This window comes from Budorcas taxicolor, chromosome 3 (genome assembly GCF_023091745.1).
Source record: "Budorcas taxicolor isolate Tak-1 chromosome 3, Takin1.1, whole genome shotgun sequence".
Lineage (NCBI taxonomy): Eukaryota > Metazoa > Chordata > Mammalia > Artiodactyla > Bovidae > Budorcas > Budorcas taxicolor.
The window spans coordinates 104,558,918-104,702,483 of NC_068912.1; the positions used below are offsets into that span (position 1 = coordinate 104,558,918).

At 49.2% G+C, this 143,566-nt stretch overlaps 1 protein-coding gene across 1 annotated transcript; it reads left to right on the plus strand.

Moving 5' to 3' along the window:
- Positions 1–115,592: 115,592 nt before the first annotated feature.
- Positions 115,593–116,822, plus strand: LOC128045622 (proline-rich protein 2-like). The gene is made up of 4 exons (XM_052638080.1): positions 115,593–115,764; positions 115,877–116,002; positions 116,150–116,525; positions 116,714–116,822. Exons 1-4 carry the CDS (start codon positions 115,593–115,595, stop codon positions 116,820–116,822), a joined length of 783 nt encoding a protein of 260 aa, XP_052494040.1.
- Positions 116,823–143,566: the final 26,744 nt, after the last annotated feature.

The window sequence follows — 143,566 nt, forward strand, 5'->3', positions numbered from 1 at the left end:
CTGCTCATTCGAAAAGCTTCTGCTTAGTCCCAGAAAACATCACATTCCCAATCATCTCAGAGACAAATCATGTCTCAGTGACAAATCATGATAAAGCAGGACCAAGCCAATGAGGCAGAAACATATGTTTCTAGAACACTCAGGCAGGTCACATGACAACTGGCAGAGATGTGGAACCCGGAGGGAGTACATTGTGGGGAATATTAGTTGCATCCACTACAGTTGCTTGTGTGTGTAATATGTTCTTGATCTTTCAATTAAGTCTCAGACCTAATGAAGCTTTGCCAATGGCACTGAATTTATTAACTAACAAGGCTCTTTCAAAAAGATTCATCCCTAATCTGTGACATTTTCTAATTTAATCTATTTTTTTTTAATTAACTCTACATAGTGTAAAATTTTCTAGTTGAGTGACTAAAGGCCATCTAATACAGAAAAAACTTGACCAGGAGTCCAAGGATTTAGGCTTAGACGCAGCTCAACTCTCAACGAGCCAGGCAGCCTTCTCTGGGCCTTAGGTTTCTCATCTCTGTACATTAATGACCACAAAAGTGTTTAGGACAGAAAAGAGCATCAAAGAAGCAATTAGACACAACTTAGTGACTAGAACTGTAAGCCAAGAAGAGAGGCACCATCAGCTCCCTAGAGCATGGGACAAGAAACATTTCCTGCCCCTTACCTTGTCCATCAACCCCCACCCAGACCAAGAAGGGGCCAGAGACACAGCAAGAAGGGAAAATAGACACGCTGGGCAGGGAGGAAAGCAGGTGACAACCAAATGCTTTCCTGTCACCCCTGGCTATCTCGAAGCAGGCCTGAACTGGGGAGAGGAGAAGCTCCAATTTGGTTAAAAACTATTTATTTTATTATTATTGGCTTTATTAATTACCTAATTGAAACTGTTTTATGTATACAAGTGACCAGAGGATGGATAGATTATCTATCTATCTATCTATTGTGGTAAGGACCTCACAGACCTACTATTAGTAACATTTAAGAAATATTTTGACATACTCTTCTATTTATGGAAGAGTTGCAAAGATAGTACCCCTAGAGTAGAATTTATCAACCTCCTTTTTCTTCTTTTAAAAGATTTTGAATTGAGGTACAATTGATGTATAGCATTATGTTAGTTTCAGGTGTACAACATAATGGGTCAATACTTGTGCATATATTGTGAAATGATCACCACCGTAAGTCTGGTTAACATCCATCATGGTACGGAGTTACAGGGTTTTTTTCTTGTCATGAGAACTTTTAAGCTTCAACCTCTTTCTTCATTATCGCCCTACCCCACCCCAGGAGCCTTTGTAGATCTTCATCTCTGTAATTGTTCCCTCATGAAATTTTAATACCACAGGTGTGTTGTGTATCTATGTGTGTGCTGTGCCTTTTAGAGGGCCACCAACCATGGTAATAGCTAAGTTTTCTTTTTCTGTACAACAAGCAATTTTCACCCTTCGAGAGCACTCCTTCCATTGCAAATGTATGCTCTGGAGAGTTTCAGCACACTCTTCACCCAACACCCCTGATGTTAGTATGTTACATGACTGTAGTATGTTTGTCAAACCTGCAAAACTAGCATTGGTGCAGCAGCATTAACTAAACTACAGAGTATATCTTGATTTCTCCAGTTTTCACAAAAGTCCTTTTTCTGATCAAAGATCCCGTCCAGGATCCCATATTGCATTTTGCCATTGTGTCTCCTTCAGTTGCCTCCATTCTCAAGCTTTTCTAGACAATATCTCAAGCTCTTCTTGTCTTTCATGACCTTAACATTTTTGAACATTAGTACTGATCTGGTATACTGTTGAATTTCCTCAATTTGGGTTTGTCTAAGGTTTTCTCATGATTAGATTGCGGTTATGGATTTTTTGGGAAATACCATATGCGGCGGGGGGAATGCCCCCTTCTCGTTTCATCATATCGGGGATACATGACACCAGCATAGCTTATTGCTTGTTATGTTAACCTCAGTCACTTGGCTAAAGTGGTGTCTGACAACTTTCTCCACTGTGAGCTTATCTTTCCCTTTCCGTACTCTCTCGATGAGAAGCAAGTCTCTGAATCCAGCTCAAACTCAAGGAGAGGGGATGTAAGCCCCTCTCTTAAATGAAGGAGGAATATCAAAGAATCTGTGGACCTCTTTTAAAGTCACCACAGTAATTTAAAAATAACTGGGGGGAGATGCTTTGAGGCTATGCCGATGTCCTGCTTCTCCTTTGAGTTTTACTCACCAGTTTTAGCATTCATAAGGTGGATCTTGCCTGCAGCAATTATTACTGTGGTGTCTAATAGTGATTTTTATTTTTCTCATTTGTTCATTTGTTATTTGGAATCCTTTTGTAAGAAAGAGATAGCCCTTCTATTTGTTTATTCAGTAAGTTATTTATATTAGCATGGGTTCCTGGATATTTTTTGTTGTTGTTTTAATACGATACTATCATTATTTGTTTTGTTATTCATATTGTTCCAGCTTTGGTGATTGGAAGCTTTTTCGTATTGGCTCCTCTGTCCTCCTGACATGCCTCCGATCCTTCCTTTCTTCCCCTTCCTTTTTTCTTTCTTTTAAAAATCACTTTCTTACTTTCTGGCTCCACAAAATGTTGCAGGCTCAACTTGTATTTTCTATACCCCAGCCCTGGCATCAGACATTTCTCCAAGGAATCCTGGTTCTTAGAAACTTTTTAAAAATATATTTATTATTTCTTTATTTACTTGGCTGTGTCAGGTCTTCGTTGCGGCACGTGGGATCTTTCACTGGGGAGCACAGACTCTCTAGTTGTGGCCCATGGACTTCAGTAGTTGTGGTTCCGGGGTCCAGTTGCTCTGCAGCATGTAGGATCTTAGCTCCCTGGTGAGGGATCGAATCCATGTCCCCTGCATTGCAGGGCAGATTCCTAACCAGTGGAACATTAAGAAAGTCCTCCTAGAAACTTTTAATTACCCAAGAGTGACCAGAAAAATCATGGAATATACTCTAGGTTTCTTTCAAAGGTCAAAGAATAACCAGCTCTTCAGGACAGGTTTGATAGGACAGTGGGAGATAAAAATGAAGTTGCTTCTTAATTGTATGCTGCATACTCCCTTGCCCAATTTACCAGTAACCCTGAGTCACTGTCCCTCCTAGGGTTGACCAGTTGGACTGATGGATGTGGCATCCTTTGGCGAGTGGGCAACACTTAACGAGTGCAAAAGCTGAGACGTGTGGTCAGCTTTGGATACTCCGTTGTTTCAGGGCCTGAGGTCTCTGAATATCAAGAAGAAATGACTCTTGCCACAAAAGGGAACCACTTGCTGTGTTATTTGGCCTCTTGGGGTCATGGTGCTGAGAGGTACTAACCAGAAAGGGCTGGCATTGCAACACCCTGGCCAAGTGCTTCGGCAGCAGAATGGACATGAGGTCAGCGGGACTTCCTAACATCACGAGACTGCTCTTCATCTAAGAGCCGGAACAAGGAGTCTCTAGGGGAGATCTGGTGGACACCTGGCCGTGACACTGGCCCATAGCCCTAAGGAAAAGCCCTGCGCTCAGACGTCGAGTTTCACTGGAACCTCTCTGGTCAGGCCCAGCAAAGCCAATGGGAGAGGTTTTAGACTTCCAGTGAACTAAGTTATGTTTGTAATGGCACAAACAGAACTGCCACCCCCACCCCGCTTCCTCTCTGATGACCAGAAGCAGCAGCTCTTTGTCTGAGATGAGACAAAGACAGTTCCCTCTTCTGAACTGGTGGGTTTCCTCCTGGCCCCTCAGAGGAGTTCCTCTCACCCCGGAGAAGAGGATTTTTCACTTCACAAGAAGGGAAGCTGATTAACAAGCGTCTGCACCTCAAAGAAGACAGATGATTTGACTGTGAAGAGTAACTCCAGCACCCATGTTTTGTGATTCTGCCAATGTACAGATTGGTAGCATTGCCCAGTTGGTCTCCGTGGGAAGTTTGCATAAGACAAAATCAATGTGAGAGGACAGAGAGAAGCATGGCTCAGAGTCGGGCCTAGTGGGCAGGTTGTTTTAGCCTTTTGACCTCAGTGTCTCTATCTTCAAAGTGAGAATGAATGGAGTGGTGTTTGCTGTTTTCTACTTGACTTACCCTCGTGAGGATGAAAGATTATAATCAAGAACATATATTGAACTAAGAAGAAGTAATAATGAATCCTGAGCAAACTCAGCCTGAAGCTTCCTGCTTATTGCCTGACAAACATAATTTAGTGAAAATAGACTTCACTAAGGTTGGGAAAATTGAGACTGGATGAACATAAGTCTTACTAGCTCAGAGCATCTGTGATCCTGGCTATTCTTGGGTTCCTGACATACACCAGGCACTCAGTGAAGATGTGTCAGCTGAATGTAGGAAGTGAGAGGGGAGCCAGTAACACAGTATTTGAAAGGGGGATTCCTTCAGTTCTGGGAAGGTCAGCAGACAACACTGGCTGAGATGCCACAGGTCCTGAGGCAGAGTCTGGGGGCAGCCAGGCTCACCGGACAAAAGACAGGGAAACAGAGCCTGGAATGGAATTCTGGAATATCAGAACTAGTAGGTCCACACCCCAGTTCTTCACAGTTTGGGGAAAAATGTAAAGTGTCCCCCCTCTGGGAAGCCTGTCCTATGCACAGACCCACACTGCTCTCTGCGCCCATCCCTGAGGAGGGCAGGGAAGGGCTTACAGTTCCCTAGTCCCTGTATTGCCTCTTGTGTGTGTGCATGGGGTGGGGGTGGGATATCTCTGCTCTGTCTCCATGTCCTCTTCAACACTCAGCACACAACTTCCTTCCTAGTGAAGGCTCAGTAGAACTTTGTGGAGCTGAGCATAAAATCCAGAAGGAAATTGAGTCTGGAGGGAGGAGCATAAAAGGAGAGGGGTCAGGGTGTATAAGGATGCCCTGATAATGCACTTAATATCATGCGGGTGTCAGGCCAGAGGTCGAGGGGATTGAATGAGAGCCCCCAGATGGCCGGTGTGGAGGAGGTGGGATCTGGAGCTGAGTGGGACCAAGGCTGGGAGCTCAGCCAGTTGTCAAAGCTGCAGCCACACTTAAAGCTGGTGGGTGGGTTGGTACAGAGTGTCCATTGGCAGAATGATTTGGGGGAGCCTTTTATATCTGGGGGGTTGGTTGAGGGCAAAACTTGGCGGCAGGAGGGAAACCACAGGTAACCCAAAGTCAGCAGATGGGAGCTCCATAACGATTCCAAGAGACTGTTCATCCTGACATGGCCCCAGCAAGGCTGAAGGTCTATGGAGATTCCTCAGAGTCAATTAAGCAGATCTGGCAGGACTTCAGAGGATGGAGTTCTGGGCAGGAAAACCAGAGTAAATGTCCTGCTGGACACTATTCTGAGCCAATACAATGGGGAAGGAGTTGGGAGCACCAAGGTACAAATGCTCCAGGTATGCCCAGGTTGGCACTTAAGAGCATGACCAGTTCAAATCCTGGCTCCACCATTTACTAGCTGGGCATTGCTGTGCAAGTGACTTCACCTTAGGTGTCTCTGTTTCCTCATCTATGCAACAGGAAACGACCGAGCTTGTAACTTGATGGTGGTGAGTGTAAATGAGAAAGTGCATGTAAAGTGCTTAGCACAGCCCCTAACACGCAGTACGTGCTCAATGAATGTCACTGACCACAGTTTCTCAACCTTGCACTATTGACATGCTAGGCAGGATAATTCTTTGGTGTGGGGGATGTCCAATGCATTGTAAGATGTTTAGCAGTATCCCTGGCCTCTACCCACTAGATACCAGTAGCAAATTTCAGTTATGAAAATCAAAAATGTCTCCAGACATTATCAGGTTTGCTGATGTCTGGAGCAAAAAAAAAATAAAATCCCTGGTTTGGAACTACTGCGCAAACTCTGGGCCTGCCAGGTGCTGGTCTTCAGATAGTATTTTTCTGATGGGGCTGCAGTAGTGAGTATAGACCACGCATGTCCTGGTCAAGATTGCTCAGATCCTAGGGTTTCCTTGAGCTGGCTCAGGGACGCATCACAGGAGGCCACTGTAGGAAGCTGAGGCAGAGTGCAGCAGCGGCCGAGCCCCACTAGTGGTACGTGTAGAAGCAAACTGTCAGCAGTCCAGGAGGTGTATCCCAGCTACCATGGATCAGTGCAGGCTCAGAAAGACACCTGGGAAGAAAGAAGCAAGAGGCACTGCCCAGGCAAGGGCATTCCCCCGCAGGAAAAGCCATGGCATGGGTCCTCACTGCCAAACAGGTTGGGAAAGGCAATGGGATGAAAAGAGGGAAGGAGTTGTCATTATGGGCACCCACTGTATTCCAAGCATTGTACCAGGCATTATCTCACTGACTTTTCAGATAGCCCCGTAACACCCATTTATTTATTCAGTCACCAATGTTTACTGAATGGCTGTGACACACAGGGAACTGTCCGAGGTGCTGAGGATACTGCAGGAAACAAACTCCCTGCCCTCATGCAGCCTACATTCTAGGGAGAGAAACTGACAACACTAGGAAGAAAATGAGTCTGATGCACAGCCTGCCATATGTGATAAGAACCATAGGGAAGATGGGAAAGGGAACTGGGGAGCTGTGGGGTTGTGACAGTATATACGGTGGTCAGCAAGAGCCTTGAGATCTAGTGCTAGAAGTTCAATCTCAGTTTGCTCATTGCTCAGAATTTACTGGCATAGCATTTGAGACTCAATAACAAAATGAATCAACACTAACTGTTAACTCCTCAGCAAACAATCTGGTGGAGAACCGTATTGTTCTTAAGGGTACTGAGGCTCAGAGACCCGCCCAAAGATTCTCAGCTACCAGGTGGAGAAGCCAGGTGTTGACCGATTTCCAACTGACTCAGAAGCTTAGGCCCTTCCCACAGGGCTAAGTTTCAGGACTTGTCAGAGTTTAAGCAACATGGGATGACCCAGGGGTTGGATGATGGGGATCTCCCTCTCTGGGGAGAACTTACGGCAGGAGAACTCAAGAGTGAGAAAGGAACAAAGACGTAGACTGGGGGAAGAAGAGTTTATAAATATCTGGGAGGATGAGGAAGGCTGAAAAAAAAAGAAAGAAGGCTGTTGGGACCAGGGAGGGAAAGTAATCAATTCATTAAAGCAAGCCGAACGGCTCAGACATACTTGTTCAGTCCTTAAAGGCCTGGGATCTTCCTTCCTTGAAATTTGCAGGCACTCCCTAATCCAGAAACGAACAAAGGGATGTCCAAGAAGCCTGAGAAGCAAGAGCGGAGGAGGATTGTAAAATCCAAAAGCCGTGCGCTGCACGCTCTGAGGCTGGCTTTCTTGGCAGAGGGTGACACAGTTGACATCACGCAAGGTCATGGGCACCCAGCACCCATGCCAACTCAGTCACTGTCCCCTGCCAGCCACACCTGTGATGACGGTCTAAAAACTGGTCATGATGATGACCCTGAGTCATGAAGAAAGGCTGAGGTTGCTCTCAGGACATGACTGTCTACTGAGCCAAACACCAGCGTGAAAGGCCACCTCTGCCCAAACTCTTCTGGCTTCATGTTAGAGCCCTCAGCCAACAGCTTGTCAAAGACTTCTTCATGTGGTTGTCTCCCTATGGAGCTGGGGATCTTTGAGGACAGGAACAGAATTTCTGCTTCCTCTCTGTCCTTCCTGCCCAGCACAGGGTCGTTCCCATAGGAGGGATGCAAAGGTGTTTGTAGAATGAAGATGGAAACCTAGTCCCATCAAAAAGGTGCGTATGAAAGCTTTAGCCCTTGTAGAATTCATCTTCTGTATACAGACCACCAACTCAGACCCTGTAACCTGAGAATCGTCCTTCCAGACAACAGAGGCTATCCTGCACCTGAATTTTCTCTCAAGGGCACCCCCTGCTGTCATCCCTGGTTTACACTGCACTGAATGTTGAGTCGTCTCTTGCCTTTCCTGTCCTCACTTCACTCCCATCTTGTTATGTGTTCAGTTGAATTGGCTTCTCTGATATCTCTGACACCTGCCTCCTTTCCTTTCTCTATTCTCCTGATTTAGTTCAGGCCCTCTAGGTCGGGTGTGATGCTCACTTTTACATCTTCCAGTTGTTATCTAGTCTCCTCAAAAATCTTTACATTCCCCTTCCATTCAAATTCCAAAGCCCAGTAGGATCACATCTCTTCCTTTCTTGGAGCCTCCCTGGGTTCCCTCCTGTTGTTCCCATTTCAGTACATTCCCCATAATCCCTGCACATCCCTCCTGTTCAGAGCTCGTTCTCTGTCATCTATCCCCAGCCCACCCTCCGTCTTGTCTCCTCCTGATTTTCCGCTGTGTCCCTGGACCCTGAGGTCTGGGCACAGCGCCCACTCTGTGCTTTTCAACTCCTGGGCCTTTGTTCCTGCAGTGTCCTCCGCTGGGGAAGCCCTTCCTTCCTATGGCCACAGGTCTCATCCTATCCTTCAACACTCAGCCCCCAAGCCACCCCTCCTAAGAAGCCCTCCTGATTCTCTGCCTGCCTTCTTTTGGTAGTGATCACATCCCTCCTGAATGTCCACAACATCTAACTTTCACCCTTGCTGTGACACTGGTCACCAGACACCAAATTATAGCTGTTGTTGTTCAGTGGCTAAGTTGTGTCTGACTCTTTGTGATCCCATGGACTGCAGCACACCAGGCTTCTCTGTTCTTCACCATCTCCCAGAAATTTCTCAAACTCATCTCCATTGAGTCAGTAATACCCTCCAACCATCTCATCCTCTGTTGTCGCCTTTTCCTCCTGCCTTCAATCTTTCCCAGCATCAGGGTCTTTTCTAATGAGTCAGCTCTTCGCATCAGGTGGCCGAAGTATTGGAGCTTCAGCTTCAGCATCTGTCCTTCCAATGAGTATTCAGTGTTGATATCATTGTGTATTCAGTGTTGATATCATTGTGTCCCTCCCCTAAAGTAGTCTCCAAACTTTATTGATTTTCTTACTCCACTAGTAAAAGTTTGAGAATGCACACCAACATGTACATTCTTTATTTACTTATAAATTGGACCATTGTACTAATATATTTTGTACAACCCGAAACACAATAAGAATAGGAATTTATGGAAGGGTGTGATTAAAAATAGTTGATAGAGAAGCCTGGTGTCTTCTACCTGTGCCCCCAGAATTCTGGTGTGTGCTGCACTTTGGAGACCACCGGTCTGGTGGGGAGGGACTCAGACTGCCAGAGGCATGACGTTGAGGCTGCTCATGGGGTGAAGCATCCAGTGGGGAGGAGAAGCAGGTGGGAGAGCCAAGCAGTTCTGGGAGAGGAGAGGTGCTCTCTGGATGGCTGCTCCTGCCCACTGGCTCCAGGAAAAGGCTCAGCAAAGCGTGGCAACCCAACCAAGCCTGGCAGTTGGAAGCAGATGAAGAGGATCCCCGGGTAGGAGAGGAACAGCAGCTGGGCAAAGTGGCTGCCTGGGAATTCCAGGCCCTCTTTAGATGCCAGGCCATGTCCTTGGGGAACAGAGGCCTCAGGGGAATGGGGTGGGCTGTCAGCACTATGTCCCCTTGAAACTTGCATCTCAACCAACAATGGCAGCTCTAAGCAGAGATGCTAACACAATGTGACTCCCGCGGTATTTGATGGACAGGAAACTGGAGCCCAAGGGAAGGTGCCCAAGGTGACCGTGGTGCTGATGATGTGTGAACTGTCTTCACACTTGGCCTCTAGTTTGTGTGTTAGCGTTCACACTCTTGGGGAGGCACCCCTGTCACCATCGACAGGCCTGCAGCCCCAGCTGCTCAGACCAAGCTGCTTCTGCAAAATGGAGCTGGTTGGGCTCTGAGAACAAGAGGCAGCTTCTGCTAATGCCCTGGCCCCAAACACACGCATGCTTACACTCATACACACGCACTGACTCTCTCTGTTAGTACACCTTCAGCAATGTTTTTTTTCCCTATAATGCCCCCTGCCCCGTCCCTGCCCCCATCAGAGTGGTTTTAGGGCCTCTATGTCTGGTATGTAGACAGCCTCTCAGAGCATGTTTTATCTTCAACAAAAAGCATGACCTTCCCTCTCAAAGGGAGGTAACTTGGAGACAGATCGGGCAGGGTTGAGGATGGGGAAGGAGGGCCCCTGCCTGCTCCTCACCATCTTCTGAGCCACAAGAGAGTTAAGGAAGGTTGGGGGGAAAGTTGGCTCGGCCTTGTCACTGCTCTGCTCTGCGTGTCCTCCGTCCATGACTTTGGCTATGCTGTTCGCCAGGTTGCGAGACTGGGGAGAGGCATTGTGGGAGGATTCTGGTGCATTCCTGGTCCAGCTGTGGAAGAGAACCCCCAAGCCTCAGGTCCCCTTGCCATGATCAGCCCCTGGGGCAATGCCTCAATGGAAAGGAAATCCATTCTTTCCTTTATTCAATCAACAAGCATATGATATGTACCTACCATATAATAAGCCCTTGAGAAGATGCACAAAAAGAATAAGCTAGAGTCTACGCTCACATTGAATGTAACAATGTTTGTTAGGGGGAGGATTAATCTAGGATTAATTAATCTATGTGCACCACCCTGTCCATTGGGAGAGAAGGGTCCCAGCAGAGATGCCTAGAGAGAGAAGAAAAGAAGGGGAGGAAGGGAGAGAATGAACGGGGTTCAGACAGAGAAAGTGAGTGCACGCCCCTCCCTACCAGTATTGCTAAGCGGTGGCAGCATTTTATCACAGCAGCTAAACTGGTATGGCTTTGTAGTTAATGTTTTACTTGGATTGATTAATTTAATACAACAATCCTGTGAGACAGGTACTCTTACTCACTTGCCCCATTTTTTGGATGGTGAGACTGAGGCTCAGAGGGGCTAAGTAGATCCTGCTGAGGATCTACGATCACTGAGTGACAGGGCCAGGTAACTCTCACCTCCACTGCTCTGACACATTGCCTCACTGCCTCTCCTCTCATCTGCAGTCTCAGTAAATGTCTGACAGCCTGTTCAGAGCAAGCACCCTATGAGACTGTACACAAAGAAGTGGATGACCAGCACGGAGTCTCACAGCTCTTAGGGGGTCACAGTCTGACCTACACCCAGGTCTCCCGATTCCCCCACATATTTTTAAATTCTGACACAGTCTCCCAGGTTGCCAGGGCACAGACTAGGATGCCAGGTGCCTTATAAGAGAGAGTAAGGGTGGAAAAGAGTTTGGAGGTTCATGAATACGTTAAACATAGAATTATCATGTGGTCTAGCATTTCCCCTCCTAGACATAGACCCCAAATATTGGAAAGCAGGTGTTCAAACAAAAATGTGTACATCAGTGTTCATAGCAGCTAGAAGACAGAAACAGCCCGAATAACTATTAACAGATGAGCAGATAAACAAAAAGCGGTATACAATGGAATATTCATCAGCCATAAAAAGGGATGGGATTCTGACACATGCTACAACATGGATGACCTTTGAATACCTGATACTCAGTGAAAGAAGCGAGACATCAAAAAGTTATATATTGTATGATTCCATTGATATGAAATATCCTGAATAGGTAAATCCGTAGAGATAGAAAGCAGACAGGTGGTTAACAGGGACTGGGCACAGGGGTGAATAGGGCGTGACTGCTAATTGTTACAGGCAACTCGATTGCAGTGATGGTTGCTCAGCACTATGAGTGTACTTAACTTTAACATGGTTAAAGCTTGTATGTTGTGTGTGTTTTACCACAATAAATAAAGAAGGGGTTCTTAGCATCACCAGGGACTTCTTTCTGAGAAAGCAGAGGGTCACAGGACAACAAAGAGGAGCGATGGAGACAGTAGCTCAGGTCCTCTTAAAGGAGAGGTGTCTACAATTCAGGGAATGTCCTTGAAATTCCCTGAACTCTTTAGAGAAAAGGCTTCTTACAAATCAGGAGTCATTAGGTCCCAGGTCACTTCATCACAGATGGCATTACAACTAACCATTTGTCCAGTGTGATTCTGTTTTGGATTTCTGCCCCCGGCCTGGAGTTTCCCAGACTCCACTGTGCATCACAATCACTACGGAAATTTTGTGAAATGACAGATTCCTGGGCCTCATTCCCAAAGACTCGGGTTCCGCGGGCTGAGGTCAGGGAACTATGTTTTACGAAGCTTCCTGGAAATTGTGGTGCAGCCTGTTTTCAGTGGGTATTTGAGACCCACCGTCCTGGCCCACTGAAGTGCACAACGCCATGCCTGAACAAGACCCTGCTGGAGAGATGTGTTCTCAGGTTGCCATCCTGCATCCGCCCTCAGCCTTCTGGTGAGCAGACTTGCCCGTGGACCCCATATCCGGCACTGGTCCTGCTTCGAACGTCATCCCAGCAACTCTCTGGTTCTTAGGGCCCTCCCTGGTGTTCATATGTCTTATGAAGGTCCTCACTTTAAACACAGTATCCCCCCAGTCCTTGGGAATGGTCCTGGGGCCTCAAACAGCCTGTGCATTCTTGGGCAGGCAGCCCTGGCTGGAGGTGACCCAGTTGTATCAACACCTGGTTTATCCACTTCAGACTGGAGGGCCTCACAGGACATTCTACACTTTGTTTACTTTAAAAAAAAAGTATTTCATGAACAAATACATAATTGTTATTAAAGAGAAAAATATATAAATAGGCAAAAGGGGATTTAATTAGTTATTCCTAATATTGGAGAAGGCAATGGCACCCCACTCCAGTACTCTTGCCTGGAAAATCCCATGGATGGAGGAGCCTCGTTGGCTGCAGTCCATGGGGTAGCAAAGAGTTGGACACGACTGAGTGACTTCACTCACTTAATGCCTCTATGCCCATTATTAGTATCTTCTTGTATAACTTTCTAAACTTTTTCCTATACAAATGTGTGTGTATGTGTGTGGGTCTCTGTGTGTTTTATGTGTTTATTCAACTAATATTTATGGATTGCCTACTCTGTCAGATACTGTACTGGGAGCTAAGAATAGTGGTCAAATGATACACACAAGTCCATTCTAAAGGAGAGCAGTCCTGAGTGTTCTTTGGAAGGAATGATGCTAAAGCTGAAACTCCAATACTTTGGTCACCACATGCGAAGAGTTGACTCATTGGTACTCCCTCCCAGACTCTGATGCTGGGAGGGATGGTGGGCAGGAGGAGAAGGGGACGACAGAGGATGAGATGGCTGGATGGCATCACTGACTCGATGGATGTGAGTCTGAGTGAACTCCGGGAGTTGGTGATGGACAAGGAGGCCTGGCATGCTGCGATTCATGGGGTCGCGAAGAGTCGGACACAACTGAGCGACTGAACTGAGCTGAACTGATACACACAAAAATCCCTGCCCTTAAGGAGCTTGCAGTGTATACATTTGTTTGAACTTAAAAAAGAAAAAAGAACTGTATGCAACTTTTAAGGGATCTTTTTTCCCTTAATAGTATATTGCAAATGTCTTTCCATGTTTTATCAATGAATGTAGATTGATATCATCATTGTAATGATCACACACGATTCCATTGGCTATATTTATAATATTTAACCAATTATACATAAAGTGACTTGGTCTAGTTTCTCACTGTTATAAACAATTTTGAGGTGATCATGTTTGTCTAATGATCTTTGATGCCTTTAGACGCTATTAGATATTACTATTAGCATAAATTCATAAAAATGGAATTTTGAGGTCAAAGGGCATGTACTTCTTTTTCTGTTTTCAGGACAGTTGTTAAGACTTTTCATTTTGGAATATAAATACAGATTCACAGGAAGCTGCAAAGATAGTGCAGAGAGGTTCCATGTACCACTCACCCAGTTTTCCCCAGTGGTTACATCTTACATAACTATAGTGCAATGTTAAAACCGGAAATTTCGACAGTGACAACGTGTGCAGTATTGTTCTATGTGATTTTTATTACACATAGATTCCTGTAACCACCACCAAATCACCAAACAGACTGTTCCATCACCCAAAGTCCTTCCTCCTGCTAATCCTTTACAGTCATTCTCATCCCCCTGTCTTCAACCTTCCCAGATGCTGACAACCAATTTGTTCTCCATCTCTAATTCAGTCATTGTGAGAATGTTTTGCAAGTGGAATCATGCATTATGTGATCCTTTGAGAAGCTTTTTCCTCAGCGCAGTGCCCTTTAGAGCCATACACGCTGTTATGTGTGCCAGTAGTCTCCTTTTCATTGCTGAGTAGTGTTCTGTGGTTGGATGTACCGCTGTTTTAGCCTTCACCTATTGAAAAGCACTTGTTGGGTGTTTTTAAAAATAAAGCTGCTGCGAATATTTGCCTACAAGTTATGTGGGCAAAAGTTTGCATTTCTCTGAGATAAATGCCCAGGAATACTATTGTTGGATCCTATGTTAAGTGTATCTTTAGTTTTTAGAAACTGCCAAACTTCTTGGAAGGAAAGTTATGACCAACCTAGATAGCATATACAGAGAAGGCAATGGCACCCACTCCAGTACTCTCGCCTGGAAAATCCCATGGATGGAGGAGCCTGGTGGGCTACAGTCCATGGGGTCGCTAAGAGTCAGACACGACTGAGCGACTTCACTTTCACTTTTCACTTTCATGCATCGGAGAAGGAAATGGCAACCCCCTCCAGTGATCTTGCCTGGAGAATCCCAGGGACAGCGGAGCCTGGTGGGCTTCCATCTGTGGGGTCGCACAGAGTCGGACACGACTGAATCGACTTAGCAGCAGCAGCAGCAGATAGCATATTCAAAAGCAGAGACATTACTTTGCCAACAAAGGTCCGTCTAGTCAAGGCTATGGTTTTTCCAGTGGTCGTGTATGGATGTGAGAGTTGGACTGTGAATAAAGCTAAGCACCGAAGAATTGATGCTTTTGAACTGTGGTGTTGGAGAAGACTCTTGAGAGTCCCTTGGACTGCAAGGAGATCCAACCCGTCCATTCTAAAGGAGATCAGCCCTGGGTGTTCTTTTGAAGGAATGATGCTAAAGCTGAAACTCCAGTACTTTGGCCACCTCACACGAAGAGTTGACTCATTGGAAAAGACCCTGATGCTGGGAGGGACTGGGGGCAGGAGGAGAAGGGGACGACAGAGGATGAGATGGCTGGATGTCATCACCGACTCAATGGACGTTGAGTTTGAGTGAACTCCGAGAGTTGGTGATGGACAGGGAGGCCTGGCGTGCTGCGATTCATGGGGTCGCAAAGAGTCAGACACGACTGAGCAACTGAACTGAACTGAAACACTTTCAGTGAGTCTTCCATTTACTTTCCTACCAGCAATGCCTGGAAGACCAGTTTCTCCACATCCTCGCCAGTGTCTGGCATTATCACTATTTGTTATTTTAACTGTCTCTGTAGTTGTGTAGGGATATTTCAGTGAGGTTTTACTTTGCATCTGGATGATGGATAATGATATTGACTATCTTTTCATGTGCTTGTGTACCTTCTGTATATCCTCTTTGGTGAAATGTCTGTTCATATCTTTTACCTGTTTTTAATTGGATTGTTTATTTATTTATTTTTACTGCTGGATTTTGAGAGTTCTTTATATGTTTTCTAGTCCTTTGTCAAATATGTGGTTTGTGAATATTTTCTCCTGGTCTGTAGCTTGTCTTCTCATCTTCCTAACAGAGTCTCTTGCAGAGGATAGGTTTTCATTTTGAAGAAGTCCAGTGTATTGATTTTTATTTTTATTTTTTTTTATGGATCATGCTTTTGATGTTATATCTAAGAACTCTTCACTGAGCTCTAGGTTTTGAAGATTTTTCTCCTATGCCATCTCTAAAAGATTTACAGTTTTACAATTTATTTTTAAATCTGTGACCCATTTGGGGTCAAATTTTGTATAACATGTATGGTTTGTGTTGAGTTCCACAGTTGTTGCCTGTGGCTAGTCAGTTGTTCCAGCATCACTTTCTGAAAAGACTGTCCTCTCTTCATTGAATTGCATTTTATCCTTCGTCAAAGGTCTGTTCTTGTGTGGAACTATTTCTGGGCTTGCTCCTCCGTTCCAGTGATGTGTGTTCTGCCAATATCACACAGTCTTAATGACTCTGATTATATAATAAGCCTTAAAATCAGGTAGAGTGATTTCTCGCACCATAAGTTTTTCTCAAAATTGTTTTAGCGGTTCTAGTCCCTTTGGCGTGTACTTTTGAAGACCCTTGATAACATATTGCCCAAGTGCCCCCAAAAGGTGGTGCTAATTTAAACTTCCGCTAGCAGTGTGGGGAGGTGCTGTTTCCATACACCCACACCAGCCCTGGCTGTTATCATTCTTTTTAAATCTTGGCCTATCTGATAACTGAAAAATTATATCACATCCTTATTTTCAATTGCATTTCTTTGGTTACCTTTCAGTCTAGGAAGGCAGCCAGGGCCTCCAGATCTTAGGTATAAAAGTTTGGTATCCTTGTGACATGAAGCTTCACATGGAAGATTTCAGAAATGTCCATCAGAGAAAGCAGACGGGTTTGTGTGGCATCCATTGGCAACGCCTTTTCCTTCGATGAAGGCATTTCACACCCTCTTCCTAGTTTGTTCTCGTTCTTCTGGCTTCTGGAGAGAAAATCATCTGTTTAGCAACCATACATGTTCCTCTTCAGGCAGGCTTCCCTCCACTGAAAAGCCCAAATGTCCCTTCAAACCATAGTCAGAAATTGACCATGTATTGCTGTAGAGCAGAAGCTGACAACATTGTAAAGCAACTATGCCCCAGTAAAAATCAATCAGCCAATAAATAAATAGATAATAAAATAAGCACCCCACCCCCGCAAAAAAAAGAAGTTGACCACGTTTCACCTCCGTCATTCCTGCTGGGGTTCATATGCTGCCATCTCTAGCATGGATGATTGCCAATAGTCTTCCAACCATGTCCTGACTTCTACACTTGTCCCCCAGCATCTGTTCTCAACCCCGGAGCCAGAGGCTTGTCTAAAATACAGATCTCTCCTATGCTAAACCCTCTCTTCTCCCCCAGGGTGAAGCCAAAGTTCCCAGATGACCTGCCCGCTCACCGTGCCCCACCCCCTCCAGGACCTCTGCTTGGTCCCTCTGCTTTAACCACCGTGGTGTCCCTGCTGTTTCTCAAACACACAAACATGCTCATACGCAGTCATGATTATTTCCTCAGGATTAATTTCGAAAATCCAATTGCTGAGTTGGAGGATGTACATTTGTAAAAGCTTTTGGCAGTTGTGTTTCTGCAGGGAGGCAGGATCCATTTCCACACTTACCAGCAATGTGTGAGTGTGCCTCTTCCCCTACTCACCACCACGGGGTGTTGTCATTTTTAGAAAGCCTTTGCCAAGCTGTTTCTTGCTACTGTATTCTCCATGTGAGATTTAAAGAAAGAGTTTTGTGTGACTGGATCAAAATCTGCCCTTTTACAGCATTTCAGAGACAGTCTTTGTATGGATGTTTCTTGTAACCATCCCTGGTATCAGCCAAGGGCAAGAGCCTAGAGATGTAACCAGTGGAAGCGTGACAAGCTGTCCAGAAACAGAGCTTTGCAGGTGTCTGACACATTGTAAAGGGGGCACCTAGGGGTCTGGGTGAGAGGATGGGCGGCATATGTTTTATGTGCCATTTTTCTGAATTGTGGCTTTTCCCAGCCAAGCTCTGGACAGGACCTAGAGAGCTGACATTTCAAACTTCTGCTGTTCTTCCAAAGGCCTGCCTCAGACCAGTGGTTCTGAAACTGAGACAGTCTCAGAATCACCTGCACCAAACAGAGACCACCGATTTAATACGTCTGAGATGAGGCCCAAGAACTTGCATTTCTAACAAGTCCCAGATGATGTTGATGCTGCCAGTCCAGGAACCATACTTTGAGAATTGCTGGCCTAGAGTTTATTTTATATTTTTCTGCTGGTTCTTTTCCCTTCGGGCTAGGTAACCACCAGCCCCATGGAACCTCCATTATGGCATAGACCACATTATAAGGCTATGCAGTCTTTCCTGAGTCTTTCTCCCCTACTTAGAGATGGACCCTAGAATGGGGGTCATATTTTATCTCAGCCCCTCCAGGGCCTGTTGAACTTCTCAGCACAGAGGCCTCATTGAAATTTTCCCAGGAGAATGAAGAGGGACCGAGTGATCTCTGCAGGTGATTATGTAAGAATCGTGCGCACTGGTCAGTAAAGAGGTGAAGGGTGGAGGTCCCCCTGTGGTGCGAAAGTTGGAGAATTATCCCAGGATTCAGTCTCACTTCCTCTAACAGTCAGATTCTGATGTCATCAAGAAGATACTCAGACATGAAACAGAAAACAAGGATAGTGGACTTGTTTTACAGGTGAGGTCTTGAAGACCCCAAGAGGGGAGTGACTAACTCAAGGTCACAATCCTGAGTGATGACACAGGTGAGACTTGAACGTCTGACTTCCCTGACAGCCCCCTGTAGAGGAGGTAGGGTGGGAAGGGAAGGGTGGTCTGAACTCAGAGAATGAACTTAGAAACTGGCCAGGGTTCTCCATCCATCACAGGCCTCTTACACCTCCCTGCAGCCCTTTGGGCCTCAACTTGCTCCTCTGTAGCCTGAGTATGAGGCCAACCCAGTGATGCCTTGGGGTGAACTGAACTTGGCCGACTGTTGTGAATGGACCTAGCACTGTACCTGCCACATGGAGGGCGTTTGAGACTTCCCTGCCTCAAGTAACTTCTGCTGGACTTTCCAGGGGCCCCTCACCCTCACTCAGTGCCGTGATTCTAAAGGGCGGTGTGGCCTCTGGCTGCACTTTGACCCTGTGAGTCTTCTGCTCCGTGAAGGTGACGGGGGAGAAGCTGAAGAACCTTTCCAGTTTCTTCCAGGAAGAACGCACACCTGAAGGTGCAGATGGGACCTCATGTGATGTCAGCCCCCGATCACATTTTGTCAACTTCCCTTCCCGCCTCACCACATCCTCCTGGGGTTTTCGGTGTCAGAGCTCAAGTGGAAGGTGCAGGCAGAAGTTAAATATAGAAAGGCACCTACTCATGGTGAAATGCGTGGGCTGAGCCTCGGGTGAGGGGGCGTAAGCACATGCTAAATTTAGCGGCCTGACTTCCTCTTCTGGCCCCTTACAAGCCATTATGCAAAGACCCATGCTTGTCAGTTTCCCGCTGAGGAGGACTTCAAGGGCTGAAGACGAGAACTTGGCAATGAAGCCTGCCAGTTAATCATGGCCCTCCGCCCCTCGATGGTCCCATCTGTTATCACTTTTTACCCTCCCGGCAGTCATGAGAGCTGGGCACGGAGGGTGTTGCTGATCTCAGTTCACAAATGAACAGGCTGGGGGACTTGCCCAACATTATCGCCCGGCAGAGCCCAGACGTAAACTCAGGGTTTCACCCTGACTCCCCTCTCAGTTCCTGAAAACCTAGCACAAAAGTGCTCTGGGCTTGGTGGTCCAGTGGCTGATAAATAGCACCCCAGCCTGCAGATGTTCCCCAGGGCTCTGAGCAGTTTGGTAACTACAGGTGGAAAGCCGGCACACTAAAGAGTATGACCAGGGATAGACCAAAGCCTTGCTACTCAAAGTCTGGCCTGCAGCCCAGCAGTGTTGGCCTCACCTAGGAGCTCAGAAATGTCAGTGCCCAGCCAGACCCCAGACCTGCTGAATCAGAGTCTGTTTTTAATACGGTTCCCAGGGGACTCGTGTACATATTTAGGTTGATGAAGCTCTAGCCTAGTGCTCTGAGTGGTGCCCACTTAAAGAATCAATTCATGAGATTTTCAGACTCTAGAACTGTGTTCTTTTACTGTCTCATTTATTCAGCTGCCATCTATTGATTAAATGCCACATTTGAGGCCTTGTGTTAGAATCTGGGGGCTTCCCTGGTAGCTCAGAGGATAAAGAATCTGCTGCTAACCCTTATGATTACTTGCTGTGCATTTGGAGAGCTGTTTTGATTTTTTTGTTTTTAATTGAGATATAATTGACACATAACATTGTATTAGTTTCAGCCATAAGACATGATTCAATATTTGTATATGTTGCAAAATGATCACCACAGTAAGTCTAGTTAACATCCATCACCACGCATGGTTACAATTTTTTTTTCTTGTGATGAAAACGTCTAACAACTTACTGACCAGAGATATATTAATACATCTTATGTTACCTGAACATTATTGACCAGAGACGTATCAATATTCACTTACATAACAAATTGCCAGCCACAGGCTTTAGTTTCTGCAAAAATCATTAATATCTTAAGATCTACTCTCTTAGCAACTTTCAAGAATACAATATAGTATCATTAACAATAGTCACTTTGCTATACATTATATCCTCAGGACTTATTTATTTTACAGCTGGATGTTTGTATCTTTTGACCACTTTCACCCATTTTGCCTGCCCCTCTGTCACCTGCCTCTGATAACCACCGATCTGTTTTCTGTATATATTAGTACCATTTGAGTTGTTTTCTGTTTTTTTGATTCCACATGTAAGCGAGATCATATGGTATTTGTATTTCTCTGTCTGGATTATTTCACTTTGCATAATGCTCTCAAGGTCCATCCCTGCCGTCGGAAATGGCATCATTTCCTTCTCTTTGAAATATTCTGAATGATATTCCATTGTATATATCACACTTTATTTATCCATTTATTTATTGATGTATGCTTAGATTGCTCCCCTGTCTTGTCTGTTTTGAATAATGCGGCAGTGAACATGGGGGCGCATTATCTTTTCGAGTTATTTTCATTTCCTTTGAATAAATACTCAGAAATGGAGTTGCTAGATCATACGAAGGGTCTATTTTTAATATTTTGAGGCACCTCTATACTGTTTTCCATAGTGGCTGCACTAATTTACATCCCCACCAACAGCGCATAAGGGTTTCCTTTTCTCTACATCCTCATCAACACTTGTTATCTCTTGTATGAGTTCATTTAATCATCACAGTGGCCTATGAGGTAGGCATGTACAGTCCGTAGATGGGCGGCAGGAGACTTTAGGCGACATACTTGAGGTCATGGTGCTTAGTAGGTAGCAGAGCCAGTATCCACTTGGGCATCTGGCTCTTAACCAGGAGGCCTCTCCGCATCTGTGGATTAAAGAAGAGTCAGAGCAACATGGCCCAGCCAGAGCCCAGACTCAGTCAGGAAGGACCTGAGCAATCCATTGTGCTGGGGCTTTCATTGAATTTTGGCTTTAGAGCCAGTTACTTGAGTAACATCTCCTGCAGGTTCTATGAGAGATGGAGCTGCTCTGATTGGGTGGAGGTGGCCCCCGGGTCATACCTCTCTTGCCCCCAGGCCACCACCTTTGCCTGTGCCCTCTGGAGTGCCACAGAGCGCAGGGTGAAAGCTGCTCACCGGCCAACTTCTTCACTTTGTAGATGCAGGAACAGGAGCGAGAGAGACAAGATGCCTTGTCCAAGATCACATAGCTAATGGAGACAGAGTGAGCCAGGGCCTTGTGGGGTAAAGGTGAGCTCTGTTCCACACAAGGGCCAATCTCTTTCAGAGAGCACGTGGCTGACTTCTGTTGGAGCGTTTCTGAATTGCATGAGAAATTAAGGAACCCTAACAAGATCATGTTGACTACTACAGGCTCTTCCCCCAGAATTATTCTGTCTGTCTCTCTCTCTCTCACACACACACACATAACATATTTCTTAACAGTAAGAATGTTCAGAGAGCTCCTGACGCCCAGAAGCAACCCAGAACTCTAGGGTCAAGAATATTTATCTGAGATTTTTGTCTTCGCTGAAACCCACGCAGAGGGACATGAGAGGGGCTCAAACAGGCACTGGGTGAAGGGCCACCTGTGGAGCCCGGAGGGCAGCTAACACCCCAACCACCTAATAGTGCCAAGTGGAAAGTCACATTTCAAACAAACCTCTTTTTGCACTCACGCCTCCCAGATGATGCCATTCCCTGCCTCGGACTTGTTGGAAGGTTGAAAGGGGAGCCCCTGCGGGCCTGAAAATAGAACCCTCATTCCGTCTCTGGCCTGAGTGGAGGAGAGAAGGGCCACATGTGTTGACCAGAGCACATCACCTTTGCACGAACATCAGGTTTTGCTAAAGCAGGCAGCCTCTTTACTGCTCCCATCACAGGTTCTCTCCCGGGAGAAGAACCACTACTCTGGGCAGGTTGAGGGCTAAGCAGTGATCCCCCTACCCCGGCCTGGGATGCTCCTATGCACATCAGTCCACAGAGAGTCCTCACCAATCAGTATCTATGAATTACAGATAGAGAAACTTAAGTCTCAAAGAGGCTGAATGAGCAGCCCAGAGGAGCCAGCTGGTAGATGGCAGAGGGCATGTGGCATTCGGATTAGTGGCCCTGGCAGACACTGGGTGTAGACCCCGGTGATGCAGCCAACCAGCTGTTGGGCCAGCTGTGTGACATCTCGATTCATGTCTTCATCATCCATGCCATGTAATAGCATCGATGCCAGAGAGCTAGCATGAAGATTAACATAGCCAAAGCACTTAGAATAGTACCTGGCGGGTAACGAAAATGTTAACAGCCTTTATTAAGGTTGCTGTGGTGATGAGGCTGATTCTGTTACCTTAAAGTCTATATAGGTGGTCCCTGACTTAGGATGGTTCAACTTAATGATATTTTGGCTTTACAGTGATACAAAGAAATATTCAATAGAAGCTGTTTTTCTCATTTTGAATTTTGATCTTTTCCCAGGCTAGCATACATAGCGCATGCTCTCTCATGATGCTGGGCAGGGACAACCACAGCTCCTAGTCAGCCATGTGATCACCAGGACACACAACAGATACACTGCAGATGACCATTCTGTTTTTCACTTTCAATACAGTATTCAGTAAATTACATGAGATATTAACCATTTTATAATAATGGGCTTTGTGTTACGTGACTTTATTCAACTGTACGCTCATGTAAGTGTTCTGAGTATGTCTTAGGTAGGTTAGGCTATGGAATGAGGTTCAGTAGAATAGGCTTATTAAATGCATTTCAATTTACAGTATTTTCAGTTTACAGTGGGTTTATGAAGACATGATCCCATCATAAGTTGAGAAAGAGCTGTCTTCCAATGTTACCTCCCTGATGGCTTTTTGTAGGTAGGTGGACCACAGTTTCCCATGCAGCAGTTGAAGGAAGTGGGGCAGGGAGAGGGAGAATGACTTCTCAACGATCAGGGACAAAACAAAGATGCATTTGGTTTTACTGAGTCATGTTTCCATAAAGCCAGGGCTTCTGGTCATCTGCCTGGCCCCCAGACCCTTTACTGCTCTCCTTGAGACTAAAGGCCGCTTGGGACCTTAGACCAGTATGCCTTGGTCTTGCTGTTATGCCAACTTTTGCAAAGACGCACACTTTTAACTAGGTGCCTCCCTTGCATTTGAAACCAATCTCACACTTTATTCCGAATCCATTAAGTGCCAACTCCATGCCAGGCACACCAGACAAAAATACACATGATATTTGCATAGAAGCCCTGTTCCTACTCTGGCCCCATCCTCAAGAATGGTATATCCTTGCATTGCTGCTTTGCTCCCCGTCTTGATAATGTGCCTGGTTTTCCAGGTCTTCTGGGTTCTCCATGCCAGCAGCTTTCTCTCATCTGATTACTTCCTTAGGATGAGCAAACACTTCGAGTGGATCACTGGATCAAAGTAAATAATATCTTTTTGAGAGTTTTGATCCACGTTCTTAATTGGCCCCAGAAAGACACCATCTTAAAGATGTTTGTTCCAGTGCTGTTTGCTGTACACCCAGCAATAGTCTATCAGTAAGGGGTTATTTGCTTTAAAAGTGATCAATCTACACAACACAGTACCACACAGCTACTGAAGGGGGTGGACATACTGAAGACACATGTGGACATTCCATGACTTGAGAAGGCACGGACATGGATAAATGAAAAACACGGTAAATCGAATAGACGAAAAGTAAACCCAAACTGCACCGGGCCTAGAAAAGAGTATATCAAGAAGGACACCAAGTGATCAGACCTCTGGGGTAGGATTATAAGTCATTTTAGCCTTCTCTTTATACTTTCTGAAATACAATGTGTACTGTTTTTATAATTAGGAAACAATGGATTCCATCCCTTTTCCTCATCCCCTTGCCATTTCTATGTGGGTGGGAGTTGCCAGTGGCCTTGGTGGCAGGCAGCTGCCTGATGAGTCTTTGGTAAGCGGCACTGACGTGGGTACTTGGTGGAAGCTAGTGAGTTCAGGCTGGGGTTGGGGGTGCCTTGCACAGTGCCCTCTGGGTCCCAGCTGGCCCTGTGTGTCCTCAGAATCAAACGTCTTGCCTGCTCAGGGTTTCCTCCCCATGATTGGCCCTGATTCTCGTGAGCAGGGCTTTACTGCTCAGGAGCTGTGAAAGGTCCTCCTCCTCATTTTATCTTTCCTCCTCCTCCTAACCCTGAGGTCTGCACTCTACTTTTTACTGCTCATCCTGGTCTGTGTTGCCCCTGGCCCATGGTTGTGCCATTGCCCCAGGTCGCAGGCTGGCCCTGCCTGACTTTCTCATTACCTGGTATGAGTGTCTGTGAGAGAGCCAGGGTATTTATATCCTGCACCCATCAGCCAGTAGATAGAAGCTGGCCCCTGGGTGGGAACGCACCAGCTCCCAGGCCCTTTCAGCCCTCAGTGCAGGCAGGAAAGTGAGTTCCAGAGACTGAGGTGCAGTGCTGGCTGCAGAGGTCAGGCTGGTGTGCAAAGAATGACCAGGGGGCCAAGTAGGATGGACAGAGCCCCGACAGCATCTGCTGCTGGTGGGCTTAACCCAGTGCCATCACCCCCATTTAACATGGCCCCCCTGCGTGAGATTTCCTGGGTTACAGCAACCTAGGGACAGGTACCCTGAGTCTGGAGCCAGTGCAGCCCAACTAGGACCTGCCACCTCCATGCATGGCTTCCTTGGACAGCTTTTGTGCCCCATGCTCATGGGCTTAAATAGTACTAAGTCCCTTAGGCTCTTCTCCTCAGGAGGACCATGGCCAGGAGGTTGGAAGGGGAAAGGGAGCCAGTTCCACCACCTGGCTTCCCACCGAGGACAGACGGAGGTCTTCACGGCCAGTTCAGGGCCCTGTTTCCTCAGCAAACATGCCACCTTGTGAAGTCCCTGATTTCTAACCCCCAAATGGTGTTGATGACAGGTTGGTGTGAAAAATAACTGGATAATGGATGTGAGGAGATTAGCAGAGGCCCAGGCATTTGGTACCTATTATTACTGTTGTTTTTATGGAAGGTGATTTTTGTCTAAATATAATTAGTGGTTTATAATCTATTGCTCTTTTTACTGCATTAGCCACAGAGAGAAACCATGGGGCCGGCAGGCAGTACATCAAATTACTTATTTAGAGTGGGGACAGGAGAGGTGGTATGGCCACCTCAAATACGCTATTTAGAGCCAGAAAGGATTGGCATCATCTAGGCTGGCGGGAGTCACTAGTTCTCTGTGATGTAGCTATTTATTCACTCATTCACCATTCATTCATCCATCCATTTAACAAGTGTTGATTAAGGATTATTATGTGCAAGGACTGTGCTAGGTACCAGATCTCCTAGAAGCTACTGGCAGTTGTTGATCCCCAGCCAGGAGGCCTTTGACACAGGTTCTACATCCCCCTTCTTAGGGGATTTGCTAGATTCCTACTGTTGGAGAGGGGAGAGCCTCTGGCCAGAACTTTCTTCCCAGATCCCCACTCTTGCACCCACACCTCTAGCTCAGGTTTTTGGTCATCCACCTCGTGCTTCCCTCCACTGGGATCCTTGGAGTCATGAGCTGCCTAGAAAGGTGGAACCAAGAGGCACAACAGCCCCTCTCTGTGTTCAAGCAACGACACACAGTGTAAACAGCAAGTGATGATTAGAACCCGAGGCCCGGGTTCCTCTGCTCTGTGCGTCTCAATTCTGGGTGCCCATGTCCCTGGAGTCCATGCAGGATGCCAGAGGCCTGGGGAATCACATGTAAACTTAGCTCATCTTTCAGGGGAGTGATTAAGTGCAGGCATATTTCATCACATGGAGAGTCACATGCATAGATCATGAAGTAGAATCGTATATGTGCATTTACGGATAAACAAGAGACTGAGGGCATTTTGACTTGTGGGACCTGCTTTGGCCCATGTCGCCAGACCTCCCCAAGGGAGACCTGCTGGTGTCCTCCCTTCTTAGGGTTTCTTTAATGGAAAGATTTGGGAACTTCATCAGGGTGATATTCAGGTGATGGTGACCCTGTGTTCCACCTCCTTGTTGGGGTGAGTATGGAAGGAGAGTGCCAGACTTGTGAGAGGATGGAAGGAAATCACTGTTTAGGGCTCATTTGGGCTGAAAGTACACAGAGAGGAGACACAGGAAAAATATCCATCTTCTTCTTTGGTGGTGAGGCTTCCCAGGTGGCGCTAGAGGTAAAGAACCCTCCTGCCGATGCAGAAGATGTGAGAAACGCAGGTTCGATCCCTGGGTTGGAAAGATCCCCTGGAGAAGAGCATGGCACCCCACTCTAGTATTCTTGCCTGAAGGGTCTCATGGGCAGAGGAGCCTAATGGGCTATGGTTCATGGAGTTGCAAAGGGTTGGACATGACAAAAGCAACTTAACATCCATGGAGCTCCTAGCTTTTGACCAGAGCCCAGCACTTCCCAGAACTAGTACTCATGAGACTCTGGCTGACGTTGAAGCTCTTCTGAGATCTATGCTGCTGGCTCCTTCTCTTCCTTCAGGCCCCTGCTCACATGGCACCTGATCAGAGAGAGCCTCCCTGGCCACCCTTCCCCGTTCCCCCTGCCCCCCCACCCCCCCGCCATCTGCCCCATTATCCTCAAACAGAGCTGGCCTGCTTCTGGCACTTGGCAGGACCTGACAGGTTAGGTAGGTGTGTGTTGGGATTTGAGCTCTGGAGGGCATGAACTATCTTCTTGTTCACTCACTGAATGAAGATACCATATAAAACCAGGATTAGCGAGGATCTTACTGATCAATACCATCTATTAAACAGAATTTGCAGAAAACCAAAATCAAAATGAACAAGAAAAATACAACTAAATGCAAAGACTTAAGTTCCTATTAAACTTTCTACCCCTAAAACCTACCTTCCGAGGAGTTTCAGGGACTCAGCCCCCATTTGACATAATCTCTCAGAGCTTCTCCATCCTGCCTGTCTGGCCAGCACATTCAGATCATGGCTTTCTTGGCGTCTGGCTGTCTCCCCAAAGACTGGGAACCTACAATAGCAGGGACCTCTTTCCACTGCATCAACAGGCACGTAGCAAAAGCTCAGTGGCCTCTGAGTTCCACACCATAGGGAAGGACTCTATTTGTTACCAAGGAGGAGAGGGGACTAAGGATGGAAAAATGTTTGATGGGAGTTTTCTGGCTAATCCGTTTCTGCTTAGAATATTCAGGGGCTCCCTCCTCTCATCTCTACCCCTTCCATTTCCTAAGGACGTGGCTTGATCAGGTGCGTCCGCATTAACGTGATGGTGCCTGACTGCACACATGCAGGGAAGAGAAGGAAAATGCAACTGCTCAGATATCTGCCAAGCCTTACTTAGGGTTAGGTCCTCTGTGTCCAGGAACAGAGAGGGAAGCACCTTACTGCACATTCTGGTTGGGGAGAAGTCAGGAGCCTTTATGAGCAGACAGTATTCACTGGTGAAAGGCAGCTGCCAGCCCCACAGGGACCATCTCCAGCAGGCTCAGGCCTCAAAGGAGGCTGGGAGAAGACGTGCAGGAGGGGGCAGCTGTTCCTCCACCACCTCCCCTTTTCCTGTGGTCTGGAGCTACTCTGAAAACACAAATTGTGATTGGAATTGATGTTTCACCAACTGGCCGCCCACCAGTTATTGACTGAACGCATACCATTCCTTCTCTCGTTCATCCAGTGTCTGCCATATGTTGGGCCCTGTCCTAAGTGCTGAAATTTGGCAACACGGAAGGAGACAGACCAGGGCCTTTCCTGCTCTCACGGAGCTTCCATGGCAGGGCACAGTAAACAAGTCACACCTCCCATCATGGTGACGTCTACCATACACTTTCCATACAGAGTTTCTCGGGGGGTGGGGTGCAGCTGGCACTTTTCAGGGCAGTTGTTTGTTTGTTCAGGCTGACTAGCATGTTGCAAGATTTAGTATTTCTTGTTCTGCGCCCTGTTGTCAGTGACACTCTTCCCCGTGCCCCACTCCAGTCATCGGAACACCCAAGTACCCACTCACGATTAAATATGCCTTATCAGGATGTGATCCTGCCCCCCAGTGGAAATATGACATGATCTCATTTCATCCTCCCAACAACCTCATGAAAGCGCTGTTACTGATGCCCATTTTTACAGGTAGTGAGACTGAGGCACAGGGATGCTCAGCAGCTTCTTCAGGGTCACACAGTTGGAGGGATGGATTCGAGCCCCAGGAGCCTGGCTTCAGAACTGTACTCTTGACTATTCTATCACATAGCCTCTCAAATAAGCACAGAAACTGGAGATTCTAAGCTGGGAGGGAGGCTATGCTGAAAATAAATGAAGATGATATAATAGCAGGATGGAGTGTTTCCTCTGTGAAGCATTATTTTAGCCCAGTGGGGCTATAAGGAGGAGTAATGAGAACCAGCAGCGGGCCCCTGGCTGTGCTTTGCATACAGGTACTCTGGACATGCCACTGAAAATTGGGAGCTGGTAGGTTTATGTGGTGTGTGTGTGTGTGCATACATAGTGATGTTTACTTCAGTGAAACCCTCTCCCTTACAGGGAATATCCTGCTCACTGAGAAATAATTATTCACGTGAAAGACACTTACCAGGAGACTCACATGTGGAACAGAAGGAAGGCCATGTTGAGCAAGCCAGATTCTGGGAAGGGAGGCAGTCCTTTTTCTGTCTCCATATCCAACCAGTGGAAAAGTAATTGACTGTCCTATGGTGTGGGTCTGAGCCAACAGTAATGGGGAAGCTTTGGAGGCTCCTTTTTGTTTACAGCCTCCACTATGACTGGCGTGTAGTAGGTATTCAAATGTTGGGTGGTTGGATGGGTGGACAAACAGATGGAAACATGGATGGACAAATAAATGGGTAGATGTAAGAATGGGTAAGTGGGCGGATGTGTGGACAGGTAGATAGATTGATGGTCAGAGACTGGACAGATGAAATTTGGTGCCTATACAGAACTTCTGATTTCAGAGGCCAGATGTGTTCAGGGACCAATTCAAGATGATTTAGAATTAAGGGCTAAATTACAAATCAAGATCAGTTCTAAAAAGTGCTTGTTTATCTTTTCTCAAATAAAATCAGGCATAAGGAGAGCATTTTCTATCACTTTTCTTGGATGGCCAATGTAAATGAATGCCTAGACCCCTCAGTCCTCTTAGGACATCTCAGGCAGTTGAAGGAAAGATGTGAGACTTGCTGAGAACCTGCTATGTGTCTGTCATTTAACAGACATCGTGGCTTTTGGTTTTCCAAGTAGCCCTGCATTTGGCACACCAGGAGTTTGAGGCTGCTCAGATAACCCAAGCAATGGACGCAAGGTCACATCATCAACGGCTGAGCTGCAAGTCAAAGCCAGGGTGGTCCATTTCTACAGCCCCACCCCCTCCCCCAGCATGCACAGGAAAGCAGACAAATAAGGCAACGTTTCTTCAAGCAGCAGACGCGTGTGGTGTGGTTGCAGCCTGTTGTGACTCACCTGTTTTGTGGGTTATCTCCCAGCGCAATGTAGGGCCTTGCCAGAGACCCAAGGTCAAGGAGATGGGGGTGACGATTAAAGAGAAAGGAAGGAGCTTGGGTTTGTTTCCACTGGGGAGCCCAGAGAGGGTGGCTTTGTCAGCCCCAGGGCTGGTTAGTCACTGAGGCAGGGGTGGGTGGAAGTTTGGGGGGAGGGGTCAGGGTTTAGGGGTGAGCAGACTCCCACCACGGAGAGCCAGTCGGGGACCCAGATTCTACTTGGAGAGTGCAGGGGTGGGGGATAGTGGGTTCCCTTCGGGTTACTCCACTGCTCCTCCAGTTCCGTCTAACACAGTTAAGCTTTAGAGAGGGAAGAGGGGGAGGGCTGGGGGACAAGGAAGAAGGAAAGAGAAGAGGCGGCTTACCTTCTTTCTTTGAAGGCGAACAGACTTGTGTTCCTACTGCAGCCCCTCCCTGTCCTAGCTGTGTGATCTGGGGCAAGTCACTTTCCTTCTCTGATCCTCAGTTTGGGTCTCCCTGGGTTATCTTAGAAACTAGACAAGATACTCTGTGAAAATGCTTGGCTAGGGCTAACCCAGGGTAGTCCCAGAAGTTCGTTCCTCTTTCTCCTCTCCCTGGCTGAGTCTGATGGAGAGACAAAAGTGCCCGTCTTTGGCTGGGCTCAGGGAGAATGAGCCCTCTCTCTGGCCAGCTGCCCCTACTGCTTCTTTCGTTCTCATGGGCCTGGCTGTCCTCACCAAGGATGCTTCTGCCCACCCTAGGGCAGAGACCACGAGTCATGACAGGTGACGTCTGAGAAGGGGCTACTTCATGCACTCTGAAAGTGAACCTTCCAGAAGCCTCAGAGATGAGCCCATGGCCCCATGAGGGCACAAGATTTACAAGGGTCACACAGCAAGCGATGAGTGGCAGAGCCAGGCCAGCCCCAGGACCACAGACTCCTCCCTCCTGCAGCATCGCTTCCCAAGTTATCCCACCTCTCTGCCTTCTCAGCATCTGTGTGGTGAAAGGCTTCCTTGGTGCTGCTTGTAGGAATCAGTGAAAGAGGAAATGTGAGAGCTCCTACTCAGGGTGTTTATTAATATTTGTAGAATAAATGAATGAATGAAAAGGATACCTCATCCAGAGCTGAGCTCTCTGTCCAGGTCAGTTTTCTCCTTCCCCACTCCCTGCCCCCTAAAATGCCGTTGGCGTGTCACCCTGCCGGGAACGGAGAGACAAGTGGACAGTGTCACTCCAGAACCTTGTTGAATGTCCCAAAGTCTCTTTCCGGTTCTCAGAGTGTGGCTACGTGTGGGCCAAGCTGCAGAGGGCAGGGAGTGTTGTCGATGGTCCTGCCCACCTGAGTGCCCTTGCAGGCTTCCTGGTTGCCCTGCCCCCAGCAGGTCTTGCAAAGGCTGCTTTCTGGTGGCCTTGGGGATAGTGGCTCAGGGCCATGGGGCCTGGGAGAACAGGGGACCGGGGCCACACTGTCACCAGGGTCCATATCTTCATCCCCCTAGTATGAAGATGGCCAGGAGTATGGTTTTGGTGAACAGAGATGGGGGAGCTGGACGCTGTAGGTTTGAGTCCTAGTTGTTGTTCACTTGCTAAGTTGTGTCCGACTCTGCAACCTCGTGAACTGCAGCCAGCCAGGCTTCCCTGTCCTTCACCATCTGCTTGACTTTGCTCAACTTCATGTTCATTGAGTCAGTGATGCCATCCAGCCATCACATCCTCTGTCACCGCCCTCTCCTTCTGCCCACAATCTTTCCCAGCATCAGGGTCTTTTCCAATGAGTCGGCTCTTCACAGCAGGTGGCCAAAGTATTGCAGCTTCAGCATTAGTCCTTCCAGTGAATATTCAGGGTTGATTTCCTTTAGAATTGACTGGTTTGATCTCCTTGCAGTCTTGAGTCTTGTCCAGGGACTCTCAAGAGTCTTGCCCAGCACCACAATTCTGAAGCATCAGTTCTCAAGCACTCAGCCTTCTTTATGATCCAGCTCTCACATCCATACACGACTACAGGAAAAACCATAGCTTTGACTTTACAGACTTTTGTTGGCAAAGTGACGTCTCTGCTTTTTAATATGCTGCCTGGATTTGTCATAGCTTTTCTTTCAAGGAACAAGTGTCTTTTAACTTAATGGCTGCAGTCGCCATCTGCAGTGATTTTGGAGCCCCAAAAACCCAGACCTATCGCTTTTTAGCTGTGTGACCTTAGGCAAGTCATTGTAACTCTCTGATCCTTTTTGTCATCTTTAATATGGGAACAGACAATTTCCCACTTCCATGGGGATTGTGGGTCAGAAAGGGCTGTCCATGACTGGATGTTGGGGTGGCTGTGAAAACACTTTAGAGACGTTTGAGTCACGGTCATGTGGGAATGTGGCTTTGCTGCCCTTGTGCTGGTGGCCCGTCTTCCGAAGTGAGCTGGGTGGCTGGATTAGAGAGCCCGAACTTGAATCTTGGCCTTAAGCGAGCCACAGAGTCTCTGAGAGCCTCAGGTTTTCATCTGTCAAGTGGACATGACAACCCTGTCTGCCTTTCCAGGGTCATCTGTAACCATGTGAGATAAGATTGGGCATCTGTGGTTGAGAAGTACTTTTTAAAATAGTAGCTGGATTTGGGCCCAGTTGTGGAAGGGCCTGAAGAAGCCCGGGCTTCCTTCTGAGAAAGGCAGATGGAGGAAGGGGGAACTCTGACTCTTTCTCTCACGAGCTGCTTATCTCCCAAGGGTCTACTACTCACGCACCCCAAGCCTCCCTGTCCCCATCTGACAAGACTTACGGGTGCCCAGGGCTTGGGAGGGTGGTCTCTAGGACAGCCTGTCATGCTCGCCCCTGCTCCTGGAGGAAGTGGCTGGCTGGCCCGGGGCTGGCCCCTCTGGCCACAGCAGACAGCAGAGCTTTTCTGACCTCACTCAGCTCTTGCTAAAGTGCGCCCCCAGCCTGCTTTCCTGGAGTTCCCTGGTCGCTACCGATGTTCTGCTCATGTGATCTCCAGCTCAAGATGTCGAAACCCTACTCCAGGCTCCCCGGAAACCCCCTGTCGGCCGGGCCAATGGCACTGGGGCAGTGAACACTCCTTGGGTATTGCCACATGGGACGTCTATGCGGATACTCTTGTCAGAAGTTCCTGTTTCCCCCGCCAGGAGAAGCGGGCGGACGGCTGAGGGGACTCAGGTTTCCGGTGGCTCTGAGATTATTCTGAGCACAGTATCATCCTAGGGAGGCTGGATCTGGGGGCCCACACGGAAGGCTGTGGTGTGATGGTGCCATGGTCCATTACAAACGGAGGCAGGATGCCGGAATCCCCCTTCTTGGGGATCTGAGTGCTGATGCCTGCACTTCTCTGCTCACACGTTTCTTTACACTGTTCACAGGGACAAAGGAGGGCGGGGAGGCTGGCTGTTTGAAGCGAGACTGTGAATCCTTACCGTGTTGGTACATATGCCACTGAGACTGTGGCCCCACTTTTCTGATGAGGAGACTGAGGCATGGGGGAGAGAATTGACCAACCCCAGGCAGGACAGTTCATAAGCAGCATTACCTTACCTGGAATCCAGCCACAGATCCACTGGGCTCAGTGGGGACTTGTTGGACGACCAGGGCTCATCCAGGTCCTGGGAGAGAACTGCTGTGTGACCTTGAGCCCATCACCTGACATCTCTGGGCTCCGGTTTCTTTCTCTGTCTCATGTGAAGATTGGAGTAGCTCAGTATTTCTCAAGCTTTTCCACAGAGAAGGTTAAAATGAATTTCTTGAAAGTTTTGTGTTTTCCCGTAAGCATGCTCATGTTTTGTGTTCTTCGCCACGACTTTATGAGTTTGTTTTAATTTTTTAAGACCTTGTGTTTGTTTCTTCGCTAAACGTCCATGTCGACATGGTGCTCTGAGATGCGTCATATGCTCCAGGCACAACGCCAAGGTTCCCTTTGAGGTTGACCAGCTCCTCCTTCCTAGAGGGAAAGGCCTGGGGCAGGTCTGCAGCACTGGGCATCCGTCCCAGCCAGCAGCAGTGCGGGACTCAGGCCTGGGCCAGAGTGGGATGGGAGAGGACTCTCTCAAGGGTGGCCAGCACCAAATATGAGTCTCAGTGTTACTAGCTGTGTAGTAGCAGTAGTGTTCACTGCTCAGTCGTGACCGACTCTTTGTGACCCCATAGACTGTAGCCTAGAAGGCTCCTCTGTCCATGGACGTCTCGAGGCAAGAATACTGGAGTGGGTAGCCTTTTCCTTCTCCAGGGGATCTTCCCGACCCAGGGATGGAACCCAGCTCTCCTACACTGCAGGCAGATTCTTTACCGTCTGAGCCACCAGCTATGACCTTGGGCAAATCACATGCACAAACTTCCTGGTCCTCTGTAGATATGAACATGGATCCAGATCCTTCATCATAGGATTATGGTGGCACGAAAGAGGGCAGAGGTGTGAGAGGTCCCATCACAGCCTGGCATGAAGGATGTGCCAGGACAGGTTAGGATGCCTGTTATATTTTAGGACTGCAGAGTCCCACAGATCTGTAAACCCTTTCCCCATAAAAAGCCCCTTTTCCAAAAACATCTCCCTCCCCAGTTTTGTCACCAGTCTGGGATTCTCAGGGTCACCGAGGCCTTGGGTTAAGGCCTGGACAGCTCTTTTTAAAATGCAATTGTGACAAAGAAATGCTGGGGCCAAGTTCCACGCCCCACCATCCCCGTGATTAACCACGTGACCTCGGCAGGTCATTCACTCCTCTGAACCTCTGCCTCTTCATTCATAAGCCAAAGGTTCTAGAGCTAACGAGTCACTATAAACTAGGCTCTTTTCAAGATGCCCAAGATTAGGGACCAATGGATGAGTCAAGGGGCTGCTGCAGCCCGGGACAGGAACTCCAATGACAGGAAGTCCAGGGGTATGTCATGGGCCCTTTGGGGACAAAGAGATGTACCAACCAGGCTTGTAGAGTCAGAGACCTTTCAGAGCTGAGATGGGGTCTCCTCTGAGATGGGTAGGATGGCAGGAGAAAGCCAACCAAAACAGGGCTTTGGGACATGGCAGACAGTGGACACAGAGGAAGTTGAGGCGCCATGCTAAGCTCTACCCTGTGTGCAGAGCGTCTTAATTAAGGCTGCACACAACCCACCAGTAGTTATTTGCAGATGAAAAAACTGGGCTGAGAGCCATTAAGCAGCTTGCTGGAGGCCAGCTAGCCTGTGAGCAGCTCCAATGGGCTTCAGAGCAGACCACTGAGATCCCAGATGCTCCAGAGTGGGGGGCTCCTGCGAGCTGGGAACAAGGGACTGGGGTTTCTCAGCAGATAAAGGAGAACGTGAAGAAGGCCTCACTTGGTGCTTGGTGCTGGGAGTGGGGAGAGTGCCTGAGGTCTGAGAAGCAGAGGGTGGCTGGAGTCTGGAGGGGCTGGCCCTGGGGACACAGAGGGCCTCAGGCAGCCATATTGGCCTCTCTGTGGAGAGAAAGAACCAGAACTCCTTCTGGCCCTTCACTGCTCCCCTCAAGGCCTCACCTCTCACGGGCTGTTGTGTCTGAACTGCTGAAGTCCACACGTGTGGTCACCTCCGTGTCTTAGCCCTGGGCCTCCAGGGTAGTCAGTGAATGTTTGTTGAAGGAAGCCGCAGGTGTATGCAGTGGTTTCCAGCGCTGCCTTTGCCTGTGGTGAATGCTCACAAAATCGGGGGGGTGCGGTGCGGCAGGGCATGGAAGGATGGCATGTCTGTAGTTCATCCCTTTCCTTTCACAGGTGAGAAAGCTGGGGTCCAGAGAGATGAATGTTTGTTCCCGGGATCGCCCTGCTTCCCTGAGGGGAGAAGGAGCTGGGTGAGCAGTGGGATCACCTTCTTCCTCTCCAAGCCAGGATGCCTTGTCATTCCAGGACCCCACCCCTTCCAGGAGGAGCTGAGCATCTGGCACTTTGCCCAGGGAGCTTGGCCTGGTCTCATCTGTGGGAGATGCACCTCCCGAGGAGCTATAGGAGAGTAAGGCTCTGGGTACCATGGGGGGTGGGGGCAGCCCAGAACTGAACAGTTCTTAGGCATTAAGCCCAGGAGCTCCTTACTTCTAAGCAAGATGGGATCAGAATGGGGGAACCCTCGGTTTGCCCCCTGTATGGGAGTATGAGGGCTGGTGTGATAACCATGGGCTCCCAGACACTCCGGACAGGCACTGGCTCTGATGCTGCCTCACTGAACAGGGAGACGTAGGTCCTCAGAGGCAGCATCTCCCCCGCACAACCTACAAATCATTTTTAATGAGTTGTCACTTGGACAATGGGACTGAGTCTTGGCCCTGATTCAGTGTTGTTGCCTTTTTCTCCCGCCTCCCTTCTAGATTTTTTTTTCTTCTTCCTCCTTCTCCTGCTTGCTTCTTCTCTCTCCAGCCTCCACTTACTGGAAATGAAATCTCTCAGCGCATGAATGGCAGGGAGGGAGGGAGGCGCCAGGACAAAGAGAAGGCTTTGTCTGGCAGTGAATTTAGATAGCACGTGGGTGGCGGGGAGCACGCAGACTTCCTTCATCCGCCTGTCACGGAGCTTGCCTAGTGTTGGTGGAGAAGGGGAGATGGGTTTGATCCTCTGGTGAAGCCTGGGTCCCAGGTATGGGGCTGGGTAGAGAGGGCCCCAGCAGGCAGCCACTGGTGGGAGCAGGGCACAGCGGGAGCAGGCTGCTGGTTGTGGGGAGGGATGCTCCTATTTTAGAGCAAGGAGCAAGCCCCAAAGATGATGCTGGTCTGTGCAATCTGAGCTCACCTCCTCATGACCCACGATCTCACATGCCTTTGCTGCTCTTTCCTCTGTTAGGGGACCCTAACCCTTCTCCCTCACAGGATTAAATCAAATAGAAGAAGAGAATTCTCAGCTCTCCCCCATCAGCACTGTCATCTTCTTCACCATCGTCATCCCCAACATAGCAAGCATTTATAGATCACCTACTATGTGCCAGGCACTGTTAAAGTCCTTATAAAATGAAAGGATTTCCTACACAGTAGGTGCTCAGTAACAATTATTTGTAACTGACTCCAGTTTTCTGCTTGGTCGGTAACTTATTGGGCAAGATCACATCACCTCTCTGGGCCTTGATTTCTCATCTGTCAAATGGAGATAATAATAGTGCTTTTGGCAAAGAGTTATTAGAGGTTTAAATGTGTTGAAACACATAGAATGCTTGAAAGAAGTCAGAGAGCTGGCGAACTATTCACTAGTGTTGGAGCATATTGATGAGGCAGTCACTTGATACTGGAGAAGGAATGCAGGATTTGGTGTCACAAACATTGTGCCTGCAGGCCAAAACTCACCCTGAACGCCCTAGGAACATCCTGTTAACACTCCCAATGCCAAACACACCGTTGCATCATTTTTGCTGCCCATAGCCCTCAATTTGCTTTTCTGCTACATTCTGCATCTTACCTGGCAGTATCTGCAGCCACCCATGTCGATGGATATTCTCTTCTCTGCTTCCCCCACCCCATCCCAGACCAAGGGGCCCAGGTACCATTGCTGCAAAGAATCTGCCTGCAATGTGGGAGGCCCAGGTTTGATCCCTGGGTCAGGAAGATCTCCTGGAGAAGGAAACGGCAACCCACTCCAGTATTCTTGCCTGGAGAATCCCATGGACAGAGGAACCTGACAGTCTAGGGTTCATAGGGTCACGAAGAGTCAGACACAGCAACATTGCATGCACACATGATCAGCTGCCAGGCAGGGAGGAGTGGGGGTGAAGGCGTGAGCTGAGAGGAGGGGGCAGGTGTAGATTCTGTACCCACCAAGAGCCAGGATCAGGATGGAGGGGACAGTTGGAGATGATGAGGATAAGTGTACTTGTGGGACACCCGCTTGGTGGCCAAGTAGGATATGACAGGACACCCTTCTCCACTTCTGTGTCCTCTCTGAAGCATCCCTCACAGGCACTGTCCTTCTTCTTCTTTCATCGGCTGCACAAACTCACCTCTTGGAGAGTTGCTCAATCGCTCAACCGTGTCCGACTCTTTGCGACCCCATGGACTGCAGCATATCATGTTTCCCTGTCCGTCACCAACTCCCAGAGCTTGCTCAAACTCATGTCCATCGAGTCAGTGATGCCATCCAACCATCTCATCCTCTGTCGTCCCCTTCTTCTCTTGCCTTCAGTCTTTCCCAGCATCAGGGTCTTTTCCAATGCGTTGGCTCTTTCAATCAGGTGTCCCAAGCTGCGGCTGCTGCTGCTGCTAAGTCGCTTCAGTCGTGTCTGACTCTGTGCGACCCCATAGACGGCAGCCCACCAGGCTCCCCCGTCCCTAGGATTCTCCAGGCAAGAACACTGAAGTGGGTTGCCATTTCCTTCTCCAATGCATGAAAGTGAACAGTGAAAGTGAAGTCACTCAGTCGTGTCCGACTCTTTGCGACCCCATGGACTGCAGCCCACCAGGCTCCTCCGTCCATGGGATTTTCCAGGCAAGAGTACTGGAGTGGGGTGCCATTGCCTTCTCCGAGGTGTCCCAAGTATTGGGGCTTTAACCTTCTCTGCAAGCACAATCTGCCCTGTATCATTTACCCCACAGTGGCCAGACTCTCTGGGCACAGGCTTGCCTCCCCACCAGGGCTGAGGCCGAGTCATAGGTCCCAGTTCCTGGCTCCATCTATGTTTGCTGGGTGATGAACAGGAGACAGGAGTTCCAGCTTCCACATCTGGCTCCATCACCAATTCTCACATGGCCTTGAGGAGCCTCTGCCCTGGCGGGGCCTCAGTTTCCTCTTGAGTACAGGGAGAACTGGGTGGTGGCCCCAGAGGGCCCTTCCCACCAGCACGAGGCCTGTGATGTGAAAGCAGGGGGTGGGGGACATGGAGTAAGGCATTCTGCTCCACTTTTCACTGTCCTGGCTTTTTACAGTAGTTACCACTTAGTACCTTGGTGTCAGGCAACTGGCTGTCAGCACTGGGGGTTCAGAATCAAAGGATATCCCATCCCTTGGCTCCTCCTTGGCTGTGTTCTCATCCTCCACATTCCCACCCCAACCACTTGCTCTCAGCACAGCCCATATGGCCTGTTGGCCATGCAGCCAGGAAGATACCAGTGGCCCCTGGGGGAGATGACAGAAGAGACTTGGATTGCCAGGGGTCAACATGGAAATTCATTGCCACGGCATTTCCTCCCTGTGATTTCCCAGAATGCTCCGAACACTTAAACTTGGCTGGCTGGAGCGCTCTCACTTTCTATGGGGGCTGGAAACCTGGATGTCTTGTGCTCTCCTGCCCATCCCAGGACCTAGCTACATCTAACCCGCCAGCAGGGGCTCTTTGGTGAAGACAGGGCTCTGGACAGTGTCTCTGGCTTTGTATGCTTGTGGTGCTGTTGAGGGGCAACCAGGCCTGAACTGGGGGTCAGTCCTAGAGGGTAGAGCTTCCTGGTTCAGGAGCTGGATGATGGGGAGTGGGCGGAGCTTGAAGAGATTTGTTCAGCCTGGGCATAAAGCTCCGTAGGAATAAATGGTGGACATCCTGCTGAGAAGTGGCGCTCAGCCCTCAGGTGAGGTTGTACTTGGGGACAAGCCCACCCAACCCTCAGTTCCTCACCCATCTGCTCATGGCTGCAGAGCTCACAGGGGCTCATGGGGCCCTGCATGGGCTCAGGGCTTCTGGTAGGGATTTCGCCACTAGGGTAGGCCAGAAAACTGGCCAGGTTGGTGGCCTGGAATTACTGGAGGACAAAGAGGACCCTCAGGAATAGGACTCAGGACCTCTGTCTCTCTTGTCAGCTCTTATCCAGCTTCCTGGCTCATTCAATCAATATTTAGTGGCACTTGCGCTCTGGACTGAAATGTACAGCTGTCTCTGTTTCCACAGTCAGACCTGCTCAGAGATAGGCTGTGTGTCATTCTTGGAGGTAGTAAGTGTCCTGGGCCTAGGGGTATGCAAGCACTGGCTGCAGAGCTACTGGGCAGAGGGGCCACCAGGGAGAGATTCTGACTGGGCTTCTCTCAGCCCTGATCTCTAAGACTCCTCCCTTGCTTTGTGACCTGTGCACAGAGGTTGGGGTCCTTCCTCCTCTTCATCAACAGCCCCCTGTGGGAAGCTTCAGCTCACCCCATTTGATCTTCTGAATGGAGCTATGGGCTGTGGAAGCTGCCCTCTTACACCCCCTGCCTCCCACCTGTAGGATCTAAGTGCCCGGAATCCTGGCTTCCCGCCCAAGCTGCCCACATTCCACTTGGGAGCCTTCCCCACATAATCAGGACCATTAGGAGCCTCCTAATGCCACCTGACCTCAGGCCTGTGATGGACCCACGCCGGCTGTGCGTGCATTATTAATGTGGAGAGAGCAGAGAGAACCATGTGGATGTATTACACCCTGGCGTCCCCGGTACATTAGTTTGCAGCATTGGTAGCGTCGTTTTGGTGGTCCAGTAATGCCCCCTTCCTAGACTGGCCCCAGGAGTGAGTGCTGATGGGGGAACTAGCTTTCTGGGTACCCAGTACCTGCAGCAGCAGGAGCTGGGAGCATTGACTGACACCAGGGATTGCAGCCTGGGCAGGCCTGGCACATCCAGGTCAGCAAGGGGAGCAGGTTGAAGGGTCAGCTCATCTACTCTTCACCTCTGCAGGGAAGGAGGGAAGAGGCTCCAGGAGGGAAGCAGCCTGTCCAAGGTCATGGCAAGGTGGGGTAGAAGCCAGCTTCCTGGCGCTTTCCCCACACTGAGCCTTCCTTGAGCAGAGCCTTGTCAACTTCTGAGCCTTAGACCAGGCCTCCTCGAGTGGACAGAGGGGAATTTTGGGCAGGTGGGGGCTTCCTCCTTTCCACATGAAGAGGTAAGATGAAAGCACCCTACTCTGCCATTGGATTTTCTAAGGTTTAAACCAACTGGCTGTAGGACCTTGGCCTAATCACTCTCCCTCTCTTGGCCTTAGTGTCCTCATCTGGAAAATGGGCCCAATAATTCCTGCCTCCCTCCTTGGGCTGGTGTGAGGTTCAGGAGTGGTGAGACTGGAGGCTCATGTAACATATGATTGCACATCGAAAGCAAGAACACATCTTCTCTTTCTTGGTCTCCAGCACCTTGTACCTTTCAATGCAGAATCAACTGTTGGGCTACTTGGCTTATAGTTGCGTTGAAATCACAAGAAGAGTGAGCACGGTGGCTGTGAGTCTACAAGGACTGTAACATTCGTGAGGCCTTGGTCTCAAGGGCAGACCTGCTATTTACAAGCCACCGACCCCACTCACAGCCTTTTTTCTCCCCCTCTTCTCAGTTTCTCCTTCTGTAAAATGAGTCTGGAGTTGGGAGTGGGGCGAGATTAGAGTCCTTCTAAGAAGTATTCCAATTGAAAAGGTACCAGAGGCTTATTTAGACTAAAAGGTAAATGACTAACATTAGGTCCTTTTCTAACAGCAAGTTTGGGAAGGGGGATCAGAGTCCTGGGAAGCACCCGGTTCCTGTAGAAGGAGGGCTTGAGGGGATGAGCTTTCCAACTGTCTATTTTTGCCTGAGGAACAGTGTCGCTGTTTCTTCTCTACTTCGCGGGTGAACAAACTGATATATAGATAGCGGATATATGCTTGCCTCGAGTCACAGAGTTGGAGCGAGGGAGAGAATGGGCCTGGGTCTGGCCAGTCCCTCGAATATGGTGGAGGAAGTAGATGGGTGAGAAAGGGAGGGGGCCCCCAGTGACTGATCCCCTCTCTGGGTTCTCTGCAAAGTGCATTTCCTTCAGGACCTCTTTTCATTCCTACAACCCTCCTGGGAGGTAGGTCTGGTTATTATCTCCATCTCACAGATGGAGACCCTGATGCTTGGGCAAGTGAGCAGAAGGGTGAAGAGCCAGTGGTCTGATTTCTGGGTGTTCCTGGATGGCTGTTTGGAAGGCCACATGGCCAAGGCAGCCTGAATAACCCCCAGGCCTTCAGTGGGGGCTGTGACTGAGAGTGAGAACGTAGCTATATGGAGGCAGGTGATGTGGCCCCAGAGGGGCAGCTGTCCTCTATGCAAACAAGGCCTGGAGCACGGAGCAAAAGCATGGCTGAGAAAGCCCCTCTGTCTGCCCCCCATGACCCCAGCCGTGTGACACCTTCACCACAGCAGCTGCCCTCATTCTTGGCCTTGAATCTCAGGCCAGACCAGTTCACAAGAGCCATGTGCACCCCCTGGGGAATTCCCTGGGTCCATCTGGAGGCAGTCACCGCCTGAGCAAACGTCTGGCTGAATGAACCAGCCCTAGAAGCCTCTCTGACCAGAGCATCCCCAGCTGCATGTCTGTTTCACTTCTGGGGCTGGTCTGGGCACTGTTGGAGATCCTTGGACTAGAGAGCTTCTCACCCTGGACAAACCCAGCCTCATCCATCACCGCTGCACCCAAACGCTTCACCCTCTGCCTGGCCTCCAGGCCTTTGCTTCCGCTGTTCCCTTTGCTGGACGCTTTCGCCCAGCCAGCTCCATCTCCTTTCTGTCCATTCTGACACCTTGGCAGAGCCAGCCCTGCCTCCCTGCAGAGCCCTGAGTGCTCCAGCCCTCGGTGGTACCTGCCGTTACAGAGCTGCCCGTGTCCCTGTAGAGCACCCAGCTTCCCACCGGGCTGGGCACTGCCCCACTGAGGCTGATGGATTTGTGGCTGGCCCTGGACTGAGTGTTTTCTGCACAGTCTCACTGAATCCCCACCACCTAGGAGGTAGGTAGGCTTCTTGTTCTCGCTTTAAGATGAGGAGGGATGCTCAGAGAGGTCAAGTCACTTGCCCGAGGCAGCACAGCTAACAAGTGGAAGAGTCGGGAGGAGCTGGGAGTCCCTCTGCAGAGCCTGTACTGGGGATAGACTCACCCTTCTCAGCCTTTTACTTCCAGGGCCAACAGCGCATAGAGAGATTAAGGACCCATAGGCGTCCAATAGATACATGTTCAAGAATGAGAGGATGGGTCCTCCCTCCACAGCGCCCCCTCCGCGCGCGCCTCCCAGGAGTGCCGATGCACGTCCTGCCACCCGCTCGTCTCCTGCGTGCCATTCTCTTTGCTCCGGGCTGTGGCTCAGTGAGCCCTCCTGGCTGTGCTGTGAGCTTGGGAGGCTGTACCCACTTTATAGAGAGGACACAGGCCCAGTGAGGTCTAATCAATGTCCCGGAGCGGCCAACAGGACGTGGTCAGCCCAGCCTCCGCCTGGGGTTCTGGGCTCGGTGTCGCTGCTCGTCTCTGGGCTGGCGGGAGGAGGCCTTCCTCTCCCAAGCTGCCTGGCAGCCTCTGACCCAAGGTGTCGCGGTAGACGGCGCCGTTGGTCAGCGGCCCCCCACCCCCAGTCTCTGAGAAGAGAGGAAACACCAGGCAGTGGGGGATTCCTCTGGCGGCGCCACGCCCCCTGGCCACTTCCTCTGGACAACTCTCGTTTTCTTTGTCACTTGTTTTAGTTTCTGCTTTTCTTCCCTCCTTCCTTTTTTTCGAGGCCACTTTCATTTCCGTCTGGCAGTGTCTCCCCAGCCCACCCCCACCCATCCTTTCTACTCGGCTGCCCGCCACCCCCCCCCCCCCCAACCCTCCTGCCCCCTCGGGATCCCCAGTGGCCCCAAGCCTGCCTGGGCCTCTGTTCCCACAGAGGGAACACCGAGGTGGCTCTCAGGCGCCCTGGGCCCCCCGGGCTCTCTGCCTAGCCTCCCTGGGCCTCAGGCTCCTCTCCTGTGTGATGAGAGTAAGAATACCAACCTCAGAAGATGTGAGGGGAGAAGAATGTGACACAGGCAACACGCAGATAACTAGCACTTAGAAAAACTTAGTAAATGCCCGTTCTGTGTCTCCAGGGTCTGCTTCTGAGTTCTCTCCCCTGTGTCTGTGGTCATCTCTCCCACAAACACGACTTCATTGGGGCCCCACATCTGGCCGGAGGCAGAAATTACCATCTCTGCCTTCTGTACAAGCCACTGAGGCCTGCACAGAGGGACAGTCTGGGAAAGGAAGAGAGTATTATCAGTTTTGACCTCTAAGTACAGCCCTCTTTCCAGTTCAGGAATTCCCTCCACCCTGCGCAGCACACAGGCCTCCTTCCTTGCCAACTGCCTATGGCAAGGAGCTTGGTCCTGCCCAGGACAGCCCATCACTGCCAGATAGCTCTGCTTGTTAGAAAGTTCTTCCTTCCAGTGAGCAGAGACCTGCCCGTCTTTACTTCAATCTCCAATTTTGGCCATCCCCACGGGACCACTCCCTCCTGCCCTCACTGTTCCAGATGTTTGAATGTTGCCCTTGGACTGCTCCAGTCTTGCCCTCAAATCCCTCTGCCCTAGTCTGAGATGCAGTGTGGTGGAATAGTTCAGATCTTGAACTCTAGAGCGTGGCTCTCCCAGTTCAGATCCCAGCATAGCCCCTTGCTACCTATGTGCCATTGTGAATTTCTACACTTCAAAGAGACAGCTGTGAGACTCCTTCTGGTCATTGTCTCCCATCTTCAGAGTGACTGTTCTTCAATGGACAGTTTTATTCACTTTGTGTGTTAGTCATTCAGTCATGTCCAACTCCTTGCGACCCAATGGACCGTAGCCCACCAGGTTCCTCTACCCATGGAATTCTCCAGGCAAGAAAGCTGGAGTGGGTTGCCATTCCCTTCTCCTGGGAATCTTCCCCACCCAGGGATCGAATCTGGGTCTCCTGCATTGCAGGAAGATTTTGAGCCACCGAGGAAGCCCTTATTTACTTTAGTTGGCAGCAGTTATACCTCATAAAGGAAAAGAGCCCATTCTTTTGTTCATTCAGCCCTAGACCTTACATGTGAAGGCCGCCTCTTTCTCCCAGGGGGAACCAGTCTCCCCCTGCCCCAGCAGCTGTTCTCAGAGGAAGATCTTGCAAGCAGTGTTCTGGTGGAAGTGAGAGCATATTGATTTATCTTCAAGCTGCATTTGCAGAGTCAGCATACTTTTTAACCTATATTTTGTGTTTGTTCTATAGTTTGAATGTGTTCCCCCAAATTCGTAAGTTGAAACCTAATGAATGTGATGGTATTAGGAGGTGGGGCCTTTGGGAGGTGCTAAAGTCATAAGGGTAGAACCCTCATGAGCAGGATTGTTATTGTTTAGTTGCTAAGTCATGTCTGACTCTGCAATCCCATGGGCTGTAGGCCCTCCAGTCTCCTCTGTCCATGGGATTTCCCAGGCAAGAATACTGGGGTAGGTTGCCATTTCTTTCTCCAGGGGATCTTCCCAACCCAGGGATCGAACCTGGGTCTCCTGCACTGCAGGCAGATTCTTTACCAAAAGAACTCTTGTCCCTTTCGCCATGTGAGGACGCGGCAAGAAGACTGCTGTCTGTGAATCAAGAAGTAGGTCCCCACCAAGCACTGAGTCTGCAAGCCCCTCCATCTTGGCCTTCCCAGTCTCCAGAACTATGAGAAATAAATTTCTGTTGTTTATATGCCACCTGATCTATAGATTTCTGTTATAATGGTCTGGATGAACCGAGACAGTTTGCTTTCTTGGAGTGGCTTTGGAAGACGACAGTGGCGATGGCATGGAAGCGAAAGTCCACCCCAAGACACTGTTTGATGCTACCCCTGCAAACATGGAGAGGAAGGTTCATGTTAGGGCTCCCTGAGGCTGCTGTAATCCCAGGTGAAACTAAAGGCTGTGTTCTCTGGGTGGACAGGCCGATGATGGCATTTGAAGAAGTAGGGAAAGCTACTTGCCCTCCATCCCTTAACCAAGGTGCTAGTACCTCCAGGAGGGGCCCAGGTACCCTGCTGGTAATTCATTCTTTAGCATGAACCACTTAATCAGATTGCTGTCCAATGCTGACTGGGAGAAACCTATAGGAGGGCTTCACCTCACGCTCTGAAAACTGTGCTGAGATGTCCCACTACTAAACTAAATTGTTATCTATCTCTTCCCAGTTTGCATTAAAGAACAAAATGACTACTTAGAATTATCTCAATTTTTCGGTTTTCTCCTGTTGGTTTTTCTTAAGCTCCTGGCACCTGCTTGACAGCTAGTGAGTGCTCCCGGGAAGTAAAATGAAATGTACAAGTCACAAACAAATATTAATGAGAATTATCAGAGTCAGCCAGTTCTGCTGAGTTTCACAGCATATTTTTATGGTGTATGTGCACATGCGGGTTATGATTTAACAGTGTGGGTACATTTTCTGCTGGTAAAATTGTTTCCAGTTCACGGGATGGAGCTCATGTTTGGTGTTGTGTGGAGTTCCCCCAAGAATTCCATGACTTCTGGTTTGGGCAACGGGATGAGGATGGAAATAGTGGCAAAGAGAAGATGGGGCCCCCAGGAGGCATGGGGTGCCCCAAACTCAGGACTTCACCCGACACACCCTCCACCCCATGCAAGGCTGTCAGGTCCTGGTGGCTCGAGATCTTTCAGGTCTGCCCCTCCCTCTCCTGCTTCTCACAGCCTTGTCTCACCGAGATTTCTATCGCTGTTTCTGTCACCACCACTGTGGCCCTCCAGTCTTTTCTCCACAGCACACCAGGGGAATCTTTCAAAAACACCAGTCTGGTTACATTGTCCCTTGTAAACAATCTTTTAATTTAATTTTTATTTTATCTTGTAATATAGTTGATCAATAATGTTGTGTTAGTTTTAAGTAAACAGCAAAGTGATTCTGTTGCCAAATAGAAACAGATTCACAAACTATGAAAACAAAGTTATGGTTCCCAAAGGGGAAAGGAAGGGGAGGGAGATAAATTTAACAAATAATAATAAATGAATCAGAGATAAGTATTTGCAAATGAGGTAAAAGAAAAAAGGTATGTCTGAAAACTCCAAACTTCCTTGCTAAGAAACCACTCAGTTCTAGTTTAATTCTTGAGGATTGGTTAATGCTTGTAAACTACAGGGGCAGTTCTCTGATGTACCATTTCAACATAATTTTTAAGGATTCTCTGTTTCCAAATCAAATATTTATTTAAAATGAAAAAAAAAAAAAAACTGTGTAAAAGGAGAACTGTTCATTCACTTTTCAATAAATACACAATCTAATATTCAAACAACAACAACAACAAAAGAGTTTGGGATTAACATGTACGTACTGCAATGTGTAAGACAGACCATCAGCAAGGGCCTACTGTATAGCACAGGGAACTCTGCTCAGTACTCTGTAATTGCCTATAGGGGAAAAGAATCTGAAAAAGAATGGATACACGCATAAAGTCTTTTAGTGGCTCCCTGTGGCCTCCAGGGATAAACACCAGATTCCTTTTTAGTGTGATTTGCAAGGGCCCTTGGGATCTTATCCCACTGTTTCCCTCTCCCTTTCCACCTCTGTGCTATACCTACCCCAAAATGTGATCCAACTCTGTGTCTCAGGGCTTTTGCAAATATGATTCCCTCTTCCTGGAAATTTCTGGACTTAACCACTCCCCTTATCTGGCAGGCAGTGCCACACACACACACACATACACACGCACACACACACACATACACGCACGCACACACGCACATACACAAGCACTTAGACTAATTCCTGTAGATCTCAGTTTAGATGCCCAGTGACTTCACTGCCTCCCAACACCTGACATTGCCCACCCAGTGTCCTCCTATGCCCCCTGGACTCACTCATGCCAGGACTAGTCACATCACCATCATCTTTTTGCTGGTCTCTCTCCTCCACTGGACTGTGAGTACCTGGAGAATAGGACTGTCCTGCCATATCCCAGCTGCTTCATGTAGTGGATACTCAGCAAATACCTCTTGAAAGGAAGGAAGAAAGAAAGAGGAATTCAACTCTACTTGGCTAATCTCACCGTCCAGACAGGGCCAGCCTGGTCATTTGTGAGAAATTCACGTCAGTTCAACTTATAGCTCACAAGCACAGCTACACCCCAGGTCTGCGCTGGGTGCTGGAGGAGGGAGAAGGGGGTGGGACAAGGAGTCTGCTCTGGAGGGATTTGAGACGAGCCTACAACTACAGCAAAGCAGACTGTGTCCATGCTGCAAACTACACACACCAAGAGCCCTGGGAACTTGCATCTGGAGGAAGGGGACCCAACATCAGGGTGGGGAAGGTGGGGATCGAGGGAGCAGAGACTCCTCTTGCGTTCATGTGTCTCTGCTGGCTCCATTAGTCTTCAGAGGCAATGGGTTTCTCTTGAGAGTCGAGGTCAGGCATCACTCCCTGGATGGAATCATTCATGCATGTCTCTATACTGCCCAATGCACAGCCCTGTTTGGGAATATAATCCCGCTTACCAAGCCACTGCCCCATGTAGGGCTGGGAGCATGACCTTGGAGTCGACTGCTTGGGTTCCAACCCCAGCTCTGCACCTGTAAGCAGAGTAACTGTGATGGTGGGCGAGTTCCTCAACCTCTCAATGCCTCAGTTTCCTCATCTGTACAATAGAGATGATAGTAATCCATTTTTCATAGTATCATTGCCAGTGTTAAATGAATTAATACAGTTAACAACTCAGAACTATGCCTGGCACAGGATACAGATTGTATAAATCTTTCCACCAGCATTATTAATCAGCCTGTGCACCTATGAATCTCTTATTCTAGTTTACGAGCTTTGTTTTTCACTGTCGTAGAACTCTGTGCGCATAAGCTCAGTCACTCAGTCTGACTCTGTGTGATCCCATGGACTGTAGTCCACCAGCTCCTCTGTCCATGGGCTTTTCCAGGCAAGAATACAGGAGTGGGTTGCCATTTCCTCTTCTAGGGGATCTTTACGGCCCAGGGATTGACCCCACGTCTCTTGTGTCCCTTACATTGGAGTTGGATTCTTTACCACTGCACCATCTGGGAAGTCCTCATAAGAGCATTTAGTACACTTAACACAATCTTACGCCTACAACACATTATCATTTACTACAGGCATGATGTTGTCCCACAGATCCCTTGAGCTTATTCACCTTGTTGAACTGAAACTTTATACTTGTTGAATGGCAGCGCCCCACTTCTCCCCTCCCCCTCCCCCCGGCAACCACCATTCTGTTCTCTGTTTCTGAGTCTGACTATTTTAGTACCTCGTGGAAGTGGAATCCTAAATATTTGTCCATTTGTGACTGGCTGTTTTCACTCAGCATAATGTCCTCCATGTTCACCCATGTTGTTGCATACAGCAGGATTTCCTTTCTTTTTAGGGCTGAATACTGTTCCATCGTGTGTTGCTGCTGCTGCTAAGTCACTTCAGTCATGTCCGACTCTGTGTGACCCCATAGATGGCAGCCCACCAGGCCCCCCCGTCCCTGGGATTCACCAGGCAAGAACACTGGAGTGGGTTGCCATTTCCTTCCCCAATGCATGAAAGTGTAAAGTGAAAGTGAAGTCGCTCAGTCGTGTCCGACCCTCAGCGACCCCATGGACTGCAGCCTTCCAGGTTCCTCCATCCATGGGATTTTCCAGGCAAGAGTACTGGAGTGGGGTGCCATGTGTAGACACCACCTATTTGTTAGCCATTCACCTGTCCGTGGACCCCTAGTTGTTTCTACCTCTTGGCTATTGTGAGTAATGCTGCAGTGAACATGAGAGTGAGATGCCACTTTGAGATCCTGATTTCAGTGTTCTTGGGATAAATGCTCACGTGGAATTGCTGGATCATATGGTAGTTATTTTTATTTTTTTCATAAACTGCCATACTGTCTTCTGTACTGGCCAGGCTGTTTCACATTCTTACCACCAGGGGACAAGGGTTCCAATTTCCTTACTTAGGAGCTTCTTGGCATCAGAGCCTGATTCTGGTTCTGTAGGCAGGTCCCTCAACACCTGGCACAGGAATTGCACATCATATGCTTTGGAAAGGTGGATTAGTAATAATAATTCAGTGCTTGAATTGGGTGAGCCAGGGCTGAATGAACACAGTTTTTCTAGATGGATTCAAAGCTATTCTGTGTGTGTCCAAATGGAATCAACCTATGAACGAACCATCCTATTTGTGGGATGGTCCCAGTGAAGAAAACTACAGCATCTCCCTTCCTCTTGGCCTTCAGGAGTTCCTGTCCGGAACCTGGAAGCAGCCCCAGGAGACTGCACAGAGGTGGTGTTGCGAGCCCATGGGGTTTAGCAAGCTGCTCTGGGAAGGGAATTTCCTGGCTTCTCTGGAGACTTTTCAGCATCTGGGCCATAGAGGAGGGTCTGGGAGGATGAATGAGTATGGACAGGGGCAGCACAGGAGGATCCATGGTGGCTTGGAAAGGACACTTGATTGAAAGCAGGGCCAGAGTCTGCCGTCTCAGAGAGGCTGGGCCTCCAGCATGGCAGGTGTGGCTGGGCCCCAGTCGGCCTGCAAAGTCCCAGTCCTGTGTGACTCAGAATAAATTGCTTCCTGTCATAGCTTCTCCTCTAAGGGATGCTTGGGTATAGATATGAGGCTACTCCTCTGTCTGTACGTGGTGGATGCCCCCAGCCTGGGCAGCTTAAGGCAAGAGACAGCCTGACATGATGGAAAGGACTTGGGGGCTGGGAGTCACATTGTCCTGGATTCGGATCCTGACTCCGCTACTGACCTGGGTTGAAGACCCGGGTGAGACATGGGGCTCCTCAAAGATTCCATTCCCCAATGTGGTACAAATGTGAGTTGTTGTCCCAACTGGGGCTGCATGAGGTTGAGATGAAGCTTAGGAAGGATGCTGTGTCCCTCTGAGTCCAAGCACTGCCTCATCCTTCTCTGATATTGTGGCTTTTGCTCCAGGAAGATGGATGTCCCAGCTAGTCCAGGGCTTTCAGATGAGCTAAGACTTCCAGCAGGGACTCTGCTGCAGGCCTCCTGAGCAGCACGGGCCAGTGAGGTCCGTCCTTTGGTCAGGAACAAGTGCCCTGGGGCAGTCTCCCTCCCAGGACAAGGACGCGCCCATTTGGGAGATGGAAACACTGAGGCACAGGAAGGAAAAATGACTCACTTAGACTGCCTCAACTCTGTCTAGGTAGGTGAATTACTCACATGAATGAAAGAACCACTGTTCACTCAAGGTAAACGTGAAAATTAGAGGCAAAGTTTCTTGCTCACCTTCCCCCTCACATTTTACTTCCAACTTAGAAAAAGTCTAGGTCGTCAGTGGAGCCTCGCTGCTGTTCTTCTCTGCCCTGGAAGTTCCAGCCTCTGTGCTTCTCTACTTTTGTCTCGTTTCATTTTGTTTTCTTCTTGTGTCACTGTTTTCCATATTGAGCAATGAAGTCTGTTTAGCCAAATCCTCCCCATTCTTTAAAGCTCAAATGAAACTTCTCCTTTTCCTCCTCCTCCTTGAGGAAGTCCTCTGGGTTTAGTTAGGCCTGGTTGCCCAGGGACGGGGGAGCCTGGTGGGCTGCCGTCTATGGGGTCGCACAGAGTCGGACACGACGGAAGCGACTTAGCAGCAGCAGCAGCAGCAGCCCTTGTGCAGCTGCTTTCCACGGCTGCTGCAGCGCATTCTGAGCCCTCTGCTGCAGCTGTCTGGCCTTGGTCTCTCACCATGCTAAGGGTGTGTTTCTTATCAGTTCACTTAATTATGCACTCTTGCCCTCCCAATCTTCAGGTAGGTCCTGGTACCATCAAGGCTAGTTTCAGCACAGTCAAGAGGGAGAGTTGGAACACGCACCTAGATCCCTGACTAGAATCCGCTGGAAGCTTGTTTGCTTCCCTTTGGTCTCAGCTCCCACTGCCCTAGGGTGGGTCAAGGTCTATGGTTATAATTGCAGCACATGCCTCTGTGTGTTGGGGGATGAGGGGGGGAGTGGAGGGGAGAAAGAGATACAGAGAAACACAGAGACAGAGAGTGAGTGGGAAGGGGGGTGCGGCTGGAGCAGGGAGCAGGCTCCTGCCAGGCCACACAGGCCATGTTTCTGTTTCGAGGTGAGAGTGAAGCAATCCTTCTTCTCCATCAGCTAACACGCCCCACAGATCCTTTGTGGGATGCTAAGTCTGCGAGCTGGAGCAGGCCAGCCATTCTGATTCCAGCAGGGTCCAATCTCTGTCACCTATAAAGACAAATACCAGTGTCCTTAAAGGTTCACTAATAATTATAACAACAGCTGCAGGCATCTAGGGCATTTACCATGCTAAGCACTTTACATGTGTTATTTTAATTTTTCCAAGATCTATTTGAGGTAGATGCCTTGTTAGTCTGATTTTTCAGATGAGGAAGTCAGGGTTCAGAAAGATTCCATGCCACAGCAAGCAAAGGGTACAGACCCACAGCAGTCTGTCTGCCCCCCAAGCCCATGCTCATCTCCATTGCCCAAAAGAATCCTATGGCTCAGGAGCCTGGACTCCTAGGTGTAAGGTCCTGGCTTTCCCACTAGTCTCCATCTGTGGGACATTCACTGTACCAGGCCTCAGTTTCTCCCTCCTTAAAATGAACCAAATGCTGCTGAAGGGCCCCACCACCTGTCACATGCTGAGAAGCTGATTCTGAATTCTTGACGCTAAGATGCAGTCATTTTCATTCTGTGATTCCTGGATTCTGGCCATAGACTTTAAGATCCTGGAATCCTATGATCCCCGTACCCTTCAAAGTTCATTAGAATATAGGTTCCATGAGGACATTAACTTCTGTCCATCCATACATGCCCTGCTACAAGTCAGGGCCCAGCACAGCCAGCACTTGACATCAGTCAGTATTTGTTGGCTGAATGACTGACCCACCCCCACTTCTGCCTCCCGCTATGGTCAGTAGTCCGTGCCCACACTCTGGCTGGAGCCTATGTCCTGAAATGTGGCCAGTTAGCCAGTGATGCACTAGCTCTGGGCCAGCAGGCAACAAATTTGCCCTCCAGCCCTGCTTGGCCGCTAACCAGCAACATGACTCCAGGCAAGTCACCTAACCTGTCTAAGCATCTCTTTCCCCCATGAAGACTAGATGAAGAGTCAGAGCGATGCCAAGCTCCTTCCTGCCTCAGGGCCTTTGCACATACCGCCCCCTCTGCCTGAAATACTCTTCCCCATATTCATTTACTGTTGTCTATTTCCCCTGTTGGAATTTGGACTCCAAGAGGGGTTTCGTTTACCTGATTCAGTGCCTAGAAGAGGGCCTAGAAGACACATAATAGGTGCTCAATAATATTTGTTGAGGGAAGGAGAAAAGGCAGAGATCAAGATTTGTGGAGTTGCCCTGGCCGCTTGGGACAGCTCTCTGCCCAGGGGCTAACTTAGCCTGAACTCGCATGAGGCCCAGGTGGAAAATATACCCATTTTTATGGTGTGTAGCTTGAGGTCTGGTGTCTGTTGCTGTCACTCACACAGCCAGAGAAGGAGGAGGATCCTATATTTGAGAGTCAGGAGAGTAAGGAGGAATAAGATGTCTGACCCTGCTGGGCTTCCTGAAACTGCTTTACTCACGTCTTCTCATCCTTCCCCAACTCTTCTCAGCTCCACGCAAGTCTTCACTGCCCATAGGAGAATGCAGACTCTCAACCTGGAATTCATGAAAGCCTAGCCCTGCCACGATCGCCAATCTGTTTTTTCCCAGCTCTCCTAGCAGAGGTCTCAGCTGCAGTGGGGTCCCAGAGCCACTTTCCCCAGTGCACTAGACCAGTCCTCTCGCCAAACTCTACTTATTTGTGCCATATTGTCTGCCCAGAATGCTCTCCACTGCTCCTCCTCCAAGAAGCCCTCCCTGACCACACCCACCCAGAGACCTATCCCTTGTCTGGGCTTCTCCAGCCCTCCTGGACTTGCTTGCTTCTAGAGGATGCTTGAGAGTCAATATGTAGCTATTCCCTACATGGTGGGTGCCCCTCCCCTGTGGGAAGCCCCATAGGCAGGAAGGGGAAAGGACTTGCTCCCTCTGTCCATCCTGGGCTTGATCAAATGAGGTCATGGGTGCGCCTTGTAAACTGTAAAGTCCTGTCCCACCTTGGCCCAGGCCCCTTTATCTCTTGCCTTAACTCTTCCACCAGCATCTCTGGGCCTCCCTGCCTCCAGTCACCTGCCCCATTTAGCATCCCTGCTGAGCTAGACACAGGGCCCTTCTGAAACACCAATCTGATCATTTCCCTCCTCTAGTGACTCTCCTTGCCAGTAGCTTCCGGCCCCACGAGCTTGTCCCCTGCTCTTAGACCCTCCTCCTTGCCTTTGTTCAAGTCATCCCTCTGCCCAGAATGTCTTTCCTTCTCCCTCTCCTCCTTGTTCTATGAGACCATCCCCTTCCTCCAGAATTTCCTGACCCTCCAGGCACATCCAGCCACCCTGAGGGCCTCTGTGACCATCTCTGTGTGATGGCACCTCCCCAGCTGTGCCTTATTCCTCATTCATTCGCACAGATGTTTCCATGGTCTTCAGAGTTGGCTTGAAGGGAGAAGTGCTAAAGTAAGAGTTTCTCCTGGTGGGAGGTGTGATCCACTGAAGATATTCTGTGAGCCAGGCCTACTGCAGTATAAACTCCAGTTTACTTAGGCCTACCTGCTGTCCTGAAAAAAAAAAAAAAATCACTGTCTTTTGACCTATGGCAGGACTGAGGTCCAGAGATGCTGAGGGCCTGGCTCGAGGTCATGCCGCAGATGCGGCACAGGGATCCTGGCTGACTGATTTCACAGTTCCCTCCAAAGTACATGACCGTGGCGGAGGTAGAAATAATAGATCTCTTTCCAAAACGTGACTGCTAATGAACTACCTGGGGGTTTGGGCTGTCTAGTCCCTCCGTACCTCCCATGGGTGCGTCCATCTCAGCCCTGCCAAGCATCTGGCTGATGTACAAGGGGCCACAGTCCCCATCCACCTTCCTGTCCTTGGTCAGGCTTGCTCTGGGATCCTCCAGGTCACCTGGGCCCAGGCTCCAGACCAAGGTTAGACCTAGGGTTTCTCTGCAGGACTCCTCAGACAGCCAGGGCCACCCTGTGCCCACGTGTGCCCAAGCCTGACATCCACGTTGCAGATCAATAAATCCGTCTCTTGCTCTTCTCTCCCGACCATCTGGTCTCCCTGGTGGTCCCCAGGGAGTCTGCCAGGCTGGCTGCTATCTCCCAGGTTGGAGGGAAGAAGCTATTTTGGGGCCATCTGTTTGAGAGGTGCCTCCGGCTGGGGTTCCACAGCTGAGGGAAGCTGCCCAGGCAGTGGGGGGCTGTCAGGAGGGGACAGCAATCTGGGAATGAGAACCACCTTTATCTTTAGGCTCAGGGCCAGGCCATGCCAGCTCTCCCTTGACTCGGGCAGACCTGTGAGATCCCAGGCCTGGCTGCATCTTGGACATATCACGGGGGCAGCTGGTGCCAGAGGGAGTGGTGAGGATGGTCTAAATGCTGTCTCCCCTCTCCTCCCCACCCCCTCCCTCTTTTAAAACACATACACACACCCTTAAAATTGGGTTGCCAGTGACAACCTGGCATATCATCTTCTTTTTATATTATTCTTAGCCCCTCTGTTGCCATAGCAACCGAACAATGCTTTTAAATATAGCAGTTAATTTTTTCAGCTCCAGAAACAAAGTTCTGGTGCTGTCCAGAAGGCCGACGACTGGTTTCTCTCCTTGGGACAGAGTCCTCCAGACTCATCTCACCGGATATCAGCCCCAGAGTAAAGCTGGGGCTGACTGTCCTCCAACTGGCAGGGACCCTCTCTGTGCTCCCTCACCTAGTGGCACTCCAGAGCCAAGGTGTAGCAGACAGAACCCAGGTTCTTTCTATAGCCCCTCAACCCCTGAGACCCTCACTTTTCCTCTTTATGCCTCAGTTTCTTGGGCTGGGTGATGGGGGGGATGGTATATGTTTCCCAGATTTCAGCGGGGCTTAGAAGGTGCTAAAGGAGGTGGAAATGGCACTGGGAGACACTCAGTAAATCATCTGTGCTTCTTTTCCGTTCTCCTTCCCTTCCCCCATCCCTTTTCTTCCTTTCTCTGTTTCTGTCCTTACCTCCCTCTCTCTTTTGCATTTTTCTCAACCCCTACTCTCCACTGCTTTGAATTATTGATGTTAAATTCCCAGCCAGTAACATCAGAGGGTTAAAATCCATAACCAGCCTGCCTCTGGCCTCCCCTCGATCGACCCTCCCTCTGTGGGCTGGTGAGCTCATCAGAGTCATTAATCATGCATCATGGCTGGAGAACCCAGGGCCCTGTGGTCCAGCTGCTGAGCAATCCCAGGCAGAAGGCAGCCCAGGCAGGACGTCTTATGGAAGGGCCGGGCTGGCTCTGAAGCCTTGGGCAGAGTAAGACACCATTAGTGGGAGGTTACCTGGGAAGCGGAGCTGACCTCCGGTGGAGGGGCTACATGAGAGAGTGCTCCCTGGCCCAGTAGCCGGAAATGTTATTTCCAGGTGCCCTTGACTCCTGACTCACTCCCACCATCATCTCAAACCTCTCCCCAGACCCTCCCCCAGGCTTGCTCACCACCCACTCACCTCTCTGTATTCCAGAGCTCAGCATGACAGGGCTTCGAAAAACAGGCATCAATGTTTCTGATGCTCAGAAGCAGTCAAAATATGGTAGGGACTGCCCATCAGGGAGTAAGTTTCCCATCATTGGAGAGGTCAACTAGAAGAGGTTGCCCAGGGGTCAGGACATTGTGGAAATGATCGTAGTACTAGGTTACAAGTAGAATAAACTCTGGCCTCAACCTATGATCCTATAATGAAGACAATAATATTAAAATCACCATATAATTTTGCAGAACCTTTGCACTGATTATTATCCTCATTCATAAAAAAAAAAAAAAAATGTTAACTTGCCCAGTGTCATCAGGTTGATAAGAAGCTGACTCTGAATCTGCCTGTCTATCTTCCTCATGATTCTTCAAGTTCAGTTTTCCGTGCTGGAAGCTGCATGGTCGGGGGTGTTTATGGAGCAGTGCTGAGTGTGGCTTTAAGCTGAGTCCGCAGCCAGTGGCTTGGAGACATGCAGGACCCAGAGGCTGCTCCAGGTGCTGGAGATCTTTCTCTCCAGCTGGGACCAACAGCAGACACAGAAGAGACCATGAGCGCTTTCAGGGTTGTGGGAGCCTTGAGGAGGGAGAGATGCTCTGGGATACAGCCCAGGTACAGGTTGTGAGGGGGCAAATGTAGGAAGGGAAGGTGGCCGCCCTCTCTAGGCCCCTGTGGGCCACAGATTCCTGTGGACGTTTAGCACCTCACTTTATTTAATCCGCCTCTGCTCTGTGAGTGCAGTACAACAGATGCTGTGCTGAATTTGTCAAGGTCATACAACTCAGAAGTGCAGGCACCATGTGCGTCTGACACCAAGGCACCACGGACACCAGTGGGAGGTGACGGGGGAGGGACAAGCCTACGGTGCCTGGATGGCCCAGGGTCTGGCTGTCAGTCTTCATTGTCTCAGATGCGGCGACTGGTGAGCCAGGAGGTGGTGACTGAAGGGACCTGGCCCCCACCCAGCAGAGCTGCATGGCGCTTTCCCCAACCCTGGGGGAGGATAGAGGTGGGGAAAGAGGTTGTGGGCACAGAGGGCATGCCATGCCCTGGAGAGGAGACCTGGGGCAGTTTCTGAGTCCATGGCTGGTCCTCTGTGACCCCTGAGGCAGGTTATTTCCGGGCCTTGGTTCCCCTCTTCACTCCGAAGGCAAAGTATTCACTACCCTGTGTATTTCTTGCAGTCAAGTTCATTCTTCATGGTTGGCATCAATCTGACTGTCTCTACCTGAAACATCAGCCAGCAGCAAGTGCCTACTGTTCCCTTATCCTGCGGTTGTTTTCTCTGTAGCACCCTGACATTCTATCATATTCCTCTTCATTTATCTGTGACTACCTTTCTCTGCTGTGAAACTGTACATCCCACGAGGGCTGGGACTGAACTTTATTCAGGGCTGTGTCTCCAGCACCTAAGCAGCGCCTGGTACAGACAAGCCCCAGGCACATAGTGAATGAATGAACGAACGCTTGACCACGTGATCGGGGTGGCGTCCCTCCTTCCTGCCTCGCCGGCTCTGTCCGTGCCTCCTCCTGGCAGTTGTCACAAGGCACTGGGTTTGCATGTGTGCCTTCTGTCTCCCCTACGCTGTCAGGTTCCTGGGTCTGAGCACAGAGCCAAGCCTAAAAGAGGTGCTTGATGAGCGTTCGTGGAAGTGGTAAATGGAAGCCTTCCCCCCCGGCCCAGGCGTCAGTTTCCCTATTTGTAGACTGTGAGAATGCTCAGAGGCCTTTTAAGCGCCCTCCCTTGGTGACAGTCTGGGATTTGTCACCTGTTGGCTGGCATTTCTGCACCTGCCCCTGGGTGTATTTGATGCCCCTGTGCTTGTCCTAACCCCCCAGGGTTGGTCACTGGCCAGAGCCTGACTTCCCCCTGATGAGCAATTAAAACCCCAGAATAGCCCTTTGTTCAGAAACAGGTGCCTGGACCCTGTATTTATCTCCAGCGTGCATGCCCAGTGTTCTCAGGGCGCTGCCAGCCATGTGGCAGGCATCACTGGGACTGCGCGGACTTCTCAGCCCTGAGAGGCCACCCCTGGCATCAGCAGACAGCCAGGGCCAAGAGGAGCAGGCACCTCTGAGAGCCAGGTGCTTGTGGAAGGCATCTCACGTCTCTCAGGAAGGCTTTGCAAGGTTGGTGTCATCAGCCTCATGTCACAGATGGCTTGGACGCTGAGAGCGGCACCCTCCCTGTGGGTGTGCCTCAAGCTCACAGAACACAAAGGGACAGGACTGGGGTCCGAACACAGGGTCATCGAGCTTTTTGGCTGTCCTGCTCGGCTTTCCCTGGTTGGTGGGTGCCAGCAACACCCTGAAGCTCTAGCCCAGTGACCGCGGGTGAGTGGGTAAAAGAGGGGACCAACTCATGGATATACTCGTGGGGTCTACATTTGCAAGTAACCAGACTTGATATTTGGTCTCACCTCTCGCCCTACCTCCATACCCTCTGTGTGTTCTTCCAGGTCCTGTGAAATCTCACGTCCTCTCTGAAGGACATGACAGCAATCTAAAACGCTGGGGAGAGAGAGGCCTGGGACTTGAGATCAACCATGCCCATGGGGCTGGGCAGGCACTCAAGGCCAGTCCAGGGGTTGGCAGAGGGAAAACCCATTCCAGGCCTGCAGCAGGGACCAGAGAAACTGCCAACGCGGGCTGTCAGGGGGACATAAGGGCACTGCCACTTACCAGCCAGGTGACCTTTGGTAAGCTGGCCTTCAACTCCCTTTTCTATAAAATGGGAGGAATGATAGCAACTGCCAGACGTGGCCCTCTTTGGGGATTTGTTAAAGTGATCCCTGCAAAATGCTCATATGGGCACCTGGCAGGAAGCACGTGCTTTACCGGCACTGCCGGCCACTGCCATCTCACCACCCTTCTGAGCAGTCTCAGCACCAGGCTCGTGGGGCTGCACTGGGAGCTGAGCCAAGGCTGAGAAATAAGGTGTGTCGGGTCTTGGGAGCAAGGCGGAGACAGTTTCAGAAATACAGCACAGTGTTAGGGCAAGAAAGTCTGAGCCAGGGTTTCCTTAGATGATACTCATGTTGGGGTGGAACAAGGGGTGGGACTAAGCTTTCAGATGTTGAAGGGGACCCAGCTGTTGGAGGAGGAGAGATGAGGGGGAGGAGAGTCATCCTTCACTTCGGGCTGAGGTAGGGGCCATTCCATCTGGCTCTGAAGAGTTAATTTACCATTTCACACATGCTTGTCCTTTTGAAGCTGAACATGGAACACACAAGCTGGCAATGTCATTGACCACCCAGGGTCACACAGCAGGTTAAGAGCATGCCCCTCTTCTCTGTGCTTCTGTTTCCCCTTTGGCACTCCAGATGACCTTTTTAAGATCTTTGCAGCCAGGAAAATGGCCCCTAAAGACTTTCTGTGGTTTGTTCAGTGCTGGGTCAGGATGGTGGGAGCTCTGAAGACGCAGATGAGGATACAAAGGGAGGAAGCGCCTGATCCCTGGCTGATGCATAAAGAACAGGATGGCGGGAGGAGCGTGGTCCAGCTGCTGGGCCTTTAGACTAGAACAGGACTGGGTCTCCGAGGCATGAGGTTGCTTACACACTGTCAGAAGCAGAGTGGCATAAGCTGGAGGTCTCACCGGGGATCTCCCAGCTCCTGATGGAAGATGCTTCCTGAACTCAGCCTCTGTTAGTCCCTGCCTTCCCTGCTTCTCTTAGGCGCCATCCGTCCAAGGTGCCAGTCCAATGCCTGAGCCAAAGCCAGTAGGAGTGCCCAGGGGGCTGGCCTGGAATTGGCATGGTTGCCCTGAGCTCTGCATCTGGCATTCCTGTGGGTGGAGGTGGTGAAAGGGGAGTATTTATGGAGTTTCAGCCTCCACTAAACCCTGCCCTGCTGGTGACTCTACATAACTGGGTGTGCTTCTTTCTGCCTCTGCTTCCCTGTCTTAACCTTCAATTCCTTGCAAGGGTCAAAGCCCCATTTGAACTTCATACCATGAGATTCTGGCTAGTTCTTACTATTCCACCCAAACCATACGTTGGGTTGGACCTTATTCATTATGCCCTCAAGCTTCTGGCTGGGTTCTTGCCCCAAACTAAGAAGATGGTCAGGAAACGGCATGGCCATTCTTCTAACTTCAGAGACTGTCGCTGCCAGAGGCTACCCATACCTACCCATGAGTAGCCCTCCTTGGACCTACCCACCCTCTGGATACTCCCTTCCCCAGGCTTCCTCCTGCCACTGGCCCTTGATGCTACCACCTCAGCCTCCTGGTAGGTACATACTCCCAGATCTGAAGTTCTAGCTGGGTACAAGTGTGCTCTGGGCTGCAGATAACAGAAACCCAACTGCAGGTGGCTACCAGGGAAGCCCCAGCTTTATAAAAGGGGTTTATTAACTCCAGAAGCCTAGAGATATGGGCAGTTCCAGATCTGAATAACCCAGCAGCCCAGTGATGACAAGGACCCATCCCTTCCCTGCTTTTCCTGCTCTGCCCACCTTCCCACCAACTCAGCATTCTCTCACCCAGGTCATAAGATGGTCTCATGGCCATTTGCAGGCACGATGGTGGATGGTGCAGAAAAGAATCATCTTTTCCAAAATCTCTTTCTTATCCCAGAGATCCTTCTTTTAGCTATAACATGGGAATAAAAGGCCCCAATAGCCAGAACTGAGTCATATTGCCTACGCCCGAACCACTCACGAGAAAGTGAAATGAAACTACCGTTACAGAATTGGACTGATGGCTTACCCTGTGGGCATGGGGAAGGGCTGGCCCCAACAAAGGAAGGCTTCTGGATTCCACTTGAACTTTTCCTGTTTGCATTTGGTGCCAGAGCCCCTGGTCACAGCCCTTTGTAGCCAGGGAAGCCATTTGACTTCTCCCTCTCTGCATCTGTTAGGGCTGTTAGGTGTAAGTGACAGAAGCTAACTAGATACCTCAAGTGAAAAAGGATTAAGTTGGAAGGATAATGAGACTCTCACAGAATTTGTAGGAAGGCTGGAGAACCAGGCTCAGAAAAGGATCCAGGGCCCCTTGGAGGCGCAGAAAACAGGAACGAATCACTGGCAGTCCTGTCCTGGCTGCAGAGATGGAAGATTCAGAGGCATGGGAGGAGCAAACAAAATACCTAGCTCAGCCTCACGTCATCCCTTGGGCTGCAGGGAGCCTTGCCTAACTGTCCATCCAGAGCGGGAGAGCTCATTCCTCCAAAATGAAAGCACAGTGCTATTGCAGAAGTAGGGAGTGGGGGAGTTGAGTGGCCAAAACCCAGCAAATGTCCACAGTAGCCCGTGATGCCTGACCCAAAGCCAAAGCAGAGATGGCACGCTTCATGTCCATCACGTGGAGGAAAAGCTGCAAGACCTTAACTGCATCGGGATAGCCACTCGGAGCAGGAGACGCATGAGCACCCCGTCATGACCCCACAAAGGCAGCCCCCTCTGACGTCACCCTGACAAGCAGAGGATTCTGTCAAGTCATTCTAGAGGCAACCTGAGACATTCACCTGAGGGATGGCTGCTCCTGGCTCCTCTCATCTGCTCTCCACATTCTTCTACTCATCAATTACAGGGAACTGGTGACAGCCCCAGAACATCCCTGAGGCTTTCCTCAAGATTGCATGAATCAGAGTCCATGCCCAGGTTAACCAAACTCCAGGAAGGATGGGTTACAGGCTTGACCAGGTCCCTTGGGCCAAATAGCAAACCATGACAGAGCATCTACTATGGGGCAGGTAAGGCGGTAAGCGCTTGGCAGACACTATTTCATTTAATCCTTCCAACTGTTCTCTCATATGGCTACCATTTTCCTTTTCTACAGGTGAGGGAACTGAGGCTTGGGAAGAGTTAATGATTTCCCCATGGGCAAGTCAGTGGCAGAGGAGGATTCAAATCTGATCCAGAGCCCCGTCTTAACCACTTCACTGTACTGGCCCACATCCTGTTGCTAACTATGTTTTGTTCTTCAGGTTTCAAACAGAAATGAGATTGTAGCCTTGGTTCATGTATTTGTCCTCTAGGCTTATCCACCCGCCAAAGACCCTCCTCCTCTGGGGCATCAGCCTGCCGCTTGTCAGAGCCTCAGATGGCTCCAGAACTGCCATTGCAGAATGCCGAGTCCTTTCTGACCCAACCCAACGCCCTTCATGAAAGCACAGCTTTGACTTGTACTTTTTAACACCCACAGTGAAGCCTTGTCTTTGCGCTCGTAGTTGTGTCTTCCGCAGGACATGGCGCTGCCTTCTGTGAGCACAGAGCATCCTTTCTGGGGCTCTCACCAGTGCCCTCAACCTGGCAAAGGACCAGGGGCTCTACAGGTCTCCAGGGGGTGGTCAAATGGAGCCGTTGCCAGCTGGGCTCCAAGAACGCCGAGGGGTGACACAGAGCCCCATTTGGGGCAGTCTTGGAGAAAGCTGTGAGGGCGACCTGAAACATGCCCCGCTCAACTTCTTCCGGCGCCTCATCTTTATCTAGTTTACACACTGGTCTTCAATGTAAGTTTTGTTTTCCGAGAAAAAAATTCTCTGCAGGAAGTGTATGGGTTTATTGGATCCATTGATGCTTTTCCCCACAAGTTTTTCCCTGAGCTATAAACAACTATATCACCCTAGCCACTAGAATTGTCTTATGGAATCATAGCTTAACATTCTCTCTTTGACATCATTTGAAGGTCAGTACTTGAAGAATAGTGATATATGCATGGAATACCTTAGTACATTAGCAAAGAATAAAGCTGTGCCCTGTGCTTTTTGATACCCCTGAAGCAAAGACCCTGGTGACCAAGTCTTTCAGAAATCTGGGCCAGGGGGATTGTATTTCTGTCGTTCTCTGGCTCCTTCTTAACCACTGACGATAAAACCCATCTTGTTTCACTCCTTACCTTGGCTACTAGGTTGCCCAGAGCTGAGATGTGCAACTATGCATCTCTCTTTTTAAAACGTGATTTTTCCATTGTATGATACTTGTGTGTTTCCTAAGAATTAGAAAGTAAAGACAAGTACAAGGAAATGAAAAGCATAAATCACTTACTGTGTTTCTGTCCCCCCCAAACTGTTAATACTTTCATCCATTTTTCTGAGTTTTTTATGTTCAGTTTTCATGTGGTTTTGTTACATAGGGATCTTTTTACATAGGCAAAATCATCCTGTATATAAAACTTTGTAGCTTGCTTTTATCAACCCGAAATCTAAAGATAATCATGTTTTTAAAGGATGCAGAATAGTTCATCAAGTAGGTCAGTCAGTCAGTTCAGTTGCTCAGTAGCGCCCAGCTCTTTATGACCCCATGGACTGCAGCACACCAGGCTTCCCTCTCCATCACCAACTCTTGGAGCTTGCTCAAACTCATGTCCATCAAGTCGGTGATGCCATCCAACCATCTCAGCCTCTGTTGTCCCTGTCTCCTCCCGTCTTCAATCTTTCCCAGCGTTAGGCTGTTTTCCAGTGAGTCAGTTCTTTCGCATCAGGTGGCCCACATATTGGAGCTTCAGCTTTAGCGTCAGTCCTTCCAATGAATATTCAGGACTGATTTTCTTTAAGATTGACTGGTTTGCTCTCCTAGCAGTCCAAGGGACTCTCAAGAGTCTTCTCCAACACCACAGTTCAAAAGCATAAGTTCTTCAGCATTCAGCTTTATAGTCCAACTCTCACATCCATACATGACTACTGGAAAAACCATAGCTTTGACAAATGGACATTTATTGGCAAAGTAACATCTCTGCTTTTTAATATGCTGTCTAGGTTGATCATAGCTTTTCTTCCAAAGAACAAGCATCTTTTAATTTCATGACTGCAGTCACCATCTGCAGTGATTTTGAAGCCCAAGAAAATAAAGTCTCTCATGATTTCCATTGTTACCCCATCTATTTGTCATGAATTGATGGGAAAGGATGCATTGATCTTAGTTTTTTGAACGTTGAGATTTGAGCCAGCTTTTTCACTCTCCTCTTTCACGTTCATCAAGAGGCTCTTTAGTTCTTCTTTGCTTTCTGCTGTAAGTGTGGTGTCATCTGCATATCTGAGGTTATTGATATTTCTCCCAGCAATCTTGAATCCAGCTTGTGCTTCATCCAGCCCAACATTTTACATGATGTACTCTGCATATAAGTTGAATAAGCAGGGTGACAGTATACAGCCTCGATGTACTTCTTTTCCAATCTGGAACTAGTCTATTGTTCCTTCTCCAGTTCTAACTGTTGCTTCTTGACCTGCATTCAGATTTCTCAGGCAGCAAGTAAGGTGGTCTGGCATTCCCATCTCTTTAAGAATTTTCCACAGTTTGTTGTGATCCACATACTCAAAGGCTTTGGCATAGTCAATAAAGCAGAAATAGATGTTTTTCTGGAACTCTCTTGCTTTCTCGATGATCCAGCAGATGTTGGCAATTTGATCTCTGGTTCCTCTGCTTTTTCTAAATCCAGCTTGAGCATCTGGAAGTTCTCAGTTCACATACTATTGAAGCCTAGCTTGGAGAATTTTGAGCATTATTTTGCTAGTGTGTGAGATGAGTGCAGTTGTGTGATAGTCTGAACATTCTTTGGTATTGCCTTTCTTTGGGATTGGAATGAAAACTGACCTTTTCCAGTCCTGTGGCCACTGCTGAGTTTTCCAAATTTTCTTGCATATTGAGTGCAGTACTTTCACAGCATCATCTTTTAGGATTTTAAATAACTCAGCTGGAGTTCCATCACCTCCACTAGCTTTGTTCGTTGTGATGTTTCCTAAGGCCCACTTCCCTTTGCATTCCAGGATGTCTGGCTCTAGGTGAATGATCACACCATCATGGTTATCTGGGTTTGAAGATCTTATTTGTATAGTTCTTCTGTGTATTCTTGCCACCTTTCCTTAATATCTTCTGCTTCTGTTAGGTCCATACCATTTCTGCCCTTTATTGTGTCCATCTTTGCATGAAATGTTCCCTTGGTATCTCTAATTTTCTTGAAGAAATCTCTGGTCTTTACCATTATGTTATTTTCCTCTATTTCTTTGCATCGATCACTGAGAAAGGCTTTCTCCTTGCTATTCTTTGGAGCTCTGCATTCAAATGGGTATATCTTTCCTTTTCTTCTTTGCCTTTAGCTTCTCTTCTTTTCTCAGCTCTTTTTAAGGCCTCCTCAGACAACCATTTTGATTTTTTGCATTTCTTTTTCTTGGGGATGGTCTTGATCACTGCCCATTGTACAATGTCACAAACCTCTGTCTGTAGTTCTTCAGGCACTCTGTCTGTCAGATCTAATCCCTTGAATCTATTTGTCACTTCCACTGTATTATCATAAGGGATTTGATTTAGGTCATATCTGAATGGTCTAGTGATTTCCCCTACTTTCTTCAATTTAAGTCTGAATTTGGCAATAAGGAGTTCATGATCTGAGCCACAGTCAGCTCCTGGTCTTGTTTTTGCTGACTGTATAGAGCTTCTCCATCTTTGGCTGCAAAGAATATAATCAATCTGATTTCAGTATTGACCATCTGGTAATGTCCATGTGCAGAGTCTTCTCTTGTGTTGTTGGAAGAGCATGTTTGCTATGACCAGTGTGTTCTCTTGGCAAAACTCTGTTAGCCTTTGACCTGCTTCATTTTGTACTCCAAGGCCAAATTTGCCTGTTACTCCAAGTATTTCTTGACTTTCTACTTCTGTATTCCAGCCCCCTATAATGAAAAAGACATCTTTTGTGGTGTTAGTTCTAGAAGGTCTTGTAGGTCTTCATAGAACCATTTAACTTCAGCTTCCTTGACATTAGTGGGCATAGACTTGGATTACTGTGATATTGAATGGTTTGCCTTGGAAACAAACAGAGATCACTCTGTTGTTTTTGAGATTGCACCCAAGTACTGCATTTTGGACTCTTTTGTTGACTGTGATGGCTACTCCATTTCTTCTAAGGGATTCCTGCCCACAGTAGTAGATATGATGGTCATCTGAGTTAGATTCACCTGTTCCAGTCCATTTTAGTTCACAGATTCCTAAAATGTCAATGTTCACTCTTGCCATCTCCCGTTTGACTACTTTTCATTTGCCTTGAATCGTGGACCTAACATTCCAGGTTGCTATGTAATATTGCTCTTTAGAGCATCAGATTTTACTTCCATTACAAGTCACATCCACAAATGGGTGTTGTTTTTGCTTTGACTCCATCTCTTCATTCTTTCTGGAGTTATTTCTCCACTGATCTCCCTTGGCATACTGGGCACCTACCCACCTGGGGAGTTCATCTTTTAGTGTCCTATGTTTTTGCCGTTTCATACTGTTCATGGGGTTCTCAAGGCAAGAATACTGAAGTGGTTTGCCGTTCCCTTCTCTGGTGGACCCCATTCTGTCGCAACTCTCCACCGTGACCCGGCCACCTTGGGTGGCCCCACACAACATGGCTCACAGTTCTGTTGAGTTAGACCAGGCTGTGGCCCATGCTGCCTGCTTCTGTTGGGTCCATACTATTTTTGTCCTTTATTGTGCCCATCTTTGCATGAAATCATTCCCTTGGTTTTGCTAATCTTCTTGAAGAGATCTCTAGTCTTTCCCTTTCTATTGTTTCCCTCTATTTCTTTGCATTGTCACTTCGGAAGGCTTTCTTATCTCTCCTAGCTCTTCTTTGAAACTCTGCATTCAGGTGGATATCTTTCCTTTTCTCCTTTTCCTTTCATTTCTCTTCTTTTCTCAACTATTTTTAAGGCCTCCTCAGAGAACCATTTTGCCTTTTTGCATTTCTTTTTCTTGGGGATAATTTTGATCAGTGCCTCCTGTACAATGTCATGAACCTCTGTCCACAGTTCTTCAGGCACTCTATCAGATCTAATCCCTTGAATCTGTTTGTCGCTTCAAGTAGATCAGGGGTCAGCAAACTTGTTTTATAAAGGGCCAGATAGTAAACAATTTAGTCTTTTGGGCTTATACTGTTTCTGTCCCAGTGCATCTTGAATATTTTTATTTCTCCAAATGGTTCTATTTTATTATTTATTTCTAAAAAAATCTAAAAAAGAAATAAAGAATAACAAATATATAAGCAAAAACTTTATTAGAACCTGTCAATACAATTTTATTCAAAGATAAAAAATATATTGACTTCTGTTAAGTCACTGTGGTTTTAGAAAATTAAAAATACAATTTCAGTATAATACCATAATACCATCTATGAATGTTTTTTTAAAAGAGAGGGAGTTTGGATCTAGTATGCAGTACCGGGTGGGCCTTCAAAACAGAATTGATGATGAGTGAATGGATGGAACTGTGAAGTCATACAGCTCCAGCTTCATCACTTGTTAGTTATATGACCTTGGACAGAGCACCTCCCTCCTCACAGTGCTTCAAAATCTTTCTCTGCAAAATAGGTTTACTGAATAAGGATACTTACCTAGTGCTCACAGGTGAGAAAATGGAGGCATGGGTGACTGAGTAGTTTGTTCAGGGTCTTGTAGCTGGTCCACAGAGACCTCCGGGTGCCCACCTGCAGGCTTGCTGTGAGGATTACATGAAATCAAGATTGTAAAGTTTCTGGCTCAACAAATGTCCATTCCTTCCCATAAGCAGACCAACTGGTGAGTCTGGGGATCTTGAACAGGGACACTGAGCACAGGAGGGTCTGCACTCCCCATAGGGACTGGGACTACCCTGGAGGCCCCTGAATGGTGACTGTGAGATGCTTGCACTGGTGCTTGGGAGGGACGCCCCAGGTGGATTCTTTGGAGACCACCTTTCCCAGGGGACCATTTCCCAAGGAGCCATGTCACCTCCATGGAGTCCAATCTGCGCTGGGACCAAATAGAGAATTTGCCTTTTCTCAGCAGCCTTTTGGCTGAGGCTGCAGCTTAAGCATTTCTAGCATGTCACAGCCATAGCAGAGCAATGCAAAGGCCACATGAGGGACAGCATGGTAGGAACAGCACTTGGCACAGGATGAACTGGCCCTTGGGACGAGTGCCATCATGGTCAGCTGCTGTTGACCTTGTTAGGCTCATCATCAGTATTTCTATGAACCAGGGCTGGGTATAGGAGGCTTTACCTCCTCCGTAGGATATCTGATCAACCCAAATTTCCATCAAGGTAGGTATCCTCATGTTATAGATAAGGAAACTGAGGCAATATTAGGAAGCAAGTACACAACTAGTAGTAACAGAATGAGAGTGAGGACTTGAATTTAAGTGACTCTAGAGCCCGTATTCTTAACTATTATTAGTCATATTTACTGCTCTTCATAAGAGATCCCCTGGTGGTGCAGTGGTAAAGAATCTACCCGCCAATGCATGAGTCTCCAGTTCAACCCCTGGGTCGGAAAGATCCCCTGGAGGAGGAAATGGCAACCCACTGCAGCATTCTTGCCTGAAAAATCCCATGGACAGAGGAGCCTGGTGGCCTACAGTCCATGGAGTCGCAAGGAGTCGGACACGGCCGAGCAGCTGAGCACACGGCGCACGCACAGCCTGAGGTGCATTGGACATAAAGCCTCCTGAACCAATCTCCTTCCTCCTGGTTTTGTCTGGCCTAGGAACTCGGGGACCCTAGGTTCTCTGAGGCCGGAACTCCAGCCCCCTTTGTGACTGACTTATTCATCCTGGAGGCACAGCTACCGACCTCTTTCCAGGGAGCCTTTCATGCATTAAACCATCCAACAAATGTTTCTTAGGGATCTTCTCTGTGCCAGGCCTTGTTCGAGGTACAGAGCATGCATCACAAATAATAATGATTACAGGACTTCCCTGGTGATACGGTAAAGAGTCCACCTGCCAATGCAGGGGACGTGGGTTCGATCCTTGGTCTGGGAAGATTATGCATGCTGTGAGGCAACTAAGCCCACATGCAGCCACTACTGAAGCCCACACACCTAGAGCCTATGTCTTGCCACGAGAGAAGCCACTGTGATGAGGAACCTGCACCCTGCAACTAGAGAGTGGGCCCCACTCACCACAGCTGGAGAAAGCTCGTGCACAGCAACAGACTCAGTGCCGTCATACATCAACAACGAAATAATTTAAAATATTAAAGTAGAAACTGTAAAACATAAAAAGTATTAAAAAATAATGATTACAACTAACCCTTTCTATGTACCAGGTACTGTTCTAGATACTGCACACAAATTAGTTCATTTAACCGTCACAGTCCCGCAGAGAGCTGGAATGAGTTTTCCTTATAGATGAAGAAATCAAGGCACAGAGAGCTTAAGTGCTCTGTCCCGTGTCCCACAGCTAATGAATGTCAGAGTCAGGATTTGAACCCAGGCCATCTGGGGTCAGCACCCATACATTTCATTGCCCCTATACTGTTGTGGCTCTCATAGTCCCTGACTCACGGAACTGCTCGTCTTTCTTTTCCAACAGGCATGTTGAAATAGCACCAAAATAACTTAATTCAGGTTTGTTTGCTGAGAAGCAAAGTGGGCAGTGAGAATGAGCGATTCCGGGTTTGTAGAGTGCTTGACGTCATGGGGCCAGTGGGAAGGAGTCAGTGTCGTGAATGGGACCCTGATCTACTTTCCACCATGTCCCTGACTGTCGTGTGCCCTTTGGCAAGTCTCATCGCCTCTCTGAGTCTCCAGTTCTTTATTTACAAAATGGATTGTTCCTACCTGTTCTAACTGCCTCCAAGCATTTCTGTGAAGACCAACTGGTGTGCCAGATGGAAGCAAGATTTTAAATAGAGGGGAAAAGGCACTGGGCAAGGATGTGTTATTGAACCAAATGAGATTTTGGTCAGCTCGATGAATGAATGAATGGCTGAAGGTCCTAGCAGGTCTGCAGACTGGCTCCCCGGGTAACAAATGGCTCCCGTCAGGAGATCTGTTGGAAGTTTTCAGAGTCTCATCGGGGCTCTATCCTTCTCTCTCCTTGACCATATTCCATGTCCTGGCCCTTGAGTTATTTTACATCTCATTTTGTGTAGGCCTCCAAGACTGTTTTAGCAAACATTCATTAATGTCTGTTGGGAGAAAAGCCTTGTGCTAGACTCTGTGGGAAAACTGAGATGAATTTGGCATGGTCTCTGCTCGCAGGGGCTCAGAGGCTAGGAGGAGAAGTGTAATAATAACAGTAATAATGACCAGCAATTATTAAGTATTTACCAAATCCCAGATAGTGTGTTGAGTTTTTATATGCATTTACATTGCAGCAATTCCATGAGTTACTAAAATGTGTCCCATTTTTACATGCAGAAACAGATTTAGACCGGTTAAGTACCTTACCCAGCTTCACACAGCTCTGAAATTATAGAGCAGCACATGACTTTGAGAAAGAAAATGTGCATACACACCTCTCTATTATAAGGTGGAGACTACAGTGTCTCCTACTGGAGGGGCAAGGACAGGCCTCTTGGGGCTCAGCAGGAGATGGACAGGATGATGTGGTGGTGGCAGCGGTGGAGGTCTGACGATGAGGATATTCACAGCCGATGGTGGTGGTGGTGATAATAAAGGCAATGATGATGATGATGAGGCTGATGGTTGATGATGATGCAAATCCTCTGGTACCCATTTGTTGAGGTTCTGCTTTATGCCAGGCTCTGACCTGGGTGCTTTCTACCTCACTTCATCCTATTATGACTTTCCAGGGTCAGGGTGATCATCTCCACTTTACTCATAAGGACTTTGGGCTAGAGACAGGCCACGTGGCCTGCTGAGGGCTCGTGTCCAGTCTGTGCTGGGTGAAAGCTTAAGCACCCCACCATGCAGAGCCACTGCTCTTTCCCCTGCTGGACCCCTAAGTGTGGCCCTGGAGCCAGGCATCCCAGAGATGCCCCTTAAATACCCATTGAACAAATATTGAATGAATGGCTCTCCAAGGGGTCAAAGCCTTAAACATGGAAGACAGAAATAACATGTGTCGAGTGTGTATAACCATTATTTAACTAGATGTAGTGGTGCTGTGATCACTAAAATACAAGTTAATTGTAAGGCGTTTTGTTCTTGTAGGGCTTTCCAGGTGGCGCCAGTGGTAAAAACCCACCTGCCAACGCAGGAGACGTAAGAGATGCAGGTTCGATCCCTGGGTTGGGAAGATCCCCTGGAGGATGACAGGTCAACCCACTCCAATATTCTTGCCTGGAGAATCCCATGGACAGAGAAGCCTGGCCAGCTACAGTCCATAGGGTCTCAAAGAGTTGGACATGACTGGAAGGACTTAGAACATTCCTGTAGCTTTTGTATTTTTTTCAAAGAAAAGATACTAAGTGCACAGTGAAGGGGTGGGGAATTTTGAGGAATACTTGCGCATGAAAAGGAGTCCTCATGCTAAAATTGATGGGAAGCATCCTGTGGTCCTGCGTGGAGTATAAGGGCTTTGCCCAATGTCTAGCACAGGACCACTCGGAGAGGGGGGCCCACCAGGCTGGGGATTGGGAGCTGTGGCATTTGCACTGGGTATACGAGTGACTTACCAGACCTGAGCTGTCCCTTTCCGTGACTGCTTCCGTAAGACCTCACAGCAACACTAAGAGCTTCCCCAAGCGGCTAGGGAGTGCTGGCATGAATGAATGGATAATGGAAGAAAGAATGAGTGAATTACAACGGTTGGTGCTCTGGGAGCCCGTGAGGGGAGGTTTTTCTCAAGGAGTGCTTAAAAGCGAGAGTTCCTCCACTGGGAAGCAGAAATAGAACACAGATGCGCCAGCGGGGGCTGTTGACTCCAGACTTCCAGCTCTGGGAGCTGGGTCAGGAGGCTACGATGGCACCCCCGGGGAGTCTGATCTTGACCCTGGGGTGACCCTGTTTGGAGAAGGGGTGGTGGCTGGAGCTCAGCTGTGAAGCTCTTCTCAGCAAGGCTGTGCTCACCATGTGGGGATGCATTTTTCAAACTCAAGTGCAAGTTGACAGATGGCGGTGGTATAATATTCTCACATTCTCTGCTTCCCACAGGCCTCCCTCCAGCACAGCCCTGCACGCTCTTAAAAAACTCTGACATATCTCGACCATGAGACCACGGCTGGCCCTTAGCAGGTAAGCTCCCCATCACGCCCTCCCACCATGGGACGTGGAGCCATTTCAGCACAACCCTAAGACCATGGGCGTGTGTGTGGCCAGGAGGGAGGTGGTGCTGCCTCCAGCCTTGGCAGGAGAATGGAGCCCCGCACTCTACCAAGACTTCAGGAAAACACTGCCAAATGTCCAGAGTCCTGCAGCTGGCATTTCTACCCATGGCAGCATATGGCGCTAGGAATGTGTCCTGGGAGAGGAGCCAGGGAACTGGTTCTGACACCATGTCAGCCTTCACTACTCAGGAAAATCTCAGACAGGAACCTGCCTTTCTTTGTTTCTGTTTTTCTGTGTGAATGTGAGGGAATAGGATTCAGTGAATGGGGCAAGTCAGCTCTTCCAGGCTCTGATCAAGGGCTTGGGCTGGGAGGAGGGACCAAGGGCACAGCAGTTGTCTGCCACTGCCTTAGGGCTCACCTCCTATTTGATTGTTCCGTGGACCTCCTGTCCATGGGGAGCCTGGGTTGGGCTTCATGTGTGCCCTGTGTATGCATGTGTGCTTTGGGGGCCAGGACCTTCCAGCGAACTGTGCTTGAAGTCAGATTCAAACATGGACAGTCACCAGCCTTGCATGGGCCCTGTCACGGCTGCACAGCACATCATGGTCACTGTAGACTGCAGTGCACAGACGGGAAGGGCGAAGGCGGCCCACACATGCGGAGAGCGTGGGCAGGCCTGTAACAGAGTGTGGGCGTGAAGATCAAGCTGGGTGAAAGGCAACAAAGGGTGGGAGAGCAGGTTTGGGAGTGAGCGCAAGGCCAAAGCTTATCGGCTGATCTGCGAGGAAGCCCAGGAGAGCTGCCCAGGAGATAAGACCAGAGGGCACTGAGGCTCAGAGAAGAATAAAGCACATCATTGCTCTGAAAAAGCTTCCCGTCTGAAGGAGGAGACAATGTGTAAACAGCCACTGTAGAGGAAACCTGTGAAGGCGGGAGGGGTCTGTTCTGTCTGGGTTTGGTTGTGGGGGTGGTTCAGGGAGGACCATTGGAAGGTGAAACTTGAACTGGGCTTTGAAGGATGAATAGGAGTTCACCAGGCAAAATAGGAAGAAGGGCCTTCCAGGGTAAGGAGACAACACAAGCAAAGGTGGAATAACTGGGATTAGTAGGCGCAGAGAAAGAGTGGGGAGAAGTGAGCCTGGGAGAAGCAGGTGGGCCTTTGAATGCCAGGTTAAGGAGCTCAGGTTGGGCCCTATGTGACTGAGGAAGGAAAGCAGATGGTCAGTCTAGGGTGCCAGGAGAAGACTCTGGGCCCCTGGGAGAGGCTGATAGCAGCAAGGAGATGCTTGTGTCAGAACCTTGAACATCAGCCATGGGAGGCCCAGTGCAGGAACCTCTCATTGAGCTGTCTGTGCCCCACTGGGGCCTTTCAGATCTCCTAGTGAAGAGCAGCCTCTCTAGTGGAGGGCTACTGAACTTCATCAGAACCTCTCTTCCCACCCGGCCTGGTTCCCCTCCTCCCCCGCCCCTGAAGAACGCTGGGCCGCCTCCCCCCAGACAGCAGTCCTGTAAGAATGCAGTGTTGGGCTTCCTTGGTGGCCCAATGGTTAAGATTCCCTAATTCCAATCCAAGGGGTGCTGGCTCGATCCCTGGTTGGGGAACTAAGATCCCGCATGCCATGCAATGCGGCCAAAAATATTAAAAGCAAAAATTTTAAAAATGCAAAAAAAGAACTGTTTATTTAAAAAGAGAATTCAGGGACTTCCCTGGCGGTCTAGTGGTTAAGAATCTGCTTTGCAATGCAGGGGACGTGGATTTGATCCCCGGTCCAAGCAGTAAGATCCCGCAGGCCGTGGGCCAACCAAGCCCACATGCCACACCTAGAGAGTCCATGTGCCAAAGCAAAAAACCCCACACAGCCAAATAAATGAATAAATATTTAAAAGAAAGGAAGAGAGAAAGAATGCACTACTGTTACTAAAGCCCTTCTTCCTCAGCCCTCCCCCCTCACTACATACCCAGGTGGCTCCCGCCCTAGAGTCGTCTTCTGCGTGGCGGGTAACACTCTGCAATTGTGTAGTTCTGCAGTTTCCTCTCTTGGCAGGACTCGAAACGCCTTCACATCTGTTGTCTCCTGGGAGAGACGGAAGAGTTGGCTCTGGGGGCCAGAGCACTGGGCTCCAGCCCTGTCTTGTCACTCCCTTGGGGAGCAGTGTAACCGCCTTTGCCTGGGGGTCTTCATCTCCCACATACCCACCTCCAACCAACTTCTTGGTTGGAGTGGAGGGCATGTGTTACCCACCAACTTGACAGTAGTCCTGGAGACACTGTTGCTGTATTTGTGCCAGGGCCTGGGATAAAGATGAGTAAATATGGTCCCTGCACCACATACAGGAATATGAGGCTGCATCGTCCTCAAAGGCCCGTATCACAGCGCTACTGATGCTCTAAGGGGCTGTAGAGGAGACGCAGCTAGACGGCAGGAGCCGGGGCCATCATAAGGAGGGAACCTGAGAAATATGCTAGTAATAAGAAGAAAAATTATAATAACAAATGATTATTGGGCACTTGCTATGTGCCAGGTACTGCTCTAAGAATATTTTTAAGAGGTAATCCAAGTTTGTCTTTTATATTAATTAATTTATTTTAATTGGAAGATAATTACTTTACAATATTGTGGTGGTTTTTGCCATACATTGACATGAATCAGCCATGAGTGCACATGTCCCCCCATCCTGAGCCCCCCTCCCACCTCCCTCCCCATCCCATCCCACTGGGTTGTCCCAGAGCACCAGCTTTGAGTGCCCTGTTTCATGCATCGAACTTGCACTGGTCATTTATTTCACATATGGTAATATACACATTTCAGTGGTATTCTCTCAAATCACCCCACCCTCGCCTTCTCCCAGAGAGTCCAAAAGGCTGTTCTTTACATCTGTGTCTCTTTTGCTGCCTTGCATATAGAACTGTCGTTACCATCTTTCTAAATTCCATATACATGTGTTAATATACAGTATTGGTGTTTCTCTTTCTGACTTACTTCACTCTGTATAATAGGCTCCAAGAATTTTATATAGATTTACACTCTACCTATACAACAGTGCTATGAGGCAGGTAGTTATCATCCTCTTTTACAGACGAGGAGAACTGATGCAGAGAGGCCGAGTGACTATCTTGGGCGCACACAGCTGGGAAGTGGCCAAGCCAGGCTAAACTTGGGCAGTCTGACCTCAGAGCCCTCACTTGAATGACCTGGTGCAGCCTGAACACTGAGCCTTCTCTAAGAACTCAGGGCACTGGCAGGGCTGGGACTGTGTCTTGCTCTAATGCATAGTGTCAGTGCTGGTCACTCCGTTGTGTCCGACTCTTTGCCCCATGGACAGTAGCCCACCAGCATCCCCTGTCCATGAAATTCTCCAGGCAAGAATACTGGAGTGGGTTGCCATTTCCAGTAGGCACTCAGTGAAATGTGTTTGCTAAGAAGCATGCATAAACGCAGGGATGTGCCGAGCCCTGAAAGAGCAGGGACAGTAGATGGAGACAGGGACAGGCACTGCAGACAGACGTAGCTGGAGCAGAAGCCTCAGATACCAGCACGTGAAGTGGCTTCAAGGCATTTCCAGAGCTGGAACACTGGAAAGCTGGAGGGGGCCAGTGAAGGGATGCAGAGCTTGAGGGTCAGCTTCCCCGTTCTGAAGACCTGGCACCTGCCTGCCTTCCCCTGCAAACCTTCCCCACCCAATCTGACCCACGTGGAGAAAGCGGGGGCACCGTGACCTTTGTGTCCCCACACCACTCTGTGCACTTGTTCCTTCAAAGGCTCCAGAGGCTGGGGAGGCCTGCACCACCCAAAGGTCTCACGAAAGACGGTCAAAACATGTTCCTGTGTGGGATGGCTTACTGAATGCTTGAAGCTTCAGGGAGCTAGTGGTTTTTCTTTTTTTGCTTTTTAATTTTTACTGGAGTCTAGTTGCTTTACAATGTTGTGCTGGCTTCTACTGTACAGCAAAGTGAATCAACTATATGTACACAGATATCCCCTCTTTCTGGACCCTAAATCCTTCCCATTCAGGTCACCACAGAGCACCAGAGTTCCCCGTGCTCTACAGTAGGTTCTCATTAGTTACCTGTTTTATCCATAGTAGTGTATATAGGTCAATCCCAATCCCCCAATTCATCCCGCCCTCCCCCTTTGCCCCCTTGGCATCCATACATTTGTTCTCTACTTCTGTGTCTCTTTTTTTTGCTTTGCAGATATGTTTATCTGTGTCATTTTTCTAGATTCCACATAGTTGTGTTAATATACCATATTTATTTTTCTCCTTCTGACTTACTTCACTCTGTATGACAGGCTCTGGGTCCATCCACGTCTTGGCAAATGGCATAATGCCATTCCTTTATATGGCTGAGTAGTATTCCATTGTATATATGGACCACATCTTCCTCTAATGATGGACATAAAGCTTGTTTCCATGTCCTTACCGGTCAGAATGGCCATCAACAATAAATCTGCAAACAATAAATGCTGGAGAGGGTGTGGAGAAAAGGGAACCCTCTTACACTGTTGGTGAGAATGTAGATTGGTTCAGCCACTATGGAGAACAGTATGGAGATTCTTTAAAAAACTAAAAATATGGAGAAACAGGCATAGAGAATAGACTTATGGACATGGGGAGACAGGAGGAGAGGGAAGAGAGAGGTATGGAAAGAGTAACATGGAAACTTAATTATCATATGTAAAAAGATAGCCAACAAGAATTTGCTGTATGGCTCAGAAAACTCAAACAGGAGCTCTGTATTAATCTAGAGGGGTGAGATGGGGTGGGAGATGGGAGGGAGGTTCAAAAGGGAGGGGATATATATGTATACCTATATTGCTGATTCATGTCGAGGTTTGACAGAAAACAAAAAAATTCTGTAAAGTAATTATCCTTTAATAAAAAAAAATTTTAAGAAAAACTAAAAATAGAGCTACCATATGACCTAGCAATCTTAATCCTGGGAGGAAATCATAATTCCAAAAGACACATGCACCCCAGCGTTCACTGAAGCTCTACTTACAGTAGGGAGCCAGTGTTTTCCACAGGTCCTTCCTCCCAGCTCCATGGGCTCTGGATAGGAAAGCAGGGCTGGGATTTTTCTCTGTGGCTTCCTAGCTGGGTGCTGTGGGGTGAATCAATTCTGTGCCTCAGTTTCTGTCTCCATAAAGTGGGAGTGAAAACAACCACAGAATTAAAGTGGGCAAGATTTGGGGAAACTCCTGTCAGAATGAAGATCAGTGAAAAGTAGTTTCTCAGCATCCTGCTTTGCTTCTGCAACCTCAGTTTCTTCCATAAAAGAAGACTTGGAGAATGTTTCTCTTTAATGCCAGCCAGGCTTGATATTCTGGAATTCAAAGCGATGAGCATCAGTGGACTAGATATCTAAACATATTTACATACACATGTGCCATATGACTGTGTGTGTGTGTGTGTGTGTGTGTGTGTGTGTGTGTGTGTGTTAGTCACTCAATCATGTCTGACTCTTTGCAACCCATAGACTGTAGCCCACCAGGCTCCTCTGTCCATGGGATTCTCCAGGCAAGAATGCTAGAGTGGGTTGCCATGCCCTTCTCCAGGGGGATCTTTCTGACCCAGGGATTGAACCCTGGTCTCCTTCATTACAGGTAGATTCTTTATAGTCTGAGCCACCAGGGAAGCCCTTGCTATATGACTTAAAAATGTATACAATTTAATCACTTTTATAAATTTAAGATATATGCAAAATTATATTTAATATAAACATATAATGGATGACATCTTTTGTTGTATTTTCTTCTTTTTAAAAAAAAATTATTTATCTATATATTTATTTATTTTGGCTGCACTGATTCTTCGTTGCTGTACGTGGGCTTTCTCTAGTTGTGACAAGTGGGGGCTACTCTCTAGTTGTGAGGGCTTCTCATTGCAGAGGCGCCTCTTGCTGCCGAGCATGAGCTCTAGGGTGCACAGGCTTCAGTAGTTGCTCTGCGGCGTGTGGAGTCTTGCTGGATCAGGGATCAAACCTGTGTCCCCTGCATTGGCAGGTGGATTGCTAACCACTGGACCACCAGGGTAGTCCAGTTGTGTTTTCTTCTGATTGAAAAAGTAGTATGTATTTGTTGAGAATGTTTTGGAAAGTACAGGAAAAGAAAAAAAATTCAGCCACTATTCCATATTTAATACTGCCTCTTGGATATTTAGTGAAGTCCTCTCCCACCTTTTTTTTCCTATGAATGTACACAGATTTTTTGAAAAACATGTTTGGGGTTGTACTCTGCATCCTATTTTTCAACTCAAGCCGAGCTGTGGAAGCAGGACTGGGCAGGACTGTCGTCCCCATGCCCGAGAGGAAGCGGAGGCCAATGCTGCCACAGCTGTTCTGTGCCCGCTCCCGGCTCCTGCCCGGGTGGCTGGCTGCAGGCATCTGACCTTCGGATGTTCTGTGTCTCTGGCGGGAGCGCATTTTTACACTAATTTTAGCCTAGCCTCTCAGGCCCACTGGCCTTAGGGGCAGCGCATAATGGATGCCTTATGTAGACAGCTGCCAACGGTGCAGGAGGAAGCGTCCCACCTTAAAATGTTCCTCCTCGCCGGCCCGTCTTCTGCTCTCGGAGAACAAGCCGGCTCCCTGTTCCTTCTCTCACCAGGAAGGGGCCGATGTTGACGTTCCCAGCCCAGTAGGCCGGACCTGGCGGGCAGGTGGCCCAGCGAACGCGTGAACGATCGCTTCTCTGGACAGGGCCACGTTTTCACAGGACAGGCTTGAGTTTGAGCTGAAACAGCTGAGAGAGAGACTTCTCAAGAAATGGATGGGTGGTGAGTTTGCAGCAGGGTATCTAAAACATCTGTGGGCATGTAGAGAGAGCCTTCCAGACCCTCACGTTACTGTTTTACCTTTGTCAAATGTGTACAAATGTACAGTGTCCTCTGACACCCCATTTTGTCCTGATGGCAGCCCTTATGAGGTAAGAGAATCCCCATTTTACAGGCAAAGGAACTGAGGTTGAGATGGGGAAGTACTTTGCTCAAAGTAATCTAGCATGTCAGCGGCAGGAACTTGACTGTGAACCATAAGTCTAGGGTTCTTTCCATTCCCAGGCACCATATGGGTCACCGGTTCATCTGGGTTCATATCCATCTGCTCTGTGTTCTCTTAGGTTTGGTATTATTTTTGCAAAATGGAGATGCTTTAATTTTCACCTTAAAAACTATACATGTTTATTGAAAATAAAGATCAAGGATAGAGGCATATACAAAAATCCAGCTTTCTTTTAAGACATTACCAAAATACAAAATAATATATAAATATAAAATAATGCCACTCTCTAAAGTTTTGTTGGAAAATATAATTGTTTTAATTTAAAATAGGTAATTTATGTTAAGATGAAGCACACACACACACACACACACACACACATATATATATATACACACACACACATATCGGGTTGGTGTGTTTCTGAAGCACAAACCTGTTTGTGGGAGGCTCTTGCTTCAAAACATGGGACAGCTCCCTTTGTCCACAAAGTAAAGTCCAGGTGCCATAGCCTGACATCTAACCTTCACAGCTTGGTGCCTGCTGAATCGTCTCCCCACTTTCTCCCCATCTAGACTCCCCCAGCATTTAGATATCTCTACCATGGCATCAAGGTAGGGCTAGAAACTTTCTGCACACTCTGCCTCCTGAGCAGAATGGAGCCACAAGGGAGGAAGCCAGTAGCTTACTCATCTCCACGTCCCTGGGGCCCACATGGGGTCAGACACAGTGCCAAGACAGTTGAATGTATCGATCCCCAACCCACAGTCCTTCATAAGAAACTGGAGCTTTGATCCAGGCTTAGAAATGAGCCGAGACTGGCCCAGCAGCTGCCAGCCCCATAAGGAAGTGGCTGCTTGGCCGGACTCCCAGGAGGGGCCTGCAGGGCCAAGTTGAGAAACGTCAACCCTGGGCAGACTGGGAGGAGGAAAACGGAAGGGCGTCCCCAGATGTGTGCTGGAGACCAGCCCCTTCCCCCATGACAAATCTTCCACCTCCACCCCAGATCCCCTCCCCAGTCCCAGGGTGACAGCGTGACCAGTGGAACACATCCCCAGCCTGGACACTGGCTCTTAGACTGGAGTTCAATGCTCTTCAGGCACAGCCCATAGGCATCACTGCTGCTCTGGAGGAAAAAAGTTCTTGAGGGACTATCTTGGCCAGTGAAGGCAGGACCCTCTCTCTCCAACGCCATGTGAGACTCTTCTCTGGGCCCCTTAGCCTCCCAGACTCTGGGCTCTGGATATTATTGTGGGAGAGGCCAGGCCCTTAGAGTTCCACAGCTTCAGCTCTTGCCAATCTTGTCAAGTTACTAGATCAAGGCTCCATCTCTCTGAGCCTCAGTTTCTCCATCCACAAAATGGGACTAGTGATACCAACCTTTCAGAAGTTTTGTATCTTCCAGAAAAGTGCAAGCAGGCACTGCATGAACGCCTGTGCTCCTCCTTCTGGAAAGTCCGCAAGGCCTTGAGAGCCTCCCTGAGAAGTGCCTAGGCTGCTCGGCAAGGGTGGAAGTCTCTGGGGAGAGGTGCTGGGGCAGGCTGCACTTGGCACATCACCCCAGCCGCCACCACTTCTCTGATTCTGGCGTGGTCTCAGGAATTTAGCTGAAGACAAAGCTTTTGTTTTCTAATGAAAGTCTATGGAAAAGTAGAGGTGTTTTTTTTTTTTTTTTTTTTGATAGAAAATCTACTTCACTTTCAGTTTTCTAGAAATATGTCTTTCCTTCATTTTTTTAAAAAATAATTTTGTTTATTTATATTTGGCTGCATGGGGTCTTCATTGCTTTGTGTGGGCTTTTCTCTAGGTGGGGTGAGTGGGGGCTACTCTCTAGTTGCCATGCACAGGCTTCTCATTACGGTGGCTTCTCTTTACGGTGGCTTCTCTTGCCACAGAGCAAAAGCTGTAGATGCACCATAGGTGCAGTGCACAGGCTCAGTAGTTGCGACGTGTGGGCTTAGCTGCTCTCCAGCATATAGAATCTTCCTGGGCCAGGGATCAAACTGGTGTTCCCTGCATTGGCAGGTAGACTCCTCTCCACTGCACCACCAGGGGAGTCCTCATTCACTTCTTGATTCATTCATTTATTCATTCTGCAAATATCTCCATGGCCTTGACCATCTACCAACATATGGTGATAGGTGCACAAACAGACCATGCAGGGACCCTGCCTTCCAAGAGCCTGCTGTCTCACTAATAACTGTCATTCGGGGTGAAAATGTAAGAATGACATGGGAAGTGTTGGGGGAGAGAGTGGTTGCTTCCTGAAGGGTCGGCTGGAACAGGGTCCTCAAAGAAGGTGGCATCAGAATGAGCCGGCTTGGAAAAGCATAGAGGGAAAAGACTCCAGTCTCCAAAGATGCAGAATTCCAGGAATAAACTTGGGAAGGCATCGTGAATTAGTCTATAAGTTAAATGAAATTCCAATTACGATTCCAATAAAGTATTTCCATTAAATAATTAAAAAGTATATCTGGAAGGATAAACTTGGAATAATAGCCTAGAAAAAAATATCAGTGTTGGTAAAGAAATAGGCTTGTGGGTCGATGGACAAGAACAGAGCACCCAAAAGTAGGTGGAAGTGAGCACGGTGTTTAAAATTAGAGACAGAAAGGCAAATGATCCCTAACATACTATAAGACAGCAAGTTAGCTGTTTTAGGAGAAAAATAAAAGGATGAAACTAGATCCAAATCTCAGTCCTTGCATCAAAGTACTTCCAGGCTAAAGGAAAAGCATGAAACCAGAAAGGCATTAGAAGAAAAATAGTGAGGGAATAGTTATACCCTGTTGGGATGGAGAATGCCTCCTTAAATAGAAAACTAAATCCAGAAATCATGCAATAAAACATCAATAACTAAAGACCCATGGGCAAAAAAAAAGTCCCACAATAATCAGGGTTAAGAAATAATAAGGAACTAAGAAAAGTATGGATGATGGGTGAACATGTGTCTGATGGGTAAAGGGTTCGTAGCACTAAGACAGAAGAGCTCGTAAATCAGGGGAAGACAGATCAGTGGGAAAATGGGCAGAGCATGTGGATAAGCAGTTTGCAAAAGACAAAACACAGGCCATGGCAAGCATATGGAGGGTAGCTACCTGTAGTCAAAGGATGTGCATTAAAGAATCAAGATGTACTTCTGGTTGCCTATTTCAAAGTGTGAGAATACCTAGGGGAGTGAGGAGTACGACATGGGCACTGGAGGACTGTTGGTGGATTGTGAATTGAATTTAATAATCAGTTCAGTTCAGTTGCTCAGTCGTGTCTGACTCTTTGCGACCCCATGAATCGCAGCATGCCAGGCCTCCCTGTCCATCACCATCTCCCGGAGTTCACTCAGACTCACGTCCATCAGGTCCGTGATGCCATCCAGCCATCTCATCCTCTGTCGTCCCCTTCTCCTCCTGTCCCCAATCCCTCCCAGGATCAGTGTCTTTTCCAATGAGTCAACTCTTCGCATGAGGTGGCCAAAGTACTGGAGCTTCAGCTTTAGCATCATTCCTTCCAAAGAAATCCCAGGGCTGATCTCCTTCAGAATGGACTGGTTGGATCTCCCTGCAGTCCAAGGGACTCTCAAGAGTCTTCTCCATCACCCCAGTTCAAAAGCATCAATTTTTCGGCGCTCAGCCTTCTTCGCAGTTCAACTCTCACATCCATACGTGACCACAGGAAAAACCACAGCCTTGACTAGACAGACCTTAGTCGGCAAAGTAATGTCTCTGCTTTTGAATATACTGTGTAGGTTGGTCATAACTTTCCTTCCAAGGAGTAAGCGTCTTTTAATTTCATGGCTGCAGTCACCATCTGCAGTGATTTTGGAGCCCAAGAAAATAAAGTCTGACACTGTTTCTACTGTTTCCCCATCTATTTCCCATGAAGTGATGGGACTGGATGCCATGATCTTTGTTTTCTGAATGCTGAGCTTTAAGCCAACTTTTTCGCTCTCCTCTTTCGCTTTCATCAAGAAGCTTTTTAGCTCCTCTTCACTTTCTGCCATAAGGGTGGTGTCATCTGCATATCTGAGGTGATCAATATTTCTCCCGGCAATCTTGATTCCAGCTTGTGTTTCTTCCAGTCCAGTGTTTCTCATGATGTACTCTGCATATAAGTTACATAAGCAGGGTGACAGTATACAGCCTTGACGTACTCCTTTTCCTATTTGGAACCAGTCTGTTGTTCCATGTCCAGTTCTAACTGTTGCTTCCTGACCTGCATACAGATTCTCAAGAGGCAGGTTAGGTGGTTTGGTATTCCCATCTCTTTCAGAATTTTCTACAGTTTATTGTGATCCACACAGTCAAAGGCTTTGGCATACTCAATAAAGCAGAAATAGATGTTTTTCTGGACCTCTCTTGCTTTTTCCATGATCCAGCGGATGTTGGCAATTTGATCTCTGGTTCCTCTGCCTTTTCTAAAACCAGCTTGAACATCAGGGAGTTCACAGTTGACATATTGCTGAAGCCTGGCTTGGAGAATTTTGAGCATTACTTTACTAGCATGAGTGCAATTGTGCGGTAGTTTGAGCATTCTTTGGCATTGCCTTTCTTTGGAATTGGAATGAAAACTGACCTTTTCCAGTCCTGTGGCCACTGCTGAGTTTTCCAAATTTGCTGGCATATTGAGTACAGCACTTTCACAGCATCATCTTTCAGGATTTGAAACAGCTCAACTGGAATTCCATCACCTCCACTAGCTTTGTTCGTCATGATGCTTCCTAAGGCCCACTTGACTTCACATTCCAAGATGTCTGGCTCTAGATTAGTGACCACATCATCATGATTATCTGGGTCGTGAAGATCTTTTTTGTACAGTTCTTCTGTGTATTCTTGCCACCTCTTCTTAATATCTTCTGCTTCTGTTAGGACCATACCATTTCTGTCCTTTATCAAGCCCCTCTTTGCATGAAATGTTCCCTTGATATCTCTAATTTTCTTGAGGAGATCTCTAGTCTTTCCCATTCTTTTGTTTTCCTCTATTTCTTTGCATTGATCGCTGAAGAAGGCTTTCTTACCTCTTCTTCCTATTCTTTGGAACTCTGCATTCGGATGCTTATATCTTTCCTTTTCTCCTTTGCTTTTCGCCTCTCTTCTTTTCACAGCTATTTGTAAGGCCTCCCCAGACAGCCATTTTGCTTTTTTGCATTTCTTTTCCATGGGAATGGTCTTGATCCCTGTCTCCTGTACAGTGTCACGAACCTCATTCCATAGTTCATCAGGCACTCTATCTATCAGATCTAGGCTCTTAAATCTATTTCTCGCTTCCACTGTATAATAAGGGATTTAATTTAGGTCATACCTAAATGGTCTAGCGGTTTTCCCTATTTTCTTCAATTTGAGTCTGAATTTGGTAATAAGGAGTTCATGATCTGAGCCACAGTCAGCTCCTGGTCTTATTTTTGTTGACTGTATAGAGCTTCTCCATCTTTGGCTACAAAGAATATAATCAATCTGATTTCGGTGTTGACCATCTGGTGATGTCCACGTGTAGAGTCTTCTCTTCTGTTGTTGGAAGAGGGTGTTTGCTATGACCAGTGCATTTTCTTGGCAAAACTCCATTAGTCTTTCCCCTGCTTCATTCCACATTCCAAGGCCAAATTTGCCTGTTACTCCAGGTGTTTTTTGACTTCCTACTTTTGCCTTCCAGTCCCCTATAATGAAAAGGACATCTTTTTTGGGTGTTAGTTCTAAAAGGTCTTGTAGGTCTTCATAAAACCGTTCAACTTCAGTTTCTTCAGCGTTACTGGTTGGGGCATAGACTTGGATTACCGTGATATTGAATGGTTTGCCTTGGAGACGAACAGAGATCATTCTGTCGTTTTTGAGACTGCATCCAAGTACTGCATTTCAGATTCTTTTGTTGACCATGATGGCTACTCCATTTCTTCTGAAGGATTCCTGCCCGCAGTAGTAGATATAATGGTCATCTGAGTTAAATTCACCCATTCCAGTCCATTTTAGTTTGCTGATTCCTAGAATGTCAACGTTCACCCTTGCCATCTCCTGTTTGACCACTTCCAATTTGCCTTGATTCGTGGACCTGACATTCCAGGTTCCTATGCAATATTGCTCTTTACAGCATCGGACCTTGCTTCTATCACCAGTCACATCCACAGCTGGGTATTGTTTTTGCTTTGGCTCCATCCCTTCATTCTTTCTGGAGTTATTTCTCCACTGATCTCCAGTAGCATATTGGGCACCTAATGACCTGGGGAGTTCCTCTTTGGGTATCCTATCATTTTGCCTTTTCATACTGTTCATGGGGTTCTCAAGGCAAGAATACTGAAGTGGCTTGCCATTCCCTTCTCCAGTGGACCACATTTTGTCAGGCCTTTCCACCATGACCCGCCTGTCTTGGGTTGCCCTGCGGGCATGGCTTGGTTTCATTGAGTTAGACAAGGCTGTGGTCCTAGTGTGATTAGATTGACTAGTTTTCTGTGAGTATGGTTTCAGTGTGTCTGCCCTCTGATGCCCTCTTGCAACACCTACCATTTTACCTGGGTTGCTCTTACCTTGGGCGTGGGGTATCTCTTCACGGCTGCTCCAGCAAAGCACAGCCGCTGCTCCTTACCTTGGACGAGGGGTATCTCCTTACCGCTGCCGTTCAGTATGTATCAACATTTTCAAATGTGCATAGCCTTCAACTCATCAGCCCACTTCTAAACAGATATCCTAAGGAAATAGTCAAAGGTGCCTGGAATCGTATGTATAAGAAGGAAGCAGAGCATACTGGTTAGAAAGAGACATCAGAGGTCGGAGAGACCTGGTTTTAAGCCCTGTGATCCTGTAAAGTTACTTAACTTCTCTAAGCATCAGATCCCTTGTCTGTAAAGTGGTTATAATAATAATAATACCACCTTCATAGGCTTGTTGTGAGATAATATTCAATAATACTTATAAAAACCATAGATATAATTTATATATATATATATATAAATTTACATGTATACTTATTATAAATAAAATTCAATGACATAATACTTATAAAATTCATAGCAGAGTGCTGGGTAAGCACTGAATACCAGAGCGCATACCAGAGTAAGCACTGAATAAATGTCCAATAAGACTGTTTATCATAGTGTTGTTTATAATAGTGAATAATCGAAGCAATCAATTCATCCATCAGTAGGTTAATAAGTAAAGGAATGGCCATGGAAATGCAGCCATCTAGAGACCTGTATGTATTTATGGGTCCAGAAAGCTGCTTTTCACATAATAGGATATGGTTTTTAAATTTTATGTATTTATTTTTGGCTGTGCTGGATGCTCACTGCTGCAGGCAGCCCTTCTCTAGTTGCGTCGGGTGGGGGCTGCTCTCTGTTGCAGTGCATGGCTTCTCACTGGGGTGGCTTCTCTTGTTATGGAGCACAGGCTCTAGAGCACACAGGCTTCAACTGTTGCGGTGTGTGGGCTCAGTAGTTGCATCTCGAGGCCTTAGTTGCCCTGCAGCATGTGGAATCTTCCCAGACCAGGAATCGAACCTGTGTCCCCTGCATTGGCAGGCTGATTCTTAACCATAACCACTGGATCACCAGGGATGTCCTGATTACTATTTTTTTTTTTTAGATTGTCAAAATAATGTGGAAAGTATGGTCCAAATGGTATACATCTGTGTATCTAGAAAAGTTCCGTTGATTCTTGTTATTCACAGTTGTTAAGTTCTATAAAGTTCCACAGACACTGACTCAGTGAGCACTGAACCATTGCTCCTAGGGGAAATATAACATTAGGTGTCTGGGAGCCTCTGAACATTTTTGTCAACCTGTCAATACGTAACCTTGTTTTATGTGTGTTTCTATCAAATACACTTTATTGAATATATATTTTTGAACTCTCTCTCTCTATATATATATAAATATTAAGACATTGAACCCATGGCAAATGGCCCTTGCCTGGAGGAAGCTTATCTAACACACGTGTTGTCTCTGTAAGCACATCACAGTGAGATCACTGACAAAAAGCACAAAAATGGCACTAAATAGACTGTAGAAAGGACACTTGTTGACATAGGGGAGCTGAAACAGGCAGCGTCACCTTTTCGACCTCAGCTGGGAACATGCATGTGGAGAGACTCAAATCTTTTGCTCTGTGTGTGTCTGCAAACGCACAAAGGCACGGTGAGTGTTGATTTCGAGATTATAAACCAACTTTAGTGAGTCAGTGAATTTGCAAATGTCCTTGAATAATGACAGTCAACTGTCTCTAAAAAAGTTAGTCATGTTTTAAGAAAATATTTATTTATTTATTTGGCTGTGTCAGGTCTTAGGTGCGGCATGTGGGATCTTTTGTTTCTGTATGTGGGAATCTTTCGTTGTGGTACTCAGGCTTTATCTAGTTGTGGCAAGTGGTTTAGTTGCCCTGAGGCGTGTAGATCTTAGTTCCCCTATCAGGGATCAAACCGGAGTCCCCTACATTGGAAGGTGGATTCTCAACCACTGGACCACCAGGGAAGTCCCTAGATAGTCATGTTAATGATAGTTATCTGTGGGTCAGCGTGAAAGATAGTTTCCCTCTTTCTATCTTGTACTTATAACGCTTCAACTTTTATGGTAGACATGTGTAAGTAAAATCAAGCAAAGCAGTAAACTTATTTTTATTTTGGAAAGAAAATTAAAATGGCATTCCTGATGGCATTCCATTGTCAAGATAAAAGCCAGATTCGGTAGAATAATAAAAACAGCTAATAATTTTAGATGTTTCTTACCAGGCACCCCATAGACTTCTAAGCCCTTTACATATATTAATTCATGTACTTCTCACCAAAAGAGATAGGTACTATTATTATCCTCATTTTAAGGTGAGAAAACTGAGGCAAAGAGAGGCAGATAACATGCCCAAGGTCAGAGCTAGTGAGAAGCAGAGTTCAGATCAGAACCCAGGCAGTCTGGTTCCAGAATCCACGCTTTCAACCAAAATTGTGAGCATCTGCCCAATGCCTAGCCTGGCTCTGGGTTGCATAGGTGCCAAGGAGAATCTGACCAAGGGACTTCCGGTCTGGACTGACCACAGCAACAAGGGTGCAACAGCCCCATTGGCTTAGAATGGAGCCTTCCTGGCCCAGCCCAGGGGCTCAGAGAAACTGGCATGCTCTAGTTTAGCACCCCATTCCCCCACAGTCTGGCTCCCCTTTCTTTCTCGCCTTCTTACAGGCACACCCTCCCTCCCAACAGGGCATCCCACCCCGAGCCTTATCCAACCATCCCCCTCTCTCTCAAGCTGTCAGGAAGAACCGAGGGCTCCTTCTTCGGGTCACCCCTCTACTTAGGAACCACAAGGCCGTCGTCCCCACTCACCTGTCCATCTACCCCCTCAAATGAACTTGTCTCATTTCATCTATCCATAAAAGTGTGTTAAAGGAATAAATGAACAAATATAGGCCAACTGGATTGTAGCACGGTTGTGGTTGAAGGCTGCCAAGGCTCTGGAGGATCTGGAGGGCTGAGCTGTCTGGCCTGGAGCCTCTGTGACCGCAGGATCGGGAGGCAGAGCTGACAGGGCTGCTAGACCAACATTAGCCCAGGTGTTGTTTCTGCGGCCTCTGACAAACCCCCACCCCAGTGGGGAAGACTAAGAAAGGTCCCATTCAGCTCCTCTTGGCATTTCCAAGGGAAAGGATGGGGTTGGGATTGGCTGGGCTGGGCACATCTTTTCTAAAATAGCTTCATGCATATTCAACTGCTCCCTGAAATAGTCGGGTGGCTATTTTAAGCGGCTTCTACTCAGATGCCCACACATAATGGCATCTACCTTGAACGTGTAAACCAGCAAGAAGCAAAGAAAAGGGTATGAGAGGACAATGCTAGGACGCCTTTGATGGATTCCTACCACTCCTCCCCCACCCCTTGGTGTGTTTTCCTCTCAGGGACTCGCTTGCATGAAATTGAAAGTCATGGTTACTATGACAACTGACTGGAGGAGTTTTCCCATCCAGTGACCTCACCCACTGGATCTCAGAAGGCACAACTACACCAGAATGGCCATCATTTAAGGTGCAGTAACCTAAGTCCATAACAGAAGCCCGTCAGTTTCCTCCTAAGAGAATCCCTTAGTGCCTGTTTCCTCATGGTTTGCACACAGTTCTAGCAAGTTCCCAGCAGAATGGAAGTGGAGGCGGTGGGAGGGCAGGAGGTTGAGATTACAACAGACAACCCGGCTCTTAGGGTAAAGAGAGAACAGCTCTACAAAGGACACATTTATTAACAAATATGTACTGAAGCATCAGTGTGTACCCTGTGCTGTTTGCTGGGGAAATAAAGATAAATAAGACACAGGTCACGGGATGAACAGGTAAACAGTTGTGTTTATCTAAGCTCTACCTTTGTTTCTCCTGAAAAAGTTTCAAAAAAGAGGTTGGAAATGCATTGTTAGAAGCGCTGAGTTCAGAAATACAATGTCACAGGCGCCACAGTTGAGGAAAGGACCCTGGATTTGCAAAGGAAGGAAACAGATCTTCTGAGGAGGTTGGGAAGGTGAGGCTTGTGCAGAAGGACTGGAGCTCTTGGAAGGCAAGCAGGTGGTGGCCTCTGTGTGAGGTGGCAGGCACAGCACGTGCAAAGGAAGAGAGCTGGGAAACAGCGGGTTTGTTTGGGGACTTCCCAGCTTCAGGCGGCCAGAGCCTGGTGCTGAGGGGTGGGGTGGGGCAGGCGCAAGAGGAGGGCAGAGAGGGAGACCGTTGAGAGAAGTGGGAGGCGCCTCAGAGCCTTGTCCCTGGGGCCTTGGAGACTGCTCTAGCAGAACTCTCTGGGGCTGTTGCATGTTTGGGCAGAGATCCCCACTCACTCCAGTCACATCTGAAGGTCTCCTTCTGTCATAATATAGTACAGTGATTGGAAGAAAATGAGATAATGTTAAAAGCCTCACAGGGCGAGATGCAGCTATTAAGAGTGAGTTGAAAGTTCATTCCAGCATTTCAGGACACGTATCAGAATAATAAAATGAAGAGGGAGGCTGGAGGCCTGGGTCCCAGCAGGAGGGTGATGATCGGGAAGGACTGACTTGGGGCTCCAGGTCTCAGCTGGCTCAGCTGTATGTCAGGAAGAAGAAATGGCTTACCTATACATGTCTGAATTTATGCTTACCGTGTTGCTCCGTAGTTACCCAGAAAAGATTCTGCTTTGTGTAGGGCACCCTGGGAATGGCAGGAAAGTGTGTGATACCTTTGAGAAAGATGGTCACTCGGAAGGGCTGGACAAGAGTGATAGATAAAATTGAAGGAAAAGAGTCCATGCTGCAGTCCATGGGGTTGCAAAGAGTCAGACAACATGACTTAGCGACTTAGCAACAACAAAGGAAATGAGGTGCTCTCTCTGGAGGACACCTATCCAGTAAATATTTGCCACATGCTATTAGTACATCTCAGTTGGCTTCTTTGAAGCCTACAGGAGCTATCAGCAAGAATCGAGGTGTCCAGCGGTGCTGCATGTCTGTCCTCGTCCTGCCTTGAGTGCCCCCAAGCATGCAACTTCTTTATTCCTCACTTGTCCAGTCATTGCCTCATTCATTCATTCCCTTGGCACTACAGACTGAGAAATTGTCAGCATAGACATTAGTTTCATTGCTGAATTTTCAGGGACCTGTGAAAGCCCTGAAGTTAAAAGAGAATGAATGTATGTTCTGCGTTCATTTTCTGAAGAGACAGTGCCTAGCTTTCAGCAGATTCTCAAAGGGGCAGGTGACCCACAAAAGGTTAAGAACCACTGATAGAGATGGGAATTGTTTCATTTTAGAATAATTGTTTTCACCTTTTGGTAAACAAACAGGGCAAGGAAGTACTAAATGAAATTCCTAGTTCTGTGCCGAGCTGTCTCAGATGATGAAGTGACAATGGGGACTCCGCCAGTGTCCCCGGCATCAGTGGGCACCCAGTGTGTGTGCTTACTGAAGCCGAACCAGGCCCAGAAGCCTTCCAAGCACCGAAGGAGAGCAGGATCCCCTGGTGAAGGCTTCTCTCTGTTTCTCTCTCTTTCCAACCACAGTGTCCCTGCAAGGCGCCTTTCCAGCCCACATTTGGCAGGACGAGCAGAGGTCCTCCTGGTTTGGGTCGATTTAGAAAACTGGAAGAATGTATGAAAGGAGAAAGCCTATGAGCTGGAGTGGTAGAGGTCTGAGTATTGAATAAGACTTTGAAGGGAAGGTGCGGCAGAAAGGTATTGATCAGTTATAAGAGTCAGGTTATGTCAACCTGGAAAGCCTCCAGTGATTTCCTGTCTCTGAGTAAAAGCCAGAGGTCTTATAAATGGCTCCACAGCCCCAGTGATGCAGCCACCAATAACTTCTAATACCCCGTATCCTCTGGCCCCTATACTGTTCTTCAGAGTGGCCTCAGGGCCTTTGTACTTGCTGTTTCCTCTTCTGGGAAAAATGTACACAAGGTTCATGCCCTCATTTCCTTCAGGGCTTTACTGAAATGTAAAGAAGTCTTGGTAAAGACTTCTCTGGCCTCTATTTAAAAGGCCATGCCTCCTGCTGCCCCCATCCTATTCCCCACTTTGTCTTAATGCACTCACATGCCATTGTCTGTATACTATTTCTGGTGCCAGGAGCACCACTTGGCCCATGCATGCATGCTAAGTCGCTTCAGCCCTGTCTGACTCTTTGCTACCCCATGGACTGTAGCCCGCTAGGCTCCTCTGTCCATGGGATTCTCCAGGCAAGAATACTGGAGTGGATTGCCATGCCCTCCTCCAGGGGATCTTCCTGACCCAGGGATCAAACCTGCATCTCCTCCTCCTGCATTGGCAAGCAGGTTCTTTACCACTAGTGCCACCTGGAAAGCCCACCTGGCCCATAGTGGATGCTAAATTAATGTTTGTGGAATGACTAAACTGATGCTTACTGTGCTCTGAGCTAGTTGTTTGAACATCCTATCATCTCATACTGGTCCTGTAGGAACTCTGCAGGGAGGGTTTGAGTCTCCCTCTTCCCAGGTGACAACCAGAGACTCATAGAAGCTTGGAACCACTTCCTGGCTCCGGGGTCTAAGAAACTCCTGCTGTCTGCTTGCTCTCCCCAACCCCCACCCCTGGAAGCCTTTGATACTGCTTTTCCCAGGGTTCCTTGAGTCAGACAAGAGGTGGGGTCTGTGCATGGTACAGTCAGTAGTTAAAAGGCCACAGCAAACTCTCACAATCCAGCTGTATGCAGGTGAGACAGTGTTTGGTATGTCCCAGAAGTGGCCAGTCATTCTTCTCAGGAGCAAAGTACAAGAGAAAAGAAAACTTTATAGGGCTTTTGATGAATCCCTACTCCTTGTTGTTTCATTGCTAACTCGTGACTGACTCTTTTGTGATCCCATGGGCTGTAGCCCACCAGGCTCCTCTGTCCATGGGATTCTCCAGGCAAGAATACTGGAATGGGTTGCTATTTCCTTCTCTGGGGATCTTCCTGACCCAAGGACTGAACATGCATCTCCTGCATTGGCAAGCATATCCTTTACCACTAAGCCATCAGGGAAGCCCCTGCTCCTTGCCGTCCCACAATGGATCCTCAATGTCAGCTCACTTTTCTGCAAAAGATTACTTAAACAAGGACTTTGCTCTTTGAAAATATAGCCCAGATCCCAAAAGTAAGCCCAGAATGTGTCAAGATAGATATATATAAACCAGCTCTTTTGCTAGTAGTGGAATCTATCAGTATCTGTTTTATTCATCACTCTGATACATGCACAGCCTGTGGGAGTTGGGGGTATGGGAAGATGGTGAAACAGGACCCCGGCTGCGTGGATGGAAGGAGAACCACACCACCAACCCCCACAGGCACCCTGTGCTGGTCTTTGAGAATTATAAATATGACACAGAATGACCCTTCAAGGGACTTGCAATCCAGCAAGAGACACAGATGGAAAACAATTAAGCTTAAGTGTATTTATTTATTCAAATCTTCCCCTTGCTCCAACAAGAAGTCTAGGTTGAAATAGGACATATGGTATGATAATATGCTGCAGTTGAGGTGGGGATGGGCACTCACAAAGGAGGGGGTGCTGTCTTCTCCCTGGGGAGTCAGGGGATCTTAGAGGTGGTGGTGATGGTCTGCTTGGTGACGCAGCAGATGGCCCATGTGGCTGGAGCTTGGGGGCAGACTGTCCTCCATCCAACATCCAAGGCCTGTGCTGTGAGCTGGTCCTGCCCCTTGGGGAACTTCTAGTCCAGTGAAGCAGAGAGGCTTGTGATGTGTTTACAGTCTGCTCCTCCTTGTTCTCGGAGGCCTGTTCTCAGCATATGGAAAGCCCCCAGGCTAAAGAAGCTGTGGCATTTTCTGTTGGTGACCAAGATAGACTCTCCTCGAGGCGTGGTCTTCCTGAACCCCGAGCTTCAGGCTGCACTGATCACAGTTCCAGTAGTTGTTCTGGTTGCAGGAAAAACACTGTGAGTTCAGACAGCATGGTTTGCAAGCTTGGGGCATTTCATTTCCTCCTGTGTGAAGAGGGCCAGGAGAGAGCCAATTTCCAGGCAGTGGATGGGACCATAGAGGCTTGGAGACCCCCTGTCTCACTCTTAGAAAGTGGCAGAGCCAAGACTCTAGTCCTGGGGGAGGGGACAGAGGCCCTGCCCACGCAAGCCTGTAGCCAGGAGTGCAAACACCAGCAAAGGACACCTAACATCAAGAGAAGGTGCTGTAACTCGTGGGGAAATACTCGGGCCCTGGAATCAGACTGCACCAGATTCAAATTCTATCTCCACCACCCATGAGGTAGGTGCCCACTCCTCCCTGAGCTCTGGGTGTCTCTCCAGTTAAGTGAGAATAATTGATCTACTTCTCAGGCTTGCCATGAGGATTAAATGAGACGATGTGTGGCAATCTACCTAGCAAAGGCAGCAATGACAGGGGCTACCATGAATGGCTTAGTTTATGGGAGGCTTCATATGTAAGATCTTAGCTCATCCTCCAAGCAACTGACAAAATAGGTGGGATCACTTTTTCTTAACAGATTTATAAAGAAACTGAGTTAACCAAAGCACCCAGAGACAGCAACCGATGCCCCCAGGATACTGGCTCCAGAGCTCCAGTTACGAAACATGAGGCTGTAATTTCTCCTGGTTTCATTTCATTCATGAGCCTTTGACCCACACAGGCTCGGCCACTCGCCAAGTCTGTGGAAGTGACCCCCTGACCTAGCAGAGGGAAGCACCACGGGAGTCCCTGGAGACCCCAGAGAGGTCAAGTGAGTCTCACCCTGGAGGAAATGGTCAGCAGCTGTGGCCTTGGGAAGGAAGGGCTAAAAGGCCACGGACACCAGGCAGAGCCGCAAGGCCAAGGTGGTTGGTGGCTTTGGACGAACAGAGTGGTGACCTGGAATCCAGCGGGCTGGGCTTCCCTTCCCCACTTCCTTCCTGTGCCGACTGTCTTGCTGAGTCACCTCCAGGAAGTTGGGTGGTGAGGTGGAGAGTGAGGAGCCCTGGGTCCTCCTGCACCCTCACAGTCGCCTCACCGCGTGACCCTTAAGCAACCACTTCCCCTTGCCTGGGCTCAATTTCCACATCTGTCACACAGGAGGCCTCACTGCATCTCCCGAGTCAGGAAAAGGGCTTTTTCCGAGGGCATTGCCTCCTGGAAGACGTTTTAGGACAAAGGGTCACTCAGCTGGTGATCAGTTAAGGATTGGGTAGGGACTGGATAATCACTATGTGATTTAAAAATATATGTGTGTGTATAACTGAATTACTTCGCTGCATGCCTGAAACTAACACAACATTGTAAATCAACTATACTTCAGTTTTTAAAAATGAAGAACTTCCCTGGTGGTCCAGTGGTTAAGACTTCACCTTTCAAGCCAGGGGCGCAAGTTCAAGCCTTGGTCGAGGAGGTAAGATCCCACATGCCTCATGGCCAAAAAAAGCCAAAACATGAAACGGAAGTGATATTGTAACAAATTCAGTATAGACTTTTTAACAATAACCGACATTAAAGGTAAGTAAATAAAATAGAAAAAGGAGCCATGGGGCCTCATGGAAATAGCCCTTGGTTCCCATACAACTCACTGGGTTCTGCCATGGAGCCCACGTGTCACCCTCAGGTGCTGGGGCCAAGAGGGCAGTAGTGGGCAGACCCTCCCAACGCTGGCATGGTGATAGCCACACGGGCTACCAGCCACAAAGCTACCGAAGCCTCTTCTTCCTTAGCTCCATCCCTTGCCAGCCTTCTGTGGTTAATGCTTCTGAGTTTTTCTGAGTCCTGGAGCCTGGTGAAGGTCCAAGTAGTTCCTCCAGGATTCTTGTGTAGGTACAGTCTTGTAGGGAAATGCGCGGCCAGAGTGGGTCTTCTCTCAGCTCCAAACAGAATCCCCTTGGAGCCCTGGGCCATGCAATAACCCTTTCATTCACTCAGACTCAAGAGAAGCTGCTTTGGCTAAAGTTCCAAACCTGTTGATGAGGCTTATCCCTAGCCTTCCCTGGTGGCTCAGACGGTAAAGAATCTACCTGCAGTGCAGGAGACCTGGGTTCAACCCCTGGGTTGGGAAGATCCCCTGGAGAAGAGAATGGCTAACCACTCCAGTATTCTTGCCTGGAGAATCCCAGGGACAGGGGAGCCTGGCAGGCTTATTCCTAAGAACACCATGTTCTGAAATCAACTCATTTCTGCTAGTAGCAATTCTTAGCATAGCACAGCTCCTCCAGCATCTAAGATGCAAAGCTCTCTGTGGCCAAGAAGAGGGCCTGTGAGTTGAGAAGAGCTTATTCCAGGGCGGGAAATTAAAAGACGCTTACTCCTTGGAAGGAAAGTTATGACCAACCTAGATAGCATATTGAAAAGCAGAGACATTACTTTGCCAACAAAGGTCCATCTAGTCAAGGCTATGGTTTTTCCAGTGGTCATGTACGGATGCGAGAGTTGGACTGTGAAGAAAGCTGAGCCCCAAAGAATTGGTGCTTTTGAACTGTGGTGTTGGAGAAGACTCTTGAGAGTCGCTTGGACTGCAAGGAGATCCAACCAGTCCATTCTGAAGGAGATCAGCCCTGGGATTTCTTTGGAAGGAATGATGCTAAAGCTGAAACTCCAGTACTTTGGCTACCTCATGCAAAGAGTTGACTCATTGAAAAAGACTCTGATGCTGGGAGGAATTAGGGGCAGGAGGAGAAGGGGACGACAGAGGATGAGATGGCTGGATGGCATCACTGACTCGATGGACGTGAGTCTGAGTGAACTCCGGGAGATGGTGATGGACAGGGAGGCCTGGCGTGCTGCGATTCATGGGATCGCAAGGAGTCGGACACGACTGAGCGATTGAACTGAACTGAACTGAACTGAGGGACTGCCTGGGTAAATGGCCGAGTAAGGTTATAGCATCCTACCTCACTGGAGATGGTGGAAGGACAAAGGAAGGGGGATTGTGGGGTATATGAACTCCAGAGATAAGGTTTTTTACCTGCAAACTGGAGTCCAGTTGGATGAGCATGGCTTTTGAGCCCCTTCTTGATGTGGCCTTGACCCCTGTGCCAGCCTCCGAGTGCAGGTTCCCTCTGTACTGAGGGCTTCAGCCTCACCACTGGGCTTGTGCAGTTCCCCATCCTGCTGTATCATTTCACGTTTCTGTATCTTTGCACATTTCTCTTTCACTGGACCACCACTTCCTCTCCTCTCTCTCATCTCCAACTGAGTCCTCCTCGTAAATTCTCATTTAAAACTCAGATTGGATGTTACTCCTTCCAAGATGTCTCTCCTGATCTCTTGCATCCCCCTGGGTGATCCCTCTGTATGAATTTCTGTTGCTTCCTTTTCACCCTGCTTTGGAGCTCTTTAGGTATATGTCTGCACAGCAACTTGAACACCAGACTGGGTCTTGGTGGCGTTTGTGTCCCAGGTTGAGCCCAGGATGGTGGATTTACTACTGAGGAAATGAATCCCCCAGAGCCTGTTATCAAGGTTCAGGGGCAGCATGGTAGTACGGAGAGGCCTGGGGGGAGCTGGGACGAGTCCCTGGCTCTGCCATGAACAGGTGGCACCCTTAGCCACCACCTGTCCCCAGCTGGGCTTCAGTTTCTGCCCTGAAAAGTGGATTGATTTCTCAGTCTCTCTAGAGCTGATGTTATATGGTGCTTCTGGGAAGTCTGTAAGGCTGCTTTTACACTGCTCCCCAGGTCACCTATTACAGGGCATCCTTCTCTTCATTCACTGAGCCCCTCGTCCACTTTCCCAGTGCCCACTCAGGACCAGACAGATTCAGGTGCTGGGGGCACAGGGAGGAATCTGACTTGGTCCCTTCCCTGGAGAGGTCATAGCCTCCTTAGGCAGACAGATGCAGCCATGGGGAGCACACAGGGCTGTGGGAGCCAGGAGGAGACCAGCCATGAGCCAGTGGTCAGAGAGGACTTCCTGGTGCGAGTGGGCCTGAATGACCCAGTGCATCGTATTTCACCGTGAGCACAAAGCATGTAAGCTACTGGGCATGGCCGATTGCGTGGACAGAAGCTGTGGCCTCAGCTGCTCCAGGGTGCCTGGGTGTGTCTGTGTGTGAGAGAGAAAGAGAGACCACAGTGGGGGTTGAGATGTAGGAAGGCCTGGGCTGGCACAAGTTTACCCAACGCCCTTGGGAAAGAGCTTTCCAATTAAAGACCTGGTGGGTGGGGGCTGGGCTCCCCTGATTATGCAATAGCTCGGGAAATAGTGTCTGGGAGAGCCTGAGAGGGAAAACTGATGTGTCTGAGCAGGGCTCCACCGTTCCCAGAGTGAGCTGGGAGCAGATTCGTAAATGAGCCAGGTTTGCAGATAGTCAGGATATGCGAGCTGGTGCAGCCAGACCATGTCAAGAAGAGCGTACACATCAGCCACAGGTTGTGACAATGGGATTCGCGTGGACTGAGACACAGGATCTCTCTCCTGGCTCGTCGTTTCTCAGATGCCCCAGCCAGCTGGAGCCTCTGCCCATCCCATTAGGGTGGTCTCTGGGAACAGAGGGTGGGGAGAGGTCAACTCAGCACCAGGCTGGCCCAGAGGATGTGTGCTGAGCGAGCTGTGTCCGTGGCCGAAGGCAGTGTGAGGACTCCTGTCTCCCGTGGCTCCTAACCTGAGCCCAGGGTCAGGTGGGCAGGCGGCCTGAAGCAGGTACGTGCCGGCGGAGCACTTCTGCTTTGCTTGCTGGGGGAGGGCATGTCACGATTTAGCATCATCACTTTGAATCACCACCCGGTTCCCAAGAAACAGCTCCCAAAGGCCATTGATAAAACACACAGTGCTCAGCTACTGGGGGATGGGCAGGACTTCAGAGTTTTAAATATGGACTCTGAGCTTTGTTTTCCTCACCTGTAAAGTGGGAATAATGTTAGTACTGCTTCCTGGGGTGATTATTGTGAGGATTTAATACAGGTGAAATTTTCGCGTGGAGCTTGGCACATAGTAAGCGCTCCATAATTGGTGCAGTGATTATTTCCATAAAAGACAAGCCCATGAAGGGTTTGTCCTTTTTGACTTATACTCTGCATACTGACATACTGTTTTAAAAGATTGGGGTGGGGGTAAGTAACCAATGTAAGAATGAGGTGGCACAAAGCCATTTCTGGGCAGAAAGGCAAGTTGTACCTCCTGGACCAGCAGAAAAGACATCCCTTCTCTCCAGGCTGGGACTCAGACAGCCTGGCAGTCAGTTCAAAGAGAAATAAGATGGAACATGGCCTTGATCTATAGGCTGAGCCAGACCAGGTGACTAGGCTGAGACCCTGTACATATTACGTGCCTGGGTGTAGCTCAGTGCCCCGCTGTTCCCGCCGTGTTGGCACTCTGAGTGACACCCTGCTGCAGTTAGAGTTTGGAAGATGGGAATTAGAGCACGGGGCCAAGGCCAAGGCCAGAGTGACCCCTTTGTCACTGTGGACCTGTTCAATACTGAGGAGACCCGGTGGATAGGGGGGTCTCCCCCTCCGCAGGCCAGAGAGGCATGGCCTGGTCTCTGGCCTGCTCTCCAAGGTGGCCTGCAGAGAAATGCTGGTGTCAGAGCCGTGGCTGTCCAGGCCTGTGTGTGTGCTTCAAGTGTGACAGTCGATGCCTGTTAGAAGGGGACTCAGCAGTCCTGGCCCCTCTCCCTTCACGGCAGCGTCCAGACCTCATCGCCATGAGTATGAGGCCCAGGTGCCAGCCTCTCCGTGAAGTGAGCTGGACTCAAGTAGTGATGAGGGCAGCAGGACCAGCCTCAGGTCAGACCCCCAGGGAGATGCTCTGCCCCTGCCCCCCAAGGCACTAAAATAAGACTGTGACAGGTGAGCCGAGGCAAGCCCAGGGCACCCACAGGGCATGTGGCTTATGGTGAGAAAATTAATTCTAGCCCTGGGTGGAACTGGGTTTCCCACATCCTCCCAGAGTGGGGCAGGATGAGCTCGGCGAGGGGAGGGGTTAGACCTTCAGGTGCTGAGCCCAGAGCCTGGGGCTGAGTGGCACTAGTGGGGAAGGAGGGGCACCCTGGTCTGCAGAGTGCCAGCAGAACATCAGTGCCATGTGGGCTGGTCAGCTCCCTGCCGCTCCAGGGGTGCAGACTGTCCCCCGCCCCCATCAGTCCCCTTCCTAAATGCCTGCAACTGGTCTCCGGACCACTAGGAGAAGGTGGGGAGAGACCAGCAACTTTCACTGCAAGTACAGGCCCAAGAGTCCCAAGGCACCCAGCTGGGGAGGCAGACTCTGTCTTTTCTCTGTTTGACAGCAGCCACGGTGCCACGGCAGGAGTCCTGGTCTAGGGGTTCTGATACATGAGTCCAAATCCAGGTTCTGCCTCATCCTACTCTGGGACCCGGGGTGTAAACTTTGGTTTCCGGAAGCTTCAGCTTCTCACCCACAAAATGAGGTGGAGTTCTAAGAGGTCCATATCACGGTAACTCTTGGACCGTCCAGAAATGGATGCATGTCAAAGGAATTGGGGAGCGGCTTTGGAGAGGTGAAAAAATTAGTGGGAGAAAAAACAATATCCACCCAGCCTCAAGGATGCCTCCCCTACAAGGATGTTTAACGTTCCAAATGCCTAGTCATGACATGAGGTCCCCTAACCAGGATCCTCACGACCCATCCCTGGTGAAGCATCTTCTCCCTGGGTCCCGTACTACAAACACCTTACTTCGTGCCCGGAAATGTCCTTTCCCCCCCACTCTTGTTGTTTCTCTCTTTTGATTGCCAGACCCTGATCCCACGAATTCCTCTCTGCCCAGAAATCCAGCCCCAGCAGGAGCAGGGGGCAGGCCCTAGGGTGAGCAGGCACAGAAGTGGGCCTGACGCCTCCACTTTTACCTACCTCCTCTTTGCAATTAGAGATGACCTCTTGGCTGGAGGACTTCGTGATCTGAGCGGGCACAAACACCGGGCATGCAGGGCCTCCGCAGCCCTAGGAACCTGGCCTCGGAGGGGTAGGATAGTTGTCACAGTCACTGTATCCAAGAGACATGGTATGTTCTGGCCCCTTGGGGATGGGTTTTCTCTCAAGAGGGCTCGGACTGGTGGGGGATGGGTGGGAGACAGTGGCCTTGCTCAGACTGCACGGTGCCTGCTCTGTGGTTGTGGCTCCAGGGAAGAGGTGAGTGGGAGGAGAGGAGCAGGAGCAGGAGGCCACCCTGGGAAGAGGAAACGGACGAGGCCACATCTCTAGGCCCGCAGGAATTCCAAGCCCCTGGCCCAGAGCAGCTCAGCTAATTACAGTTTCCCCCTAGTTGGTGGGAACGAGGCTCCTAGGAGAGCACCAGCCTTGGCCAGCACTGGCAAAGGAGGGCAAGGTGGAACCGGAAGGTGGGGAGGGTCTGGTGGCTGGTGCCTAGGGCATCTTCGTAATCTGACCCCCAGGAAGGACCAGCCAGTACAGCCTCTGTGAGGAGGAGTATCCAGGTCCCAGCGGCCCAGGAGTGCAGCAGACACAGCTGCTTGCCAGGAACCAGCCGTGGGGATCTTGGGGAGTAAACAACCGAAGAGAATTGCCTTGCAAACCACATTCAATGGAAATCTCCCCCACAGTCACATCGCAAAATGCAACCAAAATATTTATTCGGAGCAGCAGTTTTCAGAATTGTTCTTTGGAAGGAGACACAGATTGTCCAGCTTCCCAGACAGCCCAGCCCAAAGGGGCATACCCTACCCTCACTCCAGTAAAGCCGACAACCCATTAGATGGGGAATCAGGGCCAATTCAGCCTTTGCAGAGCCCTGGACCATCGTTTCCCACCATCCAGAGTAACTGGAAGCAGCTTAGACCCATGTGGAAGCCATAACCAGGCTCCTTGCCTTGGTGACCTGTCACCACTCAGCTGGAGCTGCCACCGCTATGGACACGTCTGAGTGCCCAGCATGTGAGGAAGGAGACCCATCAGCCAACCTTGTGTCCCCAACAGTTGGCAGCCAGTGGCCAACATCAGACGTTCACCAGATATTGAACTCTAGCTGGGAGGGTCTCACACATGCCTCTCCTCTTTTACCCATGACCAACACTACTTCTTATAAGTGAGACATATAGAACTATCCTTCTAGAAACGACTTCTGGATGTGCCAGGTTCCGCTGGTGTGTGTGAAGGCTCTCCCAGTCAGAAACGCTGTCTGTTTGCCTTGTGTCTCACCATTCCTCATGGCAGCTTTCCACACAGGCATCGTTACCCATAGGGGAGGAAAGGTAAACTCCGAGAGCTTAAGAAACCAGCTCAGGATCACAGTTAGTGCACGCCAAAGCCGAGGTTAGAGCTGAGGTCTTTAACACCCTGTTCCAGGGTCCCTAATGCCCACCGCACCATGGTGCCTCTCTGTTACTGTGTAGGCCTGTTGTGAAGATTGGACAAGACGGCACACATGAGCCACGTCAGAGTGGTAGAGAGTTCCTAATGCACGCTCATCTTCACTACTGCTGTCCTTATCGGAGACTGTTCGTTTGGCACTATGGGATGACTTTGGACCTGGGTGTATTAGGCAGCGTTCTTTCAAACGCAATAGATACAGAATTCCATCTGCCTTAAAAGATAGAGAGTTGGGAGAGAGGAGGAAAGAGGTTGGGTATTGCCTGACCGTCTCATTTTCCTGGATGGATGAGTGGGTGGACATCAGGCATGGCTAGATCCAGGAAGTGATACAATGTCATCAGGTCATCAGACTCCTATTTTCCCTATGTTTCCCGTATTTACTCCTCCTCGTGCTGACCTCAATCGTATCTGTTGCCTCTGGGCTTCTTGCTCCACATAGCATGACACAGTGGGAGGCTTCTGGCCTTCACTATCCCAGCCAGTGACTCCAGCTAGAAACATAACCTTTCCTCCAAGCAGTTACAGGGGGAGGAATCCCAGGGAGGTGCTCTGACTGGCCCTGCTTGGGTCATCTGACTACTCTTGGTCCAGCAGACAACAGTGTTTGGCCAAGTAGGTAGGCTGCTGCCTGCCATGGACAGGGTGGTGGGGTCCTGTGATGTGGACCCCTGCCAGAATCACGACTGAAGTTGAGGAGGACAGTTCCCTGAGGAGCTCTTACCAGGAGAAAGGGAAGAAAGGATACCAGACAGACACCCAGCAGTGGTGCCTCTTTCCCTGGGATTGGAAGAAAGAGCTGAGTTAATAATGTGATACAAAAATGGGAGTCATTCCACATTGGCACATCCTTTGAATCTTGCCGATTAGGAAACAGGCTCAGAAGCATTCTGTAACCTTGTCACTCTCTCACGGTGAATTTCTGAAACAGCCAAGGCTGGAGTCTGGGTCCCCTATTCTTCCAAGTCACCCGGCACGGGGAGGAGACTGAGGTCACTGTGACCCTCTCACCATCCCCTGCTGCCCTCAGGCCATGCTGGGAAAACCTGTGGGCCAGCAGCTACCGTGGCAGGTTCTGGGGATTTAGTGGTGAGCAGAGTACACCCATCACCCCAATCATGGCACTTATATTTCGGAGAGGGAACTGTCATCAGACAAAAACTTACAGGAATAAAAAGAAGTTACAAATGTTGATACTTGCTGGGCTCTGAAGAGGAAGCATGTGATGCTGAGCAAGCGTATGCAGGGTATGAGAGTACACAGGTGTACTGGACGGACAAGTGGGTGAACATTAGGCATGGCTAGATCCAGGCAGTGATAGCATGTAGAGAGGGTGTATACTTGAACATAGGGTCAGGGAGAGCTTCCCTGGGGAGCTGATGTGCAAGGTGAAATTGGAAGTTTGGAGAGGAGTTAACTGGTGAAGAAGGGATGTTCAGGAAGGACATCCCAGGCAATGGACATGACATGTGCAAAGGCCTTGAGGCAGAGGAGACTGAAAGAATACCCCTATGCCTTGCGCAAAGTAAGGGGGAGATGAGGCAACAAGGGCAGGCAGGGTCCCTGAAGGAAGAAACGTGGTCTTGGTCTCAAGAGCAAAAGGAAGCCACTGAGAAGATTTAAGCAGGTCAGGTCTGGGGCCCATGAGGGATGTGGATTAAAACCTGGAAGAGAGAACATTCGGCGTTTTGGTGGGAGAACAGGGATGCCCATGGGAAGATGGATCTCAGAGGGGCCTTCTAGGCAACTCGTGCCCAGAATTGCAAGAACCCTGTGTGCTTAAAAATCAGGTGCAGAGGATGGAACCTCTGGTGGGGAGAAGAGGAATCTTTGTTCTTTTCTAATAAGAGTAGATTAAAGATGAGCTGTTTTCTTTACTGGCTCCCTTCTGCATTTTCATCTGTCAGTGGGTGTATGCTGGGAATCTCCAGGAGGTCTGTGTAATAATCAGTTTTATCATGTTTCCCCAACATATTTGACCATGAGAAGGGCTGAGGGCAAAGACAGTCCTTAGAGGTACTTGGAAAGTGACTGATCTGATCCCAAGAGGAGGACACAGCCCTTGTGGCCTGTGGCCAGGTCAGCCTGGGATGAGACAAGTTATAAAGATACCTGGTATCAGGCCATTATAAGAAACCCATCAATAAACAGACCTTTCTGCAGACTTCCCAGAGAGTGCTGGGTATAGGAGAGTGAGGAAGCTCCAGAGTGGAGAGTCATACCCTCTCTGCCTCATACATGAGCCCTTTCTCCTTTTCTCCCTGATTCCTGCCCTGAGAATTTATTCCACATCCTTAGAATATCCTAAGCCTAAAATCAGCACCCCTAGAGCTCTGGACAGGATGTAAGTATGTGTCCCATTGAAGAGGCTAAAGTGTCAGCTAAATAAATACATCAGCGTGAAGGCCTTCACCTACATCCACATAACAATGGTGTGAGTGAGGGATGGAGAAAAGAGAAGGGGTGAGGATGCCCCCTTCCTCTCTGCCCACTGATATGTTTAATGCTCATTTAACAAGCATTTGAAGTGAGACTGGACACAAGGGACCTGGCTGTGCACGAAACAGCCTCGGTGCCAGCCCTCTTGATGCTGGGCCAGGCTTGTGTCTGTGTAGCATTTGATTCTCCTGACAAGCCTGCCTCTGGTTAAGCCCTGGCTGGTTTGGGGGAGGTAAGAGTAAGAGTTTAGGACGAGGGCATTGGCCTACTGTCGGAGGGGCCTGGTTTAGGAATGCAGCAGTGCACTCTTGGGAGCCTTACCTCGACTCTGCACCTGGGTGTCCTTCTCTGGGGAAGAAAATCAACTCTGCCTTCCAGACAGGGTGAGGCTCCAGGGAGGTGCCACACTCCTGGCATCCACCACAGTGTGCAGTGGCTTTCCTTTTCATCCTCTCTCTTCTCCCCTAGAACCAGACCTGGCAATTTCTGATCGTCTAATTTTTCCCCTTGAGCATCACAGACCCTCTCCCCCCAGCTCAACACCACGTGCAATTTACAGTCACAACCAAACCTGATATATTTGTATCTGGGGAGTCCCCCAAAACACCCTTCAACTTTAAGCAGCTGACACAATCAGGATTTGCTTTGTTTTTTTTTTTAACTTGCAGAGTTAAACTGGACCCAGGCGCCCGTTTTTGGTTTGCTTCAAGCAGCGAGGTACAGTGGGACCAGCCCTGGGCGTGTGACAAGGAAATCCAGGCTGCGGTCTGATTTCCTGCCTGCCAGCTGTGTGGGGCACCCAGCCCTTCTGAGCCTCAGTTTCCCCTCCTGTGAAGTGGGGGTGGGAGAATTGAGTGAGGTACAGAAGCATTTATGAACGGAAACCTCACCTCAGAGTGCCTGTCTCCCCGGCACTTCACAGCGTCTTCTCAGAAAGCACTTACAGTTTTCCCTCTTGGGAAACTGGCAACCCCTCTGCCTCCTGCCACCTGTGACCACCCATCTGGTCTCTGGGAGACCCCAGCCACTCCCAGCCCAGCTGTTTGGCACTAACTGTCCTGTGGTTAGAGCAACAGGCCGGCCATTCTGGGAAGCCTCTTTCTCAGGCTGGGACCCTAGGGCAGGACTGAGCCCTGTTTGGTGGTGGGAAAGACAGAAGCTGGGGAGGGCAGAGGGGAGGGCCAGCTGCGGAGCTGTTAGGTGAGCGCTGTTTCATGGTTTTCAAACATCTCCAGGTCCACAAAGCTAAACATGTGGTCTGGCCTTACATATTGTGTGTGTGTGTGTGTGTGTGTGTGTGTGTGTGTTCCTAGTACATTTCCTTCTAATTTTTTAAAACCATACGTAACGTCAGGGACATTTAATCCATATGGTTCTGATTCCTTAACACTTAAATCATCCAAATGTTGTTTTGTAGATTCTATTTGCAAATGTCTTTACATAAGCTCTTAACTCCTTCTTTCTCAAGGGCATCAAGGTAGGATCTCTGAGAGAGGCTTCCTTTAATGCCAGCTTTCCATTCTCCACCCAAGTTGGCCAGAGGTCTTGTGACCGCCTATGCTCTGGGCACTGACTGCCCAGGTCCTGCCCTCAGGGCTGGGAGGATGCTGGTGGGAAAGGAAGAAGGACAGACTGGGATCCGTCCCCACCTCCACCACTTCCTGGCTATGTGATCAGCTGCTAGTTCACCTCGTCAAAGCTTTTTTTCCTCACCTGCAAAAAGGGATATGTAATAAACATCTGAAAAGGCTGTTAGAGAACTTAGACAAGGAAGCATACAATGCCCGTAGCCTGGAGAGCATGGTTTGCCATCCCGTGTACCACATTGCATTACTGAGGTTAGAGCAGGCCATGTCAGACCGCAGGGTCCTTCTGTAGGAATCTCAGATGGCAGCAGTGGGTGGCAAAGCTGAGTCCAGAGAAACCAAGGGGGAACCTGCCCACGGGACTCGGGGGTTGAGGCAAGGATGGAACAATGACCACAGTGGCCGGAGAGTGGAGGCGGTAAGTGATGCCGTGAGATGCTCAGCCCAGAGCTCAGGTGGGAGTCTGGGAGGGCGTAGGCATGCCCTGCATTCCCTGCACTTGGTGTGTGAGGGGGAGGTCGTAGAGGAGGACCCTACAGGCCATAACAAAAGGGGACAAGGAAGGTGACCCTCCCAGATTCGAAGGCCCTGGGTTTTTCCCCTGAAGGCTACCACACTCATCTGTTGGAGCCCAGGCTCCAGAGGCCCCTTCCAAGTCTCCTCCACATGCTCCACACGCAGGCACCAGCCCAATTCCTCAGCCTGGAGTTCAGTCCAGGGTCCCCAACACGCCCGGAATCCCCACTTTCCCCTCCCTCTCTCCCTTGGGTCATTCCCAAACATTCAATGCTCTTTTGAGCTTTTGTTTCTTCACCTGTTTCCCCTGTCATGGTGGCCTTTTCCCCTGATAAATACCTACCCATTCTTCAAAGTCCAACTTAAAAATCACCTCCTCTGAGAAGCCTTTCTGGGAAGATTTGCAAAACAATAGCGCCTTCCTTAGTGCTTTTCCTGGTCTTGGTCTTTCTAGTCTGTATGTACTTGGGCTGAACCCTTGAGGGCCTAAGCTGGGAGCAGTGGGTGGAGGATGGCCAGGAAGCCTCAGGAGGTCGGCAGACCCACACTTGATGCACCTGCTGGGAGGCAGCCTGGAAATCCAAGATGGCATCACAGGACCCCACGGCTGTCGGTGTGTGACGTGAGACCAGCAGGAGGACACAGACGCCCTGGTGTGGCGTAGCTCCTGGGGCCTCCCCATGGCAAGGGCCCATTGGCCAGCTCTGATCTGGACGCCACCCATGTCTGTACCTATAGAACAGAATTTGTTTCTCTGGCAATTCCAGACGGAGTGAATCCCAGACAGAGCTGAGTCTCCGGGACAGAAGAGCAGATGCTCCATCTAAAATTAGGCTGCTGACTGCGACTCCCATCTAGGCTGCGTGCATGGATCTGCTTCTTACATCTGTCATTGTGTAGTGGAGGCAAAGCGGAGCCCCTGCCTCCCCGTCGAGGCTGAGTGGCGACATGACAGCCAGCCAGGGGCCAGCACCGTACAGTCTGCCTGGAGTGCTTCCCGCCCCTTCGCTGGTTGACTCCTCCCACATCCCCTGAGAGGGCTGTGTCCCCTCGCACACAGCCCTCAGGAGCTGGGTCTCTCTGACTTTGGTTCTGAATGCTTCCCCTAGGAGGTTAACCTGTTCAGTACCATCCCCACCAGGGAGAGTCCAAGCTGCTCTGGAACCCAAAACCAAATTCCAGCAGCAAGAAGACAGGCCTATCCCTATGCAGGTAAAGTCACCAGCTGTCTGGCTGAAGCCGAGGAAGGTGATAATCAAGGAAAACCTCTTTGGGCCTCTTCTTTGTTGTTCCCTCCTCCTTACAGACATCCTCAAACTCTTTCATTGCCATCCCAAGCTGGGTCCTGCTCTCTGGGAAGAGGGGTAACCATGGGAAACCTGCTGAGGGGGCCCGGCCCCCAGCCGTAGCCTTTATTTCTCCAAAAGCTACAGTTCTTACAGTGGCCTATGAGGCCTCGTATATGCCTGACGCTGTCTCACCTCAGAGTCTGCTTTGGCTGTTCTCTTTGCCTGTAAAGATCTTCCCCCAATATCTACAGGACTCAGCCTTCACCTGCTTCAAGTCATTGCTCAAACGCCACCGTCTCAATGAGGCTTACTCTAACTACTCTATTTAAATTCATGGCCCATCTCCCACCCCTGCATTCCTGATTCCCTAACTCTGTTCCACCTTGTACTTTCCATAGTGTATGCTTCCTGCTAGCATGTTATATGACTCACTTATTTATTCAGCTTCTTTATTGTCTGGCTCTTCCTTCTAGAATGTAAGCTCTGCAGAGCAGGGCTGTTGGTCTGTTTTGTTCACCGAGGTACTTATTCTTAAGTCCCCAGAATAGGGCCTAGCCTGTAGTAGGTGTTCACTGAGCATCTGTTAGAGGCTGCATGTGTTCAGATGAGGCAGTGGCACCTGGACCCAGGGCTGCATCCTTCCTTGGCCCTCTGCTGCTGGGGTACCTCTAGGCCCTCTTTGGGCCTCCATTTGCTCATCCGGCAACAGGGGTTGATGGTCCCTCTCCTGCCTCTTGTAGAGCCTTGGCCATGACATAAAGGACCAGGGGTGATTGTGCCCAAATCTATCAAAAGTTACCCAGCAGACCCTGATCCTTGGAAAGATGGAAGGCAGGAGGAGAAGGGGACAACAGAAGATGAGATGGTTGGATGGCATCACAACTCGATGGACATGAGTTTGAGCGAGCTCTGGGAGTTGGTGATGGACAGGGAAGCCTGACATGCAGCAGTCCATGGGGTCACAAAGAGTCGGACATGAGTGAGTGACTGAACTGACCTGACCAAAATCAGTGTAAGGTGTCTGTTTTGTTCGGCTAGTACACGGAGAACCCACTGGGCTCTAGGCCTGTACTGAGTGCTGGGAGTCCCCAGAGGAGTGCCAGCTTGTGTCCCCAGCTGCAAAGAAGCTCTCCTAGGCTAATGAGGCCAACTCCAACGTGAAGAAGGTAGGAAATGCCCATTATTAGAGAGTTGTTGGATAAAGAGAAGCAAATGTGGGACCCTCCTGAGATTTGGGAAATTTATACCTTCACCTTCTGTAGTAGTTAGAGTTCTCTAGAGAATCAGAAAATAAGATATACACACACATATACACATATATATATCAGAAATAGTGTGGCTCAAAGGGTAAAGAATCTGCCTGCAATGCAGGAGACCAGGTTCAATCCCTGGGTCAGGAAGATTGCCTGGAGAAGGAAATGGCAATCCACTCCAGTACTTTTGCCTGGAGAATTCCATGGACAGAGGAGCCTGGCAGGCTGCAGTCCATGGGATCGCAGAGCCGGACACAAATGACTGAGGGAACAACTTTCTTTCATATAAAGTTCAGACACACAAGAGAGAGACTGAGACTTATTATAAGGATTGACTATGTGATTATGAATACTGAGGAGTCCCGAGATCTGCTGTTGGCAACTTGGAGACCCAGGAGAGCTGCTGGTATAAGTTTCAGTCTGAAAGCCTCTAGGCTGGAGACTCAAAAAGAGCTGATGTTTCAGTCTAAGTCCAAATGCTGGAGGAAACCAGTGTCCCATTTCAATCAGTCAGGCAGCGAAGGAGTTCCCTCTTCCTCAGCCTTTTTGTTCTATTCAGATTTTCAATGGATTGAATGAGGCCCCCCACATTGGAGAGGACAGCCTGCTCCACCCAGTCTGTTGAGCTGAATGTTAATCTCATCCAGAAAGAGCCTTATAGAAACACCCTGATGTTCGGCCAAATTCTGGGCACCCCAGAATTTGATGGCCCAGCCAATCTAACACATAAAATTAACCATCCCATCATCCTCCCCACTTCCAGATTGCTGTTGACCATTCACCCCAAGCTCAGAACCAGCCACCAAATCCACGTGCCCACCTTTCCTTCCCCAGGTCCCCAGCTCTTCCGGTCTGCCGCCCTTGAAGACACTGCCTCTGCTCCCACACTCCCCTGACTCAGCTCCTTCTATGTGGCACCCAGCAGGTGCCCCAGGATACTTGCTGGGATTCTCATCCAGTCAGATTCAGGGTAGGGTTGAGAGTGGACTGCACAAAGTCAACAGGAAGTCCTGGGGGGGACAGTCCTCAGAGGGCTCGTTTTCAGGCTAGAAGGAGAATGGCTGATTGCTTTAAAAGTCTGGAGCTCCCAAGGGATCAACAGGGCTCCGTCCACACACCCAGGCAGAACAGAAGATGCTGCCGTGTTCCCCAGTTCTGGGAGGTATGGAAGGAAGCCATCCAGGTGCTGTATGTCAAGCACTGCCAGGCATAGACCCCTGGAGCTCTTCCAACCTAGTTGGGGCTTGAGACACAAATGCTTTGTTATTATGTGATAGATGCTCTGATGATGCATGCAAAGCAAGTTACAGGAACATTGAGGGAGGTGGTCTTTTAATTCTACTGAAGGTAGGAGCTGGTCAGAAAAAAAATTAAAAAATAGAACATTTGAAGGAAGCCTTATAGGAGGAGTTCACTAAACAGTCAAGGAGAGTTAATAGAACAGCTGAAGGGGAAGGGTGGATGGCAGTCTAGGGGAGGAAGGAAGGGCATTCCAGATAGAGGGAACAGTATGAGCCAAGGCATGGGATGTGAAAATTCCTGTTGCATTTACAGAACTAGTGAATGACCTAGACCAGGACAGGCTCTCCTTGCAGAAGGACTCCAAGACCAAAGGATGGAGGTTTGGGGTTCTCACCACCTGCCCTGAGAGATCAGAAAGACCACAGTGGGAGGGAGCCTGAACAGGGGTGAAGTGAGACCATTTCTAGATTTCTTTATAGTTGTTAGTGGAGGCTTTCATCTAACAAAAATTAGCTTTCAGGACAGGCCCCACTCTTTCTTATACGCATCTCTCTTTCCCATTCCTTCTGCACCATCCATTGCTTTTATTCACTGTTATTGCAATTATTTTCTGAGTGTGCAAGTCCTCTCGGGAACCAGACTGGCAGAGGCATAGGCCCTATCAGACCTCACTGGTCCTGCCTGGGGGTTCCTTCTTGACCACCCCCTGCCCATCCTCAGGCTCTCAGACTCTGCTAGCCATATAGGCTGGATAAAATTCACACAAGGGGAGATGTTTTTATGGCAATCCCAGAACTTCCCTTTTCTTCTTGCTGCTCCTGGAACTTTTTCTTGTCAGATCTGTTACAGTTTATCTTGTCTTAATGTTTATGGGGCCTGATTAAATTCTCATTTCCTCCCTTCCCTCTCTTTATGAGCTACTGTCAATGACTGAGTCTCATGCATCAGGATACCCTCCAAAGAGCTTGAATGGAGGTGGTGGGAGGGGCTCCCTTTACTGAGCATCTACTACAGCCTGCTGCTTGATACTCAGAATGCACTGGCTCCTTTAATTTCATCAGCTCTCATTTGCTCTTCATTATCCTTCCCTGAGATGCGTTATCCTCCCCATTTTACAGCTGTGAAAACTGAGACTCAGGGGAGTTAAGCAGCTAGTAAGTGTCAGAGCCAGGACCTGCACATAGGCTGTCTTAATCCAAGCCTCATAAGCTGATGCTCTCCTGATGTACCTCCCACTGGCAGACATGAAGCCATACTCAGAGTAAACAGTGCTTCTTATTGATGATCTTGCAAGTCGGCCCCTAGGCTTGGGGAAAACCTGTTCTCACAGCTGCCAGGGGGAGTGACTAATCTGATTTCCTGGAACCAAAGGCCCCACCCTCCCCACCTGGGATTCAATGGGCCCGGCGGGAGTCCCCAGAAATGCTGGTGGAAAGCCAGAATGAGGCAGACCTGGGGTTCAGATTGAGCCAAAGCCTCAGTCTGAAGTGTAGGAAAAGAGGACATTTTTGTCATCTGGGGGAGTGTGGTCAGTGACCTGGAGGCCATGTGGCCTCTTGTAGTTGCCTACTGGACAGGATGGCCAGTGGCACAGAAGTCTATCCTGGGCGTGCTCTGCATACCTGTGACATTCCTAACACCGAATAAGACGTGGTTGTGCATGGAGTTGCAGAAACTAAAGGGGCAACAGATACATCATTGAAATGACTGCACATAATGGGGCACAAGCCAGAACATCTGTTCCAAATGCTGGAGATTCACAGAGAAGGAAGCAGCCAATGCCACCTGGAGGACCCAGGAGGCTTTCACAAGGGAAGTGGCCTCTGAGCTGACCTGGAAGGCTGGATGGGAGCCAGCCAGGCAATATGAATGAGGGGAACAGTACTGAGGACTGAATGCACAAAATGCACTCGGCAGGTTCATAAACAGTAAGCAGTTCTGTATGATGGGAGCATGGGGGTTGTGCAGAGAGAGGGAGGCTTGGGCAGGTGAACTGAAGCTGTTAAAAGAGGCGCTAATAGACAGGGTAAGTTAGCTGAACAGGTACCCACTTGAATTTGTCTTAGAGAGTTCTGCCTATGTGGAGAACGGATGCAGAGGGCAGGGGGAGGGCAGGAGATGGGCAGGGGGACCGGGCAGAAGGCTGTTGTAACTGGGAGGTGAGGGTGGCCTGGACTGGGGCAGCAAGAATGGAGAAGGGATTCTGGTTCAGGCTTGGGATGATGGGTGTCCCCACTGGTGAAGATAAACAATATGAGAGGAGCAGGATTCTGGGTCACAATATAAAGCAACCGTTACTTCCATTTATTAAGCACCTGCTAGGTGCTGGGTACTCCCTCAAGAGCTCCATTGAGGTTTCTTGTCACATCTTCACAGCAGTTCTTTAGGATAAGCAAGTCAAAATCAGTAACATCATGTAACATGCCCAAGATTGCACAGAGAGTGTGGCTGGGAGCTGAAGCCAGATCCATGTGGCTCTGAGGCCCGTGCTGTTACCCACAGCATCAGATGAAGGATGAAATGAATGCCTGACCGAGACAGGAAGCCAGAAACACAGCTCTCAGGCTGGGAAGGGAGGCTGGGGCTGAGTCCTCTGGGACCCCTGGAGGTGATCTCCATAAACTGTAAGAGTCCCTCAGCCTCTGTCCCAGGAGAGAGATGGCTACCTCTGTGAGAAGTGAGGACTGATGTAACAGATCTATCAAGAGAGCACCCGGCAAACACACACACACACACCAACAAACAGTAAAACGACACAAAGCATGCGAGTCCAGGGACTCAGAGCCATGGAGGAAAGGAGGTGGAGAAGGGGTGGCTGGTAAGTAAGTACAAAACCCAAACATAAAGTACCTGGAGAGCCTACTGGGCAGGTTGCTTAGCTCCACCTTGAAAGCTCTCCCAAGACCATGGCGGTCCCCAACCTTTTGGAATCGTGGTGTGTTCCAAAACTGTATCTGTAATTTGGTTGTTAGGAGTTGGAAGGAAAATTTCACAGAGACAGCCTCTTAGATGACAGATCCAATGCCAACCATCTCCTCTGCTCCAATCTCTTTTAGTCTATAAATTCTCTACAGCGTGATATTTGCTTCACAGCAGAACCAAGCCCAGTGTGTGTGTGTGTGTGTGTGTGTGTGTGTGTGTGTGTGTGTATGTGTGTGTGTGTGTGTGTGTGTGTGTGTAGTGTACTGTTTCTATGGAAACAAGCATTCGGCAATCTAGCCTGGGACACCTGGACCACAATCTCCCTGAATTGTAGCCCCAGAAGTAGAATAAATCTTATCTCTCACCTCATATGCCCCTGCTCTGCCCCAGGCTTGGCAAACAGTGCTGTAGCATTTAGCAAGTTGCACTGGGATGATCTGTTTACCTGCTAGTCTCCATCCTTGGATGGAGCTCCTAGCACACAGGTTTGTGTGAGTGTTGCACGTTCCCAGAACAGAGAAGGAGCCTGATTCATGTTTGAGGAATGAAGGAATGTAGGAAAGCCCCCAGGGCCAGGCTCTGGGGATTTCTCAAGACCTGGCCCAGCTATATGCAGGGGAAGGGTTGACGGGAAGGAACTGGCACCTGGCACCACCTGCTTTCTCACCTGGGGCCCATCCAGCTGCAAGGTGGGAAAGGTGCCTGGGGCCCCAGGGTAGGGGTGATGGCTCACGGAGCAGAGCTGGGCTCAGGCTTCTTGCCTTGAAGCAGCACTGCCTGCCTGCATCCCATATCCCTGAGCTCTGAGGCTGGAGCCTTGAAGGCCTTCTGGCCTTCGGTGAGAACTGGCACCAAACTGGGATGGAGGCTGAATCTCAAGACAGGAGATTGGAAGCTTTGGATGAAGGAGAAGCTGAGTGAGGGCTTCTGGGTTGACACTCCTGGCTTGGAAGATGGCTACCAGCTGGGAAGTGTGACCTAGGGGGTAAAAAGCAGGGTCTTTGGGGGGAGTTCCAGAAAATCCAGAGTGACTGTGTCTGGCACAACGAAAGGACTCAATAAAACACCTTTCTCATGCCTTCCTTTCTACTTTGCTATAGCCAGTCTGGACTGTATGTTTGAAGGTTGGGATGGGAATGTCCCAGCCTGCCTCGATGGGGCGGCGCAGAAGTTTACTGAGAGAAGGGCGGGGAAGACAAATCCCAAGCCACAGAAAGTTGGAACAAAGGAGCAGTCCAAGGAAAGGGCCTTGGCAGGGCAGCCTCTGCAGGGCTGGCACACCGGCCCACTTCCTAAGCATCCAGTCCAGTCTGAGGACCCACCTAGCCAGGACCCTAGCCAGGGCCCCTGAACCTCAGTTGCAGCTCTGAATTGGATCATTCTGCCTCTCCTATGGTTAGTTTATCTTTCCATTTGCTTTCCTCCACCCCCCAGGATCATTCATTCACTTAACAAACGTTTGTAGACCTCTTAGTCTTGGCAGGAGAGAAGAACCAAGATGGAAAGTTCTTGGCAGCTTCCAGACTGGAAAGAGAGAAGCTCTCTCTCAGCTGACTGCAGCTTGGGGTGATGGGCACGTCTTTAGAGGCAGGAAGCATTGAGCTGCCAGTGGCAACAAAGGAGGGTGATTAAATCCACTGGGAGTTTGCGGTGGGGTCAGGGCCACCCCTCAAAGGTGGAGAGGGTACTCATCCTGGTGTAGGAACAAGCCTGTCACCTGAGCCTTTCTGCCTGTGACAAAATGTCACCCCTCCAGGCATATGGATTATAACAAGACACCCACTTGCTCCCACCTGGAGTTGCTCCCAGCCAGACAGTAAGCTAGGCAGAGAGGGAAGGACAGGAGCAGAGTGAGGGGGAAAGGTCTTATTCCACGGGGTATCCTGTCTCACTTGCCCTAATTAAGAGGAAGACTATATCAAAGGCAGGCTTGATTTGGGGTGTAAAGGACACAGGACTGATAGAGAGGGCATTTCAGACAGAGGAAAATCTATGCAAAGACCTCCCCAAAAGTGAATGCTGGCGGAAGTTTGAAGAGAGTGTTGGAAAAGGACGTGGAGGGTTGAACCACGGGAGGTGCAGCTGGTTGAGGGGCCTTGCGTGCCAGATCAGAGAGTGTGGTCCTTCCCTTTGGAGCTTTGTCAGAAAGAGGATGACCCGATTGGAGCTGAGATGGAGCTCTGGGCGCTACTGGAAGGTGGGGGGTGGGGCACTGAAGTGGCGGTGATCAACAGAACAGCTGGGAGCCTTGGCAACAGGCCAGCGGGTGTGCAGTTGTATGCATGAGTGCGCAGGCACAGTGAATGTCCAGGTGTGATCACACCTCCCTCCACCCCCTGCAAGCCATGGCCTTGTGGTTTCCCTCTGCAGGCACCTAGGAGCGAGGTTCCCCTGTGGAAACTGCCATCCCTCTACTAAAGCTGGTGGTCTGGGAGGGGCTTGTTTGCTCTGCCCTGGCTTTGGAGGGAGGGAAGAGGCTCTGCTGAAAGCTGCTGCATGAGGAAGGCACAGAAATCCCCAGAGCCACTAGCTTGTCCCCTGGGCCTAGAGGAAGCCCACTCCCTGTGACAGGCAGGGCCTTGAATTTAGGCCATCACTTCAGAGCCAGAGGAAGCCTGGAGCCTCCAAGGCCTTTTTGGAAGCCCTGATCAGCTTCGCTCAGGTCAGCTTGTCAGTCACCCTGTGGGTCCTTGAACTTCTGTGACCTGGAGAGGGAGTGCCTCTTCAGCTGGCACTCCAGGCACTCAGTTTGCCTGACTCTTGTCCTGACTTTGGTCCCAGGCCCCACAATGTATTCCCAGGCAGCAGAGGCCAGCCCTGGAGCCAGTCAAGCCCCGGGTCAGCCCAGGTTCAGCAGAGTTGACCTCGGGCAAGTCACCTGACAAGTCAGAACCTCAGTGTGCCCCGTCTGTAAAATACAGATCCTGGTGGCCAGTTTTGCTCCCTCGGGAAGCAGGCCAGTGGGGGCCCTGCTGGGCGCTGGTGCAAAGGTAGACCAGAGCGACTCAGGTCCTAAGCCTTGGAATCCGATAGCTTCTGCCAAGTTAGGCCACTGGGAAGCCCCGGGGAGCCCCCATCCCCACCCCCACCCCCAGGCTGGAGCCCAGGGAGCCCGGCCAGGCCCGCCCCGCCCAGCACTCGCGAAGGCATGTTCCCGCCTTGGGAGGCACGGGCTTCCCGGAGCGGGGCTGGCACCCGGGAGCAAGGCGGGGACCCGGCACTTTGGGGACAGCGATGGACGCCCGCCGGGCCGGGTGCAGCCGAGACGGGGCCCCGAGGGGCACGGCCCCGGCGGCGGCGACGACCGGGGTTCCCTGACTGCCCTTCCAGGAGGGCCCGGGAGGAAATGACAGCGCGGGAGCCGGGGCGGGAGCGGAGGGAGGGGCGGCGCCCGGAGTGACACGGCCTGTCACCGCGGAGGCCGCCGCACAGACCCTCCCCGCGACCGCCGGGAGCCGGGGATTCCCCAGACGCAGACCCTCCCGGGCAGCAGCCTGCCCGACCGCCCTCCTGGACCCGGCCGCGCCGGGACCCCCAAGCGGCCGACAGTGAAGCCGGGTACGCCAGGGCCGAGCCGGCCGGAGAGGCGCCCGCTGCGGGCGCCGGGGTCCCCCGGGCTCGGCGACAGGAAACTCTGGGGAGTGAATGGAAAGAAGTGGGTGGTCCGGCCCCTGCGACTTCCCCTGACATCACTGCCCAAATAAGGAGCTTCCAAGCGGCCGTGGGGCGGCCCAGAGCCGCGCCCGCCGCCGGCGCCCGCCCGCCAGCCCGCCCCGCGCCCACCCCGCGCCGCGTGGGCCGCCAGCGAGAGCCCCGGGCACCGCCGGGCGGAGCCGAGCCGGGCGGAGCCGAGCGAGCGGGCGCTGCAGAGCCGCGCGGAGGCCGGGCGCGCAGCCCAGCGCAGCCCAGCCCAGCCCAGCGCAGCGCAGCCCGGAGCCGCGGAGTCGCGGCCGCCCGCAGGTAAGCAGCGAGCGCCCGCGCCCCCCATCCCGCCGCGGCCTGGCAGCCGGGAGCCGGGCACCGCCAAGCGCGTCAGCAGCCCAACCGGCCCGCAGCGGGGCCACCCTCGGGAGCGGAGCGGGTGAGAGAGGGCTGGGCGCGGGCGCGTGCAGGAGCGCGTCGGGCCAACTCCCGGGACCTCCGGGACTCCTCCGCAGCCTGGGGTTGCCTGGTGCACGCGCTCTTCGCCTGCGTTTCCCAGACGCGACTTCTGTCATCAGCCCGGGGTGACACCAGCGTTCCCGCGTTCACACTTCTCGCGCACACCAGCGCCTGGCACAGCCTCACTCGGCCCCTGTGCCCAGAGCAGCCCCGCAGCCTGCCCCGCCTCTCGGGCCTCTCACTGCCGGACAAGGCGGGACAAGGCACCCCGGTGTGAACCGCTGAATGGCTTTGGCCGTCCTGGCCACGCTTCCCCCTGGAGGCGCTGGCAGTTTCAGACTGTCAGAGCAGATCGGACTTGGGCTCCTCCGGCTTATGGGAGTGAGTGAAATTAGCATTGATCTGGCTCTTCTTGCCCTCTTGCAGAGTGGCACCTGGCGCGGGGGGGTACAGCCCTGAGGGGAATGTACCTGGCATGGTGGGGAGGGTGTGGCCACCGGCAGGGAGTGACTCCCGGCCTCCCAGCCTGGGTGTTTCCAGAGCGGCTCTCATTCCTTGGGCTTTTCTGTGAGCGTCCTGCCCACCCCTCTCAACCAGGGGCCGCTGCTGGGGATCCTGGACAGCAGTGGTGGCTGCTGCAGAACAGGTGCAGGGGCGTCAGCCTCGGCTCTGGCAGGGGCTCTGCAAAGTGGCTACAATTGCTTACCTATAAAATGTAGGACGTATTTATTGACAGCTTGATTAAGGTCATAGGGAAAAATGATAAAGGCAAGTACTGGGTCCATCATTTAGTGGCTCTGGGCAGATTTCTTAATCTCTTTCGGGCTGCATTGTATCATCTGAAAAATGGGGATGAAGGTCCTCAGTGGAATGTTGTCAGGGAAGACTTGAGATCGTATAAGTGGAAATGTTCTGTAGGTATAAAGCCTTGTGTACAAGCCAGTTGCTGTGCTTTGGATGATTCTGGGCTGATATTTGCCACAACTGTGCTCTCTGATTTAGGGAGACCGAACACCATTTCTGTTGTGTCATCTGCAAGAAAGGGGGCATTTGAGAAATGTCCCATGTGCCTGCTAGCAGATCCCCCAAAGTAGGTTCTGTGGAACATTAGTTCTAAAAGTTGTGCCACGAGTTAGGGTTCCCGTGCTAGTCAGTCCGGCAAATTCTGCAAGCGCTCTATAACCCTGCTAGCCAGTCACAATCCATACTGGCAAGTTAAAGGCTCTGAGAAGTGCTGCAATAAAAGAACCTGTTTCGCTTTGTCAGACCCAGCATTCCTCTGGTTGATCCTGTTGCTCTTTTTGGGTCACACATGCTCTCCCAGGAAACAGTGCTTCTGTAGCTACCCGTAGATATGATGCGTTTTCATCCAGTCGCTGAGTTCTACTTGCCTTCTTGAGTGAAGAGTAAACAGAGGCCCAGAGGAGCTGAGTGCCTTACCTGAGATCACAGCCAAACAGTGACCCAAGATTACCCAGTAATCTAGCAGTAGAGCAGGCAACAAAACCCAGACTCCTCATCCGATGCTCTCATTCCATTCAGTTACGGCCAGAAGTTGACTATTCTCTTCTGAAACCAGTCTTGCTGCTTGATGTGGACCCTCTGTGGAATATATTTGGCAAACATAGAGACTTAAATGGATTTGATGATGATCGGGTCCCTACTATGCGTCATTTGCAGGGTGGAGGGGGGATCGTGAGCAGGTAAAGTTCTACCAGATGTGGAACCTGTGCTGAAGAGTAATGGTACCAGAGTAAACACACACACACACACACACACGCGTGTATACTCTCACATACTCAACCCATCCACACACTTACATACTTGACCCCATATACTATGGCAACCCACTCCAGTACGCTTGCCTAGAAAATCCCATGGATGGAGTAGCCTGGTGCAGGCTACTCTGTCCATGGGGTCACAAAGAGTCGGACACGACTGAGCGACTTCACTTCACTCACTCACCTACACATGTGCCACTGCACATGAATACACACTCCTGCACATGCATACACACCCTCACTCACCGGTCTCACCTCCCTCACATCCACTCCTGTCCATGCTGTCACGTGTAGCCATCCTGCTGTGCTCCAGGCTGCAGCCAGGAGGCACTTGTGGCAATGGGCATGTGCCCTTGTCCTCATGCCCCCAAAGCTGGGGTGGTGGGGGCTTGCCTGGCACCAGCTCCCCAAGATGAGTACTGTATTGAGCACGTGGGAGGCCCTGGCAAGGCCAGTCTATTTGCATTTCCCCAGTGTTTTCTCATTTCTCCTGTTTTCTGCCATACGTCCCCCACCACCCCCCCCCCACTTTCCTTCGGTCAGCTATTGTCTGGTCACACATGATGTGACCAAAACAGCTCTGGCTTCTATTGTGTCGATTGTTTTAATCAACTGTCAAAGCTTGATTAGGGCAAGGGCTTTGTCTCAGCTGGATTGGAATCCCCAGCTCCTAGGAGAATGCCTGGCATGGAGGAGACGTTCAATAAGCATTTATTGAATGAGTGAGTGAGTGAGTGAGCAAGCGAATGAAGGACTGCTGGCTGCTAGAATGCCGGTGGCCCGGGCTGATGTCCAGGGGGCTCGCTGAGCATGTTTGCTGAGTGCCTGCTGGGACCTAGGCACCATTCTGGGGACTAAGACAATGAAAGTGAGTGAATCCTCTGTTCGTGGAGCTTGCATTCCAGTGGGAAGAGAGAATGAATAGTCATGGACAAGATAATACACACCGTGAAGACTCGGTGAAGACAAGGCTGTGTGATGGGGAGTGTCAGGGAGGAACTGGGAAAGCCAAAGCCGGGGTCTAGGGCATCCTCTCTGAGGAGCTGACCTGAGACCTGAATCATGAACGTGTGATGTCATGTCAAGATCTGGGGAAAGAGTACTCCAAGCAGAGGAACAACAGGTACAAAGGCCCTGCAGCTGGGTTGAGGGTCGATGGAGAGGCCGCAGTTAGAGCCACTGCTGATTCGCTAACCAGCACCCTTCGGGGTGGGCAAGTGCTGGTGTCGGGTTATCTGGGTGGTTCAGTCACAGAAGCCAAACTCGAAACACCCAGGGCTTTGGGATGCAGGGCTGTGTCTGCTGTCTCAGAGGGCTGCCTTCACATCTTACCCACTCCCCACCCCTATAAATGAGGAAAGGATTGGACTCCTAAGACCCCTCCCAGCTCTGCCATGACAGAATCTGATGCTCTGTGTGCGGGAGGTTTGCAGCAACTCAGGTGGTCCCTCTGCAGGGATGGCGAATTTGTTGTGCCACTTCCATTATTAATAACCATGATGTCATACATCTGTGCGGTTCCTGATGGACTGCAGAGCATTCTCTCCTGTTATCCACTCACTCTGTGAACTCATCTGCCAAGTGGAAAATGGGTAAGAGAGGGGGCGGTGGTGGCGGTGGGCAGAGAGACCACAGATAGCGCCGCAGATGCTATAGGCTCACCCCAAGCCACTTCACCTGTGAATCCCTGCTTCCTCACCTACAGAGCAGGACACAGGGCAGCCTGCTTCCTGAGGCCCTGGGGCTGTGAGTGAGAACCCATTGGCATGTGGGGGCCTGCACGCTGTCATATACACTTGGTAGCTGTTGGTTCCCATTTTACAGATGAGGAGCTCAGAGCTGAGAGCATTGTGTCTTTTCTGGCCCACTCCTGTGTCTTCATTCTTTCAGCCCAGAGCGCTGAATAACTATTTTGTTGAACTGATTTGCCTAAGGCTGCATGGGTAATAAAGGGCAGAGCTAGGACTCAAACCCAAGGCTCTGGGCTCCCAAGTCCTTTTTGTCAGCATCACACTCTTTGGGAATAATTGTCGTGGTTAACAAAGATCTTCACACCCCATCTGTGGATGATCAGAATTATTTGTTGCTTTGTTGAGAATTCAAGAATTGTAAGGTCTTGGGTTCTGAGGCGTGATATCCTTTGTAAATAATGCTATGAACATCGTAAGAAACTTGTTGGAACCTTCTGGAAGAGTGTGTAGATGTGAAAGCATGACCCCCTGAGAATTGAAAGCAGTGGTTTAACCATGGGTGTCTTTTCCTGTCACCTGAGGGCTTGTAACGTAAGAATTCCTAGCTATACCCGCACTGTCTGATTGAGAGGTTCTAGGGATGGTTTCTGGGCATATGCAGAAGCCCCCTGGCGCTAGAAGTTCAGCCTGGGAATGAGAAGCCCAGCCAGCTGTGTGTGTGGGCACCCTGGCAGGCCCTGCGTCTGCCTCCCCAGCTATGGCTCTCACCCCCCAGTCCCCAGCTCACATCAGCCACGTGGCAGGAGCACTGCTATGGAGCCCCACAGACCTGAGTTTGCATCTCCTGTTTTGTGTACCTTGGCCAAGTTCCTTTGCCTCTCCCAAGCTTCAGTGTCCTCATCTATAATATGGGAATCCTCACTCTTCCCTACAGGGTGGCTGAATGGGTTACAGGAGACCGTTTACATCAGATATCTTATGAGAGATCTGTGCCTGGCACATAGTAGGTGAACAGGAAACGATAGTTTTGGTTATTATTATGATAAATGAATTACAGTAATAAAACCAATTGCAGTATTTGTGAATTGGTTGCTACTAAAGGGTTCACTGAACTTCCCTGGTGGCTTGGTGGTAAAGAACCCACCTGCCAAGGAGACACAGGGTCCATTCCTAGGTTGGAAAGATCCTCTGGAGAAGGATGTGGCAACCCACTCCAGTATTCTTGCCTGGGAAATCCTATGGACAGAGGAGCCCAGTGGGCTACAGTCCATGGGGTCACAAAAAGAGTCAGACATGACTCAGCGACTAAACGCCAGCAGAAAGTTTCACTAAAATTAGACTGATTTGCTGCAAATACCAGACTTTTGAGAAGAGGGTCCAGTCCACATTGTAAACATCAGTGCTTAGGCCAAAGAATGACCAGTTCAGCTGTCTTCCCGCCCCTCTTTATGGCTCTGTTCCAGTTCTGGTGGGGAGCCGCAGGCTGCATGGGGACCAGAGCCAGCATCACTAACCGTGCTTCTGGTAGATGCGTGGGTCCAGACAGGGGTTTGAAAGTCATTGTTGAGTTCAGGTGGTGCCTGCCTACATCAGCCTGGTCTTGAGTTCCTGAGGTCACAGTTGAGGGGCAAGCACATGGCATGTGGGAGTCACAGGATACTATACCAACTCTGTCATTCATTCATGTATTCACAGACTGTGGGTGGAGTCCTTCCGTGGGCTCAGCGCAGGCCTAAGCTCTAGGAGTGTGCCTGCGTCCTCCCGAAACTCAGAGTCTAGCTGATCCAACCACTCCCTAGCCACGTGGCCACAGACAAGTTGCATTTCCTCTCCAGATGTCAATTTCCTCATCTCCAGAATGGGATTGTTCTGGCTCCTTCACCAGGGGCATCGTTTGGTATTTTGAGGCCCTGGCCCTCACTGGAGTGCTGTTGAGGTTTCAGGGTCCCTCCTAGAGCTGGCGGGCGAAGGCCAGGGCTTCGGAACCAGGAAGACCTCCCCTCTGCTTCTGGTTCTGCCATGTGCTTGCTGTGCAGTTCGCTGCATTGTTCAGCTTCTCTGTGCTTCCTTTTCCCTGCTTATCTCATGTGGTTATGACACTTATGTCGCAGGGCACTGTGAGAATGAGGTGAGACGATGATAAAGAGAACCTGGCTCTCAGCAAATGTGACCCCCATTTCCTTTCTGTCTGGCTGTTGACTGTCCTGTGCTTTGCTGCTTCTGGAACAAGACCTCCACCCACTGCTGCCCATGCTCATCAGGTCCCCAGGGTCAGGCAGGGGCAGGTAGACAGCCAGCCTGGTGCTCAAGGAAATAAGCACCTGCCCCTCGTGGTGACTGGGGAGGTGGTTCCAGCCCAAGAGGAAGCAGGACCAGGATGCAAAGTCAGGAGTCCTGGCTTCTGTCTGGAACCTGCCACAAGGTCACTGTGTGTCAATTTCCAGTTCCCCCTCCTCGCTGAATCTCATTGTCCTCACTAAGGCCAGTCTTCCAGATCCCCTGGCATCTCTCTGCCCTGACAAGCCTGTGGGCCTTTGATGTACATGCTGAACAGCCTCAATAATGGAGCACCACAGCGGGCTATGGGGGTTTCACCAGCTTCTTCCAGCCTGGGCTCCACAGGAATTGATTGTGTGGAGAAGCCAGCAGACAGACTCTGGACAAGGAAGAGACTGTGGTTTCTAATTGGCAGAACTGCTCATGGGAGGGGAGGTAGGTGAAGGGACATTAATGGCATGAAATTATATTAAAGGAAGGGTATTACTCCTTTTTTCCCCCCCTTAAAGAAGACCCAGAAGGCTCTAAGCCACCTGCTTCCCAAATAGCTTTTTCCCATTTGAATTCAACAGTATGTTTGGATGGGGACCAGTTTGTTTACAGATGATTGGGATGGAGGCAAAATGTTGCAGGGGAACCCTGAAGATCCAGTCATTTACTGAATATCTGTCGAATGCTTCCCAAGTCCTCAGACCAGGGATGAAGCAGTGATCAAAACAGATGACGGTCAGTGCTCTCCTGGAGCTTATAGACTAGCAGAGGGAGGCACACCATGAACAAAGGAGTGCACGAATGTGTAATATGTCAAATGGGATAAGTACCGTGAAGGAGAAACCAATAGGCTAAGAAGTAAGAGAATGCCAGGGGAAGGATACCAGGATGTATGTAGGATGGTTGGAGAAGTTATCACTATGGTGACATTTGAGCACAGCCATCCAGTACTCTTGCCTGGAAAATCCCATGGACGGAGGAGCCTGGTGGGCTGCAGTCCATGGGGTCGCACAGAGTCGGACACGACTGAGAGACTTCGCTTTTCACTTTCATGTGTTGGAGAAAGCAATGGCAACCCACTCCAGTGTTCTTGCCTGGAGAATCCCAGGGACAGCAGAGCCTGGTAGGCTGCCATCTGTGGGATCGCACAGAGTCGGACACTACTGAAGTGACTTAGCAGCAACAGCAGCAGCATGAAGGAAGTATAGAAATGAATAGACTAATTTAAGCAGAATTGTCTTTCTTTATGGTGTACCTGAGAGCCTATGGAAAGATCTCATTTGCGGCTGAAATGGTCAGCTCAGCCAGGGAGCTCAGACTCTGGACCCTGCTTTAGATACAGGATACCAAACCTAATTCATGATCCCCCTGTCATAACAGTAGGCTGGATAGAACTCTAAGTTAATCGGGCTTTAAACCTTCAAAACGCCTGTCCGCACAGACTGTCAGCCTGCTAACAAGGAAAAGGTACCGTCTCCACCTTGCAGCTGTGGTTCAAGAACTCTGTATATGGAGTGACAAGACCAGGACCATTCCCCAGGTGAGGGATAAAGCGGGCACTCAAATCCAGACATTGCTGCCCAGCAGATCTGTGTTTCTCCTGACAGGGCATTTGGGTACCCAGTATACCACCTTGCGTGCAGTAGAGGATGATATTTATTTTTTTGAAAACGAAAGCAAATCCATAGACTAAGAAGATATGATTACCAAATGCAATATGGGATCCTGAATTGGACCCTGGGACAGAAAAAGAACATTAGCCGAAAAACTGGTAAAATATGAATAAAGTCTGTAGTTGAGTTAATAGTAACTTACAAGTGTCAATTTCCACTCGACAAATCTGCATTGGTTATGTAAGATGTGAACGTTCAAGGAAGCTGGGTGAAGGGTGTATGGGGACTCTCTCTGTCTTTGCAATTTTTCTGTTAATATAGAATTATTCCAAAGTGAAAATTTTATGGAAAAATAAATGAGTAAATCCACATACACTCCAACTAGCTGGCCTCCTCGAGGTTAATGAGGAGAGTCATAAAGGGTCATCAGGTAATTGAATCCCTAAGGCTACTGTCACCCCTAGAGTTGCCTGTGTGAGAAGGAGCAAAATTATAAACCAATGCGTCGGAGAAGGCAGTGGCACCCCACTCCAGTACTCTTGCCTGGAAAATCCCATGGGCGGAGGAGCCTGGTGGGCTGCAGTCCATGGGGTCGCCAAGAGTTGGACATGACTGAGCAACTTCACTTTCACTTTTCACTTTCATGCGTTGGAGAAGGAAATGGCAACCCACTCCAGTGTTCTTGCCTGGAGAATCCCAGGGACCAGGCCACTAGGAGGAGCCTGGTGGGCTGCCGTCTATGGGGTTGCACAGAGTCAGACACGACTGAAGTGACTTAGCAGCAGCAGCACATAACCATGATGAAGGAGGAATGTTCCCTGGGAGGTATCTCCCCCGGAGACTGTTCCCAGGTGAATGTCTCCCGTACCACATAACATGTATTTAGGCTGTACCAAGTATGCCCTTTACATGTGATGAAAGTTCACTAACTCATTTTCAATTGATGCTGTCGCAGACAGATGGAAACCTAGTTTTATTTGTAGGGGCTACCTCATGTGATTATATGAATTGGAGTGAGTAATTGAAGGAGTGGTGTGAGGCAGTGAGAATAGAATCAGAGAGGGAAAGTGTAATCCTAAGCTAGTTTTTTCTCATGGTAAAAACCATGAGGGTCAGGGAACAGTGTCTTTTGGAATGAAGGAAAGAGACCAGGGTCAAGAGCTTCCTTTCAGTGATTTTGCACTCACAAAGCAAGCAACCTAACTTAGATGAGTCTCCAGCTGAAAACCACTGAGTCCAGAGCAAGTGACTGGTCCAGCTTCTCTGTGCAACTGCTTGGGAGACACAGCTTAACCTGTCTGGGTGACCTGATCTCCTTACAGTTTCCAGAAGGCCTGTGCCTTGGCATGTGGGATTTGGTGTCACCCTGAAATATAGGAAAGGCAGAAGATGCTCAAATGAACAGGAAACCATCACCATGAGTCTGTTAGAAAGTATCTAATGTTCAAAAGAGGAGGGCAGTCCCTCCAAGATAGACTCTTTATTTTAAAGCAGACTCTGATCTTGTGAAATAAAGTCTGGCATTTCCTGTAGTGTGTTTTCTAGAACACAAGTGCCATGGATAAGAAATAAAAGTGCAATAGCCAAATCAATAGACCCTTATATACTGCAGGACTTCTGAGTCTTTAATATGTGACAGAGCATTGAAAATCTCCCAAAAAATGTGTGTGTGTGTGTGTGTGTGTGTGTGTGTGTGTGTGTGTTTGTAGAGGTAGATATTATGTGCAGTTTTCCAAGCTTGATTAATCGAAGAACTCATATATATACGAGTACGTGTGTACATGTTCAGTCACACCTGACTGACCCCATGGACAGTAGCCCGCCAGGCTCCTGTCTGTGGAATTTTCCAGGCAAGAATACTGGAGTGGTTGCCGTTTCCTACTCCAGGGGATCTTCCCAACCCAGGGATTGAACCCATGTCTCTTGTATCTCCTGCACCGGCAGGTGGATTCTTTACCACTGCACCACCTGGGAAGCCCATACATATGAGTGTATATGTGGTTTTTTTATATATACATATATCTGTACATGTAAGGAATAGATTTTATATGTTTGTGTGTATATAAGGAAGATATACACATATATAAGATTGCTGAGCTCGAATTCTATACAAAAATATTTTGGGAATGATAAAGTTATCTGAGGTCAAAGCTGAACAACAGTAACAACAACAAAAAAAAAAGAATGCTAATTTGTGCCTCTAAAACTTGTTTCTGCATGTTAGTTTTAGCAAGTCAGTTTCCCACATTTTTTCCTATTTTGTTAACTTAATTTCTCTTTTCTCAGAAGAAAAATGGCAAATGGCATGCAAATGATCCTTCTCTCTCCACTATGTGTTGTATCCAAGGAAGTCAAAAGTATTGCATGTGTTCCCTGAGATGGGGGTAGCCAAGCCATGTGACAGCTTGGTGGTAGGTCTCTAACCTAGAAACCCATATGCAACATTGGTATTTTGGGAGTTAAAAAAGAGCCTCATTAAAAGTGCCACTAAAACCCAAATGTCTGCCTCTGTCAAGTGTGGACTTCACACAAGGGATCCCCAGCACTTCCACATACACAGGTATGTCTGTCACTCTGAAATATGAGCAGCTTTACTGTTCCTAGTGCCGGGTCACTGGATGTGCTGGGCTAGGTGAGATCACCCTTTGACTAGGTGATGAGTTCTAGCTAAGCTAATCTTCACCCTATTCCCTGGTCCCAGACTCTCTCACCCCATGTTGCCCCTGGGGGAGAGTCCTGGAAACTGCCTGCCTGCCCTTTGGAGCCTTTCACAGAAGGGGGTCCTGCCTCAGCCTCCACGTCCCATGACACTTACCCCTATGCATAAATCCTGCCCCCACCCAAATCCTGCTCCTCACTTCAGGCTTGTTCTCAACATTTCCCTGTCCCGCCTAAGGTACATGGTCCAATTCCATGTTGTTATTGCCTCTGTTAGAAACGGAACTTCAGTTTCCTACCTGGAATAGTAAATCAATATGCACTTAGATTCCACAGATAAAGTGAAGAACAAATAACAGAAAGAGGGAAAATTTAAAGAGGGAATTTTCTTTCTCTGTAGGTTAGGGAGCGGCTTTTCAAATATCTCTTTTGAGGATGAAATGGTTGGTTCTGCTAGTTCCTCAGACTGGCCTGTTCCTCACTGAACGTGCATGACCTCAGACGTCATTTGAAGTCTCCGAGCCTCTCTTTCCCCCACCGTAAACATGGACTGACACTACCACTTCCCTACTGGAGTTTTGATTCAATGCTGTGAAGCTTGCAGAAAGCCTAGACCAGCGCTGAATGCATAGAAAGTGTTAGTTGTTATTCTTATGATGAAATTCCATCAATCAACTAAAAATACAGCCAAGTTTAAAAAAAAAAAACGTGCAAAGATGTAAACAGGTAGTTCAGAGAAGTGAAAACAGCTCATAAACGTATGATTGATGCTCTACCTACTAAAAAACAAAGGATTATAAATTTAAATGGTTAGAGATGGCAAAAATGTGAAAAAATAGAGACAAGCTAGTGCTGGCAATGGTCAAGGGCACTTTGAGCTTAATTTGGTGTCAGTGAAAATGATAAAGGCACATATTCAGGTTTGATCCCTGGGTTGGGAAGTTCCCCTGGAGAAGGAAAATGGCAACCCACTCCAGTCTTCTTGCCTGGCATGGACAGAGGAGTCTGGTGGGCTATGGTCCATGGGGTCACAAAGAGGCAGACACAACTGGGCACACAGGCACAAATGTGTATATGTGTATATGTGTGTACACACACACACACACACACACACACACACACACACACAAAGGGTGTTCCCTTGCACATTGTTTGCAATAGAGAGAACTTGGAAATGACCTCAGTGTCCAGCATTGGCAATGCTTAAGAAAATTATGGTGAATTTGCACCACGGAATACCTTTTGGCCATTTAAAAAGAAAGAAGTGAATCTGTAGGTCCTGACACGGGAGGACATTTACAACATATTCTTAACTGGAAAAAAGGTTTTCTGTGTGATATGTGTTACCTGATCCCATTTTTATGCAGAAATTGCTAAACAGTTGTATATGTGTGTGCATGTGTAGATGAGATTCTGTGTTCATGGAAACAACATGGGAAAATACCAGGGAACTCTGAGCAGTACTTTTATCTGGGGAGGAGAAATTGGGAGGGTAAAAGGTGACTGGTCCACGTTTTACTTGATGTACTTCTGTATTTTTTAAAAAAGTTATTTTTGAACAAAGAGAGCAAAAAAGAAAGCCCAGGAAAATAAAGAGCAAAGACTAATCTTTATAGCACAGTATTATTGAGAAGATGAAATGAGGTCATGCTTGGCAAACATCTAACATGGTGTCTGATGCTTACTAAGTACCCAACCAATGCTTCTATCCCTGCATAGACTCTGTGCCACCCCTGGCCCTCCAAGTCCACCTGGTGTTTTCTGCAAACCATGAGCTCAGTTAACACACAATGGGGATCACAGGCTGCACAGCACACAGGGCGCTTTGTGCACCACCCTGGGACCCCTGGTCTGGGGACCCCAGCCTGTCTCGTTTCCTAGCCATCCCCTGGGTCCTTTCTTCTTGGTCTTCTTGTGAAAGGCTGCTTTCCATCACTGGTTGCTACCGGCCATACCTCCTGTCTCCTGGAAGGAGCCTCTCACCGCCTCGCAGCATGGGGCTGGCTTTGTCACCAAGCACATCCCAAGGGTGAATCTAGTCACCTGAGTCAGGTCTGCTCACAGGCTTGTTTCTTCTCTGTCTCCTCTCACGGCCAGGCTTTCCCACCCTGAGGCGGGTGTGCGGGCTTTCCTGGGTCCCTTCCCCCACTAGCTTCCACCTGGCTCTGATGAATTCCATCATGTCTGCTTAAAATCATTTTACTTCCAATTTGCTAATTTAATTCTAGTCTTACAGAATTTTGGCAACCCTGCCAAATTGGGTGCCAGATGCAGATTTAATGAGCATATTTTCAGTTCTTTCTTTCCTGTCTGCATGAAGATGCTGAAGAGACCAGGCTGTGGAATGAGTCCTTTGGGGGCCCCCGGGATCACCCCTCCCTACCTTTGACCCTGAGCACCCTCCCACCCCTGGCCTACCCCTACTCCACCCCAGCCTGACTCTCCAGCCAGGTCTCTCCCGTCTGACAGGAAGCACTCAAGTCTGCTCCTCGGGGAAGGGAGTTATTGCGTCATCTTCTCAGTCCTAGAATCCTCAACCTAGTTCCCATCATTTGGGCTTCACAGGAAGTGTATTTGGAGAAAATTACTTATTTCCTCCAGCCCATGTCTTCCAGCAGCCATGTGCAGCTCAACAGATGTTCACAGATCCCTGTCTTCTACAAACACACATTGAGCACTTTCTAGACCGATTTCTCCAAGCGTGGTCTGTAGATTACCTGCAGTGGAATTACCATAGGGGTGGAGGGGGCGGGGAAATGCATATTCCTGGGTCCTGCCTCACAGCTGTAGCATCACCGGCCTGCATTCCACCACTGAGGGAATGCTCGTGCCCCCAGCATTACCACGTGCTGTCTCATTTCAAACTCCTACCGACCCCTTACCTAGACACTGTAGTTTCCAAGAGCTAAGACTCAGAAAAGTCCATCTTCTCTGTGTGGGTGGTTCAGTATCCACAGTGGCAAGTATCAAAGCGGGATGTGACTTGGCTTGAGGCTTTTGGTTCAAAGTGAAGGACTCTTGCCATCTTGGGTAGTGGTGTCTCAGGGCCAAAAGCTGTCATTCTCCACCATGACGGGTTCACCGCAGGCCTGTCCCTGCCCTCGTGCTTCCACATATGCCCTGCTTCACAGAATAGGGAACGGAGACTGCGATCTCACCACCCAGCCAGCAAGTCTGCCACGTTGTCAAAGCAGGGGCCACAACCCACAGCACATCTGACTGTAAATTCTGTGCCAGGAGGGCAGAGGGCTGAGGGGAAGAAAAGGGATGATCCTCCCCAGGACTAGGAGAAACGTGGACCTCTCTGGTTTCAGCCCGGAGGCCTGCCCTGCTTCTGGGCAAGTCGCCTCTATTCCTGAGCCTTGGGCTAGTCATCAATATGGGACAGGGTTGGCTGCAGTCAGTGATTTCCAGTGGCACCTCCCTCACCCTCACTTCTTCATGGCCCCAATAAAATCTTATTTAATATGTACAGAGAGACAAAACTGGAGGTGCCAGGAGTGGCTCAGAGCTTTCTAGGAGGCAGCCTGGGACATCTCATGTCGCATTAGCACGCATCATCTGGGTGCTTCCTCTGCTCACCCCACCCCTAGACGTGACAGGTGGCTACAGCCTAGGTTTGAGGTCTGGCACCTTGGGCTCAGACTGGGCCCCACCACTTTCCAGCTTTGTGACCCTGGCAAATTGTTCCCCTTCTTTGAGTCTCAGTTTCTTCTCTGCAAAGTGGGGGGGTGGGGGGGGTGGGGGTGGGGAATAGTACTTGAGTTGAGGTGAGGATAAAATGAACTGGTGCACACAGATTGCTTAGCACCATGCCTTGCAGGTAGAAGATGTGAGTTTTGTTTTCCTTTGACAGGATAAGACCTACCACATGAGAAATTAACCAGCATGGCCGAGACTTCCCAGGGCCCTAAAAATACCATGTGAATGAGTGAGTGGTGTGGACGCTGAGGCCCGCATATTTGCGGGTCTATGTATTTCAGCAAAATGTTGAGCCCATGAAGGGGGTGAGCTCTTCTAAGAGGGGAAACTCCCTGGGGGGTGAGGGCAGGGTTTCGATCAAGATTCCCAAGTGGGAGTCACGGGGCAGGAACGCAGAGCAGCCTGGCGGGGCTCACCCCAGAGCAGAGGCCAGGCTGGTGTGAGTAGCCACTTGCCTCTGTGGACCCGGCTATCTTGGGGCAGGGCCCAGCCCCATACCAGAGGCCTGAGGATGGGGCCAGATCGGAGCAGTGGGCTTCAGGCCCAAGGGGGTGCCTAGTGGCTCGTGGCAAGAGGTCAGGGAAGGAAAGATTGGGACACTGCAGGGAGGTGCCTGCTGGAACCTCCTGTGCCCACGGTGCCACGGGGTGGGGACTGTGAGTATGAGAGAGTGAGTGGCTCTGAGGAGGGGATGTTTTCCATCTCAGTGGGGCTATTTCTGGCTCTGCTTCTGCAGTCACTGTGGAAACTGCACGTGCCCGGTTCAGTGCAGAAACATGACGAGTTTTTCAAGGGTGATGTGCACTAACCAGCCGGCCAGGAAGCTGCCACCACCGCTGGCAGGGTGTGTGTGTCTGCCCGCCTCTCCCTTCCCCATCTTCTTCTCTCTCGGCCTGGGCCGCCTTTCTCCTGGAGCTGTATTCAGGGGAGATGTGTTCCTTGCAGCGTGATAGGTAGACAGAATAAGGAACTTTAGAGAATGTCCGCCTCATCTCTGTGCATGCGTGTGCTCAGACCCACCGCAGACTCTAGGAACTTTAGAGAATGTCCGCCTCATCTCTGTGCATGCGTGTGCTCAGACCCACCGCAGACTATAGCCCACCAGGCTCCTCTGTCCATGGGATTCTTCAGGCAAGAATACTGGAGGGGGTACTGGAGTGGGTTGCCATTTCCTCTTGGATCGGAACCACATTTCCTGCAGCTCCTGCATTGTCAGGTGGATTCTTTACCACTGGGCCACCCTGGGAAGCCCGTGTCCTCATCCTAGAACCTGTGGATACATCACTCTACCTGGCAAAGAGGAATTAAGATTTCACAGGGAAATATAACTGCTAATTAGCTGCATTTTGGGTAGGGAGATTATCCTGGCTTCCCTGGTGGCTCAGACAGTAAAGAATCTGCCTGCAATGTGGGAGAACCCAGGTTCGATCCTTGGGTCAGAAAGATCCCCTGGAGAAGGGAAATGCTGCCCACTCCACTATTCTTGCCTGGAAAATTTCATGGGCAGAGGAGCCTGGTGGGCACAGTCCATGGGGTTGCAGAGAGTCGGACACGACTGAGTGACTAACACACACGCTCCACCTGAGCCCAGTGCTATCACAAAGGGATTTAAGTGTGGAAAGGGAAACCAGAGACTCAGTGTCAGGGATGTGATGGGAGGAAGGCTCTACTGCCCTTGCTGGCTTTGAGGATGGAGGAGGGGGCTGTGATACCAGGAGTATAGGCAGACCCCAGAAGCTGGAAAGGGTGAGCAAGTGGACTCTCCCAAGAAGCTCCAAAAGAAACAGAGCCTGCTAGCACCTTGACTGTAGCCCAGTGGTCCATTTTGGGCTTGTGACCTCCAGAACTGGAAGAGTATACATTTGCTCTTTTTAAGCCACTGATGGGTGCGTGTTCCAGTGGCCGCAGGCAGTGACCCGGGAGGCTGACGGAGCCTATCATGGGGAAAGGTCCTCAGAGAGGAAAGCTGCAGGCATGATCTTTTGTTTTCTTGGGGTCTGATCATTGCCTGTTGCCTCACTCTGGACACAGGTCCCCTCTGACTAGCTTGCTGTCTGAGGGGAAAGTGACTGTCCCCTCAGTAAGCACCCAGCTCTTCAGACCCCAGAGTAAGGTGTCCTGCAACTGGCCTGTGCAGATGCCCATCTGTTCAGTCCAGAATACCACCCCCATGTCCCTCCATAAGCCCTCCAGTTCCTGAAGGCCCCCTATCCTGTCTTCTCTAACTGACTTCTCCTTCCTTTGACATTAGTGCCACTCATGGGGCTTTCCTGGTGGCTCAGATGGTAAAGAATCCGTATGCAATGCAGGAAACCCAAGTTCGATCCCTGGGTCGGCAAGATCCCCTGGAGATGGAAATGGCAACCCACTCCAGTATTCTTGCCTGGAGAATTCCAAGGACAGAGGGGCCTGGCAGGCTACAGTCCATGGGGTCGCAAAGAGTCAGACACAGCTGAGCAACTAACACACTTTAGAATTATGTCACTCACTTGAGGACCTTGCATTGTCTGTTTTAACCACCAGCAGGCTGCTGCCCCTCCCACACTCTACCCTCCCTTCTCCCCGCGACCCCCCACGCTCCCCAACAGCCACAGGCCTAGGGCATTGCCAGAACCTAGGTGAAGAATAAGTGACTTCTAGCCTAGTTTCATTGTTATGTGGCAGCTTGGATGGGAGGGGAGTTTGGGGGAGAATGGATCCATGTGTTTGTGTGGCTGAGACCTTTTGCTATTTACCTGAAACTATCAGAAACTATCACAGCAGTGTTCATCAGCTATACTCCAATACAAAATAAAAAGTTTTGAAAAAAAAAAGGGGATGAGTGACTTCTGCCTGTTGAAATCAGTTGTGCCCCCTACTAGTAGAAGCTGTGTTCTGTGCCGTGTGCTGAAAGGGCCCAGACTTGAACACAGGATGCCCGGGGTTCGGTCCTGGTTGTGGTGCCCAGGACCTTCAGCCCTGGCCAGATCACTTCCCTCCTTCCTCACAGATGGGCTGCAGGTAAACAGGGCTGGTGTGAAAGCCTCTGACAACACTGCTATCTCGGTGAGTGTGGCGATCAGTGTTGCTTTTCTGTCCCAGGCAGAATCCAGCAGGTATAGCTCCCCTCCCCATTGTGGCATCTGTCTCCACCCTGCCTGGAGCCGTTCTCCACTAGATCTAGACACTTCCTGCACTCCTGGCCCTGGGGGAGCCCACACAAAACATAGAGAACCAGGGTCGGGATGTAGGTGAGGCGAGTGAGGTGCCCAGGGTGCAAAATTTCCAGAGATCCTCACCTTCAGTATCAGGCGAATGAGGCAGGGACAGCTAACCCCATCCTCCCTTAATAGACAAGGAAACTGAGGCCTCGCTCAAGGGCACATGAGGGCTGGTGGTAGAGCTGGGACCAGAACGGAAGTCTCTCATTTTCAGCTCCAGGGCAGGTCCACTCTGCTTCCAATTAAATGCACCAGCGAGTGGCTGAATGACTTTATTACTCCAACACCTATCTATGGAGAACTTATTTTGTGTTAATAGGATGCTAGGGTCTGGGCTTCAGCTTGGGACCAAGAAAAACAGAGTCTGGTCCTTCCGTGAGAATGTATATTCTGTGAGGAAAGAATAATAAGTTAGGTCTTTAATTACCATGGTGATGAATGCTGTGCAGGGACTGAGCGGAAGTTGTGAGCTGCGGATGGTTGTGCAGATTGCGTACTGCACAACTGCACATAGTGGTCCTTCCATGGGGCCTCCAATAGAGAGTTTACAGTATAATTTGGAAGACCGGACCAGTGCTTAAAGCACCAGTACAAGATCATGGATGACGAGTGGGAACAGCAGGCTGGAAGCAGGGACCAGAAGTGCAGCACTTGTTCCTTCTTCCCCAGGGCTCGGGGCCTTTTCTCCCACCTTGTTTGATAATCAGATCACATGCAGTCAAGCCCTCACTGGGAGTCTCAGGGGAGGAGCCCTGCATCCAGAGGGCCTGGAAGACCAGGAGGATTGAGGCATTGCCCGATCTTGGGGGGCAGAGATTCTGTTGTCCTGGACAGGGTTCAAAGGCATGGAGGCCTGTAATAGCAGGTGGGATTGGAATCTTCAGAAATAAAGGTTTCTCTGCTTGGAAGAGTTGTCTGTCCAGCCCTCAGCATCATCTGTTTTCTAGCATAGTGGGCCTGGAAGGGGCCTGGCTTCTAGAAATTTGGAGTCTCTCTCCCACCAGCGTCCTGCGTAGCCTTGTACTCCACACATCCTTTGGATGTGTCCACATGTGTGAAGGAAGCACATGGAAGAGCATGCAGCTGGGTGTTGCTTTTCTAAGCTGTCCTGGCTGTCTGTCGGGCAAGGCCAGCTCCCTGGCAGCCGTGCTGTGACATCCTAGGGGCCAGTGCCACTCCTTCCCCACACGAGCTGGGAAACTTTAACCATCTCCTCACCTCTCTGAGCCTCACTTTATCTGTTAGATGAGAATGAGAAAGACCCATCTCACCAAACTGTCAAATTCAAAAGGAAGAACCGATGTGTGCAAGGGTCCATATAAACCTGGGATTTATATGGACACAGAAATTGCCACCCAGTGAGCCCTGCCTTCAAAAATCAGAGGACCATATAATGTATTTCCAGAGTGAGAGATCCATCCTGCCTTACAGGACGCTGAGAAAGGCACATGGTTTTCTCTGCTTGTTTTTCTTTAACTGGGAAGAGTTATTCTGACTAGTAAATAAATCAATTCCTTGGTAGGGAGTTGAAACAGAAGGGGACCTCAGAGGCGGACCTGTTCTAATCTTTGACAGAGGGGAAACTGGGGGCCTCGGGGGAACATGGCTTCTCCTTGGTCACATGGCCAGTTAAAGGCAGAGCTGAGGTCCTGCCCACCTCCTGTGCGCCCCACACCCTCCCCTATATTCTGTGAGTTTAGCTGTTTAAAGAATGGGTAGGTAGACTCAGCCTGGCAGGGAAACAAGAGGGTGGCCCCCGTGAGGAGCAAGAGGACTAGAAAGTGGGCACAGTCTGGACAGGAGTGCTCAGGCTGGGCAGGAGGGAGGCAACAGCATGGACAGTCTCAGTTCTGAGTAGCCAGAGGCGGACCACCCTTTAGAGTCTCCTCTTCCTGGAAGCGCCCCAAAGCCTCAGCCCAACTCCAGATTCCCAGGATGTGCAGCCACCACAAAGGCAAGCCTTAGGCTGTCCAGGTCTGGGGCTGCAGCATAGACAGAGGTATTGGGGACCCTGGGAAAGCCCTTTGGTCTCGGTGGACCCTGGGCCTGCTGGTTGGGCAGAGTCACCTGTTGCTTGTCCTGGAAAGTGAGTTCCTGAATGTGATGATGTCAGGGGCAACACCCTGGAAGGCAGGCCAGTAGGGGTTGTTTACTGGCTGTTTCTCATCACTCATTCACCCTGCACACCGAGCGCTGTGCTAACAAGCACGGAGGTACACAGATGGTACACGTTGTTCTTGCCCTAAAGGCACTCGCTGTCTGCGGGGAAGACGGACTTACAGGAAGATAATATCACAGCGTAATGGGATCAGTGTTGCACCACAGCTCTGGGTGGAGAGTCAGTGGCAAGAGAGGAAGAGGTTCCAGCCCAGTGCCTGGCTGTTGGAAGGGCTAAGGGAAAAGGAGGCATTGCCAGGGCTGAGCTTTCAAAGGATGGGTGGGAGTGTGCCTGGCGGAGAGGGGAGGGAGGACCTTCCTGAACAGAATTTGGAACCTGGGTAGAAGGTGGCATGTCCAGGTATTAGGTAGCTGAAGGGTAAGGAGTGAGCAAGAGTGTCATGTGATGAGTGAGGCTGGAAGGTCACGGTCACTGTGGAGAAGAGGGTCCGACACTTTCTTAAGGAATCTGGATTTCTAAGCGTGGTCAGCAAGCATCAGAAGTGGTTATGGCACACCGTGATACCCACTTACTCTGCAAGGTAGGAACACCACTCTGCATGGCATGGAGAGTAGAGCCAGGGGCAGTGGGTGCGCAGGAGCCCAGGGCCTTGAGAGACTCTTACAAAGCGAATTCACTGGGAACCTGGGGAAAATCGGGGGTGTGGAAAAGGAAGACGTCAGCCATGGCTCCTGGACTTCTCAGGATGCCTCGTGGGGTCCCTGTGCTGAGGTTCAGGGTCCCGTCCAGGGCGATGGACTGCTTACCTGGGACTCAGCAGTGGAACTAGGGCTGGGCTGGAGCTGTGAGCCCATGGAGGTCCTGACTGATGGCTTGTCCGCTGGTTGCCTCAAGAACATGTGGATGCTGTGAAGTTGTTGATTCATCTTCACCAGCACACCTACACCCAGGGGCGGTCAAGTGAGAGAACTCAGAGTATATCTTCTCATTCATTCTCATGAATGATGCTCAAAGCTCTGTGTGTGATACAAAGATGAATCACACACATTCTAGTCCTGTCCCCAAAGGTCGTGTGGTTTGTGTGTGATGCTGACAAGCATTTGTATCAGTATTAATATTCCACAAACACAGGGGAGAAAAGGGAAAGGCCACAGGAAAGGGACCACGTGCTGTAAATGAGAAGTCATTTCTGGCTGGAGGAGGTGGCATATGAGCTAGGCTCACTTGGGTGATTGTGGTTGAATTTGGCCACAGTGAAATGGAGAAGAGCATTTCACACAGACAGAGCTGTACAGAAACAGACAAACTGTGAGCATAATAGTTTGGCTGGAGCAGGGGTTGTCTAGGAGAGCACTGATGTCAGGGGCAACTAGGCTATTAGTGGAGGAGATCCCAAGTATAGACTTTATAGGAAGAACCACTGAGAACTTTGGGACAGGAAAGGGCATGGTAAGAGCTGAGTGTTGGGACAATTTATGACCTTATGGAGAGGGTGACAGTTCAGAAGCTGCAATGTATTGGTCCAGAGGAGGGGATGACCACTGAGGTCTTTACAGGGTGATGGAAAAAGAGGACTCTATCCATATTTATTGACTTTCATTGAGGCTTTAGGCTGGGCATTGTTCTAAGCACTTTATGTGGATAAACTGAGCCTCCCCCTTAGTCCAGCAGGTGCTACAGTTTTTCCTGTTTTACACATTAGTTCACTGAGACTCAGAGATGTTAGGTAAGTAACCTATCCCTAGGAAGATCACACAGCGAGGATGTGGAGGGGACAGAGATTCGAACTTGGGGCCTGTCCTCTTAAATTCCACCTTAGAAATAGCTTCCCAAGGGGACGGAGCCAATGAAAGGTGGCCCAGCTGGGGCTGAGACAGGTCCTCCCACCTGTCACACCCCCCAGCCAGGTGGGGGTCTCTGGCTCTGAGGGCTGACTTTGGCGCTCCCCATCCCTCTGTTGGGGGCAGGGCAGAGCCTGGGCTTTGGTGTTGTTTGGTTCACCGATTCGAAACAGCCTACGTATATAGGTGGTGACAATGTAAATAACTGATGCAATGGAAACTTTCTATGGAAAAAGGTACCCGCTCTAACAGCCACAAAGTCCAAAAAAAGGAAGAACAGCAGAGCAGACCCAGAGGGCTCTGTAGCAAACAGCTTCCTTTGGCACAGCCTTTCTGTTGGCCTGAGCTCCTGAGCTGGTGGGGGGAGGGGATCAGCAGCACTGGGCTGATGGAGAGCTAGACCAGAAGCTCGGCCCCATCCCTGGAGGGTCTGGGGTCATCAGGCTTCCCCTCTTAGCTCAGTGGGCAGCCATGTGAATGCAGAAAGCAATAATTCCTCCAAACACACACCCTGCTTTTCATCCTGCCCCGAGGGCCTTGATTGTGATGTGTTGGGGTGTCACAGTCCCCAGGTCTCCCAGGGCCTCAACCTGCTTTTTTTTTTTTTTTTTCCCTCCTGTGCCATCCCTGTCAATAAGTTGCCATAGTCTTGGAATCTGAAATCATCTTAACTTAGCACACAAAATCACTGTCAATATAAGTAAAGCTAAAAGATCGGTAATAACCGAAAGAGGAAGAAGAGAAGGTCACTTTTTGGAAAGTTTATTCAGTTCTTACACCCACCCGGGCTGTGCACTATTGCTCCCATTTTAGAGATGAGAAGACTAAGACTTGAAATGTTAAATGACCTGCCTGAAGCCACACAGCAACAGAGACCAGTGGTGCCTTGTTCTAGTCTAACACCAAAGCCTAGGGCTCTCTTTCAGCTGTACAGGACTGTCCACATGCCTGCCTGTGTTTCCTTAGCTGTCAGATGGTAGCATCAGTGTGACAGTAAGGTGATAGGACTAACGCTGGCCCATGGTAGGCATTTAACAAATGCGAGTTTCCTTCCCTCTCCCTTTTTTCTGTCTCTGCAGACTAGAAGTATGTGATGAGCCTTCCAGGTGGGGAGAAGGCGGGAAACAGCCCAAGTTTGGGGCTCCTTGGGAGAAAGGGTGGTCATCACTGATTTTCTGGCCCAGCTTCCCTACTAGTTGGAGAATACCCTGTGGCAGGGGCCAGTCCTTCTTCACCTTTGCACCCTAGGGTCTAGTCCAGTGACAGGGAATGTCTTGTCCAAGGTGGCTGGATGCAGTTGGCCCTCGAGTGTGGACCAGTCCAATGGGCTGTCTATTGTACCCAGCTGCAGGAGACTTCCGGTGAAAGAGGGCCTCCACTAGGTGTGGCCTGGTATGGCAGGAAGCGAGCCCTTTACCCCTCTACCCCTGGCAGCTCTCAACACCTCAACCTCACGTGCAGTCCCTGGGGTTTCATCTGCACCTCCTCTTCCTGCCACACTTTGTTCTCCTAGACTCCTGGCTGAGGGTCCTCCACATGCATTCAGTGTCTCTCTCTCCCCATTCCCTGCAGTGTCTGAAAACCCTGAGTGTTTCTCCTGCCTAATCCCCGTATAGTTTGTGGGACCAGATAGTCTCACCTATCACTAAACGGACTCCATTACCCTGCCCTTGAAGTTCCTCTTTCTCTATCCCCAATACAAGTGGAAATATATCGCCCTCCTCTATTTTTATAAACTCTGCTTTTACTGGAAAACATTTCCCAGGTCTTCTCAAAGTATGTCCTGTCTATCTCAAAGGCTCTGAGCTCCCCTGCCTTTCTTTCTGCTCATTTTCCTTGTTTGGGGTCACCTCATTACTCCATGAGAGAGAGAATCTGCTTCTTGTCTGGAGGATGGGGTCAGGAGCCAGGAAGGATCCAGGGGTGGCCCAGTGTATGTGGCATTGTTCTCAGACTGCAAAGCACGCATTTGAAGCAAAGGTGTGCATCTCAGCAAAGGGAGCTGCGCCTGAAGTCTGTCAGCCTAAAGCCTGAAGCCTGACCACAGGGAAGGAGGCAGGAAACCTTGCGGAGCCGATCTCAAAACAGGATTCAGAACGAGGAAAGGTGGCCAACAGGGAGGATGGCTTGGAAGGTCTCCCACTGTAACTGAAGAAGAGCACAGGCGTTAACCGAGTGCCTCTCGTAAGCTGGGTCCACGCTAGATCTCTCACACTTTGTCTCATCCAGTCCTCACAACAAACATTGGGAGGGGTGATGCTCTTCGCTTTTTCACTCACGAGGAAAGAGGCTCAGAGAGGTTAAGTAATTTAGCCGAGGTTGCACAGCTATTAGTGAGTGAAACCAGGGTCTGTCTTGAAACCAAGCTCCTCTGAGATTTTCCTGTGCTACTTCTCTGATGTTAGGTAAATGAGGCAGTAATTCTCTCCATTTCCCCTCCCAATTGCTAAGTAGCCCCTCATGATCTCCCAAGATTATTCCACGGGATTCTGCATGTGTGTCCCAGTGTCCTGGATTTTGGGGTTTTCTTACTGATTTACAGACCACCATAACAGAAATAAAAATAACAACGATCCATCCCGCAGTTCCCTGCCCCAAGCAGATCAGACTCAGCTTATCCATGTGCCGGCCCTCTCTGCAGATTCACGGTGGAGGACAGGCTGTGTGTCAGGAGGGCAGCCGTGGCCTCAGAGCTGGCCTTGTCCACTTCCTCTGGGATCGGGGTGTGAGGCCCCTTGCTGGAATCCCAGGCCCCCAGGCTTTCCTGCCAGCCCTTAGAAAGTGGCTTTGTTGTGCTCTAGTGAGGCTGGCCCCTGTGGGCATCTGGGGTTTTTCTTTAACTCTTCATCAGCTGAACTTCCCCTGCAGGGACGCACCTCCAGTGCCCAGGCCGGATGTGGGGCGCCTTCCACCTGCCAGCAGAGGCTATGCTCTGATGCTTTGGTTCCACAAGGAGGGTGGGGAGGGGAGAGAATGGGCCTCCCTCCTTGTGGTTTTGGGTGGGGCTGGCAGAAGAGCTGGCCCTGGTCGTTCCTGCCCTGGGTAGATGCCGCCTTGCAGATGGGCCCCTCTTGCCCTAGGAAGACCTGCCCTGTTCAGCTGCTTTCTAAAAGGAAGACAGTTTTATATCATCTTAAAATTACAAAGTTTTAAATTCTAAAAGCCATATGTGATTTAAAAAAAAAAAAAAAGGAAAAGAGTATAGAAATGTGTAAGGAAGAAAATGCATGGTCTGAGCCCCATTCATGCAGTCTCACCCCTAGGATGTGCTGACACCTTCATCCTGCAGGCCCTCTGTAGCATGAACAGCTACACAGATATACGTGTGTCTGTGATGCTGCTTTCCCCCTTTTTGCACACACACCATTGGTGCAGTCATAAAGAATCTGCCTGACGATGCAGGAGACATAGGAGATGCAGGTTCAGTCCCTGGGTAGGGAAGATCCCCTGGAGTGGGAAACGGCAACCAGCTCCAGTGTTCCCATCTGGAAAATTCAGTGGACAAAGGAACCTGGCGAACTGCAGTCCATGGGGTCGCAAAGAGTCAGACACGACTGAGCACGCACACACACACGCATTGAGGGAAAGTGTGTGTCGCAGCTAAGTGTGTAGGCTCTGGAGTGAGACAGGAACCAAGGTTCACCACCTGTCAGGTCTCTTTTCCTCATTAAGTTTCACGTGGAAAGTGGGACCAGCGATAGTGCCTTCCATCCAGCAGGCCGTGACAAGTAAGGGAGGTCACCCAATACTCAACACATAAAGTCACGATGAATTTCTGTTAACAGTCAGAGTGTGTATTCATTTTTAATTAAGAAAAAATATCGTCCCATTGTTATACCATTGGGTGGATTCATCATTTACTTATTAGACCAACTCCTTGCTGACGGATATTAAGGTCGTCTCCATACTCACCGATAAAAATGCCGCCATCGTGTGTGCATCTCTGTCAGATGATTTGTGTGTGTTTGTGTGCATGCACTTGTGAAGCTGCTGGATCAACACAAATTGTGATCACTGCTTTTCTCCAACACTGGGTGGTAGCAGTCATTTTCCTCTTTGCCAGTCAAATGGGCAAAAGGTGATATTGACTTTTAATGTATATCTTTAGATTATTAATGAGGCCAAGCATCGTTGCATATACTTATTACACATTTTAATTTCTTGAATAATGATCTGTTTCTTTCCTCTCTCCATTTCATTAGCTGTTCATCTTATTGTTTTATGGGTGCTTTTTACATATTATAGATATTGACCCTGTTTTATGTATGTTGCAGACATTTATCTGTCATTTACTTGGTAACCGTCAGCAGGGTCCTCTGTTATATGTAGTGCTTAATTTTTTTGTGTGTAGTCAATTTTGTTAATTTCTTCCTTTAAGAGCACTGAGATCTGCTTCAGGCTTTGGATGTTATTCTCCAGCACTAAATTATACAAATATTCTAATAGTTTTGGTGTTTTCATGGATTTGCTTATATATTTTGTTTTTGTCTTTGATTCTGTTGTAAGTGTGGTGCATGTACTCTATTTAAAATAGAATCCTCCATCCTCGCTCAGCTGTATCCGACTTTATCGTCACACCTTTTATTTTGCCTGCATGTTTCTTTCCTGCTCATCTGCCCTGGCCTGACCCTCAGCGCCTCCCAAGGCAGAGACCTTTTCTGTTTCGTTCACTGCTGCATATGCAGTGCCAGAATGGTGCCTAACACAGAGTAGGCACTAAGTAAATGTTTGTCAAACGAATAGACAACCAGCCAGTTGTCACCATTATCTTATTTAAATACTCCATTCTTTCTCACTAATTTGGAATTCCGTCTTTGGTAGCCTTTCCTGTTTCTTCGATTGTTATTGGCCTTTCCAGATTGTCTCCCTCTTCTTTAGGTATACAATTTATAATTTTCTAAAAAGGCATCAGTTTTCAAATTCATGGACATCAAATTATGCATTGAAACTTAAAATAATTTCTCTTAAATTCCCTTAAATTTAAAGCCGTATTAATATACGTGTTAATAATGTCTTTCTCAGTGCTTATTTGTGATTTTACTGTTCACTGCTAGTCAGATTAGCCTGTGGTTTGTCCGTGTTGTTTGTCTCAGAGAACCAATTTCTTTCATTGTGGTTGCTGTACTTCTCTCATTCATTCGTTTTTGCTTTCAACTTTATTCATTTCTTCCTTCTAGGTTATTTTGCTTTATTTTATTATTTTTCAGCTTCTTGGATTAGATGCTTGATTCCTTCTGTTTCAGTCTTCATTCTATCGTGAAAGCATTTAAGGTTTAAATGCAGCTTTGGTTACATTCCACAGGTTTTTTAAGTAGGATTCTCAATCTTGTGTGTTTATAAATATTCTGCGCTTTCAGTTTTGCTCTCCCCTTTGACTCAGATTTAGTTAGCAAAGCGCTGTAAAGTTGCCCTGTGTAATTTACTTTTTTATTTGCTACTTGTTAGCTTCTCATTCAATGGTATTGAGAACTGACATTGTGATACCTATGTTGGAATTTGAGATTTTCTTGTAGTCTAGTACAAGAACATTTAAGAAAACGATGTTTTGCTTCTTGAGTATATATGAAGCTGAGCTTACTATCTGCTAATCCTCTGTATTTTTCTTATATAAGGTTACTTGTACCATCAAATCTTGAGTCATGAGCTTGTTTTGCTTTGGTTCTGTTCTGCCTTCTCTTTGTAGTGCTAAGAACGTGTTATTTCATATACTTTATGGTTCTGTTGTCCAGGGTGAAGGTAAAGGTTCAGGAGTTTTGTTTCTTCTTGGAGAAAGACTCATTAGCAATATAAAATGCCCCATTTTATTCTAACATATTTGCATTTCTGTCGGATATCAATACTGACTTACCTGCATTCTTTTTGTTACTATTTTGCCTATTGATGTCTTTTTTGCTGTTTCTTTGATTTCAATCTTTATTAATTTGTATAAATAGCATATGGCCAGATTTTTTTTCCCCTACATAATCTCTTGTCTTAAAGTAATTTAATTTGTTTACATTCTTGTATTTATGATGTTTCTTCCTACTTTATATCTTTTGTTTATTATACTTTTCCTTTCTTGTTTTCTTTTCCCTTTACCAACTCTTGCTGGATTAATTGAATTTATCCCCCCTCCCCCATAGTGGTTTAAAAAGGTCTGTATCTTATC

Coding starts and splice junctions, on each gene's coding strand:
- LOC128045622 (XM_052638080.1), top strand. CDS start 115,593: ATGTTCCCGCCTTGGGAGGCACGGGCTTCCCGGAGCGGGGCTGGCACC. Junction 115,765..115,876: donor ACGACCGGGGTTCCCTGACT/GCCCTTCCAGGA, acceptor GCCGCCGCACAG/ACCCTCCCCGCGACCGCCGG. Junction 116,003..116,149: donor GCGGCCGACAGTGAAGCCGG/GTACGCCAGGGC, acceptor TGCCCAAATAAG/GAGCTTCCAAGCGGCCGTGG.